Raw genomic sequence first — 144,179 nt, 5'->3', positions numbered from 1 at the left:
CATATGTGTGCTTACTGCTTATTTCTATTGCTCGTCTTCAGTGGACAGTGATTCCTTTGAGAACAGAGCAGAGACCACGTGGTGTTCTTGCACACTACGTACTTGGCATAACCGCCCTGAAAGCAAGAAGTCAGTGGATGGTTCTTACATTGGACATATTGGTACATGCCTATAATTCTAGCACTTCAGAGTTGGAGGCAGGAGGATCCAGAGTTTAAGGCTATTCTCAACTATGCCGACAGTTCTAGGTCATTCTAGTCTACTCTGAGGTCCTGTCTCAGAAATAAAAATTAAATTTCAAAGAGGATGATTCTTGAATGAAGATGTCAACTGAGCAAGTATTCCCATTCCTCTCACAGAAGTCCAGCATGTGTGTGTGTCCATGTGTGAGGAGAGTCTGTCTGTCTGTCTGTCTGTCTGTCTGTCTCCACTGCTTTATTCCTCACCACAACCAGTACAAGAAAAAGACCTCAATTATTGGCCAGTGCCTTGTCCTCCAACTGGGTGGATCTTGCTTCATGCAAGTGACACTCATTTAAGACAAGGTCTCATGTAACGTTGGTTAGGCTCGAATGTTGCATTGTTCAAGGATAACCTTGAACTTCTAACTGTTCTGCCTCTACTGCCCAAGTAATGGGTCCACACATGTATGCACCAAACCCAGTTCGTGCAATACTGTGGACTCACCTAGGGCTTTGTGCATTCCAGGCAAACATTCTACCAACTGCGCTATATCCCCAACCCTATAGAAGAATTTTGGAAAGACATTCTCTGTAATCCAAGTTTTTCTACATTGACTCCAATTTTAATGTACAGGCAGGATCTGTTATTTAATGTCCCCTTCACATGTCCTCGTGCACAGTGAATAAACATTTTTAGTCATGTGCTTACCACACATGATATCATACTCTTAATATTTGTTTCTATAAATTAATCATCAGCCTAACATTTGTCAGGTCTGCTTAAAACTAGACCGTGCTTCCCTCCTCCTGGACAACCCACAAACTTTGCTCAGTAAGGATCAGTTTCCCTTGTTTGAGGTGGAGTAGGGTTGCCAGAGTGGACACAGTCTAGGCTTGCCATTTCTCAGAGCAAGCAGACACATAACAACCTACTGAGCACCAGTCACCTCTGTAAGGACCAAGCAGTCAGGACAAAGCGTGGCCTGCCACTCTGTGCCCGCACAGCAGAGCAGTGAGCAGACAACCTGTCTCTAGGATACAGAATGCCGGTCCTTCCCACCCGTGTAATTCATTCTCTATGCCAAAGTCACTCCCCAGTGCTAATTCCCACTGCTCTTCCCATCACACACCCTCTGGTCCTCAGAGGGCCCAGCCAGGGGCAGGATCATGGTGACAAGCGATTATACAGCTCCATGCATTCATAATTCAAAATAAACCCATCAAAACATTTGCTCTTGCTTTTAACCCCACTGTGCCCTGAGTGGAAATGTGAAGACTCGAAGCAGAGACGGTGACTATGGCAGACAAACGTTTTCCCACAGCCCACGGCACCTTAAACAATCTAATCCCATTCAAGAGATTTATGCCTGACCTGGGGCCTGCACTGGGGAGCTGGGCTCCTGCGGGTGGCCCCTCCCCGTGTCACCAGGCTTTCTAGAGACCAGCTGCCTGTTGCCATAGTGATTTGGTTATAGAAGGGCAATGCACCTAACCTGGTTGCTCCCCCCCCAACCCCCCCCCAACATGCTTATTAAAAGAAAGGAGAAAGTTTCCATTAAACTCTCTGGGCTGATTACATTTGGGAACTTAATAACGTTTGGATTCAAAGAACTCCCATTGAACTGACCCCGGCAGGGCTCCGAGTTCACCGGGGGAACAAACACTCCCGATGAGGCTTGGCATCTTAACCCTATTTAACATTTTAATTAAGAAGGGAAAATTTGGTGTCATTTGCTTTTCTGCTGTCTCCAGGAGCAGCAGGCGACTCGCTGGAGAATTCCCCCAAGAGTAGGCCGGAAAGAAATACATTAGCTAATTAGAAATGATGCAGACATTGCTTGGCCATTTTGTTGGCCAACTTTTCTGTTGTTCTCTCTTTCTAGATGGATTCTTTAGATGGGGGGTGGAGCATAAGTATAGCTTTTTTTTTTTCTTCATCTTTAAAAAATATATACCCTGCTAATGAGAGTTGGATGGTTGCCTGTATCTTTTTCTTCCATGCGGCCAGAGAAAGGCGGGAAGCTCCAGCCTCCTCCTGGGAGATGCTCAGAACTTAGAAACTTTAGAAAGTTTGTCCTCAGACCCTCATTTCATAACCATCAAAACCCATCATTCCTTTAGCATCTCTCTTTCTAGCCAGGCAGGCACCATAGGGCTGATTCTCGGGATGACCCAGTTAAGGGGAAACCACTATCTTCCTGGGTTTGCAAATGAGCTTGTGAGGGGTTTAAAACCTGGAGGTGTCTGACCTCCAGGCTCCTGGGTTAGTAGAAATACTGATTTCATGAGAGGGCAGAAGACAGTTTTATTGTACTTCCAAACCCAAATTCCAACAGGCGGAGGTTTCTCTACTTTATTTTGCTTTGTTTGAAGGACTCCACCATGTTGCCTGTCCATCCCTCCATCCCGTCTCAGTGCTGAACCTGGGACCCCCTCCCGCCCTGTTTAGCCTGCTGTCTCCTTTAGGAGGGGCCCCCAGAGAAAGCTACACGCCTGAGCCTCTTGCCTCTGGACCTACAAGGGATGGAAAGGAACTGAAGTCTGTGTTAATTGCATCTTCTCTAATGTAATGGTGGCTTTCTCCGTGGCAACAGTGATTAGTACAAGCTGAATGGCGGGTCCTCCCCAGTCTGGCTGCCTGGGAAGTGACTGACTACCACTTCACCGAACAATTCAGTCCAGAAAGACGTTCACTGTGCACAGTTTGCCTAAGCTGACTGCTCAGGCTGCATTCCCCACCGCCCTATTCTCTCCCTCCCAGCTGGAATCGGTCACAGACACGTGACCCTGGGTTGGGGGTGGGACATAGCTGGCTAGAGCCAAGGTGCCTGGATGGAGAAGAAAGCTCTACTGTTAAGGGGAGTGGGGAAGCAACTCCTCAGCATTTGCAGCTTGCTTTGGTTAAGTCAGCTCCAAAGAAGCCCCATGCTTCCTAATTAGTTTTTAGAATGCCTCCCTGGGGTGGCCAGAGAGGAGCAGGTAGATCCCTTCCCATCAAAGACCATCCTTATGTTTTATACATTGTAGAGTGGTTTTCAAAGTTGGAGGGGGAGAAATGAAGCTCCGTGTGGAAGCAGAGGGAGATGGGAAATCTTGGTTCTGCCCGGTGTAAAGGCTGGAACAGAACACAGCAGACAGCCGGGCTTCTCTAGCAGGTGGCATCCTGGGCACCCCCCACACCTCAGCCCCTCACCACCAAGGTAAACACAGCAGAAAAGCACACACTCGGTGCTGATAGAGCACTTCATCTGGGCTACACCCATCAGAGGGTGTTTCTCAAAAGCAGGGTTGAGGGAGGTCGGGGAGCTCCAGTTGTGGTTTTCAAAAACCCTGAAGTGGGGTGTGAGTGCAACACCTAGATTCAGGATCGCACACAGCCACGCGATGTTCTCAGCCTATCACAGAATCTTCTGCTATCGTCCTGATCTGAGCTCTGGAGGCTGAAGACTTGGGTCTGAATGCTGCTCCAGGGCTCAGCTGAGTGTCTACCACCAGGGGACCAAGTCTCTCCCCAAGGGAGCGAGTCTCTCCAGGCCTTAGTTTCCCATTTGAAACAAGAGCACCTGCCTCTTTTGATCCTTACAAAGAGGAAGTAAAGTGCTTACTAGTGTTCTGTGGGCTGGGGAGACAGCTCTGTCGGTGAGGTGTTAGCCATGCAAACCTGAAGACCTGGGGTCAGATCCCCAGAACTCACCTAAAAAGTTGAATGTGGAGGTGTAATCTGTAACTGCTGTATGAGGGGCTCGGAGGAGGGAGGGGGATGGATGCCTGCAGCTCCTTACCTAGCCAGGCTGACAGAATCCAGACGTTCGGGGGCTGGAGAGATGGCTCAGTGATTAAGAGCACTGACTGCTCTTCCAGAGGTCCTGAGTTCAAATCTCAGCAACCACATGGTGACTCACAACCATCTGTAATGGAATTCGATGCCCTCTTCTGGTGTGTCTGAAGACAGCTACAGTGTACTCATATATAATAAATAAATCCTTTTAAAAAGAAAAAGAATCCAGACGTTCAGAGTCAATACACAGCGATTGAGAAAGATATCTGATGTCAAGCTCTGGCTTCCATATACACATGCAGGCTCTTTGGATGCACACCCCCCATGCTAACATCTGCACACACACGGCACACGAACACAGCTCAAACAGTAATTACTATTATCACACAGAATAGCGCTCTGTTAAATTTGTACAGCCTTCTAGGACACCAAAGGGGGTGCCACTGCAATTCAAACTGAGGGAGGTCAAAGCTCCCTTCCCTAAGCACTGGCAGGCCAAACAGAAAAGATGTTTCTGATTAGAAATACAACCAAGACAGGCTAGGGAGGTAGTGCGGCTGTTGAAGTGGACCCGGGTGCAGAACACATTCTGAACTTTGCAGCTGCCTGCCTGTAATGCCTGCAAGCTTCCAAAAGCAGATCCGGTACCCTGGAGCAGGTGGGCAGGCGAGACTGGTCATATCGCCGAGGTCCAGGCTTAACAAGAGAACTCACCTCAAAAGAAAAAATGGTGGAAAAGAAACTGAGAACCATTCCTGACATCAGTCTCTGGCCTTGGTATAAATAGGCACACATGTTCATACTGACACATACATGTTCATACTGACACATACGTATTCATACTGACACACAGGTGTGCCTCCACACATGCAAACACACACAACTCAAACACGTAAAAAGAAGAAAAAGGAAATAGAAAGATGTCCCGTCTCCAAAATGCAGTCTTGATGACCAGAATATGTAGGGCAGTGGTTCCTAACCTGTGGGTCAGTGAGTGACCCTTTGACGGAAGTCACCTGAGATCATCGGAAAACACAGATACTTACATTAGAATTCATAACAGTAGCAAAATTTCAGTTATAAAGTAGCAATGAAAGAATTTTATGGTTTGTAGTCACAACAACATGTAAAAGTGTTTTAAAGGGTTGAAGCATTGGGAAAGAAAAAGCACTAACTTAGGGTCTGAGAAGGAAGGAAAGACCCTGAAGGCTCTCCACCCTGAGAGAACGGTTCAAAGCAGGACCAGGAGCAAAGATGGCTGTTTCTGGCCCGAGCAGACTGGGAAAACTTCCCAGGGATGCTCACTTCTATTTTCATTAATGAAGCCGAAAAGATAGCACACTTAAAAGGACTTAAAATGCTTAGATTCCTGTGGAAAATGAAGATGCTATTTATACTGGCATAAAGTATAATTTTTCACACTTTCAAAAGTGTTGGAAGAAAACTCGATGAACGCCATGAATCAAAATATTTATAGTGCTGAGAAATTGGTGCGCTACTGTGATTTGTTTTCTCTTTTAGAAAATAAATCATTTATATTACTGTTGTGTTAGAAATACCATGACCCAGACTTTTCAAGCCTAAGAGAAGACTCCAAGTGCTAAATAATACATAAGTCTGCTAAATAAAGAGCCTTGTAATTATGCTCTGTGGGCAGGCCTGTTATCTGAGTATCTAATGTGAAGCTGTAACATCTCTATGGAAGAAAGGACAGATATTGGTGAAGTGCCCCCACTGAGCCGATACAACCTCTAAGCAACCATCTGCACCTTCAGAGTGTGAGACTTGAGACTGAGCCAAGAACCAGCAGTGTCAGCTGCATCTCAGTGCTTGCTAGATGAAAAGATGTATTGGAATCTTGTCATTCTAACAAGCACATAGGTGAGCAACTGCACACACAACATACACACACATGTGTGCACATAAATAAAATGTAAAAATTAAGAGAACAGAGAAGTCTGGTTCTGGAGGTTTCTGTTAAGGCAATACATGATTGGACAGAAGAGAGGTGGGCGGGACAAGGTCTAGGAAAGCAGGAGAGGAGGCAGGAGGCAGAGTTTGGAGAAGGAGAGAAGTTGAGGCAAAATGGAGGCAGATGTGGATGTTTCTCTCAGCCTATCTCAGGCTTGATAAGGTCGTTATGATTATTTCTAAGGGTTTCTATGGATCTATTTATTTCATATGGATGGGCAGTTTATATCTTTGTCCATTGGTTGTAAGCTTATTGTATAAAGGATTTGTGGATTGAGAATTCACCATTTAAACCTGTTTGATAAGTTACTGGGCTGTGGAGTCATGTTTGTACTGGGCGGTGGAGGAAAGTATTCAAGACAGAGGCAGCAGGGGCAGTACAGTGAACCTCACCTGAGTTCTTAGAGGTGGCCTGGAGCGCCAAGATAGAGATCTCCGCAGTGCCAGATGGCCCCAGGAGCTGGCAAAGCAGGAGATAAAAAGTTTCCACCTTTTAGTATTTACTGCAACATAGTTTCCTTTTTTAAGAGCTAAACTCGCCAATGGCCAGGACTTATGTCACCTGGCTGCAAGGGAGTCTGGGAAATCGTCTTTCGCTGAGTCACCTCATGTCTTTAAGCTTATTTTGATTCTGCAGAGCACGTGCTTCAATAACAGGAGTAATTGACATAGGAATAGTTATTGCTAGTGGCCCTATGGAGCCCATTGTGGTGATGTCCCCAATGTGTTGGGCCTTGGATACTGTAAGGGAGAAAAGTCTTTGGTGCATGGCCTTTATCACTGAGTTACTACTGTGAGACTTGCAAAAGGTGCTGGACTGTCAAAAATACTGTAAATGAGCAGTTGTCCATATACCTTTAACTGAGAAACGTCATCCAGAGACTCCGGGAAACTAATTACTCAATGTTATATATACACGTGGATTATGGATGTAACTGAAATACTGGTTCCAGACACTTCACACATGTGGGCCTAGATGTGTACCCCCCCCCTTTCCCTACCCCTGCCTTGGAGTTGACATTGGCTGAAGTTCTCAACCTCATTGACTGAAAGAGTTCTCTCCTCGAAGAGTTCCATGACAGCCTCACCAAGGACTCCATAAATATTAAGACCCACATCCACATGGTACTCGAGGGCCTTAGAGAACTACACGGCCCGCAGAACTTCCCAGAGCCATTTCCCCACTGGATTCATTCATGTGTAGGTTTGCTTACAGAATGAATACAGCACTTTCTGTGTCTTCCTGAGTCCTTAGTGGGTCAAGGGTGGCAGTGTAGGGGACATAGTACAAGAGATGGGCCTTGGAGACAAGCAAAGCAACAGTTTTCACACAGAGCATAAAAAAGCTAAGGACATCCAGAGAAATTTCCCCCTACTGCTCAGGCCTTTTAACTGAAAGTGGGGGTGAGGGCAGAGATGTATACTCCATGTCTTAGTCAGGGTTTCTATTCCTGCACAAACATCATGACTAAGAAGCAAGTTGGGGAGGAAAGGGTTTATTCAGCTTACACTTCCACACTGCTGTTTATCACCAAAGGAAGTCAGGACTGGAACTCAAGCAGGTCAGGAAGCAGGAGCTGATGCAGAGGCCATGGAGGGATGTTACTTACTGGCTTGCTTCCCCTGGCTTGCTCAGCTTGCTTTCTTATGGAACCCAGGTCTACCAGCCCAGGAATGGCACCACCCACAATGGGCTGGGTCCTCCCCCCTTGATCACTAGTTGAGAAAATGCCTTACAGCTGGATCTCATAGAGGCATTTCCTCAAGGGAGGCTCCTTTCTCTGTGATAACTCCAGCTTGTGCCAATTTACACTAAACCAGCCAGTATACTCAATATTGGACGGGCATGGTTTATAATACCAGCATTTAAAAGATTAAAGTAGGTATATGGCCATGAGTTTGGGACCACCCTGTTCTATACAGTGAGTTCCAGGCTAGCCTGAACTACAGAGTGAGACTGTGTCTCCAAAAGCAAACTGGAAGCTGGTAAGGGGCTCAGTGGGTAAAGGTACTTGATGTGTAAGCTTACATATGAGTTTAATCCTTGGGACGCACATAGAGGCAGGACAGAACCCAGTCCACAGTTTCCTCTGACCTGCACATGTGTGTCTCAGCACATGTACCACATACACACACAATAAAGGTAAAATATTTTAAAAATAAAGTAATCCAGATGGATTAAAACTTGGGCTAGAGAGTCATTAAAGATTAGGCTCACAACCACATGGATTAAAATTCATCAAATATGTTTAAGTACATGGGTTCATGATCATATATACACATAGACTTGTGTGTGTGCGTGTGTGTTCTCACACATGCCTAACTTTTAGAGAATGAGAAATAAGCTTGTTATGTAAAAATTATTTTATATAAGGAAAGAAATATCTTTTATTTCTTATCTGCACTGAGCCTAAGGATACACAAATAGATCACAAGTACACACACTTGTGCCTTTGGGATCATTCTGACCAATAAGTGAAAACATTACAAAATTATCATCTTGCAATACATACGCCCCAGTGAATGAATGGACCGGCCTAGAGTATTAAATGCTCTTATGTCACTGAATCAGAGCATCTCCTGTAACCAAGTAAGAATGGCACCCAAGTCTGATCAAAGATGCATGCTAAAAAGTATAAAAATAAAAAGAAGAGGAAGAAGAAAGGAAAAGATGGCTAGGGAGCAGACAAGGAAGCAACGGGCTATCCAGACAGGGAAGGCATGGGCAGGTGTGATCACCAGGAAAGTCAGAGTAATGGCTACTCTGCATTAGGGAGAAAGACACTGTGACCAGGACAGGAGGATTCCCAGGTATCTGACAGTTCTGGCACTTGACCTATACAGGCGTAGAGAGGTAAACAAGTGTTTGTTGTTGTTGCTGTTGTTGCTGCTGCTGTATCATGAATACATGAATAGAAGCCAGAGGCTGATACTGGGTGCCTCCCTCCAAATCTCTCTACCTTATTTTTTGAGACACAGTCTCTCTTGCTGATTTAGCTGAACTGGCTGGCCAGGAAGCCCCAAGGATCCTCCTGTTTCTATATCCCTAAGACTGACTGTATGACAAGCATTTGACTGAGAGAGTTCTCCAGCCCTACACTTTTAAAAGATGCTCTTTCTAAATGGCTTCCTCATATGTGAAGGCCAGGTCAAAGTGCCCCGACTGTGAGTCTCTGGATGTGCTACCCTTGGAAAAAGCACAAAGTTGGCCACATCTAAATCATATCAAGAAGAGATCTTTATAACTGTCAACTTTTGTTACTGAAAACTGTGAACTTGTGGGGAGGGCTGATTGGTGGTTCAAACTGAACCCTACATGCTGACTAAATGCACACAATGTTCCTGACCTGAAGTAAGAAATCGACAAAAGACAGTATTAGAGAAACAGAAGTTGGGTGCCCTCGAATAATGAATGATGCCCACGTTTCATTCCTAAAAGACACAGACAAAGTATTTATTTGTACTAATGTTGTAATTTCCCCCAGTTCTTGAAATTATGTCAAAGTGCAAGGTTGCAAAAGGGATAAGGAGTGAGAGAGAGGCAGGCACGGCTGGTTGTAGAGCCGAGTATTCCCCTATGTGGCAACCGAGCTCTGCCTGCTCCTCACAGTGAGTCAGCGAAGGACAGCACGGGTCACCCTCTTTCCTGTGGGCAGTGCAGAGCTGTGATTTAGGGGGAGGAGAGTGTCCCCATAGCTTGGGAAGAAGTTCCTGTGCGTCCGTAGTGAGTGGTCAGAGCCATGAACACTCTCTTAGGTCCGATGCCTAGTGACTTTTATTAGCAAAGCAAAGTAAAAGTAATGGGGGGGGGGTGGCAAAACGCTAAATACTCTGTATGGTTTAATCTTTATTTTTACAGCATTTGTTGGAGCCATAGAGTCTGGAAGACAAGGCCATTTGGGGGAATTTGTATTTATTAAAATGGCCTGGATATTCATTATTGTGTCTCTTTGAAATGGAGTAGAAATTTTTCTGATAAACTGGCAGAGACCTTGTCCAGGCTTCTGGAACTAGTCTCCAATGAACTTCTGCAATCTACCTTCCCCAGAGTATACTCTTAGCCTTCACATGTCCTCTTGGTCATACTAAGGGCAGAATAACATCACAGACTTGTCTAGAAGAATCTCCAAAATTATTATAAATCTGCTACAAAGAATCAAAGTTATCATTATTAGAAAAACAGGTTTTTTGTTTTTTGTTTTAGTTTATTCCCCTTCTATGTAAGTGCCACATCTGGCATGTTAACTTTTGTCCCACACACAGGTGGAACACCTCTAATCTCCAAATATGACATTTAAAATGCTCTAGAATCCAACATTTTTTGAGTGCTGACGGGATCCCACACTTAACCTCAAGTGATGGGTCTCAGACAAAAGGAAAGCAAACTGAAAGTATAAATTTAAAAAAGGTGAATGTCTCGAATCACCTTCAGGCTGTGTGAATGGGGCATACATCAAAAATAAACAAATTCTATGTTTAAGCGTGAGTCTTTTTCTAGGATACCAGGCATGCATGTGTGTATGTGCGTATGTGTATTCAAACATCTAAAAATAATGGAAACATTCCCATCTCGGGCATAGCAGAGAGCAGATAAGCAACAGAAACTGAAATTTGTCATCTTTACAAAACAGTGAAAGAGGCAATTTAGGCAGCATGGCACAGACTCGGCATCACTTAAATTGTGACAAAATGTATGTAATATAAAATTTGCCATGGCAACCATCTTTAAGCACACAGCCCAGTTGTGTTCAATGCATTTGGATTGTTACACCAACATTGTCCAGAATTCTTTCTTCATCTTGCAGCTCTGAGGCCCTGTACCCAATGGGCCACTGTCCTAGGGACCCTGACAGATACAGATACTTTGTCGCATGTTTGGTGCATTTCACTCACCACAATGTGCACGGGCTCATTACAGAGTGCTTCCGAATCCCTTCCTTTTCAAGACTGCATAAGATGCCCTGTGTGAACAGACCACACTGGCACCCACTCACCTGTCACACGTCTACACGTCTGCAGTTGCTCCCTGGCTAACAAGAACACTGCTGTCCTGAACGTGTGACTCTTCCAGACCCTTTTTTGATTCTTCTGGTCATTTTCACAGTAGAGTTGCCTGACCTCAAGGTAACTCCTCCTCTAACTTTGTGAGGAACAGCCAGCCATAGTGTTCCAGAGGCTCTACACTATCCTACCTAGCCATGGTGCTTGGCTTCCAATTTCTTCATTTCCTTAAAAAGAACATTGTCTTGTTTTTAGTTTTATTTTAAGTTGCCATTCTATGTGTAGTGAGGTTAAAATTTTAAGTTAGTATCTAATTATATGATAAAAATCAAAGTCAACAAAAGAGATATGTAGAGCCAATGAACAGAAGGTGAGGGTATGGCCTCATTAGATCTTAAGGAAGGAAGTCCTTGTGTTATTACCCTGCGACATCTCTACTGGATTAGAGAGAAGAAACCGGTCCTGAAGAGACTTGGTGAGCCCATTTTAGTCCCTGATTTGAGAGGTCAAAGCCAGGCAAGTTTAAGCAGTGTCAGGGGAAAGACTTTTGAAATGCTGAAACTAGAGTTTATAGCAACAGCTCAGTGGGTACCATGAAGATCTGAATTTGAATCCCTAGATCAGTGGTAAAGTTGGACCAGGCAGGGCATGTCTGTAATTCCAGTGTTCCTACAGTGAGATGAGAGGCAGAGACAAGAGAATTGCCAGAAGCTCAAGGGCCAAGGGATTCTGGCTCAAATAAAAGGTAGAAGGTAGGACTGACATCCAAAGCTGACCTCTGACCTCCACAGCTATGCCAAATGCCCATACATACACACAAGGATGATTTTAAAAGAAAGTATCGAAAGCAAAGCTTGATGTGGCACCATATGCCTTTGATGCCAACACTTAGAAGGTGGAAACAGCAGGATCTCAGATTTGAAGTAAAGTGGTCTACTAGTGAGACACTGTATCAAACAAAGAATGAAGCGAGCTAGGGCTACATTGTTTCCAACTGATGGGGGAAACTTACCTGGCTTGGTGGCTTGTCGCCTCTGATGGTAGGCTCCATTTCTTTTCCCTCGTCCTTCCCTCCTTCCTTTTGGCCCTCCCGTTTTTTGTGTATGTATGGTGTGTGTGTGTGTGTGTGTGTGTGTGTGTGTGTGTGTGTGTGTGTGTGTGTCAGAAGACAACCTCAGGTATGGCTTCTCTTCTCCCATCTTGTTTGAGACAGTGAAGTTGGCTCACGGGCCTTTAGGGATCCCCTTGCCTCTGCCTCCCATTTGAGCACAGGAGTTGTGGCATTGTAGATGTGAGCTGCCATGCCCAGCTTCCATGGCAATCCCTTTCCCCACTGAGCCATCTCCACGGCACTGTCTTGTGACTTTTGGGACAGGGTCTAATTCTGTAAACTCAGACAAGTCTCAAGTTCAGAATACCCCAAGGGCTGGGGTTACAACCATACTTGCTATACCTCCCGCTTGACTGTTCCATTTTCATTCTTCTCCTTTTGGGCATGGGAGATCATGACAGCTCCTCAGGGTCCATCGAGGATGCCTCAATTGTTCTTGGCCACCATTTGCTTCCATCTGTGCTTCTGCACACACTGACCCTCTGTGGGGACTACTCTACGTCCCAGCTAAACCACACTGCTTTCCTCTCCCCGTACATGCCCAGGCTTCTGCCTCCAGCAGGACTGAGGCTCTATTGTTTCTTCCTGGATTGCCTGGCCCACCTTCATCTCTACAATTAACTTCAGACCTAAGAGCTCCTCTCTCGGGGTCCCTCTGTGCCTTCTTGAAGATACAAAGGATCTAACCTGTACTCTAAGAGTCTTTTGCATCCCATCTCATGGTCTTGACTTCATTCTCTGAGACCGGGAACTTCTAAAGAGCAGTCATGGTGGCCATTATATCCCTGCATCTCCAGTGACTCCTGGCATTGATGAACTCATGGTTGCATGCACTTAGCACTTGTCTGTTGACACTGCTTCAACAGGGCCCTTTAAGGTTGCTCTACCCAAAGCATCCTTCATGCTCCAAGCACCAGGGAGCAGTCTTGTTCATGTATCCCTTCACTGTGAGTGGTCTGGGTTTTCCTAGCAGGTAACACGAATCTGTCTTGCATCCCAGTGGCGAGGATGATGGCTGGCAGGACAGAGGCTCAGACAGCTGTTGGGTGAATGTGCCAATAAGGAAATGAATGCCATCTGGGCATGGTGACATGCACCTGTCACCACCAGCTATTTTTCAGGAGTATCTTGAGCTTCTGAGTCTTGAGACAAGACTGTTCCATATAGCAAGACTCCATTTCAAATCAGTAGTAAAAAAAGCAAAGTTAAAGCATAAAAAAGAGGGGCCACGTATAAATAAACAAGTAGATGTACCAAGCCTTTTTTTTTTTTTTTTTTTTTTTTTTTTTAGAAATGGATGGATAGAGTAGGCATGTACACTTAGACCTTTGCACAGCGCTGATGAAGAAGCAGGCGGAGAGCCCCCGGCTCCTAGGAGAGGCTGCATCAGAAAGATGTATTGGATTACTGTTTGGTCTGTCTGTCCAGCATGTGCCCTAGGACAACTGGAAATGACACACATCTCTGCTGAACGATGTGGACGCCTCTCTGCTCAAACCCTCCAAATGTGCACATCAGGCCGGCTCTTGAGTGTCTCAGCAGCATCCAAGAGAAGCGGCATTCCTGTAAAAAATTGCAAAGAGGCCATGGAACTTTAGGGCAAGTTAATCAGCACAGCGATGAAACTGCCAGTTACTGTTTAGCTGGATTTCAACAGCGCCCTGTCCCAGATGTTAGCAAGGAATCGCAGGGCATGAGAAATACCAAGGAAAAGTGGAATCGGACGAAGACCTCTCAGAGGGTTTGAAACTGTCTTCTGCATTTGTAGAGGTTTACCAGCAAGATTTTCCTCTCTCCTTCCTCTTCTCCTTCCTTCCCTCCCTCCCTTTCTCCTTCCCTCCAAGATCTCCAATATATGTCACTGGCTTTTCTCAGGGTCAAGAGTGGTCAGCAAGAGTTCCAATAGCTTTGACGTCACGGCTACAATGTCTTGGCTTTCATGAATGTGAACTTAGGAAGAAAGCTCTGAATTAGGTGGAGATTATGCTAATCTCTTTTAAGCATGTTTTGTTGTTGACGATGATGGTAGTGGTAGAAGTGTATGAGGACAAACCTAAAACAGGCCTGCTCACAAGTACTAATTTCCACACCCATTAGGCAAGGAATTCATTACGTAGAGCAATTGTTCTACTAACAGCCAAATGCCCATCTCGTATGTGCCCTACCCTGCTGAGGGCTTTGCCCCACTTTTGTTTGTAGGAGCTTCTATTTAGTCCCTTCTCTTGCTGCCATCTAGACAAGCAGATGAGCATAAAGGCCCCTTCCTCAGCACATGTTACCTTGTGTTACCTGCGTCCCTACTGACGTCTACTGCAAATGACCACACAAGCAGGCAGAGCAAAGGACACGCCCCTTGGAGATGATCCTTAGTAACTGCACAACTAAAAGCAAACAGATTGCTACTTCCCTAGGGTTATAAAGCAAATACTTTTATATGCCTTAAATTTACAACTTTCCTTTATGGGCGTTTCCGATATTCTTAATGCGTGAAGAGCCTATGAAATTCAATGTGGTCTAGTTTGGTCTCGCTTCTTGGGAATGCTTCCTAGACATTCCCCAGTGCTGTGTCAGGGAAGAGCAAACCCAGTCTGCGTTCTGGATGCTGGGATGTTGGCACTCACAGGACACACAGGACTCTCAAATGAGCCCAGTCTAGCGCTCTTTCGACAGACACTTGCAGGCATCATTGCTGTAGAGCCAGCTGCAGTGTTGACTTCCTAGACTCTAAGAAATGGCTGGGGAGGGGGGAGGAGGAAGGATTTGGGTAGTGCAGACCATGGGGTGCTTCTGAAAAGGCCTGATGCAGGCTTTAGAGATTTGAACTCGTGGAGCTGGAAGAAATGCAGGCCTGGTGTCTGGGGAAATGCTTCAGTGAGTATCAAGAAAGACAAAGTGGAGAGCGCTGGGATGGAGATTATGGGGGGGAAAGAATGAAAGATAAACCTGCCAGGATGGGCGGCTTCATCCCCACTGGATACATGGTAAGGGCTCGCTGAGGTATAGCGGATGTGCTGGGCAGATAACCCCACAGCATCTGTAAACTGTGGGTGGAGAGGAAGTGTGGAGACTGACAACCGAAACCCACACCCCAAGGGGTCAGGCTGCCCTAGCCCATTGAGGATGAGAGTGCAGAGGGCACCAGAAATGAGCACATCACTGCATTCCATAGAGGACGGCAACTGAATCGTGACCAGCGGTTAGGACTGCTCCATGAAGATCCCGTCCCCGTGTCCCGAGCTGCAGAAGAATGCATTCAGACCTCCTCAAGTCTGAAGAAAGCAAAGCCAAGCCATGGAAGTCAAAATTAATATTAAAAACATGGACCCAGTGAGACCCACCGACATGGACAGTCAGTAGTGGGGGGGTGGGATGGGGGGAGGATGGGGGGAGTAGGCATATAAGGACGCTCCTTCTCCCCCCTGGTGGCTTTGGAAAAACTTAAGGAAAGGGGCAGAAAGAGAGTCTTCACTCAGAGTCAGGAACTGTCTGACAATGAAGAAGATGGCAGAAAGCCTCCTCCCCACAGCAGCTCATCCTGTTGAGGCTGGAAGACGCTGCTCCTCTCCGCTGGACAGTGGCTGCGGCTGACAAATCTCTAGCTCAGCTCCCATGGGGAGCTTAAGCAGCATGTGCCTTTGTGAGCAGAGCATTGGCTCCAATACCAATGGCCAGCTGCCCCCAGAGGCTGGATGCCCAGCTCAGCACGTAGCTGCCTTCACCTCAAATGAGGCTACAGCAAACGGCGTTTAAATGCAGAAGCAGCCTTTGGGGACACCAGTTACAAACCAGGATCATCCTCTGCTGCCCGTTTAAGCAGGATCAATGAATGGCACTATACAATGACACTCCTCCAATCCCAAAAGCATGGGTCTGATTTCCTGACCTATTTAATATAGCTTTCGGCTGACCTGGGTGGCTCAGTGAAACACTAACTTCGAGCTGCAACGCCTCCTCCAGAATATGTCTGCCTGCGGATGAATGACACAGAATGGGGAAGAAAGCAGGAACAGTCGGGGGCAAGCTGGAAACAGTTGCAGGCATTTTCAGTTCGAATATAGCAACCTGCTGAGCAAGGCAATCCCACAGCCCGTGAAATGGGGCTGGTTTTCCAGACAGCCTGTTGGCTGGTTTTGTCTCCAACAAAACAAACAAAAATATGCATAACTGTATAAGGCCTTAAGCTCATTTTATTCCCCCCTACCCACCCATTATGCCACAGGGATTCATGCCGAGGTGGCCCTGGAGGAAGGCTCTGCCTGGGCTCCTGTGAATAATTGTTTATGCATGTTCTATTAGGGAAAGACAGCCATCAGCAAGTGCTTACCATTCTAACACTGGTCTGTTCTTTGTGAAGGGCCATTTGAAATGGATCCTAATTACATGGTCTCCAAGACCTGTTTCAGTCTTGTGAACTTGCAGATAACTGTAATTATCCAGTAACAGAAGCTTCCTATTTCTTAAATGACTCTGAATGGCAATATTTAAATGGCACTGGGTGTTTCTTAGGTTAAAGTGGACACATTTTAACCATTGCCTGGACAGCTCAGTCGTGTTCACTATCTGATTAGCTTGAAATAGCTTGGAAGGACCATGTTGCTTGAGATGGGTAAGGCCCCAAACATTGCAATAATTAACAGCCGTAACACTTCGGGTTTCATGAAACATTTGGAGAACTGGGTCAGCGGTTCAGAGCATGTGCTGCTTTTGCAGAGGAGCTGGGGTCACTTCCCAGCACCCGCATTTGGTAGCTTGAAGCCATCATCTTTAACTTCAGTTCCAGGCTGTCCAGTGCCCTCTCCTGGCTTCCATGGGTATTGCATGCACAAGGTGAAAATACAATCTCACATACACATGCTCATTAAAAAAACTCCAAAATATTAAAAAGACGTCAAATTTAAAAGACGCTAAGGGGTATAGCTCAGATAGTAGAGTGTGCACAAAGCCCTGGATTTGATCACCAGCAAAGCCAAAAACAAATGAGGGGTGTAAGTCTGAAGCCTCATCACAGGGGAAGCAGAAGAATCAGAACTTCAAGGCTGTCCTTGGCCACATATCAAGTTAAAGGCCAGCATGGGTTACAAGAGACCCAGACTCACAAAGAATTTTAAGGGGGAGGGGCTAGTGTAATGGCTCGTTGGTTAAGAGTACTTACTGCTCTTACAGAGGATCTGGGTTCGATTCCTAGCACCCACATGGCAGATCACAAAAGTGTAACAGTCACAGGGAAATCTAATGCTCACTTCTGACCTCAGGGGGCAGCACACACTCATGTGACATATATATGGATGGGTATGTGCATGTGTATGTATGACACAATATGATGTTATATATATCATATTATATATTATATGTTATTTAACATTATTTGTGAAATAATACTATATATCACCCATATACATAAAATAAAAATAAATTTGTGAGGAGGTGAGATAGCTCAGAGAAAGGCACTTGCTTGTAGAGAGAATCTCTCTTGTACTGATTGAAAGTATCACCTGTCAATAAAAATCTGATAGTCAATGAGATGAGGCAGGATTAGAAAGTGGAACATCCAGCAGAGAGAGAGAGGAATCCTGGGAGTCAGACACAGGAGGGTCACCGCCTGGACTTGGAGGAGACAGATGTCTGAAACAGAAGAGAAGCAACCAAGCATGTGACACACACCGAACAGAATACGTGGGTTACACAGGTTAAGAGTTAGCCGGGGAAGAAGCCCAAGCTTATGGCCTGGGCATTTATTCATACAGAAATAGCCTTCAAGTCATTATTTGGGAACTGGGGTGTGGGTGCATAGCCTGTGGTTATACTTGCTACCAAACCTGATGGCCCAAGTATAAAATTCCCCACGACCCACTTGGTAGAAATGGTAGAAGAGCTCTCACTACACAAAAGGGAACCCTGAAGGCCCCAGTAACACAACCACGGTCTACTAAGGACACTTGGTTAGAGTGTAAGAGAGAAAGCAACAGCATAACCCAGCTAGTTGCAGGAGGGGAGAGGGAGAAAAGTAGTAAGAAAGCCAGGTCTGACTGAGCTAGGTAGGGCCTAAGACAACGGCACACCCAGCTCTGGAGAAGGATGCAAGGTGGAAGAGGGGGCTTCAGAGAAAGAATGACACTGTCCAAAGGGAAAGTCTGTTACTAAGAAAAAGAAAACACTCCTAAGAAGTGGAGAGGGCTAGTGAGCTCAGGGGAAACCTCCAAAAGCACTGGGCCACTAGGTACGTGACCCTTTGTAAACACTTCGGCTCCCCTCCCCCCCAAACCCCGATGTGCACAGAGCATGTACCTGTGCATAGGCTCTGTTCCTTAGACAAGGTCTGGTCTGGAAGAGTTGCAGCCTTTTTCTAGAGGAAAAAAAAAAAACCCAGCATGCTCTGATTGTTGAATGAAGCCTAGGTGGGAGGGACTTCTAGTCTTTCTCAATGGCTTGTTGTTTTGCAACAGGGTCCCTCAGGGTAGCCCTAGCTGTCCCGGAAACTCACTCTTTGCAGCCAGACTGGCCTCACTGCTGGGATGAAAGGTGTGTGCCACTGCTGCCTGGCTGTTATTCTGGCTTTTATTTACTTTTTGTTTGCATGTGCCCATCCACGTGTGTCACCTTGGACACGTGAATGTCAGAGGACCTTGCAGGAGTTGAGTTCTCTCTCCTCCCATCATGTGTGTCCCAGGAAACAAACAATGATCACTAGGCTTGGAAGCAAGGGCCTTTCCCTGGCGAGCAAATCACCAACCCAGGCTCTCCTGCTGTTCTTGATGTGACACCTCCAGTCTATCCTCCGGTCTTAGTCAGCAGGCATGTCTGCCCAGCCTCTGCACCCACAGGTCTCCACAGTACCACGTGCAGCAGGGTGAAATCAGTGTTTTCTTGCACATGGCAGTGGCTGGCCAGGCATGCTGTGTGCCCACCCACGAGCCTGTCATGTCCATTGACTTTCACATTTGCATAAGAAACATTTGCACCAAGCCCATGCTCCTCCTCTCAGAGGTCCACTCCACCTTTGGGTAAAGCGCTCCAGTGAGCTTTAGTTATGTCGACATTTTAGTCAGTAAAGAATCACTTTGTTTTCAATTGCACGCACCTGTGTGTGTGTGTGTGTGTGTGTGTGTGTGTGTGAGTGTGTGAGTGTGTGTGTGTGTGTACAGAGGCCGGAGGTCAACCTCAGGTGCCTTTCTCAATTGTTTACCCACTTTGTGTTCTGAGATGGGGTCTCTCGCTGACCCGGAACTTAGTCTAGAATGCCAAGTCAACAAGTCCAGGGATCCTCAGTGCTCTACACCAGCACGGGTCTGTGAGGCTTGTGTGCCCCATGTTCTTGGCCCCTCCTGAGATGATCAGTGTTCCAGACAGTGCAATGGCTAGAAAAGCATGATTCAGAGGCAGATACAAGTCATCATTTACTATCGTACTTAAACAATCCACACCACGATGGTTCAGAAAACAAACTGGGTAATAGAAAATAAACCAAGTATTAGGTCAAAAAAAAAAAAAAAAAAAAAAAACCAAAACCCAAACCACCCACCTTTATACTGAAGCTAATTGCACTCCAGATGTTTCCTCTAAGTCAGATTCCTGTATTTCCCAACCTTTCCTGCCTAAGGTAGGTCATTGGAAGCATTACTTCAAGCACAGCCACTAGCTAGCTGCTGGAGAAGCAGAAGCCTTAGCCACACTCCGGTTACTTTGCTGGCCTTCTTTCTAAGATAATAAATGGAATTTGGTGAAAACACCACTGTATACCTCTCAAGACCAGACGGAAAGGCAGAGCAGTGACAATCAGTCTCCCTTTCTGGAGATGGAACCCCTCCCGATGCACAGCCAACACTCACCTCTGGTTGCTCCTAGCAACTTCCCACCACCAACAGCTCTGCTCAAAGGAACTGCAAACGACCTCTGGCAAAATCAAGCCAACCCTCACTTCCCACGGAAATCCCCTAAGACCTCTGAGGACACCAACACAGTTTGAGTTGAAGCAGTAGAGGGAAAAACTAGCCATCAGTAAAAGGATGCTGGGAAGATGGACCAGTAGAGTGTGTTTGCTATGTGAGCATAAGTGAGCTGAGTTTAAACGTCCAGTAAGCATGTAAGACATTCAGCGCTGCTGTGTGCCCCTGTAATGCCAGTGTTTCGGAGGTTAAAGACAGGAGGATGCCTCAGATGGTGGCAGCCAGTATAGTTCAAGCTCAGTGATAGACCCAGTCTCAAGGGAATGAGGAACAGCAAGAGAGCAAGACACACCCCCACACACTCACCCACCACCAGAATTACTAAAACCACAATAAATACGGAATTTTTTTAAAAGGCAGAGCTGTAGCCCTCCCATCCCGCCTTCTGCACTGGCTAACTGAGGAGTGACCGGGCAGTTGCATATTAAAGAGTTCAGAGGGAACGGGAGTGCAGTGAGGGCTTTTTCCTCTTCTCTTCTGCAAAATCCAACCTCTAGATTTGGGGGGAAACTTTTTTAGAGAGACTGGCAATTATTTTTATTGCTATACCACAGAACTATGTAAAAAAAATTTACAAAGACTTTTGTACTTGATTAAAATAAACACATAATTAGAACCTCCAAAAACCTGAAAGAAAAATGTAAGGGAAAAAAACCCTTTCATTTCATTCATTACAAAATGACATGTAAACATGTGTTGCCTGTGTGTAAGGTATGTGTAGCCGTGTGTGCAGGTGCACTCGGAGTCCAGAAAGGGAGCTGGAGGTCCCGGAGCCAGAGGTGCTGCTGTAGTGAGTCACCTTATGAGTACTGGAAACTGAACAAGATGAAATACTCTAAGGAAACACACTAGCAATTCAAGCTTTTCTTTAGAAGAGTCCCATCTTTGTGTGTTGCTTCACTGTAAATCCTGATCCAGCTTTAATACCAGGAACCGGAGACAATCCCATGGGGTCAGAAACTACGAGTTCACACACATCGTAGCTGTGACATTGCCTGATTCAGTGAGAGATCCTGTCTCAAAAGGAGTCAAGAGAATGGTAAGAAAGCAGGACACTCAACATTCTCTTCTGGCCTCCTACACACTCGAGCGCGCGCACACGCACACACACACACACACACACACTCACACACACACACACACAGGGACACACACATACACACACACACTCACACACACACACATACACACACAGGGACACACACACACACACACACACACAGGGACACACACATACACACACACTCACACACATACACACTCACACACACAGGGACACACACATACACACACACTCACACACACACTCTCACACACACACACACACACTCACACGCACACACACACACATACAGGGACACACACATACACACACACTCACACACACATACACACACACACTCACACACACACACACACACACACACAGGGACACACACATACACCCTTGCACACACGCAGACTTCACTCTGGCCATCTATCCAGGTCTGAGAAGACAGTGGACAGGCACATGGAACCGTGTACGTATGACTGAGATGTTGTTTTTCTTGTTTCGTGGTCAGAAAGCTCCCTTGGCTGAGATGCTTTTCAGCTCAGTCAGTAGTGAATCAACAAAGTGTGATGAATTGAACCTCATGAAGAATTCATGAGTTCTCATTTAACACTCACCTTTGAAAAGGTCTACATTAAATGATTTTAAAACCCTGGCTCAGACTGACAAGCAGAAACATTAAAGTTCAGAAAAAATTCAATCTTGAACTACACAGTCAAATTATTCAAGGGTGCATTTATACCCTTTCTCTTGCAGTGAATGCCTAAAGCCTGCAACAGTAAAATAAAAATTCCAAGCTATTTTCTCATACTGCATTTAATCAAACTTTAATGGCCCTTTGATCCTTAAACCAGAAAATATTTATGCTAGTCACAAAGAGTCTGCTATATGCACGCCAGACAAGCGGAGGATACAACACTCCCCCCAGTGTCACCACCAATGTCTTGTCACCGTGGTTAGCTAGACCCATGTTGCAAACATTTACTTGGCACTGATTCCTCATATTGCAAGTCAAGAGATGTGTTGAGCAAGCCAAGCTATGCTGAGGCTCTAAAAAAACCCAACAGTCTTGGGGGCAGCAAGATGGGTTAGTGGCTGGAAGAGCTTGCAAGAATGATGAACTGAGCTCAACCCAAGAACCTATGTAAAAGAGGCAAAGTTGGAGGGACATCTCTGCAATCCCAGAGTCCTTACAGAGCTGGGAAAGCAGAGGTTTGCTTGCTCCAAAGCCTCCAATACTCAGCAGGGCAGAAACAAAGACTTCCTCATAAACACGGTGGAAAGATAGACTGGCCTCCTGAAAGTTGTCTTCTGACCTCACCATGACACAGGAGTCCAAACCTACACATATCACTGCTCTTTTGTGTCCTCACTTTCACATGCCCCTCCCTCTCTCATAATAAAAATACTTCTTTAAAAACTTGAAAACTGACCCAAGCGCCTGCCCCAGCCCCGAGGCAGGAGCAGGTGTGAAGCCAAGAGGTTTGTGCACTGTGGAGGTGCAATGGTGGTGAGGGACAGGTGGGTCTGAGGAGCCTGTGTGTGAGCCTGAGGCCATAGTGATGCCCAGGTACCAGATGCCACCAAGGGCCATGGCTTGGCCTATGGCTCTATGGCAACTGGGGATCTATGTTGATGTCTGTAGCCACCAAAGGGCATGTGGATGTCTGTGGTCTGGGCTGCTGCCCGTGACCATGTTGAAGTCCAGGAGACATGCTGATACCAGCAGGAAAACTGACCTGAGTAGCCTGTGCTGCCACCTGAGGCCATGGTGAGATCTATGCCTGTGATGCTGCTAAAGGCCATGTCTGGGTCCATGGTCCTATTGCAGGCATAGTCTGTGTTTATATCTGAGACCGGTGTCACCATAAAGCCCACGTAGATGTCTCTGGTCTGGACGTCTGCCTAAGGCCATGTTGATATCTGAGCATTGTGATGAACTGGTCTGACCCTTCACTAGCCACTCAAACTGTCCCTGACCCTTGCCTGGGCACTACAGGAGAGCTGGCAGGCTAACCAACTCAGCTACCCTGCAGGCCCAAATCCTGTGCTTTGAGCTAGTTCGCTCCAACATCTAGCAGTGTCTGAGCTGCTGGAGGGAGTGAAGGGTTGGTCGTGCAGAGCCAAAGCCCCAGGATCTCCACGGCTCTGAGCAACAGCAGGATAGAGCGAGGAATCTCAATGAGAGTCCAGTATTGATAATGCTGCAGAACCAGACCAATGACTCATTGCAAAGAACATTGCTAAGTAAAGATGTTTAAGCAAAAGGGTATACTAAAATGGAAATTGCTGGTTTCTTTGGAGATTCGGGTTACAATGCTTTGCTGGGGTAGACAGGAGAACGTTAGGCTAAAGCAGACACATGAAAGAATGTTTTGCTGAAGCAGATACATGAAAGGAGACACATGATGTTTAGAAAGAATGTAAATATGACCCCACAGACAGTGTGAGCTTCAGTACTAGTTTGCTTTACCCTGCCTCACTAGTCTTTGCTGACAAGACACAGGTATGGTTCTCCTTAAACCGTGTTGCTGAGCTTTGCTTGTGGTGACTTCATAGAAACTCACCAAAGAACTTCTTGTGAGGTTCCTGTGGCTGTCACTGACCCAGGCTGACTGATGAGCCTCATGGTTTCTTCTGGACTGAAGTACTTGTTGATTCGTGTGTGGTGTCTGCTAGTGGACTGGACTGAGAAGAATGAAGACTGGAATCATACCAAGGAAGTATTTCTGAACAGGTCCTCTGGTAGGTGGTGGACTGGAGGGGAGGTTGAACCCTTATTAAAGCAGGATGTGAAAATACATGCCTACAGTATCTGTGGGACACACCATGACACACTATCTTCCATGGTGGGATGATTGGGGGAAGTGTTTATAAGGGTGGAGGGCAGACATGGAAGGCCTGGGAAATGAATGAGACTGGGTGCATTGTTGCGGTAATCTTTTCAACCCGAACAAACCCGTTTAATGAAAACACAACTCAGTAATAATGAACACAAGTTGCGTGCCTAGATTGGGCAGATTTACCACTATACTACTCTACTCCCCAGCTATGAGACTCCTTATAACTTGCGGTTTCTCCATGCCACATGAAGTGTAATTCACTAAAAATTAAAAAAAGAAATTAACCTCATAATTTGGGAGAAAGTATATTAGGCAACTTTAGTTCTTGGTCTCACTGAAATAGCTAACAGACAACAGTTTCTAAATGGGAGCAAAGATATTCTAGCAACTGACTGGATAGAAAAGTGCAAATTCACTTAGGTTCAACAAAGTCGAACTTAATAAGTAGTGTGGTTACTCACGCATTGCTGAAAATGCCACTTAAAGACTTTAGATTTTTGAAAGAATTCAGAATTTTAATGCTTTAAAATAAACTCAGGCCTTTACATTAAGGCATTCTGTTGGGATTTTAGGGGCACACACAAAAACTTAAGCACAGCAGCATAAATATCTAGTAGAATAAACAATGAGAAGAGAGACAATCTTTCAAGGCTCATTTTTCCGAAGCTTTGGGTAAAGGGGCAAACAGCTGGGGATAAGGGGTGGAAATAATGCTAGCACGTGTCTGCTGGGGCTATTACAACAAGGTACAGATTGGGGGCATAAGACACCAGGAATTCATACTCGAGTTCCGGAGGGACGTCTTAGGAAGTTTAAGATTATGGTGCTAAGAGACTGTGTCTGATGAGAACACATCATCTAGTCACAGATACTAGCTTTATCTCCTGTGATGGGAGATAGGACTTTATAAGGTAACCAGATAAACTTAATAGACCTCTGTTCTTGTGATCTGGTGACCTGCCATGGGCCTCACCTTTTAAGCCAGCACAGGGAAGTTAAGGCTTTCAATACTGTATAGAATTCCCAGAGGGACATGGATAGTCTAAGCCCCCAATACTGCAAAGAGTGGATACAAAAGGGTAAAGGGGTGAATATATTCATAATACATTACAGACATACATGCAATCTCAATAAATACTGTAAAGCCCTTTATTTCACTTAGTTAATCTGATGTAGTAAAAAGAACTACAGTGCTCACTAATGTTGATAAGCTCACAAGGCTGGAGGTGGCCTTCCTCTTTGTGCAGCTCAAGGGTAGATTGCTTGCCTGGCATGTGTAGGGTTTGATCCCTAGAACCACACAGATAATGTTCCTTTTGTATTGTTTATCATGTCTGCATAACGTACATAGAATGCTAGTTATTTTACATTCTAAAAACAAAGCTTGGGTTTTCTTAAAAACACGACAAATAACAGTAGCAAAAAAACTGGTAAGGCTGTTAATTATAATCCCTGTTACACATAAGGCAGGCTTAGGAGTATACGCCTTCTTCTCCAAACACTGGAATATTATGGGAGCATTAAGACCATTCTATTTTCTTTTAAAGCTTTAATTAATTTATTATTTACTTATTTATTATGCAGAGTTCTGCCTGTACCTACAACTACACACCAGAGGAGGGCACCAAATCTTATTATAAATGGTTGCGAGCCACTGTGTGTTTTCTGGGAACTGAACTCAGATCCTCAGAAAAGGAGCCTGTGCTCTTAATTTCTGAGCCATCTCTCCAGTGTAAGAGCATGCTATTTTAATACACTCAAAGTAAAAACGATGGAAAAGCATGAGACTATCCTCATGGTATGGGTTCACTTTTCTTTAAGAAAAAAAAAGTGTTATTTTTAAGTGCATATATGAATACACACATATATACATATATGGTAAAAAATATGTTTGAAAGAATATATACCAAAATGTGAACAGCAGAAAGTAATGAGAAGTGATTTTCTGTCTTGGAACTTGATTGGTAGACCAGGCTGGCCTCATAATCAGAGCTGTACCTGCTTCTGCCTCCTGAGGGCTAGGATTACCGGACACTTATACCTTAGCCAGCAGACAAACACTGTCACTGTCAAATTAGAAAAACAATATAGCTGTGAAATAAATGTACTGTGGCCTTATATTTTTATAAATATCTCTGGAAATCTCTCAGGATAAAAGAAAAAAGCTAATTTTTTTGTGAAATCATTCAAATTTTTGTAAAATTCTACACATTTTGCTTAAATTGAAATTTATTTTTTCTATAGATAGTCACCCATACTTTGACATAACCAAATGGTCTATAGCTGATTATTGACAATTAAATTTTATAGTTTCTATTTATTTATATACTCAACATTTTCTACATGATTATTACAGGTGTAATGTATTCAAAGATATAAGTGTGGCCACCAGGAACAGCGGAGATCCAGGGACACAGGCCAGGTAGGTACAAGGGAGAGACAAGAACCAATCACTGACAAGACCACGTATAATCACAGACAACAAGATGGCAAGAGGAAAGTGAAAGAACGTACCCCAGGGAAACCAAGACAACCTGGCAACACCAAAACCCAGCTCTCCCATCACAGCAAACAGCGGAATGCCAAACACTCCAGAAAAAGAAGACTCAGACCCGAAATCATACCTAAGATGATGATGGAGATCCTTAAACAAAAATGGGAGGAAAAGCATAAAGAAATAGAAGCTTTTAAAGAGAAAACAAGAAAAACACTCAAAGAACTCAAAGACTAGAGGAAAACAACCAAAGAGATGAACGAATGGAAGAAGGAATTTAAAATGGAAATGGAAACAATAAAGAAAACACTAAAAGAGACAACCCTAAAGGTAGAAAACCTAAAAAAGAAATTAGGAGTCACAGATGCAAACATCTCTCCAACAGACTACAAGAGATGGAAGAGAGAATCTCAGGGGCCGAAGACAATCTTGAAAACATAGACATAAATATCTTCAACAAAAATCGTAAAAGAAAACTTCCCTACCTTTAAGAATGAGATGACCACGAACATAAAAGAAGCCTACAGAACTCCAAATAGAGTGGACCAAAAAAGAAATTCCTTCCAACACATAATAGTCAAAACACCAAGTGCCCAAAGCAAAGAAAGAATACTAAAAGCAGTAAGGGAAAAAGGTCATGTAACATACAAAGGCAGACCAATCAGAATCACACCCGATTTCTTAACAGAGACTATGAAAGCTAGAAGATCCTGGACAGACATCATGCAGACCCTAAAAGAACACAAGTGTCAGCCCAGGCTGCTATACCCAGCAAAACTTTCAATCACCATAGATAGAGAGACCAAGATATTCCAAGACAAAACTAAATTTACACAATATCTGACCACGAACCCAGCACTACAACGAATTATAGGTGGAAAACCCAATACAAGGAGGGAAACTACATCCTAGTAAAAACAAAAAAATACCTAAGCAAGAAAAACAAAAGAAGAAAGACACACAGGCACAATTCTACCTCCAAAAGCAGAAAACAGCAACCACTATTCCTTAATATCTGTTAACATGAATGGACTCAATTCCCCAATAAAAAGATATAGGCTATCAGACTGGATACATAAACAAAATCCAGCATTTTGCTGCATACAGGAAACTCATCGCAGAGACAAAGACAAACACTATTTCAGAGTAAAAGGTTGGGAAAAAACCTTCCAAGCAAACGGCCCCAAGAAGCAAGGTAAAGTGGCCATTCTAACATCGAATAAAGTAGATTTTCAACCAAAAGTTATCAAAAAAGATAAGAAAGGACACTTTTTACTCATTACAGGGAAAATTTGTCAGGAGGAACTCTCAATCCTTAACATATATGCTCCTAATACAAGAGCACCCATATTCATAAAAGAAACCCTACTAAAGCTCAAAAAATACATTGCACCCCACACAATAATAGTGGGAGACCTCAACACCCGACTCTCACCAATGGACAGATCATGGAAACAGAAACTGAACAAGGACACAGTAAAACTAGCAGAGGTTATGAACCAATTGGAATTAATAGATATCTATAGAACATATCATCCTAAACAAAAGAATACACCTTCTTCTCAGCACCTCATGGCACCTTCTCCAAAACTGACCATATAATCAGTCACAAAACAAGCCTCAATAGATATAAGAAGATTGAAATAATCCCATACATCCTATCAAATTACCATGGTCTAAGGCTGGTCTTTAATAACAACAAAGACAACAGAAAGCCCATATACACATGGAAACTAAACAATGCTCTATTAAACAATAGCAGAGTCAAAGAAAAAAATAAAGAAATTAAGGATTTTCTAGAATTTAATGAAAACAAAAACACAACATACCCAAACCTATGGGATGCAATGAAAGCAGTATTGAGAGGAAAACTCATAGCTCTGAGTGCTTCCAAAAAGAAACTGGAGAGAGCATACACTAGCAACTTGACAGCACAGTTGAAAGCTCTAAAACAAAAGGAAGCAGATAAACCCAAGAGGAGTAGACGACAAGAAATAATCAAACTCAGAGCAGAAATTGCCCAAATAGAAACAAAAAGAACCAAAGAATCAACAAAACCAAGAGCTGGTTCTTTGAGAAAATTAACAAGATTGATAAACCCTTAGCCAGACTAACTAGAGGGCAAAGAGATAGTATCTAAATTAACAAAATCAGAAATGAAAGTGGAGACATAATAACTAAAACTGAAGAAATTCAAGAAATCATGAGATCCTACTACAAAAGCCTATACTCAACAAAGGTGGAAAATCTGGAGGAAATGGTTGAATTCCTAGACAGATACCAGATACTAAAGTTAAGCCAGGATCAGATAAACCATCTAAATAATCCCATAACACCTAAAGAAATAGAAGCAGTCATCAAAAGCCTCCCAACCAAAAAACGCCCAGGTCCAAATGAGTTCAGTGCAGAATTTTATCAAACATTTATTGATGACATAATACCAATACTCTCCAAACTATTCCACAAAATAGAATCTGATGGAACACTACCTAACTCATTTTTTGGGGCCACAATAACCCTCGTTCCTAAACCACACAAAGACCCTACAAGGAAAGAGAACTTCAGACCAATCTCACTTATGAACATTGATGCAAAAATACTCAACAAAATCCTTGCAAACCGAATCCAAGAACACATCAAAACGATGATTCTCCATGATCAAGTAGGCGTCATCCCTGGAATGCAGGGATGGTTTAATATACGGAAATCCATTAACGTAATCCACCATATAAACAAACTCAAAGAAAAAAAAATCACATGGTTATCTCACTAGATGCTGAGAAAGCATTTGCCAAAATTGAACACCCCTTCATGTTAAAAGTCTTGGAAAGAACAGAAATCCAAGGCCCATACCTAAATATAATAAAAGCAATATACTGCAAACCAACAGCCAACATAAAACTTAATGGTGGAAAACTTGAAGCAATCCCACTAAAATCAGGGACTCGACAATGCTGCCCACTCTCCCCCTACCTATTCAACATAGTACTGGAAGTCCTGGCTGGAGCAATTAGACAGCAAAAGGAAATCAAAGGGATACAAATTGGAAAGGAAGAAGTAAAAACATCACTGTTTGCAGATGACATGATAGTGTACTTAAGTAACCCCAAAAATTCCACCAGAGAACTTCTACAGTTGATAAACAAGTTCAGCAAAGTGGCTGGATATAACATTAACTCAAACAAATCAATAGCCTTCCTCTACTCAAAGGACAAACATGGGGAGAAAGAAATTAGGGAAAAGATACCCTTCCAATAGTCACAAAAAATATGAAATACCTTGGTGTGACTCTAAGCAAGTGAAGGACCTGTATGACAAGAACTTCAAACCTCTAAAGAAGGAAATCGGGGAAGATCTCAGAAAATAAAACGATCTCCCATGCTCATGGAATGGAAGGACCAACATTGTAAAAATGGCCATCTTACCAAAAGCAATCTACAGATTCAATGCAATCCCCATCAAAATTCCAACCCAATTCTTCATAGAGTTGGAAAGCGCAATGTGCAATTTCATCTGGAATAACAAAAACCTACAATAGCAAAATCCATCCTCAACCAGAAGAAAACATCTGCGGGAATCACTATCCCTGACCTCAAGCTATATTACAAGGCAATTGTACTAAAAACTCCATGGTACTGATACAGAGATAGGCACATGGATCAATGGAATAGAATAGAAGATCCAGAAATGAGCCCTCAAAAAATGGTCACTTGATTTTTGACAAAGGAGCAGTAAACATTCAATGAAAAAAGGACAGCCTCTTCAACAAATGGTGTTGGTCCAACTGGCACTCAGCATGCAGAAGAATGAAAATAGACCCTTTCTTATCTCCTTGTACAAAGCTCAAGTGCAAGTGGATCAAAGATCTCCACATTAAACCAGGTACACTGAAACTATTAGAAGAGAAAGCAGGGAAAACCTTAGAACACATAGGCAAAGGAGAAAATTTTCTGAACAGAACACCAATGACTCGTGCTCTAAGGTCAAAGATTGACAAATGGGACTTAATGAGATTGCAAAGTTTCTGTAAGGCTAAGAACACTGTCAAGAAAACAAAATGGCAGCCAACAGAGTCGGAAAAGATCTTTACCAACCCCACATCAGATAGAGGCCTAATATCCAAGGTATACAAAAAACTCAAGTAGCTAGACACCAGAGAATCAAACAACCCTATTAAAAACGGGGTACAGAGCTAAACAAAAAGTTCTCAATTGAGGACTATCGAATGGCTGAGAAGCATCTAAGGAAGTGCTCGACATCATTAGCCATCAGGGAAATGCAAATCAAAACAACCCTGAGATTCCACTTCACACCAGTCAGAATGGCTAAGATCAAAAATTCAGATGAAAGAAGATGCTGGCGAGGATGCGGAGAAAGAGGAACACTTCTCCATTGTTGGTGGGGTTGTAAACTGGTACAACCACTCTGGAAATCAGTCTGGCAATTCCTCAGAAAATTGGACATAGTATTACCTGAAGAACCAGGCATATACCCCAGAGATGCTCCAACATACAACAAAGATACATGCACCACAATGTTCATTGCAGCCCTATTTATAATAGCCAGAAGCTGGAAAGAACCCAGATGTCCTTCAGTAGATGAATGGATACAAAAATTGTGGTATATTTACACAATGGAGTACCACTCAGCTATCAGAAACAACAACTTTATGAAATTCTTAAGAAAATGGATGCATCTAGAGAATATCATCCTGAGTGAGATAACCCAGTCACAAAAGAACAGACATAATATGCAGTCACTGATAGTGGGATACTAACCCCAGAAAGCTCTGAACACCTCAGAAACAACTCACAGACTATATGAATTTCAAGAAAAAAAAAGAAGAAAATGTAAAATAATTATCCTTAATCTTTACACACCAAGAAAACTTTGACTAATTCCAGGTTACATCGTGTTTTACATGTACTTTATGCTCATTGTAACTAGTAAGATCTTAATGCACACTATCAAACCTTTAAAAAAACCAAGCACTGACAAAAATGTATTCGTATACTTTTATGCAAAAATGCTTAAAATCTGTACATTTATCTTTGTTTTTAAAAATAAAGTTGTTCAATTAAAAAAAACAAAGATATAAGTGTGTGTGTGTACATACACACACAGCTATAAACCACACTGAATGATTACAGGCATATATGGTGCTGGACCTGTATGTTATTAAGTAATAAAAGACAAGAACCACTGCAGATAGAAACAGCTTTATTATTTTTTTTTATTTTGGGCTTTTTTTTTTTTAACAAGAGCAAAACTATCCAACGAATCAAACATATTTTGCCTTATAGCCAGCGGTTTCCTTAGGAAGGAACACACATGTGAATAACTTTAGTTCAAACATAGCAAGTCCCCACTCATTTCCTTCTTTTCTTTTAAGTCAGCCACTTAAGTAGAATCATTTCGGTTAAATGTTTGTATTCTCTCTCACCTTTATTCATACTGAAATAATATACTATCTATAAACCAAATTGTTTGCTGTTTAGAAAGCTAGAAAGACTCTTCTACGTAATAATTCTGATATGCTAAGAAACCACACAAAACTGGCATTTGCAAGTGGATAAAAATAGGATAGATTGCTTGAAAGAAAACAAACAATAATTTTTATCTAAATAACTCTGAGTGAATATATTCATGTGATAATATAGCTTCTATCTTTGAATATAAAAGTGCTCAGATTACTTGTAGTAAAAGTAATGAAAGTCTCAGAGAACTGAAAATAATTTAAGGAAAGATGAGAAACACTGAGAATCAAAATGACACCTGTGCTGTCAGGCATGGTGGGGGGTGTGACTCTACCTGAACTCAGGAGGGGACTAAAGGAGGAGATGAAGCACACAGACCTTCCTGCCTGGAGAAGACAAACTGTCTCGGAAAGAACTCCATACATCTTTATTCAGATGAAAACCACTGACAAAGAATCAAGTACCTCAGCTAGACTGGCAAAAATGCCAAGTTGGAATACTTCTTTCTCTTGACTGACCTATCCTAGCTGTGACGGACACTCACTCGAGGGCTCAAAACACTAGCAAGTTCCAATGTCCTCATGAATGCTGTCCACCTCCTTTCAGACAGGATCTCTCAGTGGCTTGATGCTCACTCAGTAGGCTAGGCCACTGACCAGTGGGCGCCAGAGGTGCCCTCTACTGACTGCCCAGTGCCTGCAGCTCAGATACACACAACCAGACCCAGCACTTTACATGGGCTCTAGAGAACTAAACTCAGGCACTGTATTGAGCTATCTATCTCCCAAGCCCCCACCCAAGGGCACATCTTTGACAACATTTAGAGCCCTAGGACTTCATACTAGTTAAAAAATATATATATTTGAGGGATGTCAGGAAGGGGTGAGGGGAGGGAGGGAGGGAGAGGGAGAAAATGAGAATATAACAACTGAGCTGAAGAGTTTTCATGCCCAAGGTGCTCTGAAGCTTCACTGGAGACTTCCTAGGGTAGGCTCATCAGTATAGAAACAGGGGCAGAGCCATTTTCTCTACACCCTGCAGGAGGAACTCAGAGCTAGGGTAAGATATTGGGCTGACACCGATCCCCAGCTCTGGTAGCATCCCCTACCTAGAAGGAAAAGGGGATGCAGTGTGCCTGGCTACCCAATGCTAAGGGTATATATGCTGACCCCACTCTACTCAATAACACTGAGATTACCTATCACATTCTCCACACTCTTTAATCTCAGATCCATTCACAAGTTACCGCTGAGGGCAACTACAGAAGGAGAAATGCATGCTTTTATTTGGGGTGGACTAGTGATATGTGGGTTTCTATAATGTTCCTTTCTCTAGGCCTGGGAGAATTTCATGACTTTTTATTTCCGAGTGTTTTAATTGCTTACTATTGGAGTAATTTTTATAAAAAGAAATAAAGTAACAATACCCTCATTGTAGGATAGGGTGCTCTTAACAGGTCCAAGGCCAGGCAGGTAAGGTAGCACAGAGGTCCAGCTAAGAAGGAGTACCAAGAGCCAATCTGTGTATCCAGCTTCCAGCACACTGGAGGGGAGCCTTGCCTTGCCATGTCTGATGTACCTCTTTAACCAGCTGACTGCCTGCCCCTTGACAGACTTGCTGAATAAGCAGAAGGCCCAACAGCACAAGAAGAAAGCAAGTGGCTGGTCTCCATGCTGAAGTACCAATGGCAGTGCCTACTCTCTGACCCACATCAGAAGAGGAATGCAGAGGCTATAGGCCCCACCAACTCCACTACGGCTTGTGCATAGCTACAGGACTAGTTATTAACCACTTCTATCACTAACCACAAAAGAGCTTCCTGAGTTCCAGAGAATGGAAAGAGGAACCCATTTTCTTTGGATAAGCCTCAGATCAAGCAAGAGTTACTATGTTTCTTTAAATGTTGTTTCTTAGATTTGTAGAAATAGAACAAACACCACTAGGATCACTATATTTTATCATCCAAACTGAGACAACTCTGGGGCACAAGGGAACACTAGCAACAGGGAAAACAATTATGCCAAGACAACAGACATAATAAGCAGGACCGTCCTGGACAGACACCCAAAGTGAATGTTTGCAATGTTTACATTTCCTTTACAGATTGTCTATTAATAATACACTGTGGCAGAATTGAATATCAAACAGAGTAACAGAGTTTTGGTTCGTGGGAAAAGCACATTTCCTGGTGATTAAATGTGCTCTTCACCTTTGACCCCACCTGAATTTCCCAGCAAAACCTAATGTCTTGCATGGGCCTTAGCCAGTGGTTCTCTATCTTCCTAATACAGAGATCCTTTAATACAGTTCCTCACGTTGTGGTGACCCCTCCCCCAGCCATAAAATTATGTCATTGCTACTTCATTTTTTAAAAAGATTTGTTTATTTTATTTATATAAATACACTGTAGCTTCCTCCAGATATGCCAGAGCAGGGCATATGATTCCATTACAGATGGTTGTGAGCCACCATGTGGTTGCTGGGAACTGAACTCAGGACCTCTGGAAGAAGTCTTAACTGCAGAGCCACTTCTTCAGCCCCTCATTGCTACTTCGTAACTGTAATTTTGCTACAATTATGAATTGTAATGAATCTTATACACAGGTTATCTAACATTCGGCCCCATGGGTGTCATGAACCCACAGTTAAGAACCACTGGTCTAAAACAATAGCCTCTGTGTCATAAGTTCTCCAGGACAAAACAATAACTGGGAAGAAATTACTTAGATTCACTTCTTCACTTTCCTTTCCCGAATATTTACTGGAGACATTTAGCATCCTTTGCTCCAGAAGCAAACTCCAAAAGAGTAAGTCCCAATTAAAGGACTAAATCATAGAATATTTTAAAATCTTTATATTAACCACAAGATTCTCATAAATAAAATTTCACAAAATATTTTAAAAAGCTCTACGAATGTACTTAGTGAGAGGCTGCAGGAGCCAAGACGCAGGCAGGACTGTGGCAGGCTGGTGCTGGCCTGTGGTGCAGGCCTTCAGTGTCTGAACAGCAGCATCCTCTCTGAGCACTTCTGCCCTACGAGGTTTGCATACTCCAGCACAGCAGCCTCCTCACTTGGATCTTCTCGGTGGTTCTTATAAACACCATAAGGCATGGCAGATCGTCTGTGAAACACTCGTAGTCGGTCAAGTTCCTTACTGCGCCCTTCATCCTCTGCAAAGAAACAAATATGGGTCAAAGACCGCCATGTATCAAAGACACCCACATGTAACATTGATGTATGTGATCTGAAACATGATGGACCAGCAGGTCCTGTTGTGTAGTGTGATCATGAGCATGGTCATAAGAATAAACAGGAGGATTTTAGTAAGAGGTAATAAGCATTCCCTAGCATACTAGCCAAAACAGAGTAATCAAAGAATTACATTCAACAGAAAATCCTACCACATTCTACCTTTCTGATTTTATGACATCTATGATGCTCTAGAATATTTCTAGAGTCCATATTAAGTCTCTAGTGTATCTCTAGCTGACATGCTACCTGAGGCTTTGGCTCTGCATGGAAATGTATGGCCAATTTAAAAGGCATAGGAGGCCTGGCTTTTGTAGAGGGCAAAGGGGAGATGCTCACAGCTTCCATAGAAGACAGCACAGGGTGCTGTGGGTGCTGCTGTTGGGCTTTCTCAGTGTCCACATACAAGTGCTCATGGCCTGCATTAAGGCAAAACCACCTAGAAGAACACCTGTGGCCCTGCCTTCCCTGAAGTGGCTGTGGCCTTATGACTCCGTTCTGGTCAGCACAAGTAGTGTTGAGACTGTATGAGACTTTCAGAGAGAACAAGGTCATCTGTACCTTCCTTCAGGCTATGACCTGTACATGGATCAACACAAGGGCAGGATCCCTAACTTCTGCCTGGGAGCTTGCCTTTGGTTTAGTGAAAACAAGACTTGGGGGGGGGGGGACAACTCCTGACTTCATGGAACAAACTGTCATGCCATCTGAGCTGCCTATACCTAGATATTTACATAAAATAATGCTCAAGCCAACATCACTCTAGACTCCTATCAATGAAATGATTGCTAATTCTTATACTATATCTATTAACATGTATACACATTTAAACCACTGAACCATACTACCTATAGATGACTTCATACTGGAATTACCATAGAAGAACTTTAGGAGTCCCCAAACATTGTAGAATCCTTCTACAGAAATCTCAAGTGAAAACTAGTCTGAACAAACCTTAAGCACCAGGTTTTCTTAAGAAGTTCTGCTCTTAAGCTCTTAAGCAGGTCAACACCCAAAAAATGCTTCTGTGTACATGTGTTCCCAATAGTGTCTGGAAACCACACCCCCCCCCCAAAAGTCTACCAGTGAGGAACTGGTTAAAGATAGCAGCACAGAAGAGAAGAGAGGCAAAGGACAGAAACTGGCAGTTTCTGAAAGACCAGTGCAGGTAGTGTGAGCCTCTGACTCAAAATACTCAGGATGAGCTGAGTGTGGCGGAGTACACCTGTGAGTGAAAGGCAGGAGGACCATGAGCTCAAGGCCACCCTGGCTACATAGAGAGTTCTAAGCCAGTCTGCAAACACAGCAAAATATCCAACCAAACAAATGCTTAGTATACAAGGACTTCAGATAGAAAGTTTTGGATACCTGCATACTTATAAAGAGATCTGGGAAAGGAACCCAAACCAATGTATGAATGAAACTCGCCATGCTTTCTACGACCAAAGCCAGACCCATAACATCTCATGCAAAGTAAGCATGGCTGTGATCTACCACATCAGGTCAGAGACAGAATTTGTAACTAAATCATAAACGTTTCAAGTTTCTTCTTCCTCAGAAGCTGTTGCTCTGAAGCAGCATCAAAATCAGGAGAAGTCACTGGAGATTGGTTTCAGGAAAGAGAAGAACAGTATTCCTCAGATGCCAGAAACAGAGAAAAGTGCCAATATAATATCTACCCAAAGCAGAGGGAAGGGAGCCCATATAACCTCAGACTCCAGGACTGCCTAAAGGTCTAGAACTGAGCATCATTCTGTCAGGATTCATGGCCTGTGATGGTTTTATGATCAAGGAAGGCAAAATTATTTGGTTTCTTAAAAATTTTATTTAATGTGTTCAAATGTGCCTGAAAGTATATGCACCACCTATGTGCTAACAGAAGTCAGAAGAGGATGTCAAGTCCCCAGGATCTGGAGTTATGGTGGATGGCTGTGAGTTACCATGTAGGTCTAGGAATCAAACTAGGGTATTCTGTAAGAGCAACAAGTACTTTTAACCACTGAGTCATCTTTCCAGCCCCAGACTTATCTTAGTACGACCTATATTGCTAATACTAAAACCAATTTAATCTAATCAACAACAATGAATCCTATTTAAGATACTTTGAACACTAAAAATAAATTTATTTACTAAAAGAAGAATGTATCTTAAATTCTTTTTAAAAATCCCTTTATAATCATCTTGTAGCAGTTGCTGTATAGATACGACATCGGTGCTTACAAACAAAATTCTACAGCACTAAATCTCAAGGCATAAAGGCCTTTCCTTAATGGCACCTGAAAAGACCAAAGAACAAAGGCATTTTGATATGAAATTTGTCACTGAACCTAAGGAAAGTTGGCAGCTTACTGAGATGTCATAGAAATATGTTTTAACAAAATTTCATGATCGGAATTTCTCCTGTCAGAGAAGGTCTTATTCCTTTTATTAGAAACAGCTTGGAACAGCCACTAATCATAAGAGGAAGTGGTAATGGCTCTTGGAACCATCTCTTCTGCAGTAATAATGACATCCCTGAAGCCTGTGGGACTTGTTTGACTTTCTGCTTTGGTGGTGCTGAGGACTGAAGCCAGGGTTTTGGACATGCTAAGTAAGTGCTTACCAACCCATTACGGGTCTTTAATATTGCAAATAATATAGTTTTGATTCTATCACTAGCCCACCAGATTATAATGAGAGTTAATATGATCAATATATTAATTTGCTAAAATAAAAATTTGTTTCTTAATAGTCCCACTATACACCCTGACTATTAAAAAGGCACTGTAACACTTGGTACACATGCTTGTGTCTATCAGACTTCTGTGAACCTTCTTCACATGTTTTTTGGGGGTGAGAGTGGGAGGGTAGGATTCAAGACAGGAATTCTCTGTAGCCCTGAATGTCCTGAAATTAGTTCAGTAGACCAGGCTGTCCTCAAGCTCAGGGATGCACTTGCCTCTGGCTCTTGAGTACTGGAATTAAAGGCATGCACCCCACCACAGGGTTGCTTCTTCACACCTTTGACTTCACTAGGCTACAGCTCATGACAGCTAGTACACTGCTTCTCACATTCTCCAAACCTTCAAATCCTAGCTAAGATCACAGAATTCAGCATTCACATCAATTTAAACTGGTAATTCTCTTGGAAGTAATTTTATTTACTTAGCCAAGAAGGCATATTATTAAGCTACTAACATTAAAAAAAAATGACAAATTTAGCTTTCTATTTTCAAACCATCTAGTCATATACTCAAGGAAGAGAGATTTCTTCTTGGTGCATCCAACAGTTAACATTAAAAGAAACTTAAGCATAAACAAAAATAAAACTTACAAGATACTTAAAACATTAAAAATTATGATTTAATAGGAATAAAATGTAACTCAAATTCTTAAAACAGCCCTTTTATAATCAACTTATAAATATAAACATGACAGCAGTGTTTACAAACAAACCTGCAGTGCTAATAAACTAACAGGCACAAAGACCTTGGGAAGATTTGGAGACACAACAAGCTATTCTGAAATGAAGATGGTTGCCACGACAGACAAGGAACGCAAAATTCAAAAAAAAAAAAAAAAAAAAAAAAAAAAAAAAAAAAAAATCAAAATTCAGTCCAGAGTGATGGGAGGTAGTATGAAGAGGATCTCAGCCACTGTGAAGGAGCACATGAGAAAGGAAGGTACTCAGCACAGGACTGCAAGGCAGCACGGAGATCAGCATAGTGGCCCTTAGATAAGCTGTCCCCATCTCTTCTTCAAGCTCATGTGGGAGGCTTAAATTTTGCTTTGAGAATCCATCTTAATACATTTGTATATTCTATAAGAAATACTCTTAGCAACATCATTACAGGTACCTTTTAATAAAAATGAAAACTAGAACAAACCTAAGCTTAGCCCTTTTTGTAATTTATTATTGACTATAGCTTTATAAAATATAACTCAAATATCAAAGTACTCACCAACTATATAAATGAATGGCTTCTAGTGCATTTAGAGTCCTGCCAAATATTTAATCAGTTCTAACACATTCCCATCTGTGAAACATAGTTCCCATCTGTTAAGTAGTCAGCACATTGAAGAACAGCCACACTGCTGTCCAGAGCACTGGAATTCTGTTGGATTCCCAGCAGCAGGGTACAGCATCTTGTGGTGGTTCTGATTTTTTTCATTTGTATTTCTCTGGTGGCTAATGATGTTGAGTATCTTTTCATGAATGGCTTATTTTGTTCAGAAAGCATCTACTTGAATCATTTGCTCATCTTAAAATTTGGCTGTCTTTTTACTGATTTGTATAGATGTTCAAATATCTGGTTTTTAAGTACTTCCTCCTTTCTACTGTACTTTCAAATGCCCCCCCCCCCTTTAAGAAAGAGTCTTGCCTAGAAATTATTATGTAGACTAGGCTGGCTTCAAACTCACATAGATTCACCTGCCTCTGCTTCCTGAATGCTGGGATTAAAGGCCTGTGTCACCAAGCCCAGCTAACTTTCCTTTCTTAAGAGTGTCTGTCAGTATCTAGTGAAGACTTTAATGATGTCTGGTTTATTTTACTTTGTTTTTTTTTTTTTTTGCCTTTTTGTGCTTTTCATGCTATACTTGAGAAACCAGTCCCTTGTCCACGGCCATGGAGATTCGTGTTTATTTTTTTTCCCTAAGAGTTTTAAATTTTATCTCTCTTAATTTAGGTTCACTTCATTTTTAGTTTTTGCAAATATAAAGCTGGGGACCAATTTTATTTTCTGAATTTGAATATTCAACTAACCAAGGATCATTTGGTGACAACACTATAATTCTTGTTTACCATTGAATTGTCTAAGTATACTTTCTGAAAAGTAATTAGTCATAAATATGAAGTCTTTTTCTAACTCCCAAATACTGGTCCAATGAGTATTATGTCTAGCTAAATGCCAAAAACAGTGTTAACTCCATTCTTTATTTAATAAAGGGGGGAAAAAAAACCTATTCTGGGCTCTTTTAATTTCCAAACAATTTTATGATTTTTTTGAATGGAAGCCAATCAGGTTTAATAGACTATGCAAGTTCAGATTGTACACCTAATTATGTGTGAGTGTGAGGTAAGAGAAGAACTTAGTGTCTAAAAGAACACTTACTTTTTGTTGAGACAGGGTCTCTCACTGGCCTGAAACTTTGCCAAGAAGGCTACTAGCTGGCCAGAGAGTTTCCAGGGATCTGCCTACCAGTCACTCCTCCAAGGCTTGCATTATAAACAAGTGCTAACATCCTAGGTTTCCACATGGGTTCTGGGGATGGAACTTGGCTTCAAATTTGCAATGTAAGTGCTATACAGATGCAACCATCTCCCCAGTCCTAAATACAAATATTAAATTTAAAAATATATGATTTTGTAAAACTATGGGACAATAATGAAAAAGCAGTCTCAAGTTTCTACTCATGTATTCTGAACCTAAGCATTCTATTAAGGGGATAAAAAATAGTAGATGTGGGTTTGATGTGACAGGAAACTTATATCATCTGAAGATATCTTTGCACAAAATATTTATTACTTGACACTTTGACTGTAGTGTAGACTTGCAACACACTTCATCAGGTCACCAGAGGTCACATGAGTGTCACTACCTGCCACCTGATATAAGTCCATCATTTCTAATACTCTTATCCAAACTATATAACTTGACTCTAGTTACAATGAAACATAATGAACACAAGAAATATTCTACGAAGTAACTGGACTATATCCATAATAAAACATTATGGTTATCCTTGTTACCACTACTTGATGTCATCACAGCTCAGAGCACTGTGGAAGAAGGGGCAGAAAGACGGTAAGAGGCGGAGGATGGGTGGTGTGGTGAAATAAAATGGCTGTTGCACGCACAAACTCAGAGCTATGGTTGCTTACACAGACCTACACAAGATCAAGCCAGACAAAAGGATACCAGGTAAGATAGCTCGAGGCACTTTAAACACATGCAAAGGAGACTGTGGTAGGAACCAGAGTTACAAATATATAAACACCTTTATAAAAAGTGGTACATGAAGTATATTATCACCCTCACCACTTGGCTTTTAATGTCCCATATTTTTAGACCTTCCTAATGCTCAACCTTCCTAATGCTGTGACCCTTCAGTGCAGTTACTTAGGTTGTGATGACTCCCAACTGTAAAATTATTTCATTGCTACTTCTTAACTGCCAATGCTACTTTAATGTTATAAGATGCAGAAATTCTCTGTAAAGCAATAAAGGGATTTGGGATAAACTAGCAGGTAACTGTGAACACTGAAAAACAAAAACAAACAGACACAGTAGCTTTTAGGACAAGGAATAGCAAGAATTTAATTTGAGATCTTAAGTCAGAATAAACATCATAGTAATCATTATTTTAAAAAGGGGGGACGGGTGTCTTCCAATACTGTTGTGTCAATGATTCCATTGAATGGTCACCTGACTGCAGTCAAGGGACTTATGGCAGAATGCATGGCCATTCCAAGGCCTCAACACTACACTCTCCCAGCACTTGACACAGCCTACTCAAACTGCAATCCACCTCAGTCCACTCAGTCCTCCACCTGATCCTACTTCCAGCACCTCGATGTCTCAGTGAACCAACCACCTACATCTATAAGGCTCTTTTGCCTCTGTGGCCTCTTTAACCTCTAATGTAATCATTCCTTAACACACACACACACACACACACACACACACAAACACACACAGTGTTAAGTATAATGAATGTATGATCTGTGAGATAATATTAGTAACTGAAATTCAGATAAAAGACCCATTATTGCAAAAAGCCAGCAATCAAGGAAAATTAGGACTACTTAAGGTGAAGATAAATAAAATATGATAGTTTGTGATTTCATTGTTACTTAATAAACTCTGACACTGTGAAAAGTCACAAACCTGCTATCTACATTTCTGGCACGGCATATTATGGCAATCAATAATCATTTTCCATTTTGGTCTCATTATGATTTCAGCAAGAGAAGCACACCTTAGAAGTACAAGTGAGAACAAGTGGTTCACAGACACGGATGATGATGGTGATGAGGAGGATGATGAGGAGGAGGGGGAATAAAGTTTAGAGTACAACTGAGAGCACACAAAATACGGTCATTTTATATCCTAATACAGCAATGTTTTCATTCACTAACTTGTAATAGAAAATAACAAAATTCCATTTCATTTCATACATAATTCAATAAAATGGCTCTGTAGAGAATAAAAGCCAGTAGATTAACAGTAAACGAGAGAACAGAAAGGAGGAGACAAAGATGGTCTCCTAAGAACCAGTTTAAGAGTGTGAACGCTTCCAGAGTAAGGACAGCCACAGCAGTAGCACATATGATCATGATTTGTTACTACCATGACTTTATTCTTAATTTTTTAAATTTTCTTTTCTCAATTTCATACTACATTTTTAAATAAGTTCACAAGATTTTCATACAATGTGCTTTGATCATATTCACTCCTTCCCTACCCAGTCAACTTAATATCAAGATTCAAACCACCAACCGAGTCCAAATGGTACAACTATATACTCTTAAATGTGTGGCCTTGCACTACAGCATAGTAGACCTATGAGAGATACACTGTTAGAGACAGGCTCTTTTTCCCATTAGCTGTCAACTGCCAACAGCAGCACCTCAGCTAGAAATGGGTGGTTCTCGATTGTCTACACCCTCCCTCTCCCTCATGGTACCTTGTCTGGCTTACGTTTATGCGAGTCTTGTGCAGGCTGTCATGTCATAGTGGCTACTGTCCATCTGTGTGCGGAACTGGCCTGCTGTGTATATAAAAACACTGCCTCCTTGTCGTCACCAACCACCTCTGGCTCTTACAATCTTTCCACCTACTCTTCAGAAATGGTTTCTCAGACATGAGCAAAGGTGTTCTGATAAATATGTCTTGTTTAGGGCTGTGACATGCTATAGATGGGATGAATAATTACCCCTTTAAAGAGATAATGTACTTTTCCTTCTCAGAATCCTTGCCCCTAGCACAGAAGCTCACAGAGCCACAACCATGTAGCTTCAAAAGACTGCCAACTTTTCCAAATTACTTAGAAGACAGTAATTTTCCCTCTTCTACCTGTGTTCTAAGCATACTTTCCCTAACACTCTGGGAGTCACCCTCTCTCTAAAACACCTTTGCCCACCATGTGGCTGCATACACACCTTGTGTTCCCCATGCCAGTTGACTCCAAAGGCATGCCTTTCCTGTTCCTGTGCCTTTGTCACATGTCCTTCCTCCAGGACTGCTGAGATTAACAGCTCGCTGCCCTGCAGTTTTTCCTTTTCAACTCCAATAAAATAGTCCTTGAGCTTCCTTTAGAATCTGCTCTTAAATTCTTTTACTAATAAGACTAAGAACCCAAGAGAGGTATCCCCATTGATTTATGGAGACTGTCAAATTCTCTAAATGTCTGGTAATCATTTCATATTCAACCCACATAACTAAGAGTTAGGATTCTGTAACACTTGGATACTAGGTTGGGACTTGCAATCTGCCTCTATAGAGCGACCTCCTTTCACAAAAGGGATAGACAAAGCACTCTGCAGAGAATAGACTCTGCTGTGTTTCTGGTGAGAGAAGAAATGTTCTCTCAGAAATTTATCAAGCTGTGCAGTTTTGGTGTCTGGGACTTTAATGCTGACTCTGCCTGCCCAGATGTTGTCTCTCTCCTGTGTGTAGCAGTGCAGGGGTGTGGTCCACGCACTTTAGAGCTGTATGTGCTTCAGCAAGTGCTTCTGCTCTTGCTAGCTCCTGACTGGCATCTCCATAACAACCTGGTTTTACACCCGCTTTGAGGCCTTGTAAGCTTCACAGTAAGTCTTACACAGTGAAGCAGCATCCACATCAATCAAGGCAGACCACACGAGCAGTAAACGCAACTGTCTTAGAAAGCTCAGCTTCCATAGGGCTCACAAGTCCTCCAGAGACAAGAATTTCTAAAACCCAGGTTTTCAACTGAGTCTTTCAGAACTCTTCCCGTATCTGAAGAGCAGCAGGGCTCTACAGAAGCAAAGGGCCATTCCCAACAGCAGAGCTGCTCTCTTTCACACAGATGTTTCTGTTAAACTCTTTAAAATGGAAGAGCATTTTTCTTCAATGGACTTTGAAAAGCAAAAGAAAGCACAGAGTAACAGCAGAACAGCAAAGCTACAAAGTGGCGGCTATCCCCGTGGCCCCTCCTCCTTGAAAAACATTTTTTTTCAAAAGCACTATTTGTTTTCAGACATACTTTGAAAGTGTGCAGTTATATATATATTTTTTAAATGCCTGTAGTTTGTAGTTTAGAGCCAGAACGATGTCCAAAAGCAAACCCTAGCACCACTGGCACATCCTAGAAGCACAAATGAACTAGAGGTTCCTTCTGCCTGCCTTCCTGAGTGCAACCCAAGTGCTTTAAGAAAACATGCTTGAAAACTCTAACTTAAAACAAATGAAGTGTGCTGCAAAAGAACCTTTGTTTTTAATCAAAGGATTTACAACAATGGGGGAAGGGGCTCAAGAAGGAGTGCTAGAACAACAGTTTAGGCTCTTAATTAAAACACATTTTAAATGGTAAGCGAACTTGTTCAAATAATAAACCCATCTATAGTTAGTCCACACAAGTTATCTAATGTCTTCAGCATTTTAACACTCTCTAACCTCCAAGTTCGCACAGGTAATAAGCAACAACCTGAAAAAAGAAAACTGTTTGGTTTAATTTGGGTTTGGGGAATTAGATGACATTAAACTGCAAATCAAAGCTTTACTGTGGAATGTGAGGCCGGTATGCAGCAGATGAGGAAAGCACTGCTGAGGAAGCCCGGGAGCTGGCATGTGCTTCACCACACTCACAGCATCCCATTGCATCCCAGCACAGCAGGCACACACTGTATCCCAGCACAGCGGGGACACACTGCATCCCACTGCATCCCAGCACAGCAGGCACACACTGTATCCCACTGTATCCCAGCACAGCAGGCACACACTGCATCCCACTGCATCCCAGCACAGCAGGCACACACTGCATCCCACTGTATCCCAGCACAGCAGGCACACACTGCATCCCAGCACAGCAGGCACACACTGCATCCCACTGTATCCCAGCACAGCAGGCACACACTGTATCCCAGCACAGCGGGGACACACTACATCCCACTGTATCCCAGCACAGCGGGGACACACTGTATCCCAGCACAGCAGGCACACACTGTATCCCACTGTATCCCAGCACAGCGGGGACACACTGCATCCCACTGTATCCCAGCACAGAGGGGACACACTGAATCCCACTGTATCCCAGCACAGCAGGCACACACTGTATCCCAGCACAGCGGGGACACACTGCATCCCACTGTATCCCAGCACAGAGGGGACACACTGAATCCCACTGTATCCCAGCACAGCAGGCACACACTGTATCCCAGCACAGCGGGGACACACTGCATCCCACTGTATCCCAGCACAGCGGGGACACACTGTATCCCAGCACAGCAGGCACACACTGTATCCCAGCACAGCAGGCACACACTGCATCCCACTGTATCCCAGCACAGCAGGCACACACTGTATCCCACTGTATCCCAGCACAGCAGGCACACACTGCATCCCAGCACAGCAGGCACACACTGCATCCCACTGTATCCCAGCACAGCAGGCACACACTGTATCCCAGCACAGCAGGCACTCACTGCATCCCACTGTATCCCAGCACAGCAGGCACACACTGTATCCCAACACAGCAGGCACACACTGTATCCCAGCACAGCAGGCACACACTGTATCCCAACACAGCAGGCACACACTGTATCCCAGCACAGCAGGCACTCACTGCATCACAGCACAGCAGGCACACCACAACATAAGCTTCACTAAGAAAACAACCGAAACTCCAAAGCCACAATTCAAGAGTTTCCAATCCAATGCTCATACCACTGAATGAATGAAGTCAAAAGCAAAACAGAACAAATACTCCTTAAATTTCCCCAACACATTCAAATAAAAAAATATATACTCTAGACAACATTATTTTATTAAATAATTAAAAAAAAAAACGAAACAAAAACTAAGACATCAGAGTTGGACAAAATGAACAGAAGGAAATGAGACCAAGACAAGGCACAAGAATCAGACCCACTCATTAGCACACTCAGGAATCCCATAAAGTCACTTAACTGGAAGCCATAATTAATAGACAACATTTTTTTAAATGCAAAGATGGGAGATGGTTCAACTGGTAAAAATGCTTGCCAGACAAACATCAGGACCCGAGTTCAGATCCCCAGTAGCCACATAAAAAGGAAAGTATAGAGTGTGCCATAATCTCAGTGCTTGGGATGCTGTGACAGAGAGCCCCTAGGGCCTGTTTACCAGCCAGTCTAGTGGAACTGGTCAACTCCAGGCTCAGTGAGAGTTCCTCAACATTAAGATAACAGTAAGATGGACAGTGACTGAGAAAAACACTTGATGTCAACCTTTAGTACACACAACACAAACACACTTCCCAAGTATATATCTTTGAAATCATAATACAAACAGACATATTTCAATCTAGAGTTTGTTAACTTCAAGCTTACAAAGTCACACCTTTCTCAGAAGGCAGACACATGGAGAATCCAGATACTTGACAAACAAAAGTAACTATTATTACAACAAAAAAAGCAAAGCTGTGTTTAAAACAGCCAAACACAGTGGAAGTACACAGAATAGCACTGTTTAGCTATACACAGTTTTTAGTTAAATATTTAACTGAGTGCATTATATTTACATATACTTAACCTGCAAAACTATACAATTAGACCTTAGTTTATCTACAAAATATTAACATTTTTAACCAAGATTGATAGTGGACCCTTTAAAAACCAGATCCTTTGCTTGTGAAACTTAATAGGTAGGAAAAAGGACTTGCCACAAAGCCCAACAGACCCAAGTTCAAATTCCAAGACCAATACACACACACACACACACACACACACACACACACAATGCATATATTCAATAAAAATGCAAAGCTTATTTAAAAAATAGAAACCATATCCTTTAACAAAACTAAAAGAAAATGAAGCCAACTCACACACACACACACACCAAAAAAAAAAAAAAAAAAAAAAAAAAAAAAAAAAAAAAAAAAAACCTCAGAAAAGTATGATTTTATTATTGAATATAGGGACTTTTTACTTTGTCTTTTCTTGCCTACTGTCACAATATGAGCTATTGATGAATGGAGCCATTATTTCAAACATTTGAATATTACCATATAGATGTGCACAAGCAGTAAATCATATAAGGCCACAACACAGTCATCAGTCTTACAACAGCTTTCGGTTACAAAGCTAGGTATAAGTAAGCATAATGTAGACAGTACCCAGCATCTGGCAAAATTAAGACGGTCTAGTTAGTAATTTATACAGGTTCCAGGAAGCGACAGGAATACTTTTTAATATTCATACTGTATCCCAACCTTGTTTCTGAACAGCTTTTGGCTCCTGAATATGGATTTAGAGACCACCAATGAATTCAGTATACGGGATCAGATAAGATACACACACATTACACACACACACACACACACACACACACACACAATTTTTCTTGGACCAGTAAATATGAATCAAACTAATTGCTATCACTATTATCACTGTTCACTATCATGATTTCTTATAGGTGTTCATGATCAAGTGTTTGGAAAATACTATACAAGAAAATCATGACTTCACCTAAATTCGAAACTTTAATTTGCTCACCACAAAGAGGAAAAGAGACCAAGTAAAGGGTTTCATGTACTGGAGTCTGTAACTATGTAAAATGTTGTAATCAGCTCCATGCTCACCTGAGGTGGTTCCAAACCACCTATCTTGTGTTTGTTTAATGTGTCCCAGTTTTAAGAGAGCTCAGTTCTTATCAAGTTCTTAACATAGTAGGACCTTAACTTCATGTAGTCTGAGTTATTCATTTCACTGATAATCGAATAGCCTGAGAGCCAGTGATCTGTGGAAAGTTACAATCTAATGAGTGCAGAACTAAAGAATTGCTCTTTAGGTTTCTAGCTGAAGCACTAAACAAACGTGACTCCATGAGCAACTTAGCAATGATTAAGTACTGGGAATAAGCAATGGGTTTGGAAGTTATTAACAAGAAGAAAAATCAATGAGAGGAACCCGAAGTTTAAACAGAATTAGAATATGGCTAAAATTTGAGTAATTTTATGAGTATGAATCAATAGATTTCATCAGGTTCAAAGCTCTTTAAAGTTAGCTGTGAATGAAGTTAAATCTTAAGAGCTAAAGAGCCTCTTCGGCCTGGTCCTTGCTGCTGGGATGGACTGCTAGCTAGTCTACTCCCTGAAAAAGGTTATATCCTGAGGCATACCAGAGGATCCAATGCACTCAGAGAATTTGATACCACATCCTGTGGCATCCCAGGAGATCTGCTCCACTCAGGGTATCTGATACCACAGTTGGAGACACCCCAAGAGATCCACTGCACCCAGGACCCAACAAGCTTAAAGGCAACCCAGGAGTTCCTCTGTACACAGGGCAACTGGGCAACCGACACCACAGTCCGAAGCCCTCCCGGGGGCTCTGTGGCACACAGGGCAACAGACCCAAAAGACAGAAAGCCTCACTGAAATTTGGCTGCAAACAGGGAAACAGAAACCACAGTCTATAGGCTCCCCTGGAGAACAGCTTCACATAGGACAACAGTCTGATCCTCTGAAGACCCAGCAGTCTGAAGCCCTCCCAGGAGATCTACTGCAGCCAGCGCAACAAACCAGCAGCTTCTCTGCCCCTCTGAAGACCCTCCAGTTGGAAGGCCCCAGAGGAGATCTGCTATAGCCAGTAGAGCAGACCTACCAGGAGACCTGTAGCAACCCAGGGACAAAAGAGGAAGACTCCAGACAGAGTCTCCTAGACCAGCGAACACGAGGGATAACCAGATAGCAAGAGGCAAGTTCAAGACCATAAGCAACAGAAGCCAATATAGGTGGCCATCATCAGAACCCAGTTCTCCTACCACAGCAAGCCCTGAATATACCAACATACCTGGAAATCAGGAAACTAAACTAAAATCCTATCTCATGAAGATAATAGAGTTCTTTAAGGAGGATATAAGTAATTCGCTGAAAGAAATACAGGAAAACACAGTTAAACAGGTAGATGCCCTTAAAGGGCGGGGGGAAGAAACCCTTAAAGAAATACAGGAAAACACAATTAAACAGGTGAAAGAATTGCATAAAGCAGTCTAAGACCTAAAAGTAGAAGTGGAAACAATAAAGAAAACACAAATAAAGGCGAACCTGGAAATGGAAAACCTAGGAAAGAGGTCAGGAATTTCAGATGTAAACATCACCAACAGAATACAAGAGATGGAAGATACTCAGGTGTAGAAGATACCATAGAAGAGATTGACACAACTGTCAAAGAAAATTCAAAACATAAAAAATACTCCTAGCCCAAAATATCCAGAAAATTCAGGACACAATGAAACGACCAGATCTAAAAATAATTGGAACAGAGGAGAAAGAAGATTTCCAGCTCAAAAGACCTGAAAATGTCTTCGACAAAATTATAAAAGAAAACTTCCCCCATCTAAAGAAGGAGATGGCCATAAAGGTACAAAAAGCTATTAGAACACCAAACAAATGAGACCAAAAAAGAAAGTCCTTTCATCACATAATCATAACACTAAACCCATAGAACAAAGAAAGAATATTAAAAGCTGCAAGGAGAAAGGGCCAAGTAACATACAAAGGTTATCAGAATCACACCAGACTTCTCAACAGAGACTAAAGTCAGCAGAGCCTGGTCATGCAGACTCTAAGAGAACACGAATGCCAGCCCAGGCTACTATACCCAGCAAAACTCTATCAACATAGATGGAGAAACCAACATACTCTAGGACAAAACCAAATTCAAACTATCTACCAATCCAGCCCTACAGAGGATCCTAGAAGAAAAACTCCAACACAAGGAAGGTACCTGCACCAAAGAAAAGACAAGATATTAAGCATCTCACAACAAAGCCAAAAGGAGAGAAACACAAGCACATAAAGCCGCCTACAAAAGCAAATATAAAGGAACCAACAGTCATGTCTTTAGTATCTCTCAATAATGGACTCAATTCACCTATAAAAAGATATAAGCTAACAGACTGGATTCGAAAACAAGATCCAGCATTTTGCTGTATACAAGTAACACAGCTCAATAACAAAGACAAACATTATTTCAGTGTAAAAGGATGGAAAAGGGTCTTGTAAGAAAATGGTCCCAAGAAACAAGCTGGAGGTACCATCCTAATATCCAATAAAATAGACTTTCAACCAAGTTATCAAGCGTGATAAGGATGAACACTTCATATTCAAAGGAAAAATTCACCAAGAGAAAGTCTCAATTCTGAACATCTATGCCCCAAATGCATGAGCACCCAAATTCAAAAAGAAACTTTACTAAAGCCCCCCCCCCCAAAAAAACACATGGAACTCCACACAGTAATAGTAAGAGACCTCAACACCCCAATCTCATGAATGGACAGGTCACTGAAACAGTAACTTAACAGAGACACAGTAAAACTAATAAATGTTATGAACCAAAATGATTTAATAGATATCTATAGAACATTTCATCCTAAAACAAAAGAATACACCTTCTTCTCAGCACCTCATGACACCTTCTTCAAAACTGACCATATAATTGGTCACAAAACAACTCTCAACAGATACAAGAAGATTGAAATAATCCCATGCACCCTATCAGAGCACCATGGCCTAAGGCTAGTCTTCAAAAACAACAGAAAGCCAACATACATGTGGAAACTGAACAACTCTCTACTCAATGACAATTTGGTCAGGGAAGAAATAGACATTAAAGACTTCCTATAATTTAATAAAAATGTTGACACATCATACCAAAATTTATGAGACACATGAAAGCAGTGCTAAGGGGAAAATTCATAGCACTAAATGCCCTGGTAAAGTAACTGGAGAGATCTTATACTAGCAACTTAACGACACATCTGAGAGCTCCAGAACAAAAAGAAGCAAGATCACCCAAGAGGAATAGAAGGCAGGAAATAGTCAAACTAAGGGCTGATATAAACCAAATAGAAACAAAGAGAATACCAAAAATCAACAAAACCAAAAGTTGGATTTTTGAGAGAATCAACAAAATAGATAAACCCCTAACCAAGAAGCAGTATCCAAATTCAAAAAAACAAAAACCACAGAAATGAAAAGGGAGACTAACAACAGAAACTGAGGAAATTAAAAATAAAATCATCAGTTCCTACTACAAAAGCCTATACTCAACAAAATTGGAAAATCTAGATGATATGGAGGGTTTTTTAAACAGATAGGCTTCAGGGATGCAAGGTTGGTTCAATATACAAAAATCTATTAACATAATCCACTATATAAACAAACTCAAAGGGAAAAAACCACATGATCATCACCTTAGATGCAAAAAAAAAAAAAAAAAAAAAAGACAAAATACAACACTCCTTCATGTTAAAAGTATTGGCGAGATCAGGAATCCAAAATATATACCTAAACATAATAAAAGCAATTTACTGCAAACCAATAGCCAATGTCAAATTAAATAGAGATATACTTGAAGCAATCCCATTTAAAATCAGGGGCAAGACAAGGATGCCCACTCTCCCCATATCTATTCAACATAGTACTTCAATTTCTAGTTAGAGCAATAAGACAACAAAAGGAGATCAAAGGGATACAAATTGACAAAGAAGAAATAAAGGTATCATTATTTGCAGATGATATGGCGGTATATATAAGCGACCCCAAAAATTCTAACAGAGAACTTCTACAGATGATAAACAACTTCAGCAAAATGGTTGGATATAAAATTATCTCAAATAAATCAGTAGCCTTCCTTTATACAAATGATAAGCAAGCTGAAAAAAAATTAGGGAAACAACTCCCTTCACAATAGCCACAAATAATATAAAATATCTTGGGGTAACACTAACCAAATAAGTGAAAAAGATCTATACGACCATAACTTCAAGTCTCTCAAAAAAGAAATCAAAGAAGATCTCAAAAACTGGAGAGATCTCCCATGCTCATGAATTGGCAAAATTAACATAGTAAAAATGGCCATCCTACCAAAGACGATCAACAGATTCAATGCAATCCTCATCAAAATCACAACATAATTCTTCAAAGACATGGAAAAAGCAATTCTCAAATTCATCTGGAAAGGCACAAAAAAAAAAAAAAAAGACTGGGGGAAATCAGCATCCCTGACCTCAAGCTCTACTACAGAGCAATCTTGATACAGAGACAGACAGGTTGATCAATAGAATAGTATTGAAGACCCAGAAAGAAAACCACACACTTATACACACTTCTTAATCTTTGACAAAGAAGCCAAAAATATACAATGGAAAAAATAAAGCATCTTTAATAAATGGTGTTGGTCTAACTGGATGTCTCTATGTAGAAAAATGAAATAGATCCATATTTGTCATCTTGCACAAAGCTCAAGTTCAAGTGGATCAAGGACCAGAACATAAAACCAGATACACTCAATCTAATAGAATAGAAAGTGGGAAAGAGCCTTAAGCTCACTGGCACAGGGGAAATTTTCCTAAACAGAACTCCAATGGCTCACATTCTAAGATCAAGAATTGATAAATGGGACCTCATAAAACTGGAAAGCTTCTGTAAGTCAAAAGACATAGTCAATAAGACAAATCGGCAACCTACAGATGGGGAAAAAAAATTCACTAACCCCACATCTGATAGAGGGCTAATATCCAGGATATATAAAGAAACTCAAGAAGCTAATCACCAAAAAAACCAAACAACCCAATCAAAAAATGGGGTATAGAACTAAACTGAGAATTCACAACAGAGGAATCTCGAATAGCTAAGAAGCACCCACAGAAATGTTCCAAGTCCTTAGTGATCAGAGAAATGCAAATCAAAATGACCCTGAGATTCCACCTTATACCAATCAGAATGACAAAGATCAAAACTTCAGGTGACCACTCGTTGGCAAGGACGTGAAGAAAGAAGAGCACTCCTCCATTCCTGGTGGGATTGCAAACTACTCAGGAAATCAATTTAGAGGTACCTCAGAAAATTGGAAATAGATCTACCTAAAGACCCAGCAATACCATTGGGAATATACACAAAAGATGCCCCACTATGCCACAAGGGCACACATTCCACCATGTTCATAATGGCCTTATTTGTGATAACTAGAAGCTGGAAACAACACAGATGTCCCACAACAGAATGAATACAGAAAATGTGGTTTATTTACACAATGGAATACTACTCAGCCATTAAGAATGAGGACATCCTGAGTTCTGCAAGCAAATGGATAGAGCCAGATAATATCATCTTGAGTGAGGTAACTCAGACCCAAAAGGACATGCATGATATGTACTCATTAATATGTGGATATTTGCCAAAATAGAAAAAGTACAGAATACTCATGGTACAGTCCACAGAACTCAAGAAGGTCAACAAGCTGAAGGGCTCAAGTGAGGACGTCTCAGTCCCACTCGGGAGGGAGAGAGCAACCACAATGGGGGAGGCGGGACCTGAGAGGGAAAAGGAAAGAACCTGAGAGGGAAAAGAGGGGGATGATCTGGTATCAAGGGAAATGGACTGAAGCCCTGAGGGCCAGCAGAAAGAATAAAAACAGGAGACCTTGGGAGGTAGGAGGACCCTCCAGAATGTACCAGAGACCTGACAGGTGAGAGACCCTCAAGACTCAAAGGGAAGGAAAACATAGAGGAAATGCCCTACGGTGGGGAGAAGGAATTTGTAAAGCCCACCACCAGCAGAAAGATGGGGCATCAAGTGAGGGATGTGGTTGCTCTATCCCACAGTCAAAACTCTGACCCATAATTGTTCCTGTCTGAAAGAACTGCAGGAATGGAAATGGAAAAGAGCCTGAGGAAGAGATGGTCCAACAACAGGCCCAAAGGGGGATCCAGCTCAAGGGGAGGCCCCAAGGCCTGATGCTATTATTGAGGCTACGGAGTGCTCACAAAAAGAGACTTTTAGTGACTGCTCTCTGAAAGATGCAGATATTTGCATCCAACCAATCAACAGAAGCTGCTGACCCCTGCGGTTGAATTAGGGAAAAGCAGGAGGAAGCTGAGGAGGAGAGCAACCCTGTAGAGGACCAGCAGTCCCTTAACCTGGACCCCTGAGATCACTCAGACACTGGATCACCAACCAGGCAGCATACACCAGCTGGTATGAGGCCTCCAACACACATATAGCAGAGGACTACCAAGTCGAGGCTCAGTCAGAGAAGACGCACCTAACCCTCAAGAGACTGGCAGGGTAGGTGGGGTAGAGACATCTCATGGAGACAGGGGGTGAGAAGGCGGTATTGGATGTGGAACAGTTGAAGGGTAGACTGTGATGGGAATAAAATCTGGAGTGTAAAAACAAAAAATGAGCTAAAGAAACATAAACACTGGTCAAGACATAACCTATGGCTTAATGAATGCAGGCTCCCCTGGCATGATCAAATAATTATACAGGGGAGCATTTGGTCATGAACAATATAACCACCTCCTTTGGGACATGGAGTCACTGAAAAGTCACTGTAAATAGTCTTTAGTGTACCCTTTAACCTAGCAAAAGCATTATGAAAATGTTGATGAGGATAAACACATGACACTAACAATGGTGTCAAGAAATGCAAGACTATTACATAGTAGTACTATTAGAACTTGACCACGAGAGCAACAATAGGTCCTACTCACAACTTTGTCATGCTAATAACACTCACGTTTAGTTCTTTGAACAGTGCTTTGTAGTTCTCAATGCAGTGGTCTTGGGTGTCTTTTGATACACGTAATTCTAAATAATGAATATTCTTTTAAGTTATTCTAAGTGGGTTCTTTTATAATTCATTTTGTTTACTGCTAATATGTAAAATACAACTGACCTCTAATATTAATTTTATTACCTGCAAACATGTTTAATTCACTTATTAGTTTTAGTAGTTGTACAGTGGTTGCCTAAAGATTTTTCATGTACACAATAATATATTACTTCAATAGAAAATGCTTAACTAATTGATTTATACTGTGTTTCAAACTCGGTATTTAGCTCATTGTGCCCACAAATCTAATTCAGTTTATAAGAATACTTAGGCAATTGAATTGGGAAATGGAATACATTTATAAAAATTTTAAATGTTAAAAATTGAATTAGCATCTTGTAAATGCAATCAAAGTTATTCAAAAGTCTTTTTTATTTAAAGCATTGCTAAAGTTTGAAAGTCTTATACATTGAATATAAAATAATTTGCATTTGGATTTGAAAAACAGAAACAAATGTTTTTTTTAATAGACTATTATCTTCATGAACTGAATGCTAATTTTTAAAACTAGGAAAATCTTTGACTCCATTTTCCTATAAATTAAAGTCATTCTTAAAACACAAGGTAAGAGTTAATACCTGTACCCACACCAACTTGAAAATGCGAACTGAGACTTTAAAAAGTGAAATCTTTGGGTTGGAGAGATTCAGTGGTTAAGAGCACTGATGTTCTCCCAGAGGTCCTGAATTCAATTCCCAGCAACCACATGGTGGTTAACAACCATCTGTAATGGGATCTGGTGCCTTCTTCTGGTATCTGAAAAACAGCTACAGTGTACTCATATAAATAAAACCAATAAATCTATGGGGGCTGGAAAGATGGCTCAGCAGTTAAGAACACTGACTGCTCTTCCAGAGGTCATGAGTTCAAATTCCAGCAACCACATGGTGGCTCACAACCATCTGTAATAGGGTCTGGTGCCCTCTTCTGGTGTGTCTGAAGAGAGCAATGGTGTACTCACATAAACCTTTAAAAAAATACTTAAAAAGAAAACTGGAGTCTTTCTATAAGTTGTGGTTTTTAGTAGACTATGAAATCAATTTAATGGATCAACAAAGAAAACAGAGTGCATTATATCTAATGAGTCAATTCATTTCACAAAACTTGTTTCAATTTTAAATCTTCCCACATGTATGTGCTGGGATAGGCAAGGAGTTACATAACAGGGTAAGGAGGAAGAGCCTCAAAGAGGCAGCTCAAACTTTCAAATACAGCAGAAAAGAACCAGAAGAGCAGTTGAGCGCCCTGAATAAGAAGTAAGTACAGTCCCAGCTGTGCCTTCCTGGTCTAAGGCTAACAGGCTACGTGTTTGTGGTACACTATTTCCTATCTCAAGCCCCCATTCTGAGCCCCACACTTGATTCCGGCTTTTCTGTCAATATTTCCATCCATCTGTCTTTTTATTCATCGCTGATTCATTCAGGTTCCCAGAGCCTTGATGGATGCAGCACATGAATAAAATAATCTTTATTCCCTTCACTTGTTTTGTCTTCAATATCTGGTCACATGGATGAAAAAGTCACATGGTCCCCTTCTGACACCAACAAACATGCTGTATCAGTTTGTATTTTTCTGGGTCAGACCTTCCTGGGTATTGCTGCTCATCTCTTTAGACTCACCTCTAACTCAAACCCAAATCAAGCTTACTCAGTGAAAATGACCTGAACAAACATTTATATAATAATCTAGTCTAAAATTCTCTGCCAACACTGGCTTTGAAACAACCTTAGGTCATTTGCAACTAAAGTTTACCTTAATATGTCTGAGTATTAACATTTTAAAATAGAAATACAAACAGTAAAGTTTTACCTTTTGCCATACATGCAAATGAGGGAGATCTGGTCTCTACTTTAAGATTAGATCTCTACTACTTTAAGATCCCTCAACATGCAGGAATTTGGGTCCAGGACTCCACACAAGTCCCCAAACCCAGGAATTCTCACACACATTTATAAAATATAATGTGAAGTCTCTACTTCAGACTATGCTTGCCCTGACAGACTCTACAGCAGTTCCTTCCTGGGGGCAGAATGGACACATGAACAGCACTACCTGTTGGTCACCACCACAGGGCACAATCTGATGAATGACTTATTTTCCTAAGTTGATCCACGAAAAAACTGGGACTGTAAGGGCACAGATGTGTAATTTCATCAAGGACATCAAGTCTAGTACTGAAACTCCTTATCTGGATTCCTCAAAGAGGTGCATATATACCACTGTGCTGGTGGCAGCAACCATCTGCCTGTCATCTCAGCTCCTCTGTTGATGTAGCTTACTCTTCCTTTTTGCACATCTAGACTTGCTATCGTCATTCACACATTCATCCATCTCACCTGTTCTCATCCTTTTGCCTCTGCAGGTGGACTCTGATTCCCCAAAGACCTTCTGGTTATTTTACCTCCTCAGATTCTTCAATTGAAGACCTTATTTATTTATTTGTTTGTTCTGGTGTGTCTGAAGACAGCTACAGTGTCTTCAGACACACCAGAAGATGGCATCAGATCTCATTACTGATGGTTGTGAGCCACCATGTGGTTGCTGGGATTTGAACTCATGACCTCTGGAAGAGCAGTCAGTGCTCTTAACCATTGAGCTATTTCTCCAGCCCACAACTCAGGTTTTCTGAAACATCTTGAACTCTGCTGCAGTCTCTTAACATTTTTCAACCATTCATGGATGGATGAACAGATGGACAGGTGGATGGAAGGAAAGATGGATACACAGACAAATGGACTGTGTTGTGTGTAATATGTGGTCAGGAGTTAATATAATTAATTAAGATTGTACTACAAGAGCATACATTTGTCTTGGCTGTGGCCATCAAGGAAAGTGGGAGAATCCGGCACAATGCTACTAACGCTGCCATGGAAACCTTGAGAATTAGTTGTCATAAATTCTAACATCATGGAAAGGCAAAAATGTGTTCAGCTAAGTTCCTAGCAAAGCTTTTTCACAATACTCTAACACTTTACCTCTTCTATATTAACACATATTCCCTAGGCTTACCAACAATTTGAAGCAAACAACCAGTTTGTTTTCTTGCTTTGATCACATCTATTTCCTTTAGACCATGTGCTACAACTGGTTCTACCTCCAGCTGGCTACACCTAATCATCACCATTGCTACAGACAATATAGAATATTTATTTATTTATTTATTTATTTTATTTATTTATTTATTTATTTATTCATTAACTATCCTTCAAGCAATAAGATTCTCTTTATAACTTTGAATAGCTAGGCTGACAACAAATTTAAAAAAAAAAAAAAACTGCCTGGGAGCCACTGACATAGTTTAATGAGTAAAGAAAGGTGCTTGTTGCTTATTAACAAAACTAAAAACCTAAATTCAATCCCAGAAACACACAAGATAGGTGAGGTAGACATGCTGGTGGTGTGTACACACACACAAACTTTTTAAAAAAGCAAAAACAAAAACCTTACTATTCAAAAAAAAAAAAAAAGCGAAGAAAAAAAAAGAAAAAATTTATCCACAAAAGTGTAAAAGAACAGTAACTCAACTCTGTACATGTTAGGACAGAATCCTCCCTTTGTCCTTTGTCATGAATTATCGCTGCAGAGGATTCTGTGACCCCCTAAGAAAGTTTGCTTTTTTGCTAGGCTTTGTTTCCTAGTGTTTAAGAAGATGTGTTAACTCCATATATTCTTCTGAGGCAGCATAAATACAATGTTCAGAAGTCACGCTAGATCAGTGAGTACAGGACCAAGAGCTTTCTGGGCTGGCTCTTCTGCAGATACTTGATCTGAGTGAGCCTGGGTCTTCTATGGACATATGCTAGATAAACTACAAAAGTATCAGAAAATGCTAGTGAAACATGCCAGGAAGAGAAAAGAATGGAGTAAAAAGAAAAGAGGCCCCCTTTGAAAAAATACCAATTGGAGCTTTGGAGCTTCAGAAACCACACTAGGACTGAGCCTTTCCACAGTAGTTTCGGCAACTCTAAGCAGAGACAAGGTGTGCTATAAATACCCTAGGAAATGCACAAAGCACTTGGTCCAAATTATCATTATTTTCATAGCAAACAAATTCAAAAGCAATGGTGTATGGCTTGGTCACATTAGGAACAAACTGGAAACATTTTAAAGTCTGTACAGAACCAAACAAACTTTAGACTAATCTATGGTAAAAGGTATACATTACTGTAATTATAAGTGAATATAGAATTAAATATTATTTGTACTCTAAAAATAAAGTAAGTACTTCAAAAAGTACAGAGCGAGACTAGAATAAAATTTGTTTTCATTCTTTGAATAAAAGAGTATTAGCTGTGTTTTTACAACAAACATTGAGCAGTCAGTATAAAATGCTATGTTTGAGGACAAAATGAGTAACATGGGGACAAACAGGATGTGCTTGAGAAATAATATATACTCAATAAAATTTCACTGTAAAAAAACACTGAAACAAGGACTGTAATACCCTTGACTAATACCAAATTCTTTGCCAAATACTATGAACCATAGTTTATCAAGGCTTCAAAAAAATCAACTCCAAAATACTGTCTTCTGTTTCAACGAAGTGTGCATAAGGACTATCTATCTGTGTTAGACAGCGCCTGCCACATAAGAGTAGTACTTGTTTTCTTTTTTTGCTCCACCCCTAAACTCTCATAGTATTTTCTTAATGGTTGAATTAACAGCCAAGTAATTTTTATCTTACCAAAAAGTGCCATTTATTTAATCAAAAGTAAAGCAGCACAAGTAACCTCAAGATTACGACACATGACCTTTGTTCTGCTTTATAAAGCACTCAGAGACAGATGTACCTCGGAAAGAGCAGCGGAGAGCAGGAGACGTTACCACTGCTGCTGCAGCATTCTGTGCATCTTCTTACTTTAGCTCTTAATTCCCCTCCCTAATTAACCCTGGGGCCTTGTGTATACTAGGAAAGCATCTGTCACTGAGGGAAATACTCAGTCCACAACATGGCCACATTTCTGCAAAAGCTCCCAAAAAATATGTTTAAAGGAATGATTTAAGAGAAAAAAAGGTAAAATATGGACTGGTAAGATTGCTTGGCTGGTAAAGTGCTTGCCATGTAAGCCTGACCCTGACTCACTGCCTGAACCTATCTAATGATGGACAGAGAGAGAACTGACTCCATAAAGTTGTCCCCTAACCTGTACACACATACCATGGTACTGTACCCCTATATATACATCATATACACACAATAATATATAAATGCTTAAGAAAGCAAAGTGTAACTCTCATACTGAAATATTTTAAGTCTATTATAGCCAATTTCTAATTTTAGAAACAATGGGATATGCATTCCTTAAAAATTATCTGAGAGGCTTCTACACTCATTTCATTGGAATAAAGATATTCTAAACTGAAAATAAAGTATCTATTTACAACAAAAAAAAAAATCTTTAGAGGATTTGGAAGTTAAGATAGTCACCTCTTGCCCACACAGTACCAGAACACAGGAAATACAGAGGGTTTGCTGCACCAGCTTACTAGTTAACCAGTCATAAAACCCAGGAGGAAGAGGAAAGGGGCGAAAAGCAGAGAGTGCAAAGGGGACTTGGGGTGGGTATTTTGAAGTCTTACAGCAATTTAGAGTGAGGAAAACATGAGATTTTCTGTCTAGAGAGCACTGATACACCTTGAAACTACTATCACAGAGCATGATGGGATCAGCTGAGGCACCTTCTGAAGGCACTTGGACCCCAGAACATTTGTGGTAAAAGAAAGACTTGCTGGTAACAACAAAAAACAAACCAACCAACCCCAGCCAGCTAGCAATATTGCTCACATCAGGCTTTGTGGGTTTTTTCTGAGCCACAGTTTGGGTCATGTAAAAGTAAAACTGCCCCTGAAAGGAGGAGTTTCCAACAGTTTGCCATTTAAACCTCCAATGACCATGCACAGTGGGCTCCATACATTCCAGCATGTAACTGCATTTAATTTCCTAAAACCACAGGATGTAAGTGTGATTTCAAATACTGTCTGAACTGTGATATTCAATATTGATAAAACCATACCATATTCTCTTTAAAGTTCCAAAGACTCAGCATATGGGAAATTTTTATTTGCTGGAAGGCATTGTTCTCCAAGAAGTTTACTCTGACTGCAAATAAATTCTAACACTGAAAAGGAGCAGCTAGAGTAGAACAGGAAGAACCCAGAATCTAAGAGATAACAAGCTAAGTGAGCATCACTCACCTGGACAGAGTGACTTCTTACTAACAGTAGGCAACGCAAAGTCAAAATGTTTCAGCTATAAAATGCTTGTTAACACTTGTTTTGGAAAGAAATTTTAAGATCTATAAACTGAATGAATATTTATTTGCACGTCCATTCCACGCATGGAAATGATTCAGTCATCTTTTCACAGAACATGGAGTACTTGTCTCTTGCTTCTCCATGTAATTTAAACTAGATTTAAGAAAGAGAAAGTAGGGCTGGAGAGATGACTCAGCGGTTAAGAGCACTGACTGTTCTTCCAGAGGTCCTGAGTTCAATTCCCAGCAACCACATGGTGGCTCACAACCATCTGTAATAGGATCTGGTGTCCTCTTCTGGTGTGTCTGACGACAGCTACACTGTACTTATACATAATAAATAAATGACTCTTTTTAAAAAAAAGAGGAAGTAAAACTGTATCTCAAGTTTGGGAGTCAGAAAGGAATTTAAGATCATAGTACATTGAGATGAGAGGCGACTGCTATTAGTGAATATGAAGTAACTCAACGGGTGGTCAGCAGCTTTCCTTCTAAGATGGTTAGACCCACACTGACCTGGAGGAAGGCAAAGGGAAAATGTTTTCTCTTTGTAAGGCAATGGGTAATGCTGCCTGTCCTCTCGAACAAGACTGCCTTTGGCTATGGACATGACTCCAAAGCTAAATGTCAAATCCCATGTTTGTTTTAAAGTAACATCTGTTCGATCAGACTAAAACAACCCCATTCTGATTATCAACTTAAGGGTGGGATTTAAGTTCTGTCTAGAAAACTGGGGCAACACAGGCAAATCAATGGTAAACAACAAATACGAGTAGCCAGAGTGTCTGAGCCAGCTGTGCTCTGCTATGGCCACTAATTCTAGGCAGGGCTCTAGACAAGATTCTAAGGCACTGTCATGGCTGAGATGTTTCGTGATTTCATATCAGCTTTTCAAGGCAACAAAATATACTCATGATCCAATTTTGTGCAACCATAAATAAACAAGCAAACAAACCTGGTAAGAAAAAAATGGGAAAAAGTGAGCCAGTTCTACCCTGCCGCCCCCTCATTCCACTGATTTCCATTTACTCGCTCCCCTTCTGCCAGGCTTTGCATTTCTTCCCTTCTGTATTCTACTGAGTCACACAAGTCACAGGAGTCACCTAAGTGGTAAACTCCACGAAGGCTCAAAGCAAGTAAGCACAATTTGTAACACCAAAGAACTTGACTCTGAGGAAGCCACACGGCAGCACAATATAAGTCACCTTAGAGCATCAGACGCCATGGTCTGATGCCCTGTATACACTGAGTGGCATTCAGACTCCAGAAAGGTAAACAAAACCCATGATGACTTGTTTTTGTTTCTTTGTTTTCTCAGGAGGGGACAGAGCAAATGAAAGTAAATGCTGACAGAAGCTTCTGACATAAATCTGAAGCAATATCCTAATTTGAGTTACAGAGCCAAGATTATAGGGAACTTTGTTTTGTTTTTGTTCTTGTTTTTGTTTTTCAAGGCTGGGTTTCTCTGTGCAACCCTGGCTGTTCTGAAACTTGCTCTGTAGACCAGGCCAGCCTCAAACTCACAGAGACCTGCCTGCCTCTGTCTCCTGCCTGGCTTGAGGGGCAATTCTTCATATCTGGGTCTAATTTTCTTCTCTTGTTATAAACTCAATAAGGTAAGTCTTACTAGATTTTTATTAACAGATATTAATTATACAACAGTTTTATTATGGCATTTTCATACATACATATGATATACTTTGATCAAGCGTGGGGGGGGTTGTTTTCCTACTACTATCTTTTGTTTTGTTACAGACAGAGTCTCATGTTGCTTAGGCTCACCCCAAAATTTGTGATATAAGTTGAGGCTGACCCTGAACTACTGGGATTCTGGGCATCTGCCACCACACTTGGCACCTGTTTTTATCTTAATAATAAGTAAGAAATCCGAGGGCAGGAAAACGTCTTATTTACCTAAAAGCACACAGTATGCCTGTTAATCATAAAGTCAGAGTCTTAACTTAGGGAGTCCAACACTTTTAGTGTCTATATGTAGTATTACAGACTAATAACCCAAGGGAAGAACAGCAAACAAAATGTGGCCAGGGCTATTCTAGGTAGGGAGTGAAAGAGGGCACAGAAAAGGAAACTCATCAGAGATGGAAGAAGAAAGTACCACCTCCAAAACTTCACACAATAATTACTGTTCTACAACCTCACTTAGTTCAGTTGCTCAACATTTCTGTCTTTCCATTGGTCAAATAAACAAACCAGTAGGCAACTTTAACATTGTGATAACTGTTAAGGAATGGAAGATAAAAATGTCTGCCTTCAAAGTATGTGAAAACTAATCTAACAAGAAAAACACAGGCAGTAAGCAGCAAGAGTACACATGACTTCTTAACTGTTTGTCTTGTCTCCCACTCACTCCCCATACATACATATTCATACACACTATACAATATGTTAAAAACTATGAAGAGCCACAAAGAGGGTAATGATGCTCAGCTGGGCTCTGCTCTAGACATACCTGCTTGTGGGTCCTGGTTGAAACGGCAGTACTTGGAGTTGTCCAGAGAAGGCAGGCACTGCTCAATGGGTACCCAGACATACGTCTCAGGACACAGCAAATCAGAAGGTCTATACTGACCCTAATGAGAAGTAGGGGGGGGGAAAGGCACAGGCATTAGAAACACTAATTCCCGGGTTCTAAGGCTCCAGGAAGCCAGGTATAGTATGGTGACAGGCTTAATGTCAACTGAAAAGCTTTTCTAGAAATACTAGGCATTCTGTTAGTTATCACTTTTGTATTTAGAGAATGCACAGGTAATATAAGGCCCTCTAAAAGTGACATATCACCATTTAGCAGATTATATTGATTTAGAAGCTGAGTTTTTATTCTTTTGAAAGAAATTAAGTTGTCTTTGAAAAGCTAGTGAGGAACAGATCAAAGTGTCTTTGCATATAGTAGAAAACCATACAAAGACATATAAAGCAAGTTTTATTTTCAAAAGTAGAATTTGACTGTCCTCAATTACTAATTAAGTTTACAGACTCAAGGCTGATAATATTCAGTTCATACTAATGTTTTAAAAAATACAATCCTAGTAATACATACCTACTAACAATCTAAATTAGTGGAAATACAATAATGGCTTAAAGAACCGAAATTCTAACAAAAGTTCTGTGATGATATAACTTCAAATTTTCTACTTCATACTTTATAGCTTGGTATGGTGGTGCACGCCTTTAGTCCCAGCACTCAGGAGTTCAAGGCCAGCCTGGTCTACAGAGTGAGTTCAGGACAGCCAGAGCTGTTAAACAGAAAAACCCTGTCTTGAAAACCCAAAACACTATATATATATATATATATATATATATATATATATATATATATATATACACACACACATACACACTTTATTAAAATATGTAGAACTGTGTACAATGCTATATAATATTTGCTGGAATAAAGAAATCATTCACTTATGGATAAAAGTTAAGAGAGATAATAGTTAAGAAATAATGATACAAAGTATAAGAAAGCACTAATGAATTTTCAGAAAAACCCAAGTTTTTATTTTCTTTGAACTTGTTCAAAATTTAAAATGTCTTTTCTTTGAATATTAAAATTCAAATTTGATATACAGGTTAAAATTTGGTGCAGATATATAATTTTTTTTATAATCCAATATAAGGAAGTATTTCAGTATATGGAAAGATCCAACCTAATTTCTCTTGTATTTAATTAATAGCCTCAACATGACCTTTTGAACACTCTTTAACTTCCCCTAGTGATTACGTGTCTCTTCCTAAATTCCTATATATAATGAGTTCTAAGCTTGTCATGTGCTAGAGCTATACAGTTTTCAATATTAAATCTTTATGTTATATTTTACTCTATTAAATCTAATCTTTTATCACTCCACTTGTAGAATCTCCATTCTGCCTAAATATTCTAGCGTTCTCAAGTTTGTATAAAAATAGAATTGGCATGAATGTAAAAACTAATAAAAATAGAGGAGCATGTTTTCATGTAGTGAGAGAACATAAGAGAACCCCCAAGAATATCTAGTGAGAAATGTGTATTACTATGACAACTAAACCCCAACTGTCCAAATGATCCTATTTCTAACTTGAGGCTTAAGCTAGGGCAGCGTTGGGAGTAAGAGAACCAACCTTCATCTGTGAGCCCCGAGGTTAAACAAAGGACATTTCCCTTAGAATCCACAAACACACGCTGATACGTGAACAAACACCAGGAACAAGAGCTAATAGGAATCAATCCACTGGAGTGTTACTTGCACAAAAGTGAGGTACACATGAAGGTTTTACAACATTCTCAAAGATCCAATTTTCTCATAGGAGAAATACTATATTTACTTTTAATTCTTTTAAACATTTAACTCACTAAAAGATCAGAAATACATTTTGACTTCTTGGTATCATCTGAAATAAAATCTGTCAATTTCATTAAACACTATTCTCCAAACTATAGGCTTCTTCCAATATTTTAGTCTCTCAAGCCACCAAAGAATGCAGTCTTATGGCATAAACTACTGTGAAATATTGTGTTTTCTAAACTAAGCTGGTTGAGAGGTATGTGACTGAAATGATTAAAGCTCAATTCAGAGTCAATACCATCCCACAAAGGAGAACCTTGGGGACGTGAAAGCTGCCCTGTCTGTTCCTTATTGAAAGTAAATGAGAGATGTTTGCATTAAGAATGTAATTACTTAAGGATTTGGACTGACTTTCCCGTGGTCAGAAGAAAAATATTTAATCAACCTCTAAGTATATTCATTCAGATTGAACAATGAAGTAAAAGCGGATTAATTCTTTCCTAGGGTGCTGACTTTTAGATAAATGAGAAATGTTGAGTTAGCACAGACTTCTGAAGTACCCAGAATTTTGAAAATGTAACACCTTTGACAGCTTATTCCACAGCTCTTTGAGAAGTTCTGTCAAAGTGAAGAACAGTTCAGAAGATGAGTTGTGGGTCTGTGGGCTGTGAAAGGCACCCTGGTCCCTGGTTGAGAGAAGTTGAAGCTAAGGGACAGTAGGTGCTTCCCTAAAATTCCTAGGTAACCAGTCTGCCACCATTAGCCACACCCTCCATAGATTCCAGGCCATCAGTCACATAGGGCAACGCCCTAAGCCCCTCCTCCTCAGGTGAGGGGGTGACCACAGGTAAAGATACGATTTTTATTATAATGAGATACCTAAAGACCTGGAGGCTTGGCCAGTTAGCTTTTCTTCCCAAGACACTCCTCCCTACAAAAGGTATTTAATCTCAGGCCCACCATAGGAAACCAAGGTTCGGTTTTACTCATCCACTTTCTTCCATGACAATAAACACCTTAAACCCGTGGACTGTCTGTCTCTGGTGACCATCCCTGCTTCAGACTGTGCTTCCGCAACCCTGGAGCAGTGCCCTGCAGCCGCCCAAGGCCCAGTTGGTGTTTCAAGTTCCTGTGTCTTGCCTCCCTCCATCAGTGGCCCGAGCCTGCAGATGTGGGACTCCCCCAACATTTATCCAACAAGGAGTGACTAGAGTCCGAGGTGCTAGAGTTGTATTTTGTTTTAAATATAGCTGTGATACCCAGTAACTGTATTATGGATATTTGTAAAACTCAAACCCACCAAGGAAAAGAAAGAGACACAGAGAGATCACAAACATGGCCATATAATATTTCAACCAACTTCACTAGGTTGTCATAGAATAAATTTAGAAAATGCCACAGTTAAATCTAAAACATGTACAAGGACGAACCCTGCAAACCTTAGCTAAGCAAATCTCCTGTCCCACATCTTCCCAAAGGGTTGTTTGCTTTGGGTTGGTCTATGCAATGAGCAAAGGCATTCTTCTAACATGCAGGCTTTATATCATAATTTAAAGAGCATTACCATACTAATCAAATTCTCTACCCAATGAAAGAGCCACCGTATAAATTGTGTAAAACATACAGCAAAATCCAGCAAAATAGAATTCGGCCTAAAAGCTGCACTCATTTTGATAACCAGAGGTCACAATAACTCACCGTGCGGCTTGAGAGTTGGTTTGGTGGTTAAGAGCACTTGCTTGCTCTTCCAAAAGACCTGGGTTCAATTTCCAGCACCCATGTGGTAGCTCACAACTATCCAAAACTTTAGTTCTAGGGCGTCCCACACCCTCTTTGGCCTCCACAGGCACAGACATACATGCAGACAGAATATCAACAAATGAAAAAATACTAATTTTTAAAAAAGAACCATCTTGCTTATCTCACCCTACTCCATATGTATGTAGAGTATGTAAAGCACAGCAGTAATCTGTTCACAATAATAGACTAGTATCAAACCAGGCGGCCTTAGCCATGAACAACAACGCAGCAATGGCCAAGGTTAAGGCTCAGGACCTGTGTGGCAAGAAGGAGGAGGAGCTATTAAAATAACTGGATATTCTGAAGGTGGAACTGTCCCAGCTTCACTGCATCTAAGCTCTCCAAGATATGATTCGTATGCAAATCCATCACCCACGTCCTCACTGCCATTAATCACACTCAAAAGGAAAACCTCAGGAGATTCTACAAGGAGAAGTACAAGCCCCTGGACCTGCGACCCAAGAAGACTAGAGCCATGAGTTCTCTGACTTCTACAAACATAGTATGGCATGCATGAGTCCCACCTCACACCTGCAACCGCACAAAAAATGGATTTTAAAAAGGTAGTTAAAAGTAGTGTAGTATTTCTTCAAACTGCCAGACACCGTTGATTTCCATGCATGCCTGATTTGTGGCAGAGCCTACAAAGCCCTAGACAAAGTGGTTATTACCATAGTTTTTGTCCTGGTTTTTCTGCAATTGTTCCCTCTTCCGTCGTGCCAATTTGGCTACACTGGTTTCTTTATAGCTCCTAGAACATGCTCATCCTGCACATACCCAGGGTTTTTCAATGTTTCTCTCTCTCTGGACTTAGTCATTCTTATGCCTGTTTTTGTTTGTTGTTGTATGTTTGTGTGTGTGTGTGTATGTATGTATAGTATAGGAGACTAAACTTCTAAGCATGTTATACAAACCCTGTACCACAGAACCACATTAAATTTTTAAAAATATTTTTTAAATTATGCAATAGGGACTCACTAAGTTGTCCTGAGAACCCTTGAACTTGGAACCCTCCTGTCTCATGCTCTTGAGTAGCTGGAATTACAGGTCTTCACCACAAGGCCAATGACTTACTTTTAAGTTTTTCTTGATATCAAACCCTCAATGAAGCCTACCAAACTTCCTTTACTATTTTTTCCTGTAAGGCATATCGCTCTTATTTATGGTTATATGTTTTGTTAATTTATACTTATCTAAAACTTGTTATAAGGTCAGAGACTCTATTTTCAGCCCAGGCTTGTCACTGGTGTTCAGTAAACAAATGATAGATCAATAATGAAGCTAGACTCCACCTTTGCCTCTTTCCTATAAACACGGTGAATGTTCTGCTTTATGTACTAAGAGTCAAGAAACAGTTGTTGAATTCACACTGTAGATGCACCTCTACCATACCTTCTATTGAACAAAACTAGCTTCCAGCTAGTTTTTGGGAAAACCCAAATGCTGAAAGGCCAAGTTCACTACTATGAAGGGTCTATTAAACATCACTGAAATTAAAGACATAGTTTCATAGTAGACAAAGTTAGGAACTACCCGCTCATGTCAATTCACTTTTTCCTCAAAGCATTTACTTCATTTGCTTTTTAATGGTGAGCATGGCTTTTCCTATAAAGCTTCATTTAAATGAAGACCATGGAAGAAGGGCTAAAATTCAAGTTGAGAAAGAGCCTCTTGACTTCATCTGGTAAAGACAATAGTACTTTCTCCCTGTGTTGGTTAAGAGCATAGTCCTCAGGCTGAAGAGACAGATTAGTGGTTAAGAGCACTTGTTACAATTCAACAGGACCTGGGCTCAATTCCCAGCACCCATGTGAGAGCTCACAACTGTTTATAACTCCAGTTCTGGAGGATCCAACACCCTCTTTTCATGCCAGGCATGCATACAGTACAGACATACATGTAGACAAACACCTATATACAACAAAATAATAAAATCCCAATACCATGATCCTCATAATATCTGAATCAAATTTTGTGATAACTTTAAAAGTAGTGAAAACAGCATTCTTCTTTTTCGACAGTGGACCAAACCCAGGGCTTATGCATGGCCACAACAAGTACTCTACGGGAGTTACAGTCCTAGATCTCAGACACTACTTCTACTGTAGAGAAAAACGAGCAAGATCATGTATTGTCAGTGAGGAGACATGAACTATTCAACATTTCCTTTGTTAATCCACAGCTTAATCTAAAATTATTCCCATTTTCCCCACATATTTACAAAATAACCTCCAGGTCTTAAAACTCAGAGCCAGTTCAATATGTGCACTTGGCATCATATATTGACCCTGCCTATATACTCACTACCTATGAGGAAAGAGGAGGCAGCCGTGTCCAGTAACTTCCTATACGGTAGTACAATAGTACTGAAAAGAATGAGGACTACACACAAGCTGGTCAGAGTCAACTTTCTCTGGAGCAGCAGCAAATATCCCTATGCAGTATGTCTTAAAGGTTAAGCAGCATCATAGTTTAAAAACAAAACAACAACAAAACAAGCCCTCACCAACAGATCTAAGACTATATTGCTGTCTCCCTCTGGCACTCCAAATCTAAATTCCAAACCAGAAATGAGAAGAGAAACAACTGTTTCGTCTTTACTGCTAGTTATATGGTCCTGCATCTTCATGGTTTCAGCAAGCTTCAAAAACAAATTAATCATGAGCTTTGCATTTAAAATAGGCAAGTTGAGTGAGTTAGTTATAAAGAGTAGCTACATCTTTTCCAGAAACAAAAAAACAATTTCCATACAGTCAAATTCATTGCCCCTATCTTTCCTCTTAACATAGACTGACATATTTGAAGCAAGTTTCAAGCTGAGTGGATCTTTATATAATCTGGTATTATCTAGAGAAGTATCATGAAGTTGGCCTCTAAATGGCATTATGATTTCTTTCATCTTGTTTCATCTCCTGCCTTCCCAGATTCCCATCAAAGCACTGCTTACAACTGAACATACAACTGATCAGAAATAAAAGAACAGTGTAGTCTTTACATTGTTATGGAATATGTCCCACATACCCAAAGAAAGCAATGAACCAAGTAAATATTCCTCTTTAAATAACTTATTGTTAAAAGAACTACTTTTTAATTGTAGTAAATCCAGAAATATTTCTAAATGCTTTAACATCTTTTCAAAATTTCTTTTTGGTCTTTGGAAAATGAAATATGTGAATCTTTATGTATTTGGGGCCATGCATACTTGCAAAGCTGAGATGTAAAAATTCTCTTTGAATATTGTACTTTGTTAAAGTTTAAACATTTAAATAAAGTTATTTCTTTAATTAAAGTTTAAAAATTTAAAACTTACTTTTCTCAGAAAAAAAACCAGAGAAAAGTAAAGAAATGCTTTCATGATATTCACCCAAGTTACATTCTTGGCTTTTAATTGGAAACATCTGGGGATGGGCTTGGCAGATTGTAATAAAATTGAAGTTACCAATTCACACCCTGCCATTTTAAGGGGATTTTGTTTTTACAGTTTTCAAATCAAAACCAAACAGACTTCCCTTTGAACTCTGGTACCAAACCAAAGACCTTTATGAGATTTTACTTTCAAGAATACTTTGTAAATATTTTGTAAAATGGGAAGGATTTCATGAGCATTTGAGAACAGGCTATACTAGCAGAGTCTGTTTTGAAAGTTCAAGTTAAATTGAAATTTAAGTATACAAAAAAGATGAGATCACTGAAACATGCACAGACCACTCACTTCCCTGCCCCTGACTGAACACCAATAGCAATGTACAAAAAATCTCAGACATTTAAGTCTGTTATCAGGTAAGACTGGTATCAGTACCTCACTTTCCACAATAAACCTATTGACTTTACTAAAACCAACTGCTCTAACACTACCTAAGCAAAAATAGTTCAAAATGAGCCACTAGAGTGGGCTGCACCGCACCACCCCTCAGGGCAGAAACTCAGGCTTATTAAAGCCAGTTCCTTCCCTGAAAGACAACACCAATGGAATCTCATCTGCAGAGTACTGCAGCAGACCCTTGCTCCTGACTTCGTTACATAAACAGAGATTGACTTTATCAGTTCCCAAGAGGGTACTTTAGAAGTAACTCGAGCTGCTCTGTTTTCAAGCACTGTGGTTGTGCCACACTCAGCTGGTGAGGTGCACTGGGGCCAGTAAAGACAAAGAGCCTAAACATCTGAATCCATTTGTGCTCCCAAATTCTGAACACCAACAGATGTAGTCCATGTGCTGCTAGGCTAAGCTTTGAAATTTTAAAAATACATATTTTTTCCACTGACAAACAGAAAGTGATGGTATTCCGTGTTTCTTTAATTAAAATCCAAGGGTTCTCAAAGGCTCCAGGGCGTACTTTAAAGCTTCTTTAAGACTAGGCTATTTATTTTGCTATTGGCAAATAATAGAGAATAAAGATTCTAATTTGGTTTTAATCACAATCTTTGCTTTTACTTTGAAAACCCTGAGTTAATCCTTTTTCTTCTAGAAAATACAAAGAAAGCTTGTGAAGAAAAGATTCGAGGAGTCAACTTACAGTGCAAATTTAATTTCAACTGAAGGGTCACAAGTTGAAAAGGATAAGGGGAAAAATGAATGAATCAGGACAAAGAAAATAATATTCAAAAAAGAAAGTAAAATTCAAAGCTTTAATTTGTGTTAAGGATACATGAGTGAATGACAGAGGGGGGGGGAGTGAGGGGAGGGGGACTATCTACCATGCTAGAGAACAGAGTTCATTCAGTGTTTATCTGCTTTTTTCAGGTGTCAGAAACAACACTTAGAGCTCTTCCTTACTTAATCTCCACTACCTCAAAGCAGCCACTCTTACTTGGCCAGCAGTGAGGAGGTTTTCAATTTCTCCCTAAGTTCATCCTCTCACTGGTACCAATTGGATCAGGTCCTGTGAATCCTTGCCTACAGCTCCCCACTATCCACAGCAAAGTGGAACAATTTCTTTTTAAAGTATCTGAAGGTGTTTATGTGAGAATTGTGACTTTAATTAGAGATGGTAAGAAATTATACATGATGAAAACCCACCACAAACTGAACAGTTAACTTTACTAATCACAACATAAGCTGCCTAGATATCTATAAAGTAATCCAGACTGTTTACATGTTCCCAAAGGAACTCACACATACTTTCTCAGGAACATGTGTACATCCACCGGGTATGTATGAATCCACAAACCTCCAGTCAGGATCCTCATATAAATCAGTGACGTGCATGACAAAAGTTAAGCTTTCCATCCTGCCTCTCACCTGGAAGACACCAGCCCAAGAACACTCAAAAGGGTCTAGGCTAGCTGCTATCTGGTGCCTTCCCACTCATTATGAGTTTTAAAACCAAACTTAACTACTACTGTGTACTTTATCTTTTTTTTAAAAAAAATAGATTTATTATATATTTATTTAATGTGAATACACTGTAGCTGTCTTCAGACACACCAGAAGAAGGCATTAAATCCCATTACAGATGGTCATGAGCCACCATGTGGTTTCTAGGAATTGAACTCAGGACCTCTGGAAGAGCAGCCAGTGCTCTTAACCCCTGAGCCATCTCTCCAACCCTGTGTACTTTATCCTTTCTAAGACTTCCTTGGATCCTTTCACTTCACTACTATTATCAAAATCCCTTGCTTGAGGGAGACAATGTCTACCCCTCCTCATAAGGTCCCAACAACAGACCAAGGTTCAATCTACCAAAGTTCACTCTGGGGAACCACTGAGTTACGTAGAGTATAGGTGAGGGGTTACTGAGTTAAGGCTCATCCTCACCTACACAGCCCACTGCCTCAAAAGGCATCAGCAGAAGTCTTTACCCAATAAAGATAATGACTTGTCATACAGATGGACTCCCCAGCAGTCTTCTCCAGCCTTCCCTTACCTGTTTATTCTAGCCCCTCTGCTCTAGTTAAGGGTTTTTATTGCTGCGATAAAACAATGTGGCCAAAATCAAGTTACATACAGGGTTTGTCTGGCTTATACTTCCACATCACAGAAAGAAGTTAGGGCAGGAATCAATCAAGGCAGGAAACATGAGGCAGGAGCTCCAAAGGCATTCTGTTTCGTGGTTTGGTCATGATGACTTGCTCACCCTGCTTTCATAAAGAACCTAGGACCAACAGCCCAAAAATAGCACCACTCGGCTCTCCTCATCAATCACTAATTAAGAAAATGGCCTACAACCAGATCTTATGAAAGCATTTTCTTAAATTTTGATGCTCAATCCTTTCAGATGATTCTAGCTTGTGTCAAAGTTGATATAAAACGATCAAGAATACCCTCCTTGAAGCAAAATGCAATTAGGGCAGAGTTGCATACAACAGTTGACAAAATACTCAGGTGAGGGTCTCCTGCCCCTCCCTGCCCCTCCACAAAGGGATGTAAACACTTAACAAGTCCAGCTGGGATGACCTCTGCAAAGAAGTACAAATGAACTCCCCAAAATAGCAACTGCAGAGAGTCCTGTACAAATATCAAAGCCCAGGCAAACCATGTTCTGCCTTGTCATTTCTGCCCTCAGTGGGTCATTGTTAAATACTAGACTTCACACAAAGGTCTTGTGCATGCCATGATGAACTCTGCCAGTGTGTATTCTCAATGACCTTGTAATCTAAGGGGAAAGACAACATTTATGGTAACTGCCATACAGAAACATCCGCTTATACTTTATAATGAAGTAGGGCAATACTATCAGAACAACAAGGAAGCCTCAGTGAGACCTGAGAGCTGGAGTCACTGATCTAGGAAACATTACCTGAATTTCTGCAGTCTGTTGGGGTTCTCTGTCTATATACTATTCGTCCTTCAACTTCATCTCCTCCTCACCAAATCCCAATGTATATTTTCCAAATATATCAGTTTTTCCATTTCTTGTGCCTAAGAATGCTATTATAGACCTAGTTTCCAATAAATACTTACTGAAATATTTAAGATGAATGTGTCTAATTATATTTCTTAAAGAGCATCAGAGAATCTTTAAAATAGATGGGCCTTACATTTTCCTAGTTATTGATCTGTTTCATTTTAAATGTTTTGAAACAGGTGAAGAGGTAGGAAAAGGAAATTTAAGTGAGCCAGAAAAGTCTAGTCATTAGTGAAACCAAGATTAGAAACGTAGAACACTCCTCCCTTTTCTGCTCACATTCCCCATGCTACAGTGCTCTCAGCTCTGTGGATGACGACTGCCCAGCCAGAGAAACTCTGACATGGTCCTTGAGATGGCTCCGCAGAAACAGACTCCTGCTTCTTACTTCTTCACATTCTTCTAAAAATCTCTAAGTCCCAAGTCAAGCAAATGTTTTTTTAAAAGGTTCCCAGCAAATATATAGCGTTAATAAAGTCCGTAAACTATCTCTAACTGGAACTACTGTGGTTTTTTTGGAGAATATAATAACAATACCAAATGCTTCCCAATGCCCTAAAATCTTAAATCATAAAGGTCTGTTTATTGCCCAACTGAGGACAATGAGAAGCTGGCTGTCTAACCTTGTAACTTTTTACTAATTATTCCCCCCGCCCCGTGATGGAAAATTCATCACAAAAGATTTAAATAATTCAGGCTTTAGGATAACCTTCTTCCTTCAACTGTGCAGTAGCAGGGTCCTGGTAGAACTGACATTCTATACCCTTAGATGCCACCAGGAGTTTGTGAGCTCATGAAGATTTAGCACATTCTAAAGTCACTGCACAGCTGATGGCCTTCTTTCCTAATGATCAATTAACTATTAATTACATAGACATTTTTATTCATAAAATGAACAAATCATCAATTTCACTGAATTTTAGTTAAGTAAATGTAAAAAACGAATTATGATTATGAAGTCCAAAGAATCTTAGATTTTAGTAAATTTTAGTGAACATTATATGCAATTATATAACTTCAGTCACATACATCCAAACTCAATTAGCAACCCTGATAGTACAGGTACAGTATGTAAAACCCTGTAAGAGAATAGTAATCACGGTCTCCATAAATGGTAGAATTTTATCTATTTATTATACTAACCACTGCACAACCACATATGCATTAAACACCCAAAAAAGGTCTTTAAATTTTATTTTAAATATTTTCACATGTGGTTTATAAGTATCATTTAGGGCCAATCGTCACTTTTTCATCCGGCAACCATTTGCAGAAATCAAAACAGCACCAATTACTATTTTATCACATCAGCAATGTATGGAGAAAGCATGGATACAACTGAATCTGAAGCCTACAACTTCCAGATGTGAGGAAGTGTATAATCCTGACAAGCTACTACTGCACAGAACCTCAACCATGCTATTTTTCTTTTTTTCAGACAGAGATTCAAGTTTGGGATATCATGTGTGTTTATAAGCTGCTGATACACAGGCCAAAGACCTAGCAGCTGCTAATCTATGGGTTTTTGGTGACATAGCATCTAAGTAACTCAAAGTGGTAGCAAGCACACATTCTAGTAATGCTTTTTCTATCAGCATGAACTCACAGAACTGAAGTCACTGAGTGTGTTTGACTCCACTGTCGTCATTCCTTTTTGATGCTTACTCTGTACACATTCTGGCCAGTGGGAGCCAATTTAAGTTGTCTTGTGTCTCCAACACAGCCCTAGTAGTTTATGATAGCTTCCATGCTTGCTGACTTCTTTTTATCTTCAGAGACTATTTATTAAAGTCGTCTTAACAGCCCTCAGATCTGACGGCGTGTTTGTGAGCTATGGATCTTAAGATCTATCACCAGATATGCTAAAGCTGCGTCCAGCTACTTGCTCTGAGAGGAGAGAGTGATCACTGAGCACTCAGTCATTATCTCTCCACAAACAGCAGGAAGCACTTACACCACAGCACAAAGAATCACCAAGACAGAGCCAAGCATAAGCTTTACAAAGTATCTCTACTAAAGGTCTAGGCTTAAGACAAAAGCTTCCCAAAGCATCTCTACTAGAGGTCTAGCCAAAAACAAACTTTAAAAATCCAAAACCTAGAGTCAGTCAATAGAGCTTTATAACAGTTACAAAATGTTGGTGAATAGATATGATTAAATAATTTTATATCAGAAAAATTAAAAATTAGCATTCACTGGCTACTGTGAACTGATCACTATCCTGCCTGCTATCTACATACTGCCACATTAGTCTTCCCCAGGACTCTATAGAGGGGTGGCTATTATCTTCATTTACAGACAGACACAGGCTCGGAAAGGCATGGTATTAAGGTTTAAACTCAGCTCTGTCTTTGGGAACTACATCTTTACTGTATATTTCTCTAGTAAAATGCTATAAATTCTGAAAATATCTACAATAGAGCTTCAATAGCATTTGATTAAGAATGCAGAAATACATGTTAAACATTCACAAACTACTAAGACTATCCAGTGTTCAGAAAATGAAAAGGATTTTACCACTGGGTAGAGTTGTTTTAAAAAAAAAAAAAAAACAACAGGATGTCATAAGTACACTTTAATAGGCCCTGCTTCTAAAATTTAAAACAAACAAAACCAGCTTCATTGTGAAGTGAGAGAGAGAGAGAGATCTCAACCTAGGAAACAGTATTCAAGCCTGTTAAAATATGTTATTTTGGTTGAAGTATGGAAAGACTATTTAACATTGATGACTGGAAAAATAGGTATTATAATAGTCTTTTCATAACTGGATATTATTCATTAATTATACCCTAAATTATACTAATAGTTTCACAAGTTTCACATTTATTTAATGTTTATTCACAAGGTACATTCTAAAGTCACAGCTATGGACATTTCCTAGTCCCCATTATATTAAAATTATTTTCTTTAGAGTCACAAACTCTTATCATTCACTTTGGGAAAATATCTGTCAAACAGCTAAGTCTGAAAACCCAGAAATATCCAACTCTGATAAAATAAAGCATTGAAATTAAAGAGCAGTTCAATTGGCATGCCCTGTAACTGCAAGAATGTCTTTTCTGAGGCAGCTTTTGTCCTATGGGAACGAGCAGAAGTGCATGATGTATGACATAATATGTATTACGTGACATAATATGTAGGAGGAGATTAGAATTTTCACTTTTACCAAGCTCCTTCCTCCCACTATTCACTCAGCATTGGGCAGATTAAGTGGTCCTGGGCACAGATACTTAGCACTCTAAGAAAAAGAAGCAAGATCTGCCTTAGCTGCTATTCCCCTTAAAGCACATCTTCTGCTGGTAAACAGGTTATTACAGTAGCCTTTAGCTTGAGGACATAAATTCACTCATGATTCCCTTAAGAAGCTCATACAACTATGCAAACAGGACACACTATTACATACCTATGCTTATAAAGGTAAGCATAGAAATATTAGCTACAGAGTCAGCCCCAGAGAGTTCCAGACTATCTAGCAAGAGGAAACCAGGCTAGACAAAAGCTTCATGGATCCAAAATAATACTCAAAAATTGGCAAGCGGTTATTTATGTCTCCTCAGCAGCAGGAAGCACTAATCTGTGTTTTCATCTGCTACTAACTCACAGCTTTGGCTTCCCCTGGCATCTAAGGTTCTCTCATCTTGATTATCTTTTGATTAATTCACTGGTCCCTTTGAAAGCCTGATGAAACAAAGTCAAGGTCTCTACACTCTAGGTAATGTGTCTCGTAAAAAAAGTTTTCTACAATGTCCAATTAAGAAAACCTAATGGTTTTTTTTTTTTTTTTTTTTTTTTGCTTTATTTTTCTTTTTGAATGTCCTTACTGTAACTGGATCCTCTTCACAGTCCAATCCCAATGTTATCTTTAAAGAAGAGGATCTCACAGTTTCATTCATCAGGAGCTGAAGTTTTAATGCTAAGCCTTACATGACTAATCTACTCTAGAACAGCTGGCTGCCTTCAGGTAGGTCCCTACAAATGACAGGAGTCAGGGGCCTGGCAGAAATGACTGAAGGTCCTCCTAGCGGTAGGCACCTTGCTTCTTAGCACTAGCACTTCTATCTTTCTGCTACATGGCCAAGATAATCATGCTGCTAAAAATTTGTTGATGACAAGAAGTCTGACAACAAGGCATTTGAATGCATTAAGTTTAGATGTGGCAGGTACATACTTTTAGAGCTAGCATTCAGAAGACAAGGATTGCAAACTGGAAGCCAGCCAGGATTACTACACTGGGAGTTGAGGATTGGGCTGCACCGTAGGACTCTCAAAACAAACAAGCAAATCATTTAGTATGAAAAATATCTCACAAAGGTTCTATCTTTTTGCTAATGGTTTTGTTTTCTTTCTAACATTTTCATAAAACTTGACTGTTCTCAAACTTCTCATTAGCTGAGGATGATCTTTAATTGATTCATGCTCTAACATATTAGCTACCTCCCATGTGCCTGGATTACAAGCATGGCCTACCTGCATGAGGAAAGCTGAAGAGGTTAAGACTAAAACCTCTCTCTATATCTGAAAGTCTAAGTTATGACAGACTGCCCTGCCAGGACAGAGGGAAGGAAAAAGCTCGCTTTAACACTGACAACAGAAGTCAGGTAGGATATTGTACAACACTGCTGAGTAGCATTGGTTCCCTGTGTCCTTCTGTCCCTTCTATGTGACAAAGAGTTCAGGGTACCACCTTAAAAGCAGAGAATAGCTCTCACCAGACACAGAAACTACCCGTGCCTGGATCTCAGACTTTCCAGACTCCATTAATGTGAGAAATGAATCAGCTGGCTTGTTTTGGATATTGTTTTTAATTTTTAAGACAAAAACTAGAAACAGGCATGCATGGAAAGCTACTTCTCCTCCTTCACCTTTCTATGATTCTTGGCCTCAAATCCAGGTTTCCAGATTTCTACAGTGAGTGCCATAGCCTGCTGAGGCATTTCACTGACCCTGCTCTTCTGTTTTGTGACAGGGTCTCATGTGGTTCCATGAGCTGGCCTGGAACCTGATACACGGCTAAGGATGGCCTTATCCTGATCCTCCTGCCTGAACCTCCTAAAAGCAGGAATTACAGGTATGTGCTACTACACCTGGCAATGTGTTATTTTTAAGGTACTCAGTCCCAGGTGTTCAGTATATTGTTTGTACTTTAACAGTAGTAAAAATTTACTAAGAAATATTTCTAGACTAATTTAATAAATTATAACTCAAATTACACTATACAGTTTCACAATTACAAATGTTCTAAATTAATTACAATGTCTGAGAAAAATCTGAAGAACACAAATGCAAGCACAGCTTGCCTCTCTCTAACAATTCAAACACAATAGAAATCCCTCTTCTTCTCAAAGTGAACTTGTCCTTAATAGTACCAAACTAAGATAACCTGTAAAAATGCCAAACAATGTGAACATCAGACACAGGTACACATTTCCCCTAACCAGTGACCAAACAACTCATTAGCCATGTATCTATATTTACACCTCTAAAGAGATCCTGAATATGTACTATAAAGCAGGGATAGTGCTACAAAAATTAATGAATTCAACTGTCCGAAAGCTGAGACTCTAGTGAAACAGACAGAGAAAGTCCATAAGGCAATGCCACCCACACTGGTGTCAGAACATACGCTGCAATGGAAACAATGCGTGCCAGTCAGAAGGGCAGCAAGATTTCACAAGGGAGGCAGACCTGAGATGAATCTTGAAAGGTGAAGAGGAGGAAAGGGAGGGTAACAAGGACCACACATACTACAGGAAAGCAGAAGCTATGATCCACAAGTAGATTCTTCTAGGAGTCACAGATAGCTCTTACCAAAGATCCCTGACAACAAGAAGGGACTAAAAATGTTCCACAAGAAATACTGTATCTTTAAAATTCATACAAAAAATTAATTTCTCTTTCAAAAACAACTTGATTCTTGGGAAGAGTGAAATAAAGTGTTCGGTGTGGAGTTACTGGCTATTTGCTTATATGATTTAAAGAATATCCAGGGATTCAGACTGTAGTTCAGTTGGTAGAGTATTTGCCTTAAACTTGAAGAATTCTTAGAAGCAGAGATATACTTCTAGCTTTGCCAAGTAAGAATGAACATGTAGGAATTGCTAGGAGATAAACAGAGAGTGGCTTTATGGTGGCCTAAGTTTGGTTTAGAAAGAAAGCACCACCCTGGAACAAGAAGGGACAACATTTCCTGTTGGGATACACTGTGTGAAGGTGTGTCTCTGTATATTCAGTTGTTAATTCTGTACTGGTGGAGAGCTAAATGCTGGCAGGATCCTGGTATTGCTATTTCTAAGGTCCATCACCAGTCTCATATTTTGTAAATATTCATTTGTCCTTACTAGTCTAGAAACTATAGAATTGTATCTGATTGGCTATAAAAAGAGCTGAGAGCCAATAGCTGGACAAGAAGCGGAGGGGGAAACTTTAGGGCAGAGAGAGGGATGCTGGGAGAAGAGGCAGAAACAGGAGATTTGCCAGGAACATGGAAGTCAGTGGACTGACCAGAGTGGAGGAGAGACAGAGCTGGTAGTGCCAAGATTAGTGCAGTTAAGTTCAGAACAGTCAGGAACATGACTAGCAAAAGACCTTAGCATAAAAATATTAAAAAGCCCCCGTGTCATTATTTACATCTCTGGAAGGTCCAAGATAGTCCTACTATAATTTCCAATGCAAGGAGCTCAGAGGCAATAAGTCTGTGCGCAAAGAAAAAGAGTGACTGGGTCAAATCGCGCAGGAAAGCAAACACTCTTCTTTAGTAGGGCAGGATAAAGTTCAGGCACTAGCATTTCTCCAAAATTACAGACTACTAATAATTTTTTAAGGTTAAGAATTATGCACTACCCCTAAACATTTTATTTCATTGCGAAGAGATGATCAAAATAAATAATATGACGTGTGGTAAAAAGAAGTGATTTTCCCTAGTTAATATTTAACTTTAAAAAGTAGTTAGCTCAGTGGGTAAGGGCACTTGTTACAATGCCTGACCACCTGGGTTCTAGACTCAAAACCCACATGATGGGAGGAGAGAACAAACTGGTGCGGGCTCTCTGCCCTCTCAGGTGCTGTGCATTCATGTGCACTCACACACACAAATAATGAGTGTAAAACTGAATAAACAACTGAAGCATTCAAGCACAGTCCAAAATGAAAAACATGTAATTATCAAAAACCTGATAAATATTACTTATGTTAACTCCAATGCTTTTTTAAAAAAGATTTCTCTTTATTTCTGTATGTGCACATGTGTGTGAGTGTTCCATGTGCATAGGTGTGCCTGAGGAGCCAGAAACAGCATTTGATTCCTTCGAGCTGAGTTGCAGACGGCTGTAGGCTGCCTGATGTAGATGCTGGGGAATCGTACTCAGGTCTTCTACCACAAGAGCAACACGTGCTCTTAACCAGAGTCATCTTTGGTTTAGATGCTCCTTTATGTTGTTAAAAATAAATGTGAGTTAATGCAAACACTGGGCAAGTCAAATCAACCACACTGATCTTAATTTTCTCATGTGTAATGAGCTTAGACCAAATGACCCTCAAGGAACTACTTTTGGTTCTAATGTGCCACATGTCTTCACTTGAGACAATTTTTAAAACATAATTTTGTGATGAGTACCAGATTCTTTACCTCCCAGTGCCTCTAGGAGGCATCAAAATTCCTTACTAAAATCATACTATAGTGATTTGTTTTACTATGTCTAATCCACTGGACAGCTGACATTTAAAAAAAAAAGATGCTGAATCAAAAGAATCCAGTATTTCTTTCTGTGCTGTGGGTAACTGATGAGATCATTTGTATTTCTTTCAGCCCAGCAATAGGAAAAAGTCACTACCATATGTAACCACATGTAAGACCCTGGGCTGCTAGACTGTAGTAAAATAACATTTGCTGGTCTGTTTGGTCAAGACACTTTTGAAGCTCAAGGGTTTCAGTAGCACAGAATTTTGCTAATGCAGCTCTGTTAACAGCAATTAACATTTTTATAGAAGCTTTTGTAACAGTAATGCCAAAACCTTCTTGTGGACAAAGTCCTGTAGAATTCCAGGGGTTCTGTCTGCCCACAGTCCAGCTGAGGCATTCAGTATAAAAAGGATTGGCTCAAAGATGAACTAGTCCTTTGTTTCTTTTTTGCTATTTCAGAAATCTTTCTGATGTTTCCACTGATGTTTGGCCATGTCATGACACCAAAGAAGACCACTTGAAATCACTGTTTACTCTGGCCTGCATACGGGTCTGCTTGAAGAACTTCATCAAAACACCCCTTTCAGAATACACAACAGCCTCTCAGCAGCACTGAGAGATAGCATTGAGCAAAGTACTTTAAGTTATGCCTAACTTTAGTATATGCCATTTTTACTTTCAAAAGTAATCAAGTATCTTTTAAATATATCAAAACCAGATAAAAAGGAAAATATATGTAAGTTTGAAAAATGCTCTTTAAAAAAGCTTTAGCAAAGTAAGTAAAAATTCTGAAGTAAAACTTTTAGCATAGAAAGAAAACAGATATATATAAATATAGGATAAATATTGAGTGTGAATTAATAAAGGAATTTGAAAAAAATAACACACCAAAAATAAAATAATTAGAAGGAAAACAAAAAAAATTCACCATACACAAAGCAAAAATCTGAACAAAAGCTGAAAGTATTTTTTTTTTTAAGTAAAGGCTTACTCCATCACACTAGAAGTTACAAAGATAATATATGCTCACAGAAATGCATTTATACCAATGGACCATTAAAAATAAAATGCAGCAGCGACAGGGACAGGTCAGCAGTTAAGAGCACTGGTGTTCTTCCAGAAGATCCACCACCCTTTCTGGCCTCCTAAGACATTAAGTACACAAGTAATGTACAGATCTTGTACTGGTCATCATTAGTAACTCAAACAAAAGCAAAATTGTTGACATGTGACAATGACTTGTTAATAAGAGCTTTCAATAAAAACCTTATAAAGATGAACTCTCATTAGCTACACAGCATTTCTGGTATAACCAGAGAAATTCAGTGGCTCTGCAAAACCTCTCACTTTGAGCTACCATAACAACTGTCCAGATCAGTGTATTCTAAGACATGAGCCTACACAACACAGGGTGATTTCCATACCTACACCATGCTTCTGTCATCTACTGCTGTGTGGCAAGCTGCCCCAACACTCAGTAGCCTAAAACAGGCTCAGGACTTAGCACTGATAACTCAGGACTCCTTGGTGCTTTGCTGTTGGGTTTTCTGGATTCAATAATCATGCAGTTGCACTGAACCAGCCAAGGTAGCATCAGGCATCACACAGGCCTCTCTCTCCAGTAGAGCAGCTAAACCTTTTACATGACACCTGGCTCAAGATATAGAAGTGAAACATGCTGGTCCTCCAAGTATAGCCCAGAAGCCCTAAACAACCATTTACATGCTATCCATTAGTCAGTGAAAGTCAGTCACCAAGCCAGTCCCATCTAGGGGAGGCAAATGAACACTAGCTCTGATGAGCAGGGAAAAGGCACTGACCATGAAGACTTCTAATCAACTCTACATGAAAAGACAGAACCATCATTTGAGCATGATTCTATGACAAGTTTTTTACTCAGTAACACAAAGCAGGCAAAAGAGCTATTTTGTCAACATCAGCCCTGCGTTATATGTACAATATATGTTACATAACAAATACATAGAGAGGACTATTGATTTGGACAAATCTGTACAAGAAAATCCAAAACATAAAAGCATTAATGCATCTTCAAGCACAGTTAAATACACTTGGTAAATACATAGTTAAATACTGCTTTATGTACCGCCTTGTAAGTACATACAAGCTGTGAATTTTCTTACTACATGGCTGTGTGGAGGACAGCGGTTGAATGAGTTTTTTTCCTTTATCTCCACCTTACTTTGTGAGACACAATCTTTTCTAACTAGAGTTCACTGGTCTGGCTGGACTGGCTGGCACTGGGGTTACAGACATACTACATCCAGCTTTTTCAATGGATGCTGGACACCAAAACCAGGTCCCCATGCTTACTCAGCAGAGACGTTACCTACTGAGTAGTCACCCAAGCCCCTAAGAAACAATCTGAACTGACAATATAAAAATTAAGATCAGTAGTTTCTTAAAAACCCAAGTGCTCAAAAACAGTGATTCCAGGCAAATGCTGGCATTCCAAAATAAATTAATAAAAAAATTCTAACATATCACAGAGATCTACAAAATCACCAATGATACAACTTCATGCCAAAACATCTCTCCCTAGAAGAAAACGTGTAGGGCGCTGCCTGCACATTCTCCATTACAAGATGGCGCTGACATCCGGCTGGAGTTAGCAGTAAACAAGTCATGTGCGCACGCGCTGGGTAACTTTCCACTCCTTGAGCTCTGCCTCTCCCATGGGGTCATATGGCCTGATGAGTTTCAACCAATCAGGGGGCTCCACGTCCAAGGCGAGGACTGATTCCTATATAAGGGGACGGGCTAGATAGTTCGTGGTCTTCGCTTCTACTTGATGTAAGCTTATGCTCTGCCTCTCGAGAGCATTAAAGCTTTACCGCAGAAGAATCCTATTTTGTGTGCCGCGTCGTTCTTGCTGGCGAGACGGTTGCGCGGGACAAAAACGTGAACACAAATTAAATGGAAAAAGAGTCAAAGGGTTTTTTGGTTTTTTTTATTTCCAGTTCATCCTCTGTCACCTACCTTATTTTACAGTTCTGATCCTGTTTCTAAATCTAAACAAATACTGACTTGGAGGTTCTAGAAATGGAAAATTCTTGGAACTCCAAGTTACATTTTCATTCACCAATACAGATATCTTTAAAATCATTTAGCAAGTAAGAAATGCTAAGTTTAATACTTTTTGCAAGTACTGAGGCAATGGAGAATGCTGGCAAAGCTTACTTGGTCCTATTCTGATGACACAACACCCGGAATGTGGTCAGCAGTGCTACACAGAAGCTCAATTCCGTGTTGTCAACTTATAATGAGATTTTGCTTCCAACATTCATTACTCCTTAGAACATTATTCTATACACTTTTCATTAAGAAAACAAAATAACGTTTATCTATTGTGTACATGTGTGGACTCATTTGCCATGGTGTGCATGAGGAGGTCAGAGGAAAAAATGCAAGAACTGGCTCTCTTTACACTATGTGGTCCTAAGAATTAAACTGAAGTTTCATAGTGTGCTGGTGAGATAGCTCAGAGGTTTAGAGCACTCACTGATTGATCTTCCAGAAGACCTTAGTTCAATTCCCTGCTCATGACTATTTATAAAGGGATCTGATGCCCTCTTCTGGCATGCACTATTTACACTGTTAACAGCAGCAGTCATAAACAAGTCTTTCATTAGACCAGCTTCTTCCACCATAGCCCTGCCCTGATTCCTTCAAAGCCACATAAGCTGTCAGCTCCTTCAGTCACATCTCTAGACCTTCCTTCTATCTGACCTTCAGGGATTTCTCAAACAAGTAACGCTTCAATGTTAAATTTTCAGATTTAACTTTTATGGACGAATTATGTATTTTCCCCCAATTTCCTGACTTTTAAAATGTCTTTCTTCAGGATTCATGATTTCAAAAACATATCAAAATTCCAGAGAGTAAATACTAGTCTTTTTGTTTCCTTTGTCCAATTAAAAAAAAAAAAAAAAAAAAAAAAAAAAAAAAACAACAACAACAACTCTCTGGGCAGTGTTCTTAAATGCACTGTCAATAGGAAGTGCTAGTTGCACAGTGTGCTGAGATGCAGTAGTTCAATGAGAGAATGTGTTCTACACAAGTTTCCACAGCACTTTACACTGTCACCCTCTGCTTCCACAAGACCTTACTGAAAGGAAGATACTGAGTCATGGAGTTAAGGGGCTAACAGGAAATCAGACCTCAGGAAGGCACAAGAAGGCTGAGAAATTCACTACTCCTCAAAACATCTTTGGTATGTGTTAGCACAAAGGCGATATTCCCGCACAGTCCACAAAGTGAGCCTGTGCGTGTGTCATCAACAGAGGAAGGAGCTCAGTACCACTTTCCTCTGAGCAGAGGCAAGTGTTCACAGCTGTAAGGGTTTTCCCAGAAAGGCAAAGTTAGTACCAACTAGCCTCGTCCATCTGAATTAAAAGGTCCAGCTAACAGCAAGCTCCTTGGGAGTTTGAGTGCTTGTGTTAGTGCAACTATCCAACTGAAAGGAAAATCTACTATACAGCAAAGCCACTATGAGCTAGCTAGGAAACAAAATGAAGATAAGTATCAACAGACTTCACCTGGAATATATAAACAGGACACACTTGAATTTGGGAAAGGGGAATATAACATGCTATTATTATAGAAATGTCAAATTTAGTTTTAGCATCCAGTATGCACTGTAGAAGTAATTCCTAACCACAGAAATGATGGCTGAGGAAACCAAAGTCAGCCCTGCTTTTAGAGACCAGAATTGCTGACAAAGGAACCACCAGCTATTCAGCTCAACCTCAAAGCTTTAAAGTCACGATCACAACTACTAAGTACAGTAAATTATTCTTTCAAAGGACAGGAAGGGAAAAACAGTGAAAAATTAGATTAGAGAGATTTGAAATATATTAACCAAATTTAATGTATGGCTCTTGTGAGGTGCTAAGTTAACTAGACTGATGGTGAAGCAGTCTGAGACAGGAAATGGGATCACTGATTGTATCATAGAAGAGCTGAGGAACATCATCAATGTTCTGCAATTGTGGTTAAGAATGTAATCATTTTCAAAGTGTTTATGCTTCATAAATACCCACTAAAACATTTACAAATACAAGGATATTCTTGGGGGCTCATTTCATGGAAGAACAAATACCTAGCATGTGTAAGGTCCTGGGTTTTATTCCTAGCACCTCAAAATACAATAGGGGGAAAAAGAGTCCTAGATTCTTCAGTTTGAAAAGGCATCTGTGGCTGGCATGGTGGCTCATGTCTTTAATCACAGCATTTGGGAGGCAGAGGCAGGCAGATGAGGTCTGAGGCCAGCACAGTTCACATATCAAACTCCAGGCCAACTATGGCTGATTTAGACCCTGTCTTCCAAAAAAGGGCTATTCTTAGTATGTTCCAAAATTGAAAAGAGATGAAGGTGGGAACTGAGTGAAAGAACAGGTAAGAGAAGGCAGACGATTCATTGCAGAGCAGTGGATACACAGTACGCAGCTTTTGCTTTATATGTTTTTAAACTGTTTCATATTATTTAGAAAAAAATAAATCCTACTTATAGTCAGGACAGGTCTCCCAAATGTCTACCTGTTCTTCCTCCTATGAAGGTATCATGGGTTTGGAACTCTGACTCCTGCCTCCCCATCACACCTACTCTTCATTTGAGCCCTGCTTCCCTCCTCCTCCACTCTGTAGAAGAAAACCCCATGTACTCCTCAGCCACCAACCACTACATGACCTCACTTTCTGCTACAACTTCCTCAGCATCACCTGCAACACACACTTTAAAAGGTAGATCCCACTGTATTTCTATAGTCTTCAGAGCTAACCACTACTCAGTGAAGCAGACAAAAGTGATGGTCTCAGCGGCAGAGCCGTCTGATCCTCTGTAGCTCCACACTACCACTAAAGAAATGTCAACAGCCTTTACTAAAGGAGACTCTTGATAACTATTTTTAAAAGAAAACTGCAAAACATCCTTAAATCTTACGACAACGAATGCACAGGATCATGTCAGCAGAGTGGAGACTATGATTCTCTCCTCATGAGCGAGCAAAGTTGTCTCCTTATTAATCCACTCCCACCTCTACACGCCAAGAGGTGTGGCCCAAGATGCACACTGTACTGAAAAGTCATCTTCTGTAATAAAAACTGGCACAGCCACCAAACTGACATTACCTTGTATCTCATCTTGGGACAGGAATGAATGTAGAAACCCATATAATAGTAGCTGAGTTGTGGTGTTTTCTCATGCAGTTGTCTAGTAAAAGCAATTTCTCTGTCAAAAAAAAAAAATAATAGAGTTAATTTTGGTTTCAATTTTCAAATAAAACCTAATGGAAAGTATCAAAATACTCAAATCTAAAAAGAAAGCTGTTTTTTTAAAACACAAAATGATTATTGCTACATAGATACTCCCAATAACCTCTAAATTAGTTCAAATAAATACTTCTAAGTTCAGATTTTATACTTTAATGTGGAAAAAGAGCTAATCTACATAAAATAAAGGTATCTATAATATTACTCAGTATGCCCTAGGATGTTCAAGGAATCTGGGCTGTTTTAACAGCACAACAAAATTTTAATAGCCAATAAATTTCAGGAAAAATTATATATGCATTTAGACCCAGCCCTTTTGGCACATATGATTCCTAACTCTGTAGCACAGTGGACATACATTGCCTTAGAGTGAGAAGGACGACAGACAGCCCATCCTCCCTCTCTCCACACCTTCTCCATCTGTCAGCAGAGATGAGGGCTGCCCAATCAGAGAAGCTGTACTCTCTAACTGTATTTCTTTTAGCAGATGAGAAACAACCAAACACAAGGTTTCTTTTTGAGAACTTTATTGATTATTCTTGTGTGTGTGTGATGGGGGTGGAGAGAATGCATGCACCATGGTCTTTTTAGACTCACTCCTATCCTAGTACCTTTATGTGAGATGAGTCCTAGAGATGAAACTCAGGACATCAGGCTTACCCAGAAAGCACTTACTGCTAAGCAGTCTCACAGGAACCCACAATGATTCCTTATACCCATACAGTAGTATATAGAAACATTAAAACAGAGAATTACCATCAAACAATGGCATCATTTCTGAAGCTGTTATCTTTTAGAGAAAGGTTTATTTTATTCTCCTCCTCAGCCATGTGCATGTGAGTGTGTACATACACACAACTCACACAAACAAACATGCACACACATTACATGCAAGTTCCTGTACAGGTCAGAAGAGGACCAGCAAGTACCCAAGAGTGCTGGCCACTGAGTTCTTATTCTATGAAAGAACAGGAAGTGCTTTAAACTGCTGAGCCATCTGTCCAGCCCCCTAAAACTTTTACTTTTAAATATTAATATACAGCTATGAAAGTACTGTGCCAGAAAATTAACATACTATCAAAAGGAGACTCCTATTACACAATGAAATATAGACAAATTGGTGTAATTCACTACAACTGTACAAAGCAGTCTTACCTTAATGCTGAATAGACACCCAGAGATAGAAAAGAATAATCAGGATCGTAGTACAGATACACAGAAGACACACAGTATGGGAGGATGTCTATCACCCCCACAGCAATGATCTTCCCATCAAGCCAGTACTGCTGGTGAAAAGAGCCATAACCACATTCCGGTCCATTAGCAGGGTGCTCTGCCTATGAAAAACCAGACACAGAAACATCAGCAGGGAGTCATTTTCTTTAGATTAAAAAGATCTCTTAGTCTAAATAAGCTTTTATTATGTTTGAGTTTAAAAATCCTTAAATTTGGTTTGTGACAGACAAAGAATGTGTTAGCATGAAAAACTCAATCTTTAAAAGATAAAGAAAAAGAAGGGAAAGAAAGGGGAAGGGAAGGAGGGGGAAGACTAAGGGAAGGAAGAGAAAAGAATAAAAGAAAAAAAAGAGAGAGAGAAAGGTAACTAATGTGACCCATCTTATCCATACGACTACACAAAGAAAACAATGTGAGTCCATTAATCGGGAAATGTGTGACACATTTCAACAGCTGACCAAAAACTTCCACAAGCTACAGGGAAGAGACAGCTCAAGCTGTTTAAAAATATCTACAAGAAGCATAGCTAACAATAAGAAACTAGATGCTTCTCTCTCCTTCCTCACTTCAGATTATGAAGATAGCTGGATCTTATTAGTATCAGATTCGAAGTCCTAGCTAACATAATAAGAGAGAGGAAGGGAATAAGGAGCTAGGGAGGCAGGTGAGTGGTACTTGCCTAACGTGTGCAAATCCTGAGGAAGAGAAGCTGTTGGGAAGGGAACAAAAACAAAAAAAGAAAAAAAGAAAAAAGAAAAAGAAAAAGAAAGAAAGAAAAAGGAGAGGAGGAAGAGGGAGAGGAGGAATGGAAAGAAAAAAGAGGAGAAGGGATTAGTTCAGAGCAAGGAAGAGAAAAAAGAATCAATTCTTTCTTTACAGATGACTGTAAAAATCCCATAGAATGGAGAAAAACTAACTAATAAGTAATTACAGCAAAGCCTAGATTGAACAATTAAGATGTGAAATTCAATTCTTTTCCTTTATAATAACAAAGATAGGAATGTAAAATTAAAATCACAATGAAAAGAAAGGTACAATTAAAGCTTACATGTATAAATTCTATTCACTGCAAAGTACAAAACTTCTATGAAAAAAGCCTAAGACCCAAATAAATGGAACAACCCATTTTTTAAAAGATTTATTTATTGTTTATTTTATGTGTGTGAGTGTTATATGTCACTATCTTCAGACACACCAGAAGAGGGCATCAGATCCCATTATAGATGGTTGTGAGCCACCACGTGGTTGCTGGGAATTTAACTCAGGACCTCTGGAAGAGCAGCCAGTGCTCTTAACCACTGAGCCATCTCTCCAGCCCTTACTTATTTATTTTTAATGGGGAAGTACACAGTCCATGACTACTACAACTGCAATCTTATTTCCTTATAAGTCTGTCAGTGATGGTATTAGAAATACTTAATCTTTCTTTCCAAGTCTGCAGTTTGCAGTTTAGGTTGTGCAAAGGAATAAATCAGAAAATTTTCAAAAGATCCTCTGTTTAGAGGATTTAGCGAGTAACAGGAAAACATAATAAAGCTCCCCTCAGCTATACAAAAGAAAATTCACCTTGAATTCTGGAGAAAGGTGGCTGAGCTTTGGTGATTAATGAGCTATACATTGCAGTTTCTGTTTCCAAAGCACCATGTAGAGATGACATGAATATTAATAGGCCAGTTCTCACTTTCAGCCAAACTGTTCCCCAAATGAGTGCTCATTTATCCTAACAAAATACACCTGTCTCCTCACTCATCTGCCTTCCTGTGCCTCCATGATGCCCCAGACAAGCTAGGCTCAGAGTAATTAGCAAAGAGGAAGTCATTTGAGGGGATTTTTCCAAAAGGGGTCAAGATGAGGAGGGAGACTTGAGAGGACAGAACCTGAGTCCTCCTCCCTTCCAAAGCAACCCCAAATCACTCTCCCAAACTGTACTTCTAGGACACAACAACCTACTACTGGTTTTCGTCTGAGTATGTTACTTTACTGCTCTGTAGGGACAGAGGTTAACCTGTAGAGTTCTTTGAGGGAATGAATACTACCTAATGTTAGATAATTAGTAGTTGCTTTAATCTACCTAGCAATCAAATCTCAAATCTCCTATTTCATTAAATTATCTGCAAATGCTCTTTGAAACAATTTTAATGTTTACTGATTTTAAAGCAAATAACACGTCAATTAAGTCAGACCCATATTTACACTGTCTGGGTAAGATTATTGTTTTTTCTTTTAAAACAATAGTTAAGAGCCCTAGCAGTCATTCCGTGAGGAGCTAAGGTGAACTCACTAGATGGAGGATACAGGAGACGCAGTCAGCCGAGCACACTGGTCCTTACATCCTAAAGTGTTCCCATGCAGAACTACCACTGCTTGCTCTTTGCTCTGTCTTCCTTTTACTGAGTCCACGTTCCCGTTTTCAGGACCAGCACTACATCCCCACTACTGCACTAAGAGCTGGATCTGATGACACATCTCTGCTGGATGGATGACGAAGAGTTATTCTCTTCTGAACAACCAGAAAGGGAAAATCTGGTTTTTTGGGTTTTTTACTATTTTTATTTGTGTACTTACTTATAAATTTAATCAATTAATAAAAGTTCTTTGCTGCCTGAAACCACTATTTGACATATTGCTAAAGTTACAGAACTGAAGGTTTTTTACATCTGTCCATAATCAGAAAGGCTTTTACTTCTATTTCTATAATGATTCCCCACTTTCAGGTGATAATAAATTGCATTCAAGCCTGAGCTCTGTGAAGCTGATTTATAGAGATAAACAATCAGGTATATAAGTCAGTCTTCAAAATCCTAGAAAACAAGCCCTTATAGAAACTAACAGCTTACAAGCAATTTTAAGAATTCAAATGTACGTATAAGGTGACTCTTTGGATAAGTCTACTAGCATGAAATTTTTAGTCTAAGAAGAAAGTGTTATCTTCTAATATTTATAAGCAATATCACTGGATTTAAAACTAATAATAAAGGACTTGCTACAAATGGTTTTACTAAATATATAGAGAAAGAAAAAAGCTATTATGACTATAGAACTTACAGATTTTTTTTAATTAAATTGTTAATGCTAAAGGCTTTGCTTTAACCTGATTCCTGTATATTTTAATTCTTAACTCTCTCAATAAAGACTTTACAAAGTAAGGCACTTTCCAAATGGTTTTCCAAAAGTAATGGCATTCCAAACTTTGACTATACAAACTAGACAGTATTTACTGAGCACTGCAGTGACAGGTGTGCGCCTCCTTTACTCTGGCCAACCGGCACCTCCTGTTCACAGTCCTTCTAACAGGAAAACATATTCCATGGTGACAGAGCAGACTGAGAACTCAATGAATGCCAAGATCAAACAAGACTGATGTCCCCATGGAGACTAATCCACCCCAGGATTTACTATTCAAGGTTTTTCTGAAGCATTCATGCACAACTAATGGGCAATGAAAACTGTCAGGGAAGATGACCCTAATTTTGAACACAGCTTAAAAGGTCTTGGGAGTAATGATAAATACTTCTACTTGCTGAAGGAAAGTTAGCTAACCCAGCAAGAAAATATCTTGAATTTTTAAGATCCCTAAACTAACAAGTTTGTGCAGAAAAATCTTGAACAAGGCAAATTTGTGTCATTTTTCCTTTTAGTGTTTGAATTTCTACTTTAAGCGAATTTCTACTTTTACATCTTAGTAACCCCGGGGTTCTTTCAAGAAGACTTTAATACTTTTCATTTCATTTCACTAAGCAATACATACTTTCAATTTATACTGTTTCAACAATCATGTGATATCCAAAACCTAACTGGAAGAACACTCACCTCCTGACCAATCAGCTTCAGGAGCACTATCTGGCCACATATACAAGTTGCTGATTGTACTCACCACAGCAAACTCAAGACAAGAAAGGATGTCTTCAGTTCAACTGTCTGGCCTTACTAGAGCTCTGCCCAAGCCAGAACTGTCCAACAGGCCTTACATGCAAGGGAGGGGGACAACTATCAAATGACAAGCTAGTGCTTCTGTTCCAGATCTCTAATTGGTGTCTTTGAGTAGTAACACTCAACTCCCAATTCAAGTGTATGGGACACAATCTGAAACTACAGAATTCCTTCCTAACATATACAGCTACAAGTAACAAAACCCTGTTCCTCTCTGGTTTGGTCAAGTGGTTCAAGCCACAGTCTTGTCTTCCTCTTCTGATGTTTCATTATTACCAATAGACTGCTGACTATCACCTACAAATAACCATGCTTTCACTAGGTACCTCCTGGGTCTAAGCACTAGACTAAAACAGGTAAAGGCGCCCACCAATAAACTAGTTAACCCATCTCCAGAGCACTCCAACTCATGCCAGCTCTCAACACACCTGGTTGTCAGTGTATTCCACACTTAGGACAATTATCCAAACTCCAGCTTAACAATTCAGCTCCTTCCCATCATGTCTCCAAGGCTTCTTTCAGTTCTCTCCCTCTCAGCACTCCTTTTCCCAAATTCTGGCCATTAGCAATACCTTGCCACAGGAAGCTGCCTCACAATATATTATGCTGACAGAAGAGAAGTGAAGTTCCTGTGTCTTTCCAGAGTGTTTTCCTAAGACTTTTCAGAAAGCCAAACAGTTCCCCACTCCAAAAAAAAAAAATCTTGAAAAATGGTTTGAAAGCTTTTAAGAGTATTTATGGCTTGTTAGCTAATATTATGAAGATTAATAAAATAGTGCTAAAATATTAAAGCATATCAGTGTAAATACTGACCTCGGCTGAATAAGTCAGAGAGGGAAACAGCACAGTCTGTGTCTGATTCATGCCATCTATTCCAATCTAAGATCCACCCGTTTCTTCTGACTGCACTACACTCACTCACCAGCTGACAGAAGTTTGAATTCTTTCTAGCTTCTGGCTATGATGAACAATGCTGGTATAATCATGTACAATTATCTGTGAGGGTACATATTTCTATTTCACTGAGGCAGAATCAAAAGAAGTTTCGGAATTATAAAATAACTGTGATGTTTTGAAAAACAGCTGAACTGTGGTTCTACATTTCACTTTCCTACCAGTCAAGTAAGAAAGTTCTAATTTCTCCACATTGTGCCAATCCCTGGCTGGTGTTTAATTCTATTCATTTAGTGAGTTCATGGTGATTTCTCTCTGGTTTTAACTTCCATTTCCCAAATGAATATCAAGACTGTTTCTCTTATGTTTTCTAAACATCTGTCTCCTCTGGAGAAGCACAGCAGAGAGTGCTATTGTATTTTTGCTGGTTCTTGATACTAGTTTGATTACATTTTTCATCCTCTTCAATTTAGTGAACTTTGAAAAATACTCCAGAATATGCTCTGGCGTGGCATACTTGAAAATGTACATGTACCTATTTTAAACGTCACAATGAAACCCATAACTTTATATGCTAACTTAAATTTTCAAAGGGGGCAGTTAAAGAGATCGAGTTCAGCAGCAGAGTACTTGCCTAGGCTATTCCATGCCCTGGATACAATCTCTAGGATTGGAAGAAACAAAAAACAAAGAAAAAGGAGCAGCTGGGAAGCCAGTTCAAGCAGGAATGCTTTACTAATGAACCATGTTATCTGTAGCTTATGACTTGCTTGACTTCAAACGTGACTTTTTGTCACTGAAGAGTATAGTATTAATAGATGTCAATTAAGTAAAACTGTGATCACATTGTTCAAGTCTTCTAGATTATTTCTAACTTCATCTAAATGTTCTCTCAAAGCATCAAGAGTCTCCTAAAATGTTTGTGTCACTATTTAACTATTTCTCCTTCTCCTTCACTTCTACTGGTTTTTAATTTTTATTTTGAGGGCATTATTTTTAACAGACCGTATTTTAGAATATATTTAACTTTTTTTTTTCATTATGAAGCATCTTCCTGTCTTCAGTTTCTATCAGACAAAGACTACTTTGTCTGATTTAAAAACAGCCCATCCAATGTTCTTATGGTAAATATTCACGGGAATAGCTTACTGCAGCCTTTTACCTGTAACCCATCCGCATCTTCATATTTAAGCATAGAGTTTGCTTTTTATTCTTTTATACATTCTGACAATCTCTAACTTTTAAATGGAATATGCAGCCCTACACTGTATAACATAAACACCGGCCACATGTGGCTACTGAAATTTAACTAAAGCAAAAATATGAATTTTTAAGTGTAATACAGTAGCCATGTATAGTCAAAAAAAGTTTGAAACAATGAAAAAAATTTCCCATGCAGCCAAGTTTTATTTAGGCTTTTATAGTTACTGTAATAAATGTTTAAATAATAATTAATTAAATAATTAGATTTAAGAGGGACATCTTGCAATTGGTCTTACAGTTTTTTATATTTGTTCCAGTTAATTCATTTCACTTTTCCTACTTTTTTTTTTACTCTTTACTGAACTGAAAACAACTTTCTACTGTATCTTATCTTCACTACTGGCTCATTAACATCTCTCTGTAATACACATAATACACATCTCATAATGATTTTCACGAGGGAACAATTTTGCCTCCTCAGAACTTTTGGTAGTCTGTCATCTACAGGGCTGTGCTTATCATCGTGGTGAAGAGAGTGCTACTGACATCCAGTGGGCAGCAGCTAGAGGTGCAGCTAAGCTTCCAACTGATCAGAGCCACACAGCGCCTCACAGCAAAGCACAGTGGTAAGGTTCATAAATCCTGCTCTGAAGTTCAGTAAATCTATCTGATTACTAGCTTCCTTCCAGTAAGAATCTTGAATGTGAGCACCTCACAACCGTACTAATCTGTCTCCTTCCCACTTTGCTTTTCCTGACCCATATTGTTAGCTGTGGTTCTCAGCCCCTAGCTAGTCTGATCTACATGTCTATGCTCAGTTTTCATCATGAGAGGCAGATCTTCTGTGAGAATGTAAGAAATGCAATAAGCACAGACCTGCGTGTTGCAGATGCTAACACCTCACTAAGTATTATAACTCCTAAGAGAGACAACTTGGATCTGAAATGAAGGATCAGAAGGAAACACTTGAAGAGATGCCCAAGTCCCAACACTGACACATGATCTAATGTGTATTAACTTGTGCTGCAGCGTCCTCTGTTCTCCAAACATGTCAGGAGACCACAGACTATTGGACTGGCTGGCAAAGTCTGACTCTAAAGAGAATGTGAGTAATCTCTTGACCTCTGATACATAATCCCATTTATTTACCTGCATTTAATTGAAAACATCTGTAAGTGGTGCCACACAAAATGTAACTCAGACTTAGAAATTTCTATAATGCAGAAGTCCCCTAAACCTAGCAGGGAACTGTACATCAGCAGCTACACACAATCACATAAAATTAGAAATATAATAGAAATGCACTCTACCTGGCTTGACAAAGTGATTAAAGCTCTTTTCTCATAAAGCTTAATGAGTGCTATTAGTCTTCATGAATGAAAAGGGTCAATCCCACAGAGAGAAGTAACTGACTCTCCACACGTGGTCCATTCAAGTGACAACATATCAGATTACTGATGTAATTACCATAACCTGAGAATTTCATTAGATTCATGAGGCAGTTGAATGGCTAGGACTTACAACAAAGGGACCTGATTCATTCACAGGACTTACGGACAAAGTGAAACTTAAAGGTGGCTATGTGAACTACAAGTCTCCTACATTTTACTGTCTCTACTGGAAATATTCTTGTTTTTTAAAATTAGGAAAATACCTATCTCTGGCTAAAACACAAGCTTAACAGTAAAATTAAACAGGTAGAGGTTTCAGACAGTGCAGTAAAACAGAACCAAATCCTGACTGGGCTCAAAGCTACTGAAGGAGATTTAGGGATGGCTGCCATTTAGACGGCAGCACCTGTGAAATTCCAAGCTAACAGACTATCAACAGAAACCCTCAAGTATTTACTACCAGAGAATTGAGAGCAGCGTGAGGATCTTTAATTTTTTTCATCTTCTTCCTGTATACCTATAAGTCTAATAAAAATTTGTCTTAAAAAGCAACTTTACCAAGATGTAACACATCACCGAGAAGAAAATGAACAGACAATGACAAGCTATCACTCCGTTTTGACCACGATGCTCTTCCTTTACACTTTTCACCAAAGACTGCGGGTTCCAAACACTCAGCCCACTATTTAACCAAAGTAGTGATCGGGGACTTTAAAACTGTTACTGGTAGGTACACAGTAGGGTAGTTGGTAAACTCCAAGCCCTTTTGACACTAATAACATCCAAAGATAAAAAGACAAAGCTTCTAGTCCCAGTTGACTCAGTCAAGCTGAGAGGGCAAGAGAATGGTCCCTAAGTATATTAAAATACCAACAGTAAACTTCGCTTGCTATCAGATGACTACTGTCAAGTTAGGAATAAAAGTGCTACATGTAGCCTCATTCAGTACACCAACTTCATCAGTCTTCTTTCTCTCCATCCATCCAAACAAGTGTTTACTAAAGCAGTGCCTACTATGCACAACTTACTACATTGAAAATATAAACACAGAGAAACAAGGTCCTCCTCTCAGTGAACTTACATGTAAAAGAAATTTATTGGTGAGACCCATTTAAAAACATTTTTGGCAAATGGTCAATATCATCTAAATCAGCAATTTCTAACCTTGGGGCTATAACACCTTTGAGGGTCAAACGATCCTTTCACAGGGATCACATTATCAGACATCCTGCATATCAGATATTTACATTTAATTCATAACAGCAGCAAGATTACAGTTATAAAGAAGCAATGAAATAATTTTCTGGTTGGGGTCACCATAACATGAGGAACTGTATTAAAAGGTCAGAGCATTAGGAAGGTTGAGAACAACTGATCTAAGTGTTAACTGACCAGAGATATGGATCGTCAACTCAGTTTCCTTACTATAGTCCTACACGGAAGCAACTCCACCTAACTCGACTGTTTTAAGCTGCATTTCTCGTATTACTAATACACAATTACATTATCATTTATCACTTGCACTTATTCTATCAATTATATAAAATTTCACATAATTTTACACAAAATAGCAAATATTTTTATTGATTCTAAAATATTAAATATATTAAATACCCTTTTACTAGTTTTCCTACACTGCCTTAGTTTTGAAAAACGTATTCATTTGTATGTATAAGAGTGTTTTGTGTATAAGTATGCATGTGTATTTCATGCACACTTGTTGCCCAAAGAAGACAAAAGAGAGAATTATCCGGATTACCTGGAACTGGAGTTATAGATAGCTGTGAGCCAATAAGCAAATGCTAGGAAACAAACCCAGGTCCTCTGTAAGAGCAGCACATGAGCCATCTCTCTAAGCTCTGATTACCTTTAATTACATCTATTTTTATGTACAAAATTAAGTCTCTTTATACAGACAAACAAAATTATCGAGCTTTTTCTGTTTGATACTTCTCACCTCTGTGGTCAGAAAGTACCTCTTCAACTTCAGCAGATAACAGAATGCATACCATGTCCAAGAATTTTATGATTTCTTATTTCTACTTTATTATTTAAAATTCAATGTTTCCTGTACTCAGTGATGACCACCAATCACTTCATTTAATTATAATAGCCTTGTGTTACTCCCATTTTCAGACTGGAAAGAAAGCAGCAGCCCAGAGGAATTAAATGGTTTGCCCACAGGCCACCCATATCCCTCTCAACTCAGCCCAGCACCCTTTCACTCTTATACTTTGCCTCCATCTTAAGACTGAAGGATTAGAAAATGTGACCAAACCTGGTTGGTACCAGCTTCTCTGGTCTGGTCCATTTCCCCTGGTGATGATTCAAACTGGTCATAGATCATCTCTCATTATTAAGAAGAACAACTTCAATAATCAAATGAATACGGCAGAAAAGGTTACAACTCTCAATGTATCAAGTGATCAGAGATGGTCTCTGAAAGAATGTAAGGCTAGGGGCTGGAAAGATGACTCAGAGGTTAAGAGCACTGACTACTCTTCCAGAGGTCCTAAGTTCAATTCCCAGCAACCACGTGGTGGCTCACAACCATCTGTAATGAGATCTGATGCCCTCTTCTGGTGTGTCTGAACACAGCGACAGTGTACTCATATATAATAAATATTTTTAAAAAGTAAAAAAGAAGAAAAATATAAGACTACAGTTTAACCCTGAAAAGGAATATGATTTAAGAAGCTGAGAACTGAGAAGGAAGATCTTAAACTGAAACAAACAACAGAAGCAAGGCTAAGACAAAAATAAAAATGAATAAATAAATTGGAGTATGAAGGGCTAAGTCCAGCTAAAGAGGAGAATACAAAATATTATAGGATTTGAACAATATAATTCTGTTCACAAATATGTTGCCTCATTTCAACAGATGGCTCAGGGAAGTTTTGATTTCTAGTGTCATGTGGCTAGTCAGTAAAGACACATCTTAAACCCTGGCAAAGCTCCAAGCCCAGCCTCTATATTCACAGAACTTTGCTTTTTCTAAGTCTCCACAATCATCTACACGCTTTTCTGCAACCACAGCTCACATGATTCTGGTTCTCTGAACAGCCAGTGACATTTTTTTTAAACTTCACAGTTTATCCCTTTCTGAGTTCTAACTGAGAACCAGGATGAAGACTAAATGAGAAACAGAGGAGGCAGGAGAACAGCGCCTGTGTTCTCACCGATGCTCCGTGCAGGCAGGCCCTATCCTCTGGTCTCTTACGCAGGTGGCCTCCCTGATGACAGCTTGTGCCCATCCAGCTCTGCTGAGGCATGAAGGTGACTTAAGGAGGGACAAAGCAACACAGGTTCACAGAAGTAAAGTCTCGGGCTGACTCCTACTAAGAAAATGTGTCTAAAGGAGCAATGACTAGTTACAAAGATGAATAGCTGCTTAAAAAAAAAAAAAAAAAAAAATTGGCTGTGTTCAACCCATTACTGTTACTGAAAAATATACTGTTTTAAAACAATCACTTCTCAATTATCAAATAAATACCTGAAAAAAGAACCATGTAGAGTCACTCTATTGGCAATGCTAACATAAACACTGGAGAGCAATCTCTTACCTCCAATGGTGAGTTGCACAGGAATCTTGTAAACTGCAGAGTTCAGTTTGAACAGGATTGATTTCATCCATTAAGAATGGGGCAGTAAGAAAAACATACAAAAAAAGAGTTATTATACAGTTTCCCAGTAAGAGCATCTGAAGCAATGTTTTCCACAATGTATAATTCATCCAGAGTGCAGATAGTTCAATTCAGACCCTAACCAGTACCCAACTATTTGAATTAATTTATATAAACCCTAAATATTTGTGTAAAAACAAATATAGCACAATTAGTCCTAAAATAATTCAGCTTTTAAATTTTATCTCACAACCTCTGAACATAGAACAACAAAAATGCCCAGTAAGAAAGGAATCAACAATCTTTCCAATCATAAATGTAAAGCATGGTTTCGTTAGTGCCAGGAACAGTAGAAATCCACAATTCAAAACCCAGTGGAGGGTGAGAAGAGAGTACAGTATCCCACACTGAGCATCTCTGCGGCCACATTTACTCTAGCACCTCTCTTCATCCATATACCTTCTTTCTTTGTTATTCTGTCTCTCTTCCTCCTACTTCCCTATTACTCTCCTTCACCTTTCTCTGATTATGACTCATACATGGGCTAACAGCACTAAACATTACTATTCCATGTTGCTTGTCTCTTGTATGTTAACAGTTCTGGAGGAAGGGACAGAAACTATTGACAAGGCAAACTTTCAGATGTCTCATAGATACACGTGGCAGGAAATTCACGACATCGATATACTTATAGAATCAACATTCTAATTCCTTTGAGATTGGCTATGATAATCAAATATCCAAGTAATATAAATCCATCTTTCTAAATGTGTTTAACTACAATAAGCTGGCTCATCTTGCTTGGGAAGAGGTGTTCTGATTTGTAATCCTGGTAACCACTACCTATCCATCATTGGTAGCCTGTCTCACACCACCTTCTAACAGTTCCAGAAAGCAAGTAATGCTTATACTGATATCCTAAATAGTATTCCAAGTGAAAATTGTCCTCCAAAGTATGTTACATTTAGAAAATTCCCTCTTGTACTGAGACTTGTTACTTGTTTTGAATGAGGAAAAGAAAGATGAAGAGAAGTATACACTTCTAATTTTATCAAAAATACTGTCAAATTATTATCAACTATTTTATCTTTGTATTAAAATTTTTCAACAGATAAATCCTTTAATGTTCTTGAAATGCTAATATGGAACCAAGGTTAAAGTTTGGTGTTTTAAAGAAAATATTTAACATTAAAATGCAATTTTTATAAAGATAAACTGCATTAAAAACTTTTTTTGAGTCATGCATAATGGTGCATGCCTTTAATCCCAGCTCTTGGGAGGCAGAGGCAGGTGGATCTTTCCTGGGTTTGAGGCCAGCCTGGTCTACAGAAAGAGTTTCAGGACAGCAAAAGCTACATAGTGACACCCTGTATCAAAAAAGCCAAATTAATTAAAAGAAAGCAGTATTTTCCAAAGGCAGTGAACTGTCTCCATCTGAGTGCAATTCCAGTCCCTTAACTGTTCAGACCAACTACCTAGAGCATCCTCTAGTTAACAAGAAGGCATTTCTACTGCGCATCCTTCCTTGACCTCTTCCTTATTACACGGTCTATACTGTCTCCACTTAATCTTTATTTGGAACTTTATAACGATTAATCTGAACCAGTATCAAGGTAAATTCCTCAGTTCTCTTAGGAATTTGAAAGTCTTAGTTGAGCCACCATTCTATATTGTGCTAAGTCACACTTTAGACTCCTTTTCAATGAGATCCCAGTTTCACCAGTATTTAATGCATTATAATATAAAGATTTTTCACTCTCATTTAAGATTCACTGAGGTTTTTTTTGTGCAGAGTTCTGGTCAGAATGTAGTGTATATGATTAATCTTTCAACTGTTGGTTTACATATGGATTAGAGACTATCTGTAACATTAATTTAGGGAATCATTTTTTTTTTTTACATTTTATTTTTTAAAAATGTATCTAATTTTATTTTATGTGTATTACTGTGAAGGTATCAGATCCCCTGGAATTGGAGTTACAGTTTTGAAGCCAGTGCTTTTAACCACTGAGCCACCTCTCCAGACCCAGTTTTTCTTCTCTTAATAGAATAAACAACCAGTTGTTTTCAGACCTTAGTTTTGATTCACTATTATGTACAGATTTGACTCTTTCTCTTAGAGACTTTTAAAAAGATACTGCTTGTGTCTTTATGTTGCTCCCAGAGGCTTTTTTTTTTTCAGTATAGTATAAAACATTGTTCTAAATATCTAAATGCTCATCTGATTCACTTAACTCTTTGTACCTCTGGGTGGGTGGGTGGGTGGGTGGGTGGGTGGGTGAGTGGGTGAGTGGGTTGTTTGTTTAGTTGGTTGGTTGGTTGGATTTTTCAAGACAGGGTTTCTCTGTGTAGCCCTGGCTGTCCTAGACCTCAACTTGTAGACCAGGCTGGCCTCAAACTCATAGAGATCCTCCAGCCTCTGTCTTCTGCGTGTTAGATAAGAAGCATGTGCTATCCAAGCCCAGCCTGTTTGTCTTTTGAATCTGTAAACCAATTTCAGTCAAACCACTGTCCCAAGCTGTTGTTCCATGAATGGCAGACACCAGATTCACTTCAGTGGTTCCAGGTAAATTGATAAATTCTGCCAGCTATAACTGCCTTTTCTCACCTTTGCCTTACCTCAATTACAAGGAATCCTAACAGTCTAAGGACTCTGTACTCCTATGTTTATAAAAATCTTGACTGTCATTTAATATAGTGTTTTTAAAGTTACATCATAAGAAACATGTGCTTGTTTTAAATGTCATGTAAGCTCTATCAACACTGCACAGAACCAATTCTCACAAAATTTGAACAAACACTGGTCCTTGCCAACTAACTCAATTACTGGATGTTGGAAAGACAGCTCAGCAGTTCAAAACACTTGCTGCTCTTCCAGAGGACCTGGGTTCAATTTCCAAAACCCATATGATGGCTCGAAACTACCTCTAATTCCAGCTCCAGGAGATCTGATGCCTTCTTGTGACCCCTATAGATGTCAGGCATGCATGTGATACACACATATATATGCAGGCAGAATAACCACACACATAAATTTAAAAAGAAATAAAAAGTTCTTTTATGGAGCCAGTGAGGTTGTTCAGTCAGTAAGGGAGCCTAGGATACCTTGAAGTCTGCAACCCAAGACTGATCCAAGTGAAAACAGAGCTGACTACAGCCAGCTGTCCTCTAACCTTCATGCAAAAACACATAAAATAAATTTAAATATAACTTAAAACTTTGTTTTAAGTAAATTCTGTTTTCTAACCAGTGATATCATTCAAGAGAATCCTGGTATTAGTAACACTTGGGATTCACAAATGGGCCAACAATCACAGGAGTAACTCTAAAATGTCTCTAGAAAGATTCTGGCTATCTGTGCAAAATCATTAAAATTACTCTACAGTACTTAACCTCTGAGTATAGTATACTGATCAAAGGAAACAAACCTTTCACCATGCAGCAAATGTTCTATCATTTATAGTAAGTGGTGACTAGGAGAATTCACGTACGTGAAAATCAACATGCTATATAGCTAAGATGTATGTTATCTTTAAAAGAAGATTTTTTTTCTCTAAGTTCTCTAAATTTGTCCCAAAGAGGCTTCAAAATATTGAATAAAAAGCACAGGTTCAGTGAGAGAGCCTATCTTAAAGAACATGGTACGGTGTGAATGCAGACCCCACATCACATTCTGGCTTCTACACACACACACAACAGTACAAAGAATTCAAGCTGACCTTGAAAAATAAGATGCCTTCCAAATATCAGAATAATATAAGCTGAGGATAAGCAGAAAATACAAAACCTACAAATCAAAACTAGCAGTTGTTGTTATTTCCTTAATGACTGACAGCCTGATCAGAGAAAGATGAATCCCAATATAGCTTCGATTTGTATTTCTCTGATGGACAGTGAGGTTGGAACACTTTTCATGTTTATTGGCCATCTGTATTTCTTTTCTCCCAAACTGCCAGTTCCTTAGCCCATATTTTGATTATGTTGTTTGTTTCTATATTATTTACAGTTTTTTGTATATTCTAGATATTAATTCTGTCAGATGAATACCTGCCAAAGTTCTTCTCCCATTTGATGGGCTGCCTCTCATTCAATTAATTACTTCTTTTGTTGTACAGAGCTTTTTAACATGAGGTCCAATTTGTCTATTGTTGGCTGTATTTCCCAGGGAACAAGAACCTTACTCAGAAAGCACTTTCCTATGCCTGTATCTTGAAGTGTTTTCTCTAATAGTTTCTAATCTACATCTTTCTACTTCTCTAACAGTTTCTCTAATAGTTTCAGAGTTACAGGTCTTGCATTTTAATCTCTGATCCATTTGGAGTTGTTTGCTGTGAAGGGTGAGATACAACAATCTAATCTCATTCATTTGTTGACAAAGTTGTCATTTCTCCAACATGTATATTTTTACATCTTTATAAAAAATGAGATGATTTTAGCTTGTATGGTTGTATGTGACCTTGTGTTCTATTCTGCAGATCAGCTTAACCTACTACTTACTTATACACATACACACACACACACACACACACACACCCCGAGTGAGTTACCAATGTGGTCTCTGGGAATTGTATTCAGTGCTCTTAAGTGCTTGAGCCATCTTTCCAGCCCCAGCTTAACCTATTTTTGTGCCAGTATCATACTGTTTGGTTACTACGCCTCTGTAATATAACTTGAAATCATCAATATTTTTTTTCTCAGGACTGTTTTGGCTATCTTCATGCCTCCACATAAATTAAGATTTTTTTCCCTCTATTTCTATAAAAAAAATAGTGCTGGAATTTTAATGAGGATATTATCACTGCCGCAATTTTAATCCTTCCAACCTATGAACATAGGAAGTCTTCCTGACTATCAATATTTTCTTCAGATTCTTTCATTGATATTTTAAAACTTTCATGCTTTTTTTTCCTACCAGTCTTGCTATGCTGGTAGGAATAAAAACTAGTCCAGTCTCTGTGGAAATTAACATAGACTTTTCTCAAACTAGAGATGCATAGGCAGGCATGGTGTGGCACATGCCTTAATCCCAGCACTCAGAACACAAGAGGTACGTAGAGTTCAATACTAGCCTAGTCTACAGAGCAAATTCCAGGACAGCCAGGGCTATACAGAAAAATCCCATCTTTAAAAACAAAACAAAAACGCACCACCACCAAGACCCCACAAGAAATGCATTTACCACATTTATGTAAAGAAATATAAGGCAACAACACTTGTGCATCAGCATGTACTGCAACACTACCTTAAAGTTCACTTTTACTTTTATTTCTTAGCTAGAATGTGCCAGACTATGCTTTATTCATTGGGGTGTCTTTCTACCATAGTGATAGAAACACACAAAAAATTAAAATGTTCATGTGGTTTAGTGAATAAAAGAATCACATTCCTTTATAACTCAGGGAAAATAAATATGGGAATGTTCTAAATGTTAATCTTTTGAGCTATTTCAGAATGACTGTCACATAAGAGCCCAGAAATAGATGCACCAATATTTATAAACTAACATAAATATAGATTCTCTTTTTACACATACTTTAAGGCAGACTTATACTCTGGTTAAGTATTACTCTTTACTTGTATAATTACCATCTAGAAAAAAAACAACTTTTAAAAAAGATTTATCCATGTATTATATATAAGTACACTGGAGCTGTTGTCAAACACACGAGAAGAGGGCATCAGATCTCATTACAGATGGTTGTAAGCCACCATGTGGTTGCTGGGATGTGAACTTGGGACCTCTGGAACTTTAAGTCAGTGCTTTTAAATACTGAGCCATCTCTCCAGCCTAAAAACCAACTTTTAAATCATGCAAGCAGTTACCTGCACCAAAAACACAAACCTCCCTTGTTTAGATCAGGTGTCAGTAGAAAGTACTGCTCACTTGACAAGCTCCTCAGATTTAATGGGAAAGCAGACCTACATAGAAAGCCTAAATACAATGGGTCACAACAAGGCCACTCCTATCACATGAGATTTGCACTCACTAAAATGTGCTCACCTCAATGAAGGTAAATTTCTCAACACTCAGAAAATTAAAAGCAGCTTTTACTTATTATAGAAAGACAACTGTCAAGAACTTTAGACATCATTCAAATTTTCCTTTTTCTTCCTGAGACATTTACAACTTGGCAACAACTAAATTCCTCTCCAGCTGTTTCTTAAAAACTGTCAATTCTGAAACTCACTCAGTGGACAAAGCTCAATGGCCTCTGTGTTACAGGAACACTGCTGGATGCTGTGGCTTTCTTCCAGCTCTGACAAAACATTTTTCTAAGTTGAAATAACAAGCAAAAATATATGACTGACTAACCCAATATAGCTAACAAAAGAGCTAGCCCAAGTCTAAGCAAGTTCTACAATCAGATGAAACCTAGAGACCTATTCTTCATTCTTCTCCAGTTCTAAGAAAAGAAAAGAAATGCACATACAAAGCTTCACATTTCCTTTGGTGTAATAGGATGACTCAAAATACCATAAAAATGTTACATGTTGATAAATTTTATGTTCCCCTTTTGGAAAAAAATTAATACTAAAGTTCAAAACTGGGACTGGGAGTTTAGCCTAGCTAAAATAATATGAGACCCTGGGTTCAGTTCTCAACACTGCAATAAGATAAAATAAAATAAAATAAAATAAAATAAAATAAAATAAAAAAGAAAACACATAAATAAATGTGATCTTCAATTCAAATGAATATATGTAAGTGGAAACACAAAGCAATGAGAAAATAATTTTATTTGCCAATGCTGACCGAATGGAGCAGTAGTCTCATTTTATTTGCTCTTGACCTTCCTGAGAAAGCCAATGAGCTCTGGTCAAATGAGTCAGCAGCAGAGCAGGCTGTTTGTAAGAAACATCTGGGCAAAAAACTGCTTGCCAGACTGTAAATCCCTCAGGACAAACCAGTGGTCTTGATATTTGTGACATCCTAATAACTCCCTATAGTACAAATGTACACCTCACCAATCCACATCCTGGGTCAGACACCATTACAAGGATGACCTTATTTTTCCTCCTCAAAATAAACACTGTTGTGTTTGTTCCCTCCTCCATGCTGTACAAATAGGAAACTCAACAGCAAGAACAGCTGAAGGACTGGCAACTCTCTCAGAGACACACAGAAAAAAAGTGGAGGACTACAGTTTAAGGCAGGAAACTGATCACTTTACACCTCACCCTTGATTCTCCTCAGCCCCCCAATATTCTGACCCTAACAGATGGAATTAAACTGTTATCACCTCATATCACCAACCTAAACAATTTATCACTGGACACATTTGCTCTCAGACAATAGGATTCGTCATGAATTAGCATCAGAGGCTGGAAAGATTAAGAGCACTGGTTGTTCTTGCTGAGGACCTGGATTCAATTCCCAATACCCACATGATGGCTCACAACCATGCATAACTCCAATTTCAGGAGATCTGATGCCCTCTTCTGACCTCTATACGCACCAATGGTGTATGCACATACATGCAGGCTGGCAAAATACTCACATAAAATAAGCAAATCTAAAAACACAGAGCTGACTCCCAAAAGCTGTTCTCTGAACTCCACATAAGCATCATAGTGCATGCTCTACAGTCAATCACTCTCATAAATAAATGTAATAAACTTAAAAAAAAAGAACTACCATCCCTTTCATACCAAACAAGTCATTTCACAGCTTTTTTGTTCCATTCCTCAACTTTCAGAAGTAACAGAAGTGTGCACAGATTACTTGCAGCAGTTACTGTGCTTGTACTTAATAAGTTAAACCTAACTAGTGCTCAGGCATAGCACTGCTCCAGAACTTCAGGTACTCAACTAAAGACCAAACCCCTGAAGAAAATAATGTGACAGTTAACATGAAGAAACAAAAAAGTGTCTAGGGGCTACAGAGATGCCCCCTGGTTAGGAGCACACACTGCACTTGCAAGACCTGAGTTCAGATTCTCAAAACCCACTTTAGATGCCTCACAGCCGCCAGCTCCAGGGTGTCTGAAACTCTGGCCTCAGCCACACTGTGCTCACAATACCCACACAAAGACACATTTACATAATTTAAAAGAGTAAATATTTTAAATTGTTTTATTTACCGAAACATCTCTCAAGCATCTTTTTCCACTTTCTAAATTACTAAAGACAAATTTAAAGGCCTGATTTTCTAGCTAACGACCTACAGTATTTCTAAATCACCTTTGTTTAAAAATAAACCCTACTAACCTGCAAACTACTACTTCATTATGCTTGTTTAATGACTATCTCTGACCATTCTCAGTTTTACTCCACCAAAGGAAGTTCCACAAAAATAAGGGATCTTTATCTGATTTTTCACTGAGTTGATAACTGCGCCTTTGAAACAGTACCTTACTAGGAGGTACACAATACATGTTTTAACAAATATATCAAAAAAATTAAAAAGGAAACAAATTTAAATACTAGACAAACTAATACAAGAACTGAAAGCAAGTAAGAAGAAAGGGTGACACAGAGGAGTAACTGTGGGGAAGACAATGGTGGGAGCACTGGGACACTGCAAGAGCAAAAGAAAACTCCGGAAGACAGGAGAGTCACTGTCAGCAGGCCAAGCCGGCTCAGTGTTCTGTTTGAGGACAGACAGGACAGAAGACACCATGGGAGGAGTGTCATTTTAAATTTTCAGAGAACATAGAATGATTAGATTATTTGGAAAATTTGTTTAGTTCAATACTTTATTCATTGATGTTGCTTGTTCTATAAGCCACATGGTTTTATGTAAAATGTACTAACTTTCCTACGTGTTGCCCTGGTTCTTTGAATAAATTCTTTAATTCATTATTATATAAAGGAAGCATTCAGCTACACAGAATTATGAATATGTTCTTATCTCTAACGTTATACATGATGCTGACTTGTGATATAAGACAATGTCTAGAAATTTTTAAGCAAAAATTGTAAGAAAAAATGTTCCCTGAACTAGCTTGAACTCCCTTTCCTTGTATCTCCCTCAAAAATACTGACATTATGCTGGAAATTCAAGAGTGCCTTTGCAACAAAGAATTTAAGTAAGTGTTAATTCATTACTTAAATGCTAAAAACAGAAAGGCTTGGCAATTTAACTACTATCAGTAGCAAATTCTTACAGCGTTTATGACAGGCTACACTATACCAGAGAGTCCTGACTTTGGAACTGCTCATAAAAAACACTTTATTATTATTATTAAATTACCTAAGACTTCTACTGTATTGAAGTTAACGCGGATGTTTTGGGGTTTTTTTGTTTTGTTTTGTTTTTGTTGCTGTTGTTTAGAGGCCATGGATATAGTTCAAAGGTAGAGTATATGCCTAGCATAAGACCCTAGGCTCAGTCCCCTGTACCTTCCCCAAATTTAAAACTACTGTGATAGAAATTCAGCTAACTATAGGTACAATATCTATACAATCAGTGTGTGACCACGTGTCATTTTACAATAGAGTAGAACTAAGAGAGAAGGAAGCTGAAGCTGTTCTGGGTTAGGTAAGACCTTTAAATCATTCCTACATGATAAGGTGCTTGTACTTACACTTCACTTCCTCAAAGCCAACTGTATCTCGCAAACACAAACAGCGTTTTTCCTACTCCTGGGGCTGCAAACACTAAGCTCCACATCACACAGGAAGAACACTGGGCAAAGGGAACAGCAAAGGTGTCTCAAGCCTGGTGGCTCTAGTTAAACAGAAAATCAACACTACCAGACCAACACCTCTGAAGGCTTCAGAGCTTCACTTTTTAAATGTCTTAACTAAAGTCAAAAATCATAATTCAGTTGTACTTTTAAAAAGTCAGAGATACAATTTCAAAATAAAAACTGAACTCCCATGCTCTAGTTTGTCTTAAAACCACAAGAATGTTCACCATCTAAAGAAAGCCTTTAACCCAAAACTGCTCTAAAGAATCAAATGTTCATTTTTTAAAACCTTTTAAAAGATACAAAACAAAAAATACAATGTGATGGTACACACCTTTATTCCTAGCACTGAGGCAAAGGGAGGTAAATCTCAGTGAGTTCAAGGCCAATTTGGTTGGTCTACATAGCATACTCAGGTCTAGCCACGATTATATGAGACTCTGTCTCAATTTTTTAATTAAAGGAAAAAAAGAACAAGGTGAATTATTGTAATTATGCATCTACAATTGGGCTGGAGAAATGACTCCGCAGTTAAGAGTACTGGCTCTTCCAGAGGGCCCATGCTCGATTCCCAGGAACCATGCCGAGGATCATACTGTTTGAACTCCAGTTCCAAAGGATCCAAGGACGTCTTTTGACCTCTGTAGGCACTGCACACATCTGAGTAGGTGTGTATAAGCAAAACACCTACGTACAAGAGAGCAGGACATCTGCCTAAGAGTCTATATGTTTGTGGTGTTGACCAGACAGGAGCAAATTTAAAATGGGTGATGCTGAAAAAGGGAAAAAGAGTTTTGTTCAGAAGTGTGCCCAGTGCCAGAGGCAAGCCTAAGACTGGACCAAATCTCCATGGTCTGTTTGGGCAGAAGACAGGTCAGGCTGCTGGATTCTCTTACACAGATAACAAGAACAAAGGCATCACCTGGGGAGAGGGCACCCTGACAGAGTATCCCAAAAAGTATATCCCTGGAACAAAAATGATCTTCCCTGGAATCAAGAAGAAGAGAGAAAGGGCAATCAAGAAGAGATAATAGCTTATCTTTAAAAGGCTACTAATTTCTCCCAGAGGTCCTGAGTTCAATTCCCAACAACCACATGGTGGCTCACAACCGTCTGTAATGGAATCTGATGCTCTCTTCTGCTGGGTCTGAAGACAGTGACAGTGTATTCACATACATTTTAAAAGGCTACTAATGAGTAATTACACTGTCTTATTACAAAACAAATGTCTTATGGCTTTTAATGTGTACCACAATTTAATTTATACACCAAATTGAGATCATGAATGGCTAACAATGTTTTTGTTGGACAGTCCTGATATAAGTAAAACTGACTTGTGGTAACGTTGATATGATCTTTTTTAAAGCAACATTTACCGCTGTATACACTCTAACACTGCTCTCCTTTCCACATGTTTCACTTTCCATAAATATGAAGGTGTTGCCTCAAACCTATTGAATGGTTTTATACTTAGATTTATATAACTGGGTATATGAATATGTTTAAACACGGGAAGACTCTATCACTGTCTCAGAAACAAGAAGACTCACCTCTGTCTCAGTTTATGCTCACTGGCCTCTCACAGGCAATGCTAAGCACCAGGAAACAACTATTCTTGACACTGCTGTTTTAGTTAGAATTGCCTACATCAATGATGCTGCCTTTTACCACTGAAAGGCATTTTCTGTGGTTTATGTATGATATGAAATAAAGAGTATTTAACACTTAAAAAAAACCTACACATATTTAAAAAAGATGGCTCAACAGTTGTTAAGAATACTTATTGCGGACACATGCTCCACCATGCTCATAGCAGCCTTATTTATAATAGCCAAAAGCTGGAAAGAAGCCAGATGTCCTTAACAGAGGAATGATACAGAAATTGTGCTACATATGGAGTACTATTCAGCTATTAAAAACAATGAGTTCAAGAAATTCCTAGGCAAGTGGATGGAACTTGAAGCTATCATCCTGAGTGAGGTAACCCAGTCACAAAAAGAACACTTATGGTATGTACTCACTGATAAGTGGATACTAACCCAAAAAGCTTGAATACCCAAGAAACAACTCACACAACCTATGAAGCTCAAAGAGAAGGACTGCTAGAAGGTTGATGCCTCAGTCCATTTTAGAAGGAAGAACAAAACACTCATGGGAGGAAATAGAGGGACAAACAGAGGAGCAGGGATTGGAGAAAAGATCATCCAGAGACTGCCTCACCAGGGGATCCACCCCATATGCAGCCATTAAACCCAAGCACTATTGCTGATTCAAAGTACTTATTGGCAGGAACATGATATGGATGCCTCCTCAGAGGCTCTGCCAGAGCCATACTGATACAGAAGAGGATGCTTGCAGCTAACCATCGGACTGAACACGAGAACCCCAATGAAGGAGCTAGAGAAAAGACTGAAGAAGCTGACAGGGTCTGCAACCCCATGAGAAAAACAAAATTATCAACTAACCAAACCCAACACAGCTCCCAGGAACTAAAACACCAAACAATGAGTTTGCACGGAGAAACCCATGGCCCCTAGTGCATATGCAGGAGAGAATAACATTCTCTGGCATCAATGGGAGGAGAGGTCTTTGGTCCAGTGAAGGCCTGTTGTCCCAGGGAAATGCCAAGATGCTGAGGTGAGATAGGGGACTGGGAGAGGGAGAGAACATCTAAATGTAAATGCAGAGAATATCCAATAAAAAATGGAAAAAGAAAAGAAAGAGTATTTGTTGCTCTTGCAAAGGAATGAAATTCAGTTCCTAGCAGCTGACAACAGCCTGTACACCAGCTCCAGGGAGATTCAATACCTCTGTCCTCTGCAGGCACCTGAAATTACACGTACATATTCCTCCTTACACAATCACAATTTAATGTACAAAATAAATCTTAGAAAGCAAAAACTTAGAAAGTACTGGTAAGGACAGGAATGGAGAAGTGACTGCCCATAAGCTAGAGTAATCAGTTTCATCTTGGCTGGTTGGTATTTTCTGGTGTTTTGTTTTGTTCTGTTTTTCAGACAGGGTCTCTCTATGTAGTTCTAGCTGTCCTGGAACTTACTATGTTGACCTGGCTGGCCTTGAATACACAGAAACCCACCTACCTCTGGGATTAAAGGGCTGCACCACCGTATCCAGCTCTAGTAATCAATTTCTTAAGAGTTCAAATATTTATGCACTTATGCATACTTTTCTTAATATACATTACGCCTCAATATTTTTTTGACTCACCTACTGGGACTGGAGTAACAGCTTAACTGATAAGAGTACACTAAAACACACTTAGCTTTGAGTCCAATTTCAAAACCACATAAATGGGTTAACACCTATTATCGTATAATCAGGAGACAGCAGCAGGAATGAAAAGTTAAAGGTTAGCCTTAGCGCAAGCTAAGGCCAGCCTGGGATACATTAAAATAATAAACTTTACCTAAAGACAGTTTAACTCTTTCACTAGTAAGAACATTTAATGTTAAAACTATAATTACTAGTAAACAAACCCTAAATACAGGATTCTTAAAAGACCAACTGGCTTAGAGACTTTCTTAAATTTTATTTTCTTATGTGCTTGAGAGTTTTTGTCTAAATGTATGTCTGTGCATCATGTGGATGCCTAGTGCCCATGGAGGCCAAAAGAGGGCATTGGATCCCTAGAACTGGTGTTACAGTTTTGAGCTAATATGTGGGTGCTGAGGATCGAACATAAGTCCTTTGCAAGAGCAGCAAATGCTCAGATATTTTCATTTCTTTAAAGTCATCAAATCACAATTTTTAAGACGTATCATGTTAGGGATTAGTGAAGAGGTTCAGCAGTTAAATGCATTGTAGACCAGACTAGCCTCAAACTCAGGCAATCCTCCTGCCTCCAAGTACTAGAATTATAGCTATACACCATCACACTTAATAATGAAAGTAAATTTTCTCAAGGTTTCTAGTTATACTGTGTTATATAGAAAGATGTTTCCTTTTTAGAAAATGCAAGCTGAAGAACTTAGGAGTGCCGTGTCAGATGTATATGTTAAAATGTTTCACACAGAAAGATAAAGCAAAGGAAAAATTAACACAGTTCAACTTAGAGGAAGGACACACAGGTATGAGGACACCATTCCTTCAATTGTTCTGTGTTGGATAACACTCAATAGAATCTGGAAAACAAACAGTGACTATGAAATCTGAGGCCACCAGGACCATGACTATAGTTCTTTTAGATAATTTGGAAGAGCTAGAAGAGCCTTACAAAATTTTTATTAAATTTTTTCTAGAATTCAACATCAAATTTTTAGCAAAAAAAAAAAAAAACATTTATATAAAACAACTGGCTTTTAGAAAGCAAATTTTCTAAATGTTTTCATTATACTGTATTACACACAAGGTAGGTCATAAATCACCTATTTTGTTTATAAATAAATATTTTTTAAATCTGACATCTTTCTGACTAAAAAACATACTGGAAATACATACTGGATGGAGTGAGTTATGAATCCTATGTAATTTTCAAAGAACAACTACATGATACTTCCCAAAAATTCTACTGAAAAAAAGGAATTGTTATCAGGAATATCTAAGCTATATTTATCCTTTTATCAAATTTTTCAAAAAGAAAACAAACTTCTTAGGGAATTAAAGAATTATTTTATGATTAACAACACTGCAGAAATGGATTCTGTATACCAATGACAGACTGTTAGCTTACATTTCTTAAACAGAAAAGCAAAAAAAGAAAAGTAGTTTTCCTTTACTTTAACAAAACTTCAAGCTACAATGTGTTACACTATGGAGTCTAAAACAAATCAGGTAAAGGATTTTTTTTTTCAAAAGCACTAACAGGTTTGGCTTTTCTTTTTGTCTCACTGAAAACAGAAACGCTAGCTATGTGCTCCTAAAGAAAATTAAAATTGTATACAAGAGGGAATGTCTTTTGAAGTCCATGTAAAAATTAGCTTCTTTTCCCCATATAAAACATACTTCACAACTGGGAAGAACAAAACAACATACCCAAATCCCTTTTAGCAGCCAGCCCCACAGAGACAACACAACTTGGCCATGTACAGCAACAATTAATTCCCAGGATGGGATGCAGCAGGAAAGGACCACATGCACAGCAGAAACCACCTCCTTACACACAGTGACCATGAGCTCAGGGAGTCAGCAAGTTCAATTTATTTATCTTAGAAGACCAAAGCTTTGAACTGTGTACAGTGCCTTGAACATAAATTATTCAGAAATGTCACAAAAAACAAACACACAAAAAACCCAGAACAATTCTGCATAGGTCAAATGAGTGTTGAGCAAGAGAGTAAAAAAGGGAGATTTCTCTCTGCCCAAAGAAACTAGCTATATTTGGGATACAGTATGAGGGTGTTCAAGCATTACTGTTCTTTACAACAGCAGAGATTATGGTGGTAAGCAAATAGGAAGTCAGAGGTTCTTTCTGAGCAAAAGCTAACCAACCGGCAGGCCAGTGGTTTACCTGAGAGAAGCAGAAAAGGAGACAACTAAAGGAACACTCTCAGATCAAAGCAAGCCTCAGTGCCTGCCCTCAAACTTCCCCAGCCAAGAAATCTACATTTAATTACTTCTGACTGCAGAGCAACATTCTCCCCAAAGTGCTGCTGAAAACAAATCATCTAGTAGAGCAGAGAAGTTGCTTGTGAAGCCAACAGAAGCAAACGTTTAGAAAGACCAAGGGAAGAGACCAACGCTACTGAAATACTGTCACTGAGAGGACTGCACATATGCCTAAGGCTGAGCCTCTGACACAGGCTCTCAAACACTGGGGTGCAGTCTCCTTTCTTTGCCCCTTTGAATTAAAAAGCAACTATAAAAATATCATATGCACGCTTGGTTTGTTAGGGCAGTAATACATGCAGTATGAATGTAGTGACAATAAAGTTGTAATGAAACTGGACAGGGGTAAAACTAGACTAGAGTTAGGAAGTGACACCAGTCTTAAGATGTCTTAAATCAGTGGTTCTCAACTGCCGGTTACAACCCCCTTAATAGCTGAACAACCTTTTTACAGGGGTCAAGACCATGGAAAAATACAGATGTTTACATTACAACCTGTAACAGTAGCAAAATTAGTTATAAAGTAGCAATGAAAAAGATTTTTAAGGTTGGAAGTCATCACAACATGAAGAACTGTACTAAAGGGCCACATTAGGAAGGTTGAGAACCACTGTATTAAATCCACAGGAACAAATAAAAGCCAGAAGAAGCAAGGAAAGTTAATAGAACGAAGTATAAGTAGCTACTTTTAAAAATGAATTTATTTTTACGTCTATGGATATTTTATTTTGCCTGCATGTATTTCTGTGTACCACATTCATGTTCAGCCTAGAGAGACCAAAACACCCTAAGACCAGAGTTAAAGCTGTCTGTGAAACATGTGGATGCTGAGAATTAAACCTAGGCTGGAAAAGAAGTCAGTACTTTTAACGGCTGAGCCATTTCTCCAGCCCCAATATTTATATATTTTTATCCCTTTTCTCAGTTTATAAAACACATTAACATTCCAGGTAGTGGTGGTGCACACTTTTAATCCTGGCACTTGGGAGGCAGAGGCAGGCCTCTGAGTTCAAGCCTGGTCTACAGAGTGAGTTCCAAGATAGCCAAGGCTACATACACAGAGAAACCTTGTCTCAAAAAATCACATACACACGTACACCCACACACACAAAAAAAAATAGATATTTGTTAAGGTTTGTTTTTCTTATTCTTAATTATGTACATGGATGTAGACTGTCCCGAAGCTGTATTTTAATGTTAATTCCACTTCCCCAAGAAGGGCTGCCTAGTCACATAACTCCAACTGAATCTTTCCATTTTAATTAGTAAAATAAAGGAAAGCCAGTGACTGGGCGGAATGAGGAAGGTGGAGAGCTGAGAGGTCTGAGGAGGTCAGAGGACGGAGGGTGAAGGTTGTGGCAACATGGAGTTTCCCAAGGACCAGCTAGACCCAGATGATATTAATTGGCATTAAATAACTATGAACATTAAGCGCTTTATAGGTCTAGTACCTCATATAGAAGGGCAGTTTGTATCTTTGTCTATTTGATGTAATCTTGTTGTGTACAGGGTTTGTGGATTGAGAGTTGAACATATAAACCTGTATAAAAAGCTATCAGGCTGCAGAGTTGTGTTTATGTGGGATTTTGGGGTAGAGAAACACCCCAGGATGGAGGCAGAGAACAGGCAGTAGAAAACCGCCAGGAACGGGAGTTGTGCAGACAAGTTAGGCCATGGTGGCGGCTCGGACTGGGCGCCAGAGGTGCGCATGGCTCCCTGTCAGGGCCGATAAAAAGATAAACCATTTTTTATTTTTTAATATTTCTACAACACATGTTTGCCGTGTGTGTGCATGCCTGAGGAGGCCACAGAGGGTGTGCCAAATGCTCTACAGCTAAAGTTACACTCATTTACGAATCACCCTACATGGATGCTAGAAACCAAGCTCAAATCCACTGAAAGGCCACTGACTCTTAACCACTGGGCCATTAGCCCCAAGACATTATATATAATTAATTGTATAAAATATAATTATATTTTTATCTTATATAAAATATAATTATAAACAATTGTGTAAAACAGAAAACAATATTTTATAATTATAAATTATATTTAAGTTATATAACTGATATATAACAAGCATACATGAAACTTGTGTTAACAGTAACAGAATGGTACAAAAAGGGACTAAACAAAAGAAACTAGAAACAAAAAAAATAACACTTCTTTATCTAATAGGAATAAAGTTCATATAAATCTGAAGTAGCCCCAATAAAGGAAAATCCATGAGATAAGTTCTAGATTAGGCACTTTTATAAATATTGTCTCAAAATTTAAATTAAAAAATCTTAAAAGGATTGTAAATGTTATACAAGAAACAAATCATGTATTACAAAGAAAGCAGTAAAAAGAATCAGAGGAACAAACTGACAGATACACAGAAATGAAAAACGCAGGTAAAAAAATCCATCAAGCCTTCTGGGCTCTGCCCAGAGACTTCCCATTACTGAATACTGACTTCCTCCATATATCCAAGACCATGGTGACTTTACCCCAGACATGATGTTAGAAGATCCAGCATACTAGTAATCAGTCCCTCTTCCTTAAGACTTGTGGTTCAGGTAAAGAGCCTCCACCACCCATCAATTTCCAGTTCCTCACTGATCCAGCTTCTCTGACTGGCCCCAGGATTAGTTCTTATACATCTTTGCAACTTTTTCACTGAAGCCATTAGCAAAGAATCATGTTGCTTTTTAAAAGCTGAGGTCTAGACTTTTAGAATGAAGAGCCCTAAAATAACAATATTCATCTCTACCAGCAGAGTCAATCTGTGATTAAACAATTATAGAGAAAATTGGAGCTAGAAGACAAAGAGCTAAGGCACAGACCTGATATTCTCAGAAGGAAAAAAGCTAGTTCTGAATTACAAGTAAAATTCTCTTGTTTAAAAATAAAAGTACCACTTCAAGAGCTAAGCTATAGTTGAATGCTTGCTTATCATATACAAAGTTCAATATCCAGTACCACAAGAAAAAAACAACCAGTTCAGTTTTGGTTTCTTATGCCTACCAAGTTGATTTTTCTTAAGTACTAAAGTATTCTACATGTTTTTAATTCTTCCTAGATTGTCTTAGCTTATTATCAAACATTTTTAGTAAGTCAGGATTTATACTAAAGTACTTACAGATAAAATGGTACAGTGGTTAAGATTTGGAACAAAATAATCCAACACAATCGCAAAGAGCATGAAGAGGGAGACAAAAATAAAGATGAGAGCATGTTGAGAACTGCTGGATGGTTAATGGTGTTTGGGTGTTTCAGGCTTCCAAAATAACTTAAAAAAGAAGTCCTCGGGGGCTGCAGAGATGGCTCAGTGGTTAAGAGCACTGACTGCTCTTCCAGAGGTCCTGAGTTCAAATCCCAGCAACCACATGGCGGTTCACAACCATCTGAAATGAGATCTGATGCCCTGAAGACAGCTGCAGTGTATTCACATAAATAAATGAATAAATAGATTTTTTTAAATGAAGTCCTACTCTTGATTAAAACTGCACTTTATTCATTTTCTCTACTACTTACTCATAACTAAGGAGTGGTTCTTCAAGCATACTGTGTACTTCACCCTCCATACTGCTGTGCACGTCTGAACTACTGCCAAGAACTACTTCTCTTCTTCAGCCCATGCCTGACATAGTGTCACCTCTGCCCTGTCCGTCCCTTTATCCCAACACACCTCTACCCCACTGTTAGTACAGTAAAATCACTCATTTAAGATCCACAGCCTGGGAAATGGAGGACCTCCAAAAGTGCTTAGATGATGCTCTATACAACAATCTCAATAGGTCTGGTTCTTACGCTTCGAGGTATAGTCAGTAAATGTCTGCTGACTTAAGCTGGAGGACAAAACCCTAATAATGTTGTATTCCAGTTCCTGATGAAAAAACTTTTTGAATTTACAATTATTTTTTTATTAAAGGATTCAAAATGCTAGGTCTGAATCTTTTCCATAAAGCTCAGTAAGAGACATTCAAAGTCAATCAGCTCTATTTAAATAGTTAGATAATGCTTCCTTACAACCTTGTCAATATAGGGAAAAAATGTTTAAGAGACCGTACCTCAGACTTTTCACATAAAACAGGTGCTTCCTGGTGTATAGCCACTTGATACTTGGTATATAAAGAAAGGGACTGGTTGAAGGATGACTTGAACTCTGGGTCCTCAAAGGAGGCAGGTACTAGCCTCACCTTCAGAGCAAGGAAAATATAAACCAATGCTATTGAACCAACTCTACCTGTTGACACACTTCTGAAGGTGAGGCTAGAGGAAGATCTCTGCAAACCACTTCCAAAGTTCAGCCCTTGGAATTGTCATAAAGCAGCAGGAATGCAATGGAGGGACACAGGCCTCAGTGCCAACTTTCTACCTACACTCAGGACAACCTTAAACTCAAAAGAGCCAGACAGAAAATTTGTTTCTACTTTGTTTTTTCTCTATTCACCAGCAGTACTGTCACATACACTAATGGCTACTGCTGTGAACTGGTCTCAGCCAGCACTTCTGCCACCTCTACTGAATGAAATGCTTTAGGCTTTTTTCATTCCCAGGCTTTTTTCTTTTTAAATCATCTGCTATATAAAATTGTAAGTGGACAAAGAGTCTATTAAAAACCTCTACCTTCTTCCTTTCCCAGTCCTTCCTCTTATATATGGGTATTCCATTAATAAGGAATAACTGAGCTGCTATGAACTTTCTAGATGACTTTCAAACATGGAGCGGCATAGTGACACACAGGCCAGTGCACCTTCTTCCCATGGGTATTTAACTTAAAGCTACATGACCGATTTGAATAAAGGCAACATAGCATATGACTTTCCACCCTGAAACTCTGTGACTGGTACTTAACACAATAGTGAATTCACATTTACAGAATGTCCACTCACTCACTCAGTCCTTATCTTTATGCAGTTATGCTCCAAATTGGATATAAACAAAAATATAGTACAATTATACCAAAATCATGTCATACATGTCCTGCTGACCTGGCTCACAGTTGGCTTATCAGGTGGATCCTTGTGAATAATCATCTGGTAACGTTTATAGACCTGGTAAGACTCCTGAAATGTGGCTTTGAACTGAGGACTTGGTGGAGAAGATCTTACCACCCTCACCTTCAGAAGGAGTTAAAAGACAATGTTTATTAATCCATTCACTGATTCAATTCTACAGAACATGCACTAACAGAAATGCTCAATCAAAAAACCATGTTTCAAAAATATTAAAGCATAAACATGTATTTTAACATTAAAAATCAGCTATTAGCAAAATGAAGAAAAAGTTATTATTACAATCTATAGTCTACTTAGAGAAAGCAAATGAAAAGATCCCATCTAAATGTAAGCCTCACCTCTGACAAACTAAAACATCTATCTCTACTGTAAACTGACAGGTTCCTCTTAGTTGTGATCACACAGACACTCTCAATTTTAGTTGTCCACAACTTACTCAGAGTAAGTCAGTCATAAACACTAAAAACTGTAAACATACCTTTAGGTACCTTTATTCATCATTATTACCTGAGCCTACAACTGTATAACTATGAGAGGAAACTCTCACAAAGTACATGCATGTCACTGTAGAGTTAAATGCACTATTATGTTTCCTTTACGGTTATCTTACAATGTCAGCATGTTGGACAAATAAAGCATTTAGGACCTTAAATAAGGATAAGTTAAAAATAGTAACTCCACACAGGACTAGCTAACATTTATCTTAACATTAGTTACTAACAGTTAAGATACATTAGTAAAATAGCAGCAAAAGGAAATTAAATACAATACAATGAGGACACAATGGGGCATTTCATGTTGGCAAAGGAAAAATAGTAACACCCAGCGGATAACAAGTTCCTCACATCCTGGATACTACCATATTAAAAATGTAAATGCTGAGACCTACAGAACTGTTATTTGAGGTGTGGCTGATTCCCTGAATACCCTACTTATGAGCAAAGAATAAAGGCCCCTTTGTATTTTAAGTAGTATTATTCAATTCTTGAAGAAAGTTAATAACAGTATCAAAATAACAAGTAGTTATAATAGTCAAAGTTGTTAAAATTTGATAAAACCTCTATAGCAACCCTTTTAAAATTTTTGTGTATCTCTGTGTGTAGTGCATGCATATCAGTGTGTGAGTATACATGCCTATGCTTGGCAAGTTGAATGTAGCTCCACTGCTTTATACATTAAGGCCTCTCACTGAACCAGATGCTCACCATTTTGGCTAGGAAAGTTAGCTAGCCAATTAGCTCTGAGATCTGGCTGCCTAAATACCCCAAAATGGGGGTTACAATTACACACAGCCATTAATATATAGGAGCTAGAGATTTGAAATAAAGTCTTCACTCTTCCCCACTGAGCTATCACTTCAGCCCCATTAAGCTTAGCATTAATGTCCTCTGATATTAAGCTACACATTCAAATCAAGCATAAGAATATTTTTTAATCATTATGGCTAATGCTTTTAAAATAATTTTAATATATAATTAATACTGAAATTTTTAATTTGTTGTTGAAATATTAAAGTTTAAGAAAAATAGGAATTTGGCACAAAAAAATTAGCTAAATTGGCTGGGATTTTTTAATGAATTTGGTAGTTGTGCTGGCTAATTTTATGTCAACTTGACACAAGCTAGAGTTATCTGACAGGAAGGAATATCAGTTGAAAATATGTTCCTATAAGAGCTGGTTGTAGGGCATTTTTTAAATTAATGATTGATAAGAAAGGGTCCACCCCATTTCCAGTGGTGCCATTCCTAAGCTGGTGTCCTGAGCTCTAAAAAAAAAGGGGGGGGGGGGGGGGAGCTGAGCAAGCCATGGGAAGAAAGCCAGTAAGCAACACCCCTCAACAGCCTCTACATCAGCTCCTACCTCTAGGTTCCTTCTCTGTTTAAGTTCCTATCCTGATTTCCTTCAGTCATGAACAGTAATATGGGAAGTATAGCCAAATACAACTTTCCTCTCCAACTTCCTTTGTGGTCGTGGTGTTTTATCACAGCATGTATAAAAACTTGAAATAGTAACCCTGACCAGGACAGTAGTATAAGTTAGTGCAGATTTGTATCTACTACCTGTACAGTGCTACCTTGATCAATGCGATGATAAAGCCAAATTATTTATTATGTCCTAGTCTTTTTAATATAAAATTATCATCTTTTATCATTTTAATTTCTAAATTAAAATTTTACATTCTTGTTTTTATAAACTACTTAACTATAATCAAGTAACACAAAAAGCCAGAGTATCCTGTTTAAAAACATGCTACAAATCAGTCTTTTAAAACAATATTACTAGTTGCCTAAAATATTTTCAAAAGCTCCTAAAGAATTTTCTCAAATAGCAGTTGAGTTATGATAACACAAAAGCTAAATAATAAATATAGTGCAAAGAAACAAGTACCCAATACAAAATACAATGCAACCAGTCACAGATACCCTCCGAGTACCTCTAACTTGTGCGATGCATTCTCTGGTAAAGATTCAAAAATCAGATCTTCAAGTGACTTGGGCTGGTTGGACTTAGCCTTTGGTAACAAAGGCACTGGCTGACCTTGAGCCTGGAAACCCTCAAAGGCTCCAGCTGAGTTCTGCTGCATCAGTTTTAGCCTTTTCCTTTCTTTCCTCATTTCCTTTGCTTTTCGACATGGAGGCTTACTCAAATCAGCCCCTATACCTAAAAGAATGTCAAAATATTAGAATAATGACATTTGGGCTCTAGAAATGTCTTTTTTAAGTATTATAGATCACACAGAATAAGTCCAAAGAGTTCACACTGACGTTTCACAGGATCATTAAAATTCTACCCTAGAGATAGGAGCAGTCAAAGAAGGCAAAAGGTCACACAAATGTCTCAAGGCAGCTCTATTACTGAAAGAAATTCATCTATTCATTCATCCATCCATCCATTCATTCATCGATCTTAAACATCTGCCCATTCTCCTGCTTCTGCAAGTAGAAATGAACACCTCAAGAATCTTCTACCTCCGTGGCCCACATTTCTAGGGACATTTTGAATCTAGAACAAACTTTAGTGGGTGATTGTTGTGGTATTTCTTTTAATTTTGAAGAATCCTTGGGGCTAGAGAGGAGGTTCAATGGTTAAGAGCAATGACTGAAGGCTGGAGAGATGTCTCAGCAGTTAGGAGCACTGACTGCTCTTTTCAGAGGTCCTGGGTTCAAGTCCCAGCAGCCACATGGTGGCTCACAACCATCTGTAATAGAATCCAATGCCCTCTTCTGGTGTGTCTGAAGACAGTGACAGTGTACTCATATGCATAAAATAAACAATCTTTTTTAAAAATCCCAGCTCATTTTAACATATTTATATCTCCAATTACATACACTCTTTACTCAGAGTTCAGGTTAATGAATTCTGTTCTCATTTTTAAAACCATGTATTAATGCACCCTACTGTAACCAATAAAAACTGAGAAACCCAGACATTTTTTGAAAGAACATGTAACCACCCCTATAGTAACCTTAACTATCCTCAAATAAATAATTAGCTAATCTGATTAAGTTTTTTTCCCTCAAGTCAAGTGTGGTAAAGTATTCCTTTAATCCCAGCACTTGGAAGGCAGAAACAGGCTGATCTCTGAGTTCAAGGTCAACCTGGTCTACAGAGTGAGTTCCTCAACAGCCAAGGCTACACAGAGAAACCCTGTTTTAAAAAAAAAAAAAAAAAATAGGGCTGGGGAGATGGCTCAGTGGTTAAGAGCACTAACTGTTCTACCAGAGGTCCTGAGTTCAATTCCCAGCAACCACATGGTGGCTCACAACCATCTGTAATGAGATCTAATGCCCTCTTCTGGTATGTCTGAAGATAGGGACAGTGTACTTATATATAATAAATAAATCTTAAAAAAAAAAAAAAGGAAGGAAGAAAAGAAGGGGGGGAATACCCCACCACCACCCAAAAAAAAAAAAAAAAAAAAAAGAAAGAAAGAAAAACCACAACACAAGAAAATCTAATCAAAGTCTACAGGTATAACTATCAAGTATTACAAAATTTACACTACCTGGCTTAGGACCAATATGAGCTTTGATTGAATGTGATGGTTCACCAGAGCCTAGCTTCTCCTCTATAGCTTGTGGATGAATAAATTCTTTAGATCCTTCTTTCTTTAAACTCTTTTCTTTCTCCTTCTCTTCACTCTCTATGCTTCCTTTGAGATCACTGCTGAGTGTTTTAAGATCACACTTTATATCCAACTTGTTCATTAATGCAAAGTCACCATCAACAGCATCCTCCATTGTAGAATCCATGGGCTCATCTACAAATGAGAAAACAATGAAAGCCCATCATCATCTGTAATATTTGACACATTCAGGATTATATAACTGTAAGTAACCTTGTTACCGTAGCTGCCAAATCCATGGCCTGCCTTCCAAAGCAAGGGAGCGACTTCCCCTGAGTCATGGTGCTCTCGCAGGAGATCTACCAGTCACTGTGCCAGCCGTGGTTAAGCTCCCAAGGATGGAACATACTCAACTGATATAAAGAATCTTGTCTCACTTAAAGAAAATTGTGACCTAAGATTTCAACCCTCCCCTCTTGGCCTGGTGACTCTATCACTGCCTATGAGATCAGTTTTAGACACAATTGAGAAGCCTGTAACAAGTTAAAGAACAAATGTTCAAGCCACATGAAAACATTTACCTATGGACAAAGATTTCTAGATACCAAAAGAAATTCAAAACTTATTTAATCCTTACAATTATGTATCTAGAGTACTCCATCAAAAGAAGTATATCAAAACTATTTCCAAGGCTCTAATTAGCACCTAACTCCTAAAACCAAGTCTTCTGGCCTCTTTGCTGACCCCAGCTAAGCCACACCTACTACAGGACATTCAAGGAACTCAAAGAACTTACCTGCTTGGCGACCATTGTCTTTCCAGTGGTTACCACAACACCCACAGGCATTGAAAATCTACTTGTAAAATGCATGAATAAGCTAAACTAGGGTAGGGATTAGGTGCTTCCTATGACAGTAGTGAGAAAGTGCTCAGAGAATGACACTTTCCAAATTACATATTAATAATATGAGAATTTAAAAGGTTTAAAAGTTAAAACACAGGAAAAAATCTGTAAAAGTAAAATAAATAATACTAACAATCTTTTAGGTATAGGAAAGTCACTGATAATTTAAAATTCATAAAATACTGTTTAGTGAAAAAAAAGCATTTTTTTCTATTGTGCATTTGTCATGCATGCTGATAGAAGAAAACTCCTGAGAGTCTACCATTGCCTTCTCTTGTTGTAAATGGGTCTCATTTTTTTTCCTCTTCTGTGCTGTGTACCCCAGGCCTATGTCCTGGACTATAACCTTGGGGCAATTCTCTCTTCTCTAGCTCCCAACTTCAGTAGGAAGGCAGGGTTACACAACACCACTTCTGGCTTTTTACCTGGATTCCAGGATCCAACTCAGGAAGTCAGACTTGCACAGCAGTATGGTTACCTGATGAGTCATCTCTCCCTCCCTTATGTGAGCATCTGCTCACAAAGACATCATTAGAATCAAGTTAGAAGGGTAGTCAAAGCATTTGAATCAAGCACTTCAATTCAAAACACTCATAACATCTTTACCCTTAATTTTCTTTTAAAGACAGGCTCTATTAGAATGTAATGTATTCCCTGCATTATTACTGGAAGGTCTAGTGAGACAAATGGTGGTGTCACTACATCACCAGCCTTACGATATTAGTATAGGATTATTTTATAAAAACCTCCTTCCCCGGCCTGACCTGAAAGGGGAGCCTTGGAGAGATACATTTTATGTTTATAGAAAATAATTTCCAGACCAGATCTAATCTTACCCTCACAATTGCCTTTCGAGATTTCTCCTTTAGCCAGAAATTTCAGCATTTTTTTCAAAACTTTCTTGTGAGATTTTGATGGCTGAAACTGTAAAGGATGGCACCTAGAAGAGCAAACAAGTATTTTAAAGATGAACTAAAGTTTCTAGTAAGATCAGTTCAGGTTAGTATATTGTACATCTCAGCAAATTTCATGATTGGGCTTTTTGTGAAGAAGAAACAATGAGGCAGCCTCTAATCCTACTCCAAATCTCACCGTAGCTACAGTTATGGGAATTTTTTTTTAAGGTAAGAAAAAAAAGAGGAGAAAGAGGAGGAAAAAAACACAAACTAAAAGAACAAGAGAAGGCAAAAAAAATACTAGAAGGTGGAAAATATAGATAGATATAGATATATGTGTGTGTGTGTGTGTGTGTGTGGTAACTGACTTAGGTAAACAAAATTCAATGCTAACACTGGACAGTAAGATACTCAATTTCCTCTATATCAGTGGTTCTCAACCTGTGGGTCTCAACCCCTCTGGGTTGCAAATGATCCTTTCACAGGGGTTACCTAAACCACAGCAAAACATAAATATTTATATTATAATTCATAGCAATACAGTTATAAAATAGCAACAAAAATAATTTTATGGTTAGGAGCCACCAAAACATGAGGAACTGTATTAAAGGGTCACAGCATTAGGGAGGTTGAGAACCACTGCTCTATATATTATCCCTAAAAATCTTATATATTGTTGATATGTGGTACCTCTGGAATTGTAGTGAAGCTGAGTCTAAAATTAATAAGACCCATTCAAAATCTGTTTTCAAGACTGTCCCATGTCAGACCTCCTTAATTCTACAAAGTTAACTTCTTATACTATTCAGCTTCAGAGATGAGAAAAGACAGTGCCTTCTGCGTGTCCCATACACTGAAAACAAGAAGCAGAAATCTACATACTGAATGTTGACAGCTCCATCTAACCCTTGACCATCAGCACTGCACACATTCTCTCGAAAAAGTGAGTTCCAGAGCAACCCAGACCATTATACAGAAAAACCCTATCTCCAAAAAAATTTTAAAAAATCTCCCATACAAATATTGTATATTTTTCCTTACATGTGGATGTTAGCTTTTAAGCCTTCAAAAGGCATGACACAATCTATATGGCCACACAGGTTAGGTATCACAAAAGTGACCAAGGAAGGAAAGAGGATTCCCTCAAGGACAGAAGAGTAGACTACAGTTATGGATGACAGTGGGAAAACTGGATGAGAGGACCGATGAATGGGGGGGGGGGTGGTAAGAATGTTAAGAATGTGGAGGGACAACTAATACTGAGGGCCATTTGAGGGGTCATATGAAAACCCATTAGTCTAGAAGCTTCCTAAAATAGAAGCATATAGGAAAGAAATATAAATGGAGTTACCAAATACTGGAGACAAAAGCCCCAACCAGACATCTTTTGCCACCAGTGAAACTTCCAGTGACAGTGAGTGGGTTACATCCAGTTGAGTCATTGACCAAAGGACTCCATAAAATCCAGCTGTAGAGCATTTTCTTATTCAGTGATTGATGGAAGAGGGCCCAACATACTGTGGGTGGTGGCATCCTTGGGCTCATGGTCATGGAGTCTATAACCAGACTGAGTAAGCCATGGGGAGCAAGGCTTGCTCCAGTAAGCAGCATCCCTCCATGACCTCTCTATCAGCTCCTACCTCCAAGTTCTAGGCCCAATTCAGTTTCTGTCCTGAGTTCCTCCAATGATATACTATGATCCGGAAGTATAAGCCAAATAAGCCGTTTTCTCCCTAACTTGCTTTTGGGTATTTTACTGCACCAACAGAAACCCTAACTAAGACAGAGTCCCAGCACTAAGAGGGAAAATCAGACATGAACTTTCACCCATAGCCAAGAAGCGATCAATAAGTGACACTCTTTGCATAGAAAAAAGCAGTTTAAAAAAGACTGCCAAAGGATGACAGAGAACACCTTTATGCCCAGCGCTCAGGAGACAGAGGCGAATCTCTAAGCTTGAGGCCAGTCTAGTCTACAGAGCTAGCTCAAGGAGAGCCAGGGCTACTCAGAGAAACCCTATTACAAATGAACAAAAAAAGTAATTTAAATATTTACCTATATTTCATAGTATCCACTACCTAACAAAGAAAGGTTTTTTTCATATCATCTTTGTATCAGGACTAGACTAAGCAATATTAGAATCTATTTGTCAATATGTTAATCAAATCAGTATGTAAAAAAGACAATTCATTTACTTTCCTTCTCCTTATAATGTCTAATTAAAGTAAATAGTATTTTAAAAGTCTAAGATTCTACCTTAAATACATGAAATCTCTTCATTGTAGATCCTTCCTTACCTTATTGTATACTGAGGACAGCATGTTTCATTCATGACAGGCTTGTATACATATTTCCCACTTCTAAAATTAGAAAAATAACTTGTTAATTTCTTATATACATTTTATGTGTACCAAATTAGATTAGGAAACCCCTAAAATAAGGGTGGAAATCTCATCAATAGCATTTAAAAACAACAACTTTCTCCTTCCTAATCCTCAACAGGTGTACTACAAGGTCAGTCCTCTCACAGTCTCACCAGCACCCGCCAGTCCCGCCGCAGGACAGTAATGAGACTGCTGCATGTGATGAGGCTGGAGTGTCAGCTCAGTGGCTACAAACATGGACTGCTTTTCCAGAGGACCCAAGTTTAGTTCCCAGCACTCAAAATTCCATTACTTCAGCTCCAGGGCCTCCAACACGTCTGGCCTCTGCAGGTACCTGTATTCACATGTACATGCTACCATGCACACACCCATATACATAATTTTTAACATACTAAAAATCTTTTTTAAAAATGCCCATGAGGCTGTGGAACTGATGGGGCCTGCTTAGAATGACAAATACAACAACTGCCCACATACCACAAACTAGCCTGTTACAGACACTGTAGGCATGTCAGGGGAGAACTACTCATCCACTTCCAGTCAGAGTCATTCAGACTTTCTCTAACTCCCCTTTGCATCCTATCAGAAATCGTCTATGTGTAAAACATATCTAAATTTGTCTTCTCATTGCCACTAAGATAAGACAGAAGTCTTTGTTTCTTCTCTGGAACTCTTTGTCTTCCTGCCTCTCAAATACCTCTCTGACATACACAGGAACCTTCTGAAACAAATTACATCACATCACTCTCATATAAAATCTCTGAATGTCTCCTTCTCACCTTAAACACAATCCTTATCATGTCATCCAAAATTCTACATCTGACCCTCACCTACATTTTGAAACTCACATTAACTTTAATGTCTGTCAATATTTTCATTGGTTTGGTCAATCCTAGCTTTAGAGGACTCTGGCAATTCAAGGCTTAATGCTTAATATTGTTTACATTTATATAAGAGACTTTCCCAAAAATTACTTGGAAATAACTATCCAGCTTGGCGTGGTGTACACACAAGGTTTGTTATATATTTTACTTTATGCATAACTTTTAACTTGCTAATAAATTGCTCAGAACAAATCACTGCACTACACAAAAGCACATTAATTAACAGTTTCTTAAATTTCCTTACACTATAAAAGTATTCTAAAGGCAATCCTCACTGTGCAGTTATAAGAAGCAACTAAGCAATAGAAGAACTTTACCTTCTCCATCCTCGGTCTATAAGATCCTGATAGTCCTGCACTGTCATGGAATGTGCCCACATGCCTGAGAAAGTTAAGCACCATGTTAGTTCCAGCACTGCACTGTTGTCTTGGTAAAACTCTTAAGTGCTCTTTAAAAGAAAAAACAGGTAAGATAGACTACGAGTAGTAAAACTGCAAAGGCAGAGACAGGTGGATCTCTACGCAGACCAGGCCAGACAGAGCTACCTAGTTAGACCCTATGTAAAAAAATAAATTAAAAATAAAAATGGCAAATTTAGACTAAAATTCTAGAACATTCATATTGGAGTAATAAGAAGTTTTAGTGTACTTTACACTTAACATAATACATACAACACAAACAAAAATAAAATATATTAATTCTAAGATAGGAGTGGTGATACAAACCTGTAATCCCAGAAGTTAGGGGGTAAATGTAGGTGGAGTCAGATGCAACAAGAGTTAAAACCAGCATCAGCTATATAATAAATTTAAAACCAACCTGAGTAATGTAAGATCCTGTGTTGGGGTGGGGAGGGATTAAGTCATGTAGTGGCACATGCCTCAGGTCCCAAAACTCAAGAGGCAGAGACAAGAACATCTCTTTGAGTTCAAGGCCAGCCTTGGCTACAAAGTGTGCCTAGGAGTCCAGGCCAGCCAGGGCTATGTAAGAGAGACCTTGTCGGGCTGGAGAGATGGCTCAGCAGTTAAAAACACAGACTGTTCTTCCAAAGATCCTGAGTTCAAATCCCAGCAACCACATGGTAGCTCACAACCATCTGTAATAGGATCTGATGCCCTCTTCTGAAGACAGCTACAGTGTACTTATATATAATAAATAAATAGACCTTGTCTCAAAACAGAAACAAAAAAAAACTAAAGAATAAAATATATCAACAGTGATTCCAACTCCATTTAATTAAAAATTAATAAATAGTCTGTTTGACATCAATCTAAATTCTCACTGGAATTGCAGATTTCATCACACAAACTTCCACAGTATCTCCACTGGTCTCACCTATTTGAGAGTTGTCATTAGTTTACCTTCTACTGCTATGTGATAGACACTATGATCAAATACAGTTTAGGGAAGAAAGGGTTTATTTCATATTCCAGCTCACAATCTGTCATGGAGTGAAGTCAGAGCAGAAACTGGAGGCAGAGCCCTAGAGGCAACTACCTAGAGGCAGGAATCTAGAGACAGGAACTGAAGCAGACAGAGGTCATGGAAGAACGCTGCTTACTGACTTGCTCAAACTGGTTTCTTGCACATCCTCATGTCCAGGGGCAGCACCAGTCACAGTGAGCTGGGCCCTCCTATATTAAGCACTAATCAAAAAATGCCACAAAAGACTTAACTACAGGCCAATGGGAGGAAGACATTTTCCCAGCTGAGGAAGGTTTCCTCTCCCCAGATCACTCTAGTTTGTGTCAAGCTGGCAAAAAACTAACCAGCACAAAGGTGTGTTAGTTCTAATACTTGATATGCACGATATGGGTAGCACAGGTTTGACCCTTAAAAATAGGACAAACATATAGAAATACTCATTCAAAATAAACAACCTGACAGTAATTCAGATCCCAAGGGAACAAGATGATGACAGAGCCTCTGAGATATCAATATAGTGAAATAACTGTAAGACTATGGGGGAAGTGACAAAATGATGAGGATTGACATGTAAAGGACACACCTGAACTGTAGTTATAAAGACAGGGATTTTTTTCTTCCTTAAGGAAATTCTATTGGCTATATATAGGAACATGCTTTATAGAATGGCATGCAGGAGGGGAGAAAATGGTGTCAGAGTTCAGTAAAAATGTCAGTTTACCAGTTCTACATCCTGTGCTTCAGTTCCTGCCTCAAGGTTCCTGCCTCAAGGTTTCTGCCTCACTTCCTGCCCTGACTTCTCAATGGAATGTAAGCTCTCAGCTGAAAATAAACCCTTTTCTCCCCAAAATGCATTTGATCATGGTGTTTAGCACAGCAATACAAAGCAAACTAATAACTTCAAAAGGTAGTCATTCACTGATACCAACAAGTTATTCAGAGTCTCAAATGAATCCTCTGTAGTTGAGGCCAGTCAGATACAATAGGAGTTCCTACAATAAGAGTAACAGTCAACCAACAGAAGGGTACCTTACAGTAAAGATTAAAACTGAAATGTTGGGAATCTATATTTATTTTTCTAAATGATAAAACTGTTCTTCAACAAATCTTGAAACACAAAACATTTACACTGACCAATTTTTTCTAATGCAATTTCTTGAGGGTGATAAGGTCCTCCCTTTAAAATATCAGTTTCAGTCACATTTATAACACTGGCAAATATTATAGTCAGAATATAAAAATTCTGAAAAAGAACAGTACCTCGTGAGATCACTGTCATCTGACGTGCTTTCTTGGCCTTATTTGGGCTTTATTGGGCCTTAGTCCTCTCAGCTGTCACGTGAACCATCTGCATCCTGTTTGTTTAACCCTATGCTCCAGCATTTTTCCACTTAACTGGTCTTCCTAATTGGTACATCTAATGATTGTGTAACTGTCTACCCAAGACCGCCGTTCACCTAATAATACACTTTCTCCTAATAACCACTTTTAATGCATCCGTAAACCAGCAGACCGCGCTCAGTCAAATCATTCCCCACTTAACTATCTTTCAAAATGGACAAATGTCTAACCTAAATTTATCTCTTCATAGTTATCTTGTTTTCCACCTACAGGATTATTCTAAATCGTCCATCCTAGATTCTGTACTTGCCAATCATGACACGGCAGACAATAAGTACATATTCGGTATACAAACAAATCTTCCTTAAGAAACCTGAATCCTAGCCTGGTGGTGGTGGCCACACCTTTAATCCCAGCCCTCCGGGGTCAGGGGCAAGAGGATCTCTGAATTGCAGGCCAGCCTGGTCTACAGACCAAGTCCCAAGACAGCCAGAGATACACAGAGAAAGCTTGTCTGGGAAAGCCAGAAAAAAAAAAAAAATGTTAAAAAGAAAAGAAACCTAAATCCTGACGGAACACCTTTGTTGTGGTCTTCGAGGTGGGATGGCATAATGACACGGAATAAACCCGTGATTTAAAAAAAAAAAAATCGGTATCAAGCCGACCCGGGTTTCCAGTACGTTCTCCCGGACACTTTATCCGAAATGACAGTGAACAGGTGTGCGTGCACACGCCCCTCTACCCAGGCAGCAGGAGGCCCCGGCCGCCGCGGGCATGGAAGCAGGGCAGCCGTCAGCTCCAAGGAGCCTCCCAATCTCCCTTCCCGTCTCCCAGACCAGCAGCCGTTTGCTGAGGGAGCGAGGGTGGAAGACGCCCACCCGGTTGGTTCTTCTCAATGCTCCCCAGGCTGCGGCCAACCAAGTCCCTCACAGACCCCGAAGCACACGCCCGCCGGCCCGGCTCGCTCACCATTGGAGCGACTGCCAAAGTTGTTCTTGCAATAGCCACATTGGAAGGAGGTCTGGCCCTCAAAATACTCTACAAGACTGGGCGAAGGCGCGCTCCAGGAAGCCATCTCCTCCGCCAAGCCGCCGCTGCGCCACCCAGTCCTACGCTGCTGCCGCTACCTTCGCCTTCGCCTCCAGCAGCCCACAATGCACTGCGCGCGCCTCCGAAGATCGCGCAAAGCCCCTCCAGCGCTCGCGGGCCGGAAAGACCTAGCAGCCTACGTAATTGACGCCGCCCGCGCCATGTTGACTGAGGGCAGCTGTCCGCTATTTCCGTTCCTCCTCGGTGAGGGACCGCTACCCTCTGTGAGGGTGAGGGCGGGAAGACCAGGATGGGAAGGAAGCAGGCTGGGGAGAGACCAATGGGACCCGGAAGCTCGAGTCCGGTGACCAACGGCCTTAACCCGCACTAGAGGCCTGCGAGGATGTAGCGAGAGCCTGCCAGGAGCCCGTCACGGCCACCAGGACGATGGGACACTCACCACAGGACGCCTTGCCCTCCCTGGATTCGCAGTAGCCGCAGTAGTAACCGGCCTTCAGGCCCTTGTATTCCACCACCGAGGCCATGGCTGCCGCTGTAGGTTTGAGGACCGGCCACGCCTCTCGGCGCGGGGAACCCGGCGGGAGGGCCGAGAGCGCGGGGGTTGCCGGGTTCGCGGCTCTCCGCCCGGTCCCAGGACCGGCAGCCTAAGTTACTGGGCGCGTCTCTGAACCCTGTGCTAAGGGTCCAGCAGTTTACTTGCTCAGTCAACAATAATCCTTATCACTGACGCGAGTTATCAGCCCGGTTTACAGAGAGGGAAGCTGAGGCTCCAGGTTGCGATTTTCCTGGTCATTTTCTGCGCTCTCTGACTGAGGGGTAACCTCTACGGCTGCGCCTGACCACCTGTAAGGAATAGTGAGCTGCAGCCGGCTGATAGGGTTCTAGGATCGAAACAACTCTTGGCTACGGCGAAGTGCCCAGTAACGAGGTGCTACTTTTATCTTTTTAAGGGAATTTTTAAATATCACTCAAAAAGGAGTTTTGAACTCTTCAGCCTGAACATTTACATAGACAGTTCATTCCATGGGTCTCCAGTTTACACCTGATGGACCCTAATGACGACAATAAGGTTAATTCCTTTTTGCAGTGTCTAGAAAGTGCATCAGGAAAAAATCTTTTTTGTTTTTTTAAATTATACTTATGGGTGCTTAGCCTGCAAGTAAATAGGCGTACCACCTTCATCCAGTGCTGGAGGAATCTAGAAGGCATTGTAGACCCTGAAACCCCAACTGGCAGACAGTTCTGAGCCACCGTATAAGATCAAATATGGTGCTGGGAACCAAACTGTCTTTTCTGCAAGATCATCGAGTGTTCTTAACCACTGAGCCATCTCTTCTGCCTAAAAGCAAACTTATTTTTCAACCGTTAATGAAGCCCAGAATGACCTAGAACTCTGGACCCTTTGCCTCAGGCTCCACTGTGCCTAGCAATATATAAACTTTTAAAGGAAATTTCAATGTTTTTGACCCTAAGGTTTTCTGTGCTAAAGATGTATTTAGTTAAGTTTAATAATTCATAGCATTGTAATACAGAAGATACCTTGTTGCAGTTCAGTGCCATATTTTTATATGCTTCATCTGTTTGATTTTTTTATAGCAAGGATCAATGGGTTGACCCAAAACTAAGTTTGCTCTACATAAAAGGTAGGAATAAAGGCTTTTTGACCTTTTCTTAAAGAATAGCTCCCCATCCCATGTCCCAGAAATGATCTCACTTTTTTTGATACTTGTTTATTTTTATTTTTGTGTATGATTGTTGTGCTTGTATGTGCACACAAATGTGCTTGGTGCCAAAAGAATCCACAAGAGGGCATGGGACACCTTAGAACTGGAATTACAAGTGTTGTGCTCTGCCTTGTCGACCCCGGAAAGTAGATTCCAGCTCCCCGGCCATAGCAACAGGTGCTCTTAGCTGTGCAGCCATGCCTTCAGCCCTTTGTTTCACTTTTTTCCCTTGGAGATATGGTCTTACTGTGCAGTCCTGGATTTCCTGGAACTCACTATGTAGGCCACACATGCCTCAAACTCAGATCTGCCTGCCTTCTGCAATCAAAAGAATGCACCACCACGACCAGTACTGGTTTCACTTTTCTTGGTTTCTGTTATCCATCGTCAACCACTGACCAAAATTAAAGCGTATGATATTCTAAAACGAACAATGGAGAAGTTATAAGCTGGGCATCATTCTGTGTCAGGTGATGGACTTACCTGCCTAGCACATAAATCATCTGTCCCGCAGTTCCATGCTGAATATGTCACCTCCCATCAGTTACTCTCCATTATTGACTGTCAGGGTATTGCAAGCTCTGTTCAAGTAGCCCTTATTTACCAGAAATTGCTTCTTTTAAATGAAAAGGTGAAAAAAAAAAACTCTCCACTTCATATAAAAAAAAAATCTGTGCTGAGGTTGCTAAGATACAGTGCAATAAGACATCTTCAGAGAACTGAAGCAGGGGGATTCCCAAATTGGGAGTCAGCCAGCCTGAACCATAGAGATACCATGACTTAAACACAATATTTAGTTTTTCATAGACTGGATTCACATACTTTTGTTATTATGGTACATTGTCATAATGTCCCTACTGTCGTTAATCTTTCGTTGTGCCTAATTTATACATTAAACATGGTCATAGATATGTATAGTTTGGGAGAAAACCAGTATATATAGGATTCAGTACTGTCTACAGTTGCAGATATGCTTGGGGGTCTTGAAGTAATACAGATATAGAAAGAGGTGAAAGGAAACTACTGTACTCTCACTTTGCTTCCGTCTGAGCCAGTGTGCTATAGAATATGCCAACCATGTACAGTAATAATGAGAATGTCCAGAGTCCCCGGGCATGTATGTTAATTCACCTTGTATTACAGCAACATTACCAGCTGCAAGATGTGAAGCAGAAAGGCTGAATAGCTTGCTGAATGCCATGCAACAAGTGAGGGACGTACAGGAGGGATAAACAGTAATAAAAAATGGCAAATGCCTTTAATCTTAGCACTGCAGAGGCAGATTGATTGAGTCACTGTAAATTTGAGGTCTGATCTACAGAGTGAGTGAGTTCCAGTCAGTGAGGGTTACACAATGAGACCCTGTCCAGGGACAAACAAAGCCATAGGTACTAGGTGTAGACCTATGTGAAACAGTGGTTCCTGGGACTACATTTTGCTAAAAGCCAGACAAATTTTTTTTTCTATTCTAGGCCAGATGAGAGAAGGGGAGAGCTAAGTGTCAGTTTATTTGTTCTTCTTTATTAAAGGAGCAATACAGAGTTGTCTTTGTTGTTGATTTTATTTGGCAGAATGAAGCTGATAACACTGCTCAGTTTCAGTAACTCGGTAACATTGGTTTATGTTACCAGGCACTGGCAATGTAGAGGATTTTTGTGTGGGACTAGCAGGTCCATACAGTGCAGTTAAAGGGCAGGAAGTAAGACATTCTCCTCTCCCACCAAAGGGTTCTGTGAGAGAACCTAAGTTAAGGCAGAGAAGAATGGGTTTGAGGCAAACAGGTAACTTGAGGGCAGAGAAGGGGCATTCATTCTTCAGGGGCAGTGGCATGGTGAAAAACTGCACTAGTAGCAGGCGAATCCCAGAAGTGTTCCTCAAAAGACCTGGATTGGACTCCATCTTGTCAAGACCTAGCACCACAGTCTGTTACAGACTAGCTACATGAGGCTACTGAGTACCAAAAATGTAGCTTATATCACTGGGGAACAAAATTAAAGTTAACAAATACCAAACAGGAAAATGGTTGGTGAGGTGACATCTGATCGTCCACACATGTCATCCCTGGGATACACATGATAGGAGAGAACTGACTTCTAGTAATCCTCCCCTCCCACTATAGTAAAAATGCACCCCACATGTACACAAGCACACAGAAAAGGAAATGATTTTTCTTCAAAGGAACCCAGAGTTTTATCATACTCAAACTGAAGAAAATAATGAAATCATCCAGAAAGTGAAAGGATTCTCTTCAGAAGCCATGGAAACCAGAATGAAATTCTGAGTATTGAGGAAAAGAAAAAAAATAAAAAAACTATAGAGTTCTATATCCAAAGAACTTATCCTTCAAAAGTGAAAGAAAAGTGCAGAGTTTCCCATGAAGGAATGTGTTTCTAGTCTGCCTGCTTTGAATAAAGTGTATATTCTTCAGGAAAAGGAAATCAGTGAAAGACGGGTATTTCTGGTGTTCTAAGGAAAGGAAGGGCTCTAGACAAAGGAAAAAGATGTAATTTGTTTTTAAATCCTAATTGCTCAAACATAATGACTGATTTGAGATAGTAGAAACTTGTATTCAGTAATTACATTTATGAATAAGTATAGATAGGTTATGGGCAATGTGGTAGTTACAGCTTTGGGAATGAATGGCAGCAGGGGGTTGTCTAAGAATGGGAGATAGGAACTGCAGGTGCCAAGTCACAATCCATAAAGTAGTATAGTGTATTTGAAAGAGAACTTGGATTCATTGTAAACATATACTACAAATTCAAGGGCCACTGTTTTTAAATAGAAAAAAGTGTAGTTAATGTGCTAAGTTGAGTCCAAATCATTGAGTAGTTAGAATCCAGGAAAATAAAGATGCTGAAACAAACTTTTATCTGGGTATGGTAGCTCATGCTTCAGTCCCAGGATCCAATACTCAAGAGACAAAGGCAAACAATTCTTTGTGAGTTCAAAGCCAGCTTGATCTACATCAAGAGTTCAGCCAGTCAGTGACCACAATACACCAGTTGGAAAAAAAAAAAAAAAAAAAAAAAAAAAAACTATCCCTGAGCAGGCACAGCTCCACAGTACAGTGCTTACCTGTGTGGCACATAAACTAATCCATCAGCTAGAAAGTGGAGGCAGGAGGAAAACAAGCAGAGACTTGTTTGGTCTACATAATGAGGCATTTTCAAAACAATCTCCACTTTAAACAATTTTCACATAAAACAACAGATGGGGCTAGAGAGATGGCTCAGTGGTTAAGAGTACTGACTGCTTTCTCAGAGGTCCTGAGTTCAAATCCCAGCAACTACATGGTGGCTTACAACCATCTGTAATGAGATCTGATGCCCTTTTCTCGTGTGTCTGAAGACAGATACAGTGTACTTATATAAAATAAATAAATCTTTAAAAATATAGATGGATGGAAAGTAAAATATTTGGGCATTTATACTCCTTTATTGCCCCTTTAAATGTCCATGGGATCATTAGGGATATTTCTATTGCCCTCTTCTGGGGATCAACCCCTGGGGTTTGTGTCTCTTGTCCTTCATTACATCCGATACTAGAATTTTCCTTAAAATAATGCCCTAGCTAGATTGAAGTCAACTTGACTCAAGCTAACATTATCTGGGAAGAGGGACTCTCAATTGAGAAAATGCCTTCCTAAGATTTGCCTATAGGCAAGCCTGTTAACTAGTGACTAATGTGGGAAGGCCCAGCCAGTTGTGGATGGCGCCACCCTGGGAGTGTGGTCCTGAGGTGTATAAAAAAGCTGACTGAGAAAACAGTGAGCAGCACTCCTCCCTGACCTCTGTATCAGTTTCTGCCTAGAAACTAGAGTTCCTGTCCTAACTTCCTATAGTGATGGAGTGTTAGCTAAGAACTGTATGATAAAATAAAACTCTTTCCTCCCCAACTTGCTTTTGGTCATAGTATTTATTTCAGTAATAGAAACCTAAGTAATTGAGCAAAAAAACATAAAGGACAAAACAAGAAAAGGCCCATAGCTACTAAAGAAATTGAGTCAAGAATTAATGACCTTTGAAAGGAGAATTCTGTGCCTGTCATGGGTTAAATGTGAAAGGCTCAACACTCATCTTTATCTCAGGTTTCTCACAGCTATAAACTCTTTAACACAAGGTCCCAATGGGTTTGCTAGTAAGTTCTACGAGGTATTTAAGGAAAATATTATTCCCATTCTCTACAGGTTTTTACAGAAAAGAAAATGAAATATGTTCTAGCCTACTCCAAAAGGCCACCATTACCTTATTCAAACCAAGGATATAAGCAAAACTATAAACCATTGTTTCTAATGAACATCCATGGAAAAATCAACAGAATATTAGCAATCAAATCCAACAAACATAAAAAAAAATTACAATCACCAGGCAAGGGTTTATTTCAGATACCCAAAGCTGAATCAACATTAGAAAAACAACAAATATAATTATAGGCAAAGGAAGAAAAATCATGATTATATCAGCTATAGACAAAAGAACTCATCCATGATTACATCTTTATCAAAGGAGAACAAGAACTTATAAATAATACATATCACACACACACACAAACACACACACTCTATAGCATCAGGTGTGGTGACAAGAGGACTTTGAGTTCCAGGACTATATAGATAGTTCTAGGCCACCTAGGGCTGCATAATAAGTCCCTGTCTATTAAATAGACAAAGTTTATTTTTTTAAATTCACAGTAAAAAACACTATTTTTCTATAAGATTAGGAACAAAACAAAGATACACCCTCACACTACTCCCTTCTGTTTGACATCACAGGAAGAATCCTAGCCAATGTAATAAGACAAACAATGGCACAGAAAGCGGGAAGAAATTCATCTGTCTTTGTTCACAATTGCCTATGGAGGGAATCTAAAGTACTAACCAATTATAACAAGAATATAGAGTACAAGATTAATGTACAAGTCGCATGCTTTCTGATGTTTGAAATGAACTTTAGAATTTGAAGTTAAAAACAATACCATTTACATTAGCATCACAAAATCAAATGCTTAAATACAGATCTTACAAAAATAGGCAAGGGCTACACTTTTTTTCTTTTTATTCTTAGCTACCACTAGGTTCTTTCTTTTTTAATTTTATTTTTATTTATATGAGTACACTGTAGCTGTCTTCAGACACACCAAAAGAGAGCACTGAATCCCATGTGGTTGACCTCTGGACGAGCAGTCAGTGCTCTTAGCCACTGAGCCATCTCTCCAGCCAGACAAGGGCCACACTCTTAAGAACTACAAATCTGAAGTGAAAGGAGGTTATAAATGTTAAAATAATGCTCATTTATTTTTAAAACAGGATGAAAATATTACCATACCAGTTCCTGATAGCTTGATCTTTAGAACAGTGAAGTCCAATCAGAAGCACAGCAAGTTATTAAAATGTTATGAACATAGGCAACCTGAGTTCTTTTTTAACAAGCTGTCTTAAAAGTTAGTATGGGCAGCCCCTACAAGCCAGAATCAGCAAAATACTGAAAAACAAGGTTGGATAAGTGACATTACCTGACTTCAAAACTTACTGTAAAATCTACATTGGTAGGGGAATGGAGTGAAGGGATGGCTCAGCAGTTAAGAACGTTTGTGGTGCATGCCTCTAATCCCAGCACTCAGGAAGCATAGGCAGGCAGATCTCTGTGAGTTCAAAGCCAGCCTGGTCTACAGAGGGAGTTCTAGGACAGTCGGGGCTACACAAAGAAATGCTATCAGGAAAAAAATAAAGTGAAAGAAAAGTATGAAAGAAGGAAGAAGAAGGAGGGAGGAGGGAGAGAGAGAGAGAGATGCTTGTTCTAAAGACATGAGTTCAGATCCCAGGTGGGCATTCTAACACATCAGATTTGAAAAGGGGGCAAAAGCAGGAGGAACATTGTGGCTTGTTGGCTTCCCACATAGGTAAGACAGGAGCTCCAGTTTCTCGGAGATACCTCCCCTCAAAGGAAGAGAAAGATATCTTTTTGGACCTTTGCATGGACGCTCATATGTACACATACACACACATTAAAGCAGTGCAATATTTATGAGAGAAAAGCTGAAGAATAGACCTGTACAAAGATAGTTATCACAATGCTAGAAGTTATTTCAACATTACACTGTAAAGTTCAAGTTCAACTGACAGGTGATGTCAACTTTCCTTTGGAAACCATCATCTTTGTGAGCCAGGATTTTTTATAATTAAAAATACTTTGTGATTTTTCTTTTAAATTTTATTTATTATATATACGTACACTGTAGCTGTCCACAGACACGCCAGAAGAAGGCATCAGATCTTATTACAGATGGTTGTGAGCCACCATGTGGTTGCTGGGATTTGAAATCAGGACCTGTGGAAGAGCAGTCAGTGCTCTTAACCACTGAGCCATCTCTCCAGCCCCTACTTTGTGATTTTATGAAGTATTAAAATTTAGCACAAATATTTTTCTTCTTGCCATAAAAAATGCAACTCAAACCCATCTTTCCTGTCAGTAAAGTCTACTTTTATAGCCTTGTTTCTGGATGTTTTATTTGAAGTCTGCAGTTTCAAGCACTTCTTTGCAGACAACACATTTTGAGAGGGACAGATTTTATTTCTAATAAATAAGAAGCCAGGTTGTAATTAATCACAATTTCTCCTTTCACATCATATTTCTAAGAGCTAGAACTATCTCAATGGACTACAGGATAATTTTCTTGGGATGAATAATTTCCACACATAAAATGTCATGAATTGAGTGTGATTTTCACTAATTTGTATTTTAACACTAAGGCACCTTCTGCTTCCTTGTCTTTAAATGTTGGTCAGCTATGGGCAATTTATTTCTACTGGTTCCATTCCCATGAAGTCTAGAACAGTTTATATTCTAAAACACAGAAACTGAAAAGATGGTCTCAGTGCTCTTAGAACTGTCTCTGACTACATGTACTATAGTTGAGTTCTTAGGTCACAAATGGTTCCTTCTAGTTGCTGAGCAGCTCAGAGGAAAGTGCATTCCTTGCCAACAGACTGTATCATCATATACCACCTCACAGTGGGCTCCTTCCGGGACAGTGATGACACACAGAAAGCACTGACTGCTTTGTGCTGCCTTAGAAATCAACCCAAGGATCAACAGCAGGTAGCTGAAAATCTGAACTGAAGGCAGAGATTCTTTGCAGACTAGAGAATGAGAAGTTAGAACTCAGGGAAGAGAGGAAGAGGAAAGAACGGGGTGATGCTATTCATGAAGCTGGCACACAGTAGGGCAATTGCTGAAGCCAAGAGCACTGAGAAGAAAGAGCACCAGACCCCAGGGCCAGCACAAGTGGCCACAAACACTTCGAGAACATGCGGTGAAAGACTACCACAGCAGAACACAGCACTAAGGGCTGTCACCTCACAGCTACCCATGGTGACAGACTCAGAGTGGTTTGGTATGAGTGCAGAGGAACAGTAAGTGTTCCCTCCATTTGGGATGTAGGCAAAAGACTGTGTGTATGTCCACATCTGGGAACCAATGGAGTCCCTTAGGACTCACTGGCCTAAGAAACTAACACTCAGATCACTAGCAAGTCACTAACTTTTGTAGCTACCATCCTCTTTGCCATAAATAGGAATAATGAATACTAACTTCATAAGATGGTTTGGAAGATTAAGTAATTCCATGTCTACTTATATAATGGTATCTATTGCAAGTCCAAGACATGTTGCTATGGAAACAACACAAACTCTTAAAGTAGTATTGGGAATGAAATTAAAGACATGTGATGAGGGCTTTATACAGTCCTGTTATAAAACCCTTCTGTTGCTGATAAACCAATGTTTATGCTTAAGCTGAATAACATAACACTAATTTCCACTGACCAGGTTAATAACTCCATGATGTCTGCATGTGACTTTATCCTAAAGAACAAATTTCCCTGCTATATTTTTTTTTCATTAACCTTTAAAACTTGCCTTCCAGTTGTTTTATAATCTATTTAAAGTGTAAATTTTAGAGTCAGGCATAGTGGAAGCAGAAACAGGCAGCTCTCTGTGAGTTACAGGCCAGCCAGTACTACATAGCGAGAACCTGCCTTTAAAAAAAACAGTGGGGCTGGAGAGATTGCTCACCCATTTAAAACAAGATTCACAACCAATAAACAAATAAATAGTCAACTTTAAGTGATGAGATCATGGATCATTGTAGTTAGGTAACTACTGTGGGGAATCTATTATTTATTTCTATGTAACTTAAAGTCATACTTGAAATTTTCACATCAAAACTTATTTTCTTCTTACAATATATAAATACAGTGGATTGTGGTATTTGAAATAGTAACGGCAACGCAGTCTTTCCTCTCAAGTCTTAAAAATATTTCTGGCAGTTACAACCCCAAACAAAATATGACTCCTTTAGACTTCAATCAAAATTACAAACATCGTGTGAGGACAGAAGGTAAACACACAGAACAGAGTTCCGCCTGTAGAGCAGGTCCCCAATCAATTCCCTATTGTAGCTCATCCCAGACACCTCTCTCCAATATCAGAATAATTTCTCTTTTCTTCTAGATTGGCCTGGGCTAAGAGTACTCAAGACCCTCGGATTGCAATAGGTTCCTGTTCCCCATTAGAAAAGAAAATTAAGGTGAGGAAATAGTTGGCATGAACTCTGGATTCTGTAATAAGATCATAAAGTTTATTGGAAGTAAAAGGGGTCCAAGCATTTCAAAGGGGAGAAGTCCAGCCTCTGGGTCATTTGGCACTTTGAGCAGTGCTGGCTGGACAACATCAAACAGAACCCGTGCCACAGAGAGAACACTGAAGAAATGGTTTCCACAAGCTGTGATGTCACAGCAGGACTGGGTTTTCTATGAAGACTGTGGAAGGTTGGAGAAAGTATGCCAGCTCAGATTGTAACAGCTGTAAAAGCGCTCCTCATAGAGTTCCTGGTGAGTTTAGGAAGAGTATGTTCACACGGGAAAGAGAAGACTCTCAGGGAACAGA

The 144,179-nt window shown here is 39.9% G+C and overlaps 1 protein-coding gene across 6 annotated transcripts; it reads right to left on the bottom strand.

Moving 5' to 3' along the window:
• Positions 1–31,632: 31,632 nt before the first annotated feature.
• ATE1 (arginyltransferase 1) lies at positions 31,633–134,047 on the bottom strand. Of its 6 annotated transcripts, none has more exons than XM_080911806.1 (13): positions 133,948–134,047; positions 130,010–130,073; positions 128,722–128,784; positions 126,365–126,468; positions 124,565–124,819; positions 122,993–123,219; positions 120,532–120,660; positions 119,608–119,736; positions 100,296–100,328; positions 89,234–89,415; positions 87,938–88,037; positions 63,655–63,775; positions 31,633–35,023 (listed from the first exon to the last, which is right to left on the bottom strand). In XM_080911806.1, exons 1-13 carry the CDS (start codon positions 134,030–134,032, stop codon positions 34,845–34,847), a joined length of 1,671 nt encoding a protein of 556 aa, XP_080767932.1. In that variant the 5' UTR covers positions 134,033–134,047; the 3' UTR covers positions 31,633–34,844. The 6 variants fall into 6 exon arrangements, with proteins under 6 accessions (XP_080767932.1, XP_080767931.1, XP_080767930.1 ...); XM_080911805.1 differs by lacking the exon at positions 133,948–134,047 and adding an exon at positions 133,428–133,583; XM_080911804.1 differs by lacking the exon at positions 119,608–119,736.
• Between the last annotated feature and the right edge of the window lie 10,132 nt (positions 134,048–144,179).

The sequence above is a fragment of the Micromys minutus genome (genome assembly GCF_963924665.1).
Source record: "Micromys minutus genome assembly, chromosome: 2".
Classification (NCBI taxonomy): Eukaryota; Metazoa; Chordata; class Mammalia; order Rodentia; family Muridae; genus Micromys; species Micromys minutus.
The sequence above is the reverse complement of the archived record's forward strand: the minus strand, read 5'-3'. Positions and strand labels throughout refer to the sequence as shown.

Coding starts and splice junctions, on each gene's coding strand:
- ATE1 (XM_080911805.1), bottom strand. CDS start 133,533: ATGGCTTCCTGGAGCGCGCCTTCGCCCAGTCTTGTAGAGTATTTTGAG. Junction 128,785..130,009: donor ATAGACCGAGGATGGAGAAG/GTAAAGTTCTTC, acceptor TTCTAATTTTAG/AAGTGGGAAATATGTATACA. Junction 63,776..87,937: donor GTCCCAAGATGAGATACAAG/GTAATGTCAGTT, acceptor ACTTCTCATTAG/GGTCAGTATAGACCTTCTGA.